This window comes from Coenobita brevimanus, chromosome 54 (genome assembly GCF_032717465.1).
Source record: "Coenobita brevimanus isolate Jiangsu-jjx chromosome 54, ASM3271746v2, whole genome shotgun sequence".
NCBI lineage: Eukaryota > Metazoa > Arthropoda > Malacostraca > Decapoda > Coenobitidae > Coenobita > Coenobita brevimanus.
In genome coordinates, this window is record NC_137007.1 from 2,229,724 (window position 1) to 2,353,435 (window position 123,712).

General features: G+C 40.4%; 1 protein-coding gene across 6 annotated transcripts; it reads right to left on the bottom strand.

The window, feature by feature from the left end:
* Positions 1-2,729: 2,729 nt before the first annotated feature.
* Positions 2,730-80,382, bottom strand: LOC145401006 (glutamate dehydrogenase, mitochondrial-like). 6 transcript variants are annotated; one of them, XM_080273370.1, is made up of 12 exons: positions 69,751-69,796; positions 54,196-54,412; positions 52,212-52,419; positions 35,713-35,913; positions 32,352-32,438; positions 25,760-25,947; positions 24,715-24,831; positions 20,140-20,301; positions 15,557-15,761; positions 13,259-13,341; positions 6,166-6,228; positions 2,730-3,817 (listed from the first exon to the last, which is right to left on the bottom strand). In XM_080273370.1, exons 2-12 carry the CDS (start codon positions 54,409-54,411, stop codon positions 3,698-3,700), a joined length of 1,650 nt encoding a protein of 549 aa, XP_080129496.1. In that variant the 5' UTR covers position 54,412; positions 69,751-69,796; the 3' UTR covers positions 2,730-3,697. The 6 variants fall into 6 exon arrangements, with proteins under 6 accessions (XP_080129496.1, XP_080129495.1, XP_080129494.1 ...); XM_080273369.1 differs by lacking the exon at positions 32,352-32,438 and adding an exon at positions 33,033-33,119 and having other exon boundaries at positions 2,731-3,817; XM_080273368.1 differs by lacking the exon at positions 13,259-13,341 and adding an exon at positions 12,651-12,742 and having other exon boundaries at positions 2,732-3,817.
* Between the last annotated feature and the right edge of the window lie 43,330 nt (positions 80,383-123,712).

Below are 123,712 nucleotides of genomic sequence, written 5' to 3' on the forward strand. Positions count from 1 at the left end.
CTCTTGTTGTGTCTTATTGACTTTTTGTGGAATATACACTAGCTCCAAAAAATATCAATGTACAACAAGTGTTAAATACTTTGACACAAGGACTGAAGAAAACTGGAAAATGCCCTGGCATACATTAGCAGTCCTGATGGTAGATAACTGCCATAAAGCTATTAGCTGAAGTTTGTCTTTTAATTTATATACGTATTAAAGGCTGTTAACTCCCGGAGTTGAAAATTCTGGATGACACTGGTCCCACAGTGCATTAGCACTTCTTTGAGCTCGTATGTATAAAGCATTAACAACAGCTGGGAAAGCACGGCTAGCTCTTCATACCTAAACCTTGTGAATTCCTCCTCTCTCCTGCCAACCCAATGTCTCCTGACCACGTCAACCTTTCTCAATCCTGCTGCCTCTCACCTACTCCTAGCAGCAGTACGTCATGTCAGACTAGCTGCTACAGCTTCTCTATCTAACATGCATCCCTCATCTTGCTCCCAGTGTCCTCTTAGACTCTTCAACAATAAACAATTCAATTACCCAGGAGTGAGGTCTGAGGCCCTGTTTGGTAAGATGGTCTGACAGCTGATGAGACATTCAGAGATCCCAGTCCCCTATCAGATCCCAGACACTCAGTCGCAGTCAATAACATTCACCTGTTCAGCTTGGGGATGTCTTTTTTCTTTTTATTCCATTCTTGCAATCTCCTCTATGGTATGTGGGAGCACTCACCATCCACTCACTCAATGTAGTGCTGCCCTTGGGTGACTGTCCTTTCCTCTCTTCCTTCCTTCCTCCTCTGTCTTTCTTTCCTTCATTTTTTACTCTTCCTTCTGTCTATGGGTGACTCTACACTGACTAACAAGCCCAATGGTTTCCTGTACACCAGGAAACCATTTACAATGATGTGTGGTAACTATATAACCAAACTATGGCTCCTGGTGGTTTAGTGGGTAATTAAGGTGCTCCAGCTGGATTGAGCCTGTGTAGGTTTATATCCAAGGGGTGGTTGGGGTTTATTGCTCCCATGATGCCACTCAAGGATAAGTGAGGCTGGTCACTCTCTTCTTAAATGTCAGGACCACCTTGCCTAGCCCCGGGCTCCTACGCTCCCCATGAGGCAACACTGGATTGGATGATAAAGATGATACAATCTCCTGACGATTTTAGTCAGCTAAGGATAGACTTCATGAACTGGAGAGATAAGACATGACACTGCTAAATTTCATTAATACCAGAAGCCTTTCCTAAGTTGAATAAATTTAACTGGTAGCAGTAAGAATAATGTAAACATGACATCACCTGGAGTCACATGGTTAAAATGCATCTCAAAACTTCCCTGAGTCAAAAGTGTTGCTTTCCAGCACTAAACTTGGGCCCCCAAATGCAGCATTGGCCTACCTCAGGCTGACAACAAGGAGGATGCCTGGGGTATTGTACTGTCCTTGGGTGGGTAAAGTGGGCAAGGAGGATGGCAAAGGCATCTGTAATGATATGACTGCCACCAAACCCTTGGACAGACAGAGAATGCTGAGAGGCTCAAAGACTAAAAAGCAGCTAAGGCCTAATAAAGTACAGAACTGAAGATGACTTAGCCTTTCTGCACCTGCCTACCATACCAAGGTAGTAGCAGTAAGTATGATTTATCAGCTTTTTCAGTGGTAGTGTACTCTTCTACATCTCTCTTCTCTTCTGTCTCCCTCTTCTCTTTGTTTCCAATTTCTCTTCTTTGTACAGAACTGCTAAAACATCCAGGTTACCAAGTTACCTCCTCGGTGTTACCATAGGTACTGTACTCATTTTACCTACCAACCCACAATAGATGGGTGGTCACCTGAGTTGCATGGCTCCAACTGCCTGTACCAGAATTCACACCCTGGTGTTATTGGACTAAGAACTTGATGGCAAGCAACACGAACCATTTCACTAAGACTACCACTCTTTAACCCGTTCAGTGCTGGAGCCTCTGTCGACTTTTGTCCCTAGACTGCCAACGGTCTGGCTGGCAAAGTTACCTACAATGCCGGACATTACTGACTTCTTTTTCCCAGGAATTGGTACTGATGGCCCAGGGAAGAAGGCCTCTATTCCCTCTCACCCATGGGAGCAAAGGAAGGGTGTCTGTCTTCTCATTTTCTCTCAAGCAACTTGGGCTGACTCAAATAAATATGCACAAATGTATGGAAAACTGTGTCCGTATATATATGGACTCGGCAATTAAGCATCCTATACATTCGTACATGTACTGTATATATAGACTCGGCAATTTTGACACATTTGGTTTGTTCGTATATATACAGATATGGTACAGAACGGTTAAAAGCAACTCTGTTCATCACTAACCAGACATTCTGATTATACTCCCTACCTTCTCTAGTTTATTCTTCCATAGACAGTACCTTTACTGCAATACTCTGCAAACATGTACTGTATATAGATAATTTTTGCACTCCAGTTGCCTTCACTTTTATACAAGCACAACCTTTCACTCCACAGGCACAATTCTGCTCTTCCGAGCTTCATCATCTAATCCTATGTTGCCCCATGAGGAAAGTAGAAACCCGGGGCTTGGCAAGTTGGTCCTGACATTTACGACGACAGTGACCAGCCTCACTCACTCCTGAGTGGCATTACATGAGCAATAAACCCCAACCACCCCTTGGATAGAAACCTGCACAGGCTCAATCCAACTGGAACGCCTTAATTGCCCAAGCTTTCTGTCAAAAATCCCCAAAACATTTCATTCACTTTCTCTACCACATTTATTCATCTCTGCATATAGAGGACCTAACACCTGATGTCTTTCCATTTTTCAGCTTCTTTATTCACTCCTGCCAATGTCAAACTCTCATGCATGACATCACAACCCTACCCAAGCAAACCAATCATGCTTACCACTGCTCCGCTCTCATCATTCTCATTCACTACCCTTTAAAATGCCCTTTCCATCTGGTATACAAATACTTATCAATGGGAAGTTTCATTTTGATAAAGAAGTAGTTGAATGGATTGTGATGACTCCTCTATTGTTAATTTAACGAACTACGGTACTGCACCTAAATTACATCTTATGCACCTCAGAAGGATAAGCAATTTCTTGCCTTACCTCATGCTATTCAAACTATGCATCATTCACTCAGTGAGTTTTTAATAATAAAATAAACCATTGCAAGGTCTCCTGCCTTGCACAACATGAGGAATTACGTTATTAACATTACAAGTAACTATACATACTAACGTTTCTCTAATCGGTATCAACATTTTCTCTACTAAGTACTGATATGAAAATTTATGTTGTCACTTTGTGAAAACTGTTCTGCCACTGTCAACATGCTGAAAAAAATTTGAAACATTTATGAAATAAATATGACTGGTCACTAAAAACACAATGAACACAAAATAATTATGATGTTGTATGGTACTCACAGTGGTCACTTCAATTTTCACAAATACAGTATGCTTCGATCACCTTGCCAAAATCTTTCACCAAGTCAGAAGATATCTGTCCTTAGTAACCATCGTACAAACAAGTGAGATGCACAGTGAAGGAACAACGAATGCTCACATACAGTAATGCAGAAAAATCTCATCCACAGTGGCTTTGGCATATGTACAAAAGTGTCATTACAGCTCACTAGTATCCACAGAGAGTTCTCACTGGTTCTCACTCAATTTTCAAGTAATGCCTGCAATGTGGTGGCAAGCATATTTAAGCAAAGGTGAGTCCAGCACCCTTGTAAGTGTTGAAGATCTTTTCAATGGCGTTGACATACGCAGCTGTACGCAGATCAATGCCAAGATTGTACTTGATGGCTGTCCTCATGATGGCCTGAAATAATCGATGCAATGTTAAGTTATCCACACTTTGCAGATATATAAAATCATGTAAGCTTGAAGCATATACAACACCAATTTAAGCCTCAAGAAAAAGGTTAACTTACCATGCCAGTCAACATCACTTCTACATAATCTGATATAACGGAATGCAACACATATACCGCTAAGCTGTTGGTACTGTTTAGGTATGTATGTGTAGAGTATTTGTATTGCATCGTTTTGTTTATTAAAGGCTCCAACGTGCTTGCATGCATCGACCTTAGTCACCTAATGGTGGCTCTCCACATTGCTTGATCTCTGGCAGCCTCCCTGTTCAGTCCCTAATCCCTGAGGTCACATTCTATGACCTCATCCCAGGTCTATTTCAGTCTGCCTCTTGCAACCAAACCCCTAATGATCACACTTCTCATCCTCTGCACCCAACTGTCATCCTCCATCCTCTCCACATGCCCAAACCATCTCAATCTACCCCTCCTCATCACAACAACAATACACTCCAGTTCCATCCTCCCTTTCAATTCTTCAGTCGTAAACCTAGCCATTCCTAGGCCTCTCATTCAAGGACGTACAACCCACCTAATCAATATCATTTCTGTATGTCTAAGCCCACGAATATCCTCTTTCTTTACTCTCCAGGTCTCACTACCATACAGGATTACACCCCTAACACATGTTGCATACAAGGATTCCTTAGCATAGTGGGAGACCCCTCTCAATGTCAGGAGAGGCAACAGCTCCCTGAACTTTTTCCAACCACTCCTTACTCTAGCCACGGAGCTAGCTCTAGCCCCACCTCCACCATATAGCATGTCTTACACGTAACAAAGCTCCTCCACACATTCAGGAGACTCACCAACAAGTTCAGTCCTTTCACGCCTGACAATCTCTATATGCTCTCCCCAATGGTACACATGAAATCAGCATTATCTTGCTGCCTTCCTTTAACAGAACTACATCTCTTACGCACCCACCTATTACAAATACAGTATTGCACAAGATGGAATTACTTCCCACACCCTTGTGGCAAACTGCACATGGCCACTCTTCTTTGATAGTACTGTCACCAGTTCAAGATATCACCACTTTTGTTTTTTCTGCATTTACTCTCAAGTTCTTGTGCCCTATACCATCTCTCCACTTCCAATTCTTTCCTCCGCCTCCCTTTCATTCTTTGCAATCAACACTAAGACATCAGCATACATCTCCCATGGGAGTCCATTTCTGAAGTCACATAAGAAGAGCTTCAAGCATCTATGTAAGCAATAAGGGGCTCAATATCAACCCCTGATGCACTCCTAAATTCACAGAAAACTCATCACACAAATCTCCATTCACTCTCACCTGGGCACACACACACACACACACACACACACACAAAATCCCTTTTCTTTCCCTGTATTTCCTGGAGTACATATTACACTGCATACAGTAAATGAAACATGAGGAGTGATTTCTGGAGCGATATGAAATGTATAAATCAATTATCGGTACAGAAAATGCAGTAAAACATATACTGGAGATTGCATCTGTAAAAAAAAAAAAAAAAAAGTGACAATCTGCGAGGTGTAAGCTTGTATGGTGAGGAAGCAAAATGATGAGTAAAGTCTTATGATGTTAGTGAATTATGTAGAAGGAAGGTTTACAATAAGTGTTGTAATGAGAAAAAGTCTTCAGTATATTTGAATGGGGTTTTGACTGAGGTCAAACCACGAGTTGTGAAAATGTATGTGAAGTTTGTGAGGGATGGAATCATTTAAATTTGATGCGCAGTCTCCTCCAAGAGTAACTTTTACAAAGTATGATGATGATGATATGTTTAAAACTATCAACTTAACAATTTCACCTTAAGTAATTTCCTTGGCTACAAGAAATCATTTGGCTTCTCATGCAATGATAAGTCACCTGCAGGTTTCATTAGCATCAAGTGAGTGGATGGTGGATGCTCTCACTAACCACAATAATCAGACTGTTTAATCCCAATAAACCCACATCCTTAAGTAATTGCATCTGATGTAAACAGCACTGAGATAACAAAACAGCACTGTCATTCCATGGCTGCACATGACCTCATATAATTATGCTATGCAAGGAAGCACAAGGCTTAATCCACCTGGCAATTTTGGAGCAATGGTACACATGACTTAAGGTATACTGCTGAATGCAGAATGGATACTACTGTACTATTTTTTTTTTTTTTAAATTTCATAGTACACTACAGTATACCTGAGCCTTATATCAATCTACCAGTCATGATGCCGCAGAGCCTTGACATAAACATTTGTAATCATTGCATTAACCAAATTCATTTGAGAATACAAAGTATAGTGCACTCATACTTACCCTGGCAGAGCGCTCCATAGTGTAATCCAGACCAGAGTGAACAATATCCTTCTCAGATGCTCCCTGTGTAAAGATGGAAAGTGTATCAGGTCTCAAGATGTGTAGGAAACATCAATGCAATACTCAAGTAAATGCTGTCTAGTGCAGTACTTTATTTTACTTTAACCAATTACTATACTGGGATTTTTTTTTGTTGCCTACATAATATAATCAACAGACTTTGTAACAAAATCTGAGAAATTTCCCTCAATATCATTAATACTGCATTAGCTGTACTGTTTTTAATGATATCAAATCCAAAGCACTTACAGCAGATACCCATTACTGTACTTATTTTCATATTATATGGCTATGTTATTAGGCTACACAAGAAATCCTGCAGCCATACTGTTTAACAAATACAAACCAAATCTGTACAGTATTGGTGTCCACTTGAAAAAAGTTATCTCAGGGTACTGTGTGTGACCAAGCACTCACTATCACTACTATAAATTTTATAGCATATACACTTCTAAACACACAACTGAGGCAGTGTGAAGGAGGTTTCATGCAAAGCCAATTTTTTTCGATAAACAAACTAAAAATCAGTGTCTCAGAGGCTCTACATTAGGAATTGAGACATATACTACAGGACAGGGTGGTAAAAATTGATATATTTTTGAAAGGGTTGATAAAATAGTAAGATATAGGTAGGAAGTTCAGTATGCAGTAATACAAAACACCATAGCAAATATCAAACAATATGCACTGATTATCCCAAGATTTTTCTGATTCAAGAAAGTGAAACAAACAACTGAAATCCCAAGAACACTTTTTCCACACAGCAAAATTAGAATACTGAAGTTCTGTACTTCTTTCACCATCCAAACTACAAAATCCATCCATCCATCATCCAATCCTACATTGCCCCATGAGGAGTATAGGAGCCCGGGGCTAGGCAGTTGGTCCCGACATTTAAGATGAGAGTGACCAGCCTCACTCATCCCTGAGTGGTATTACATGAGCAATCAACCCCAACCAACCCTTGGATATAAACCTTCACCGGCTCAATCCGACTGGAGTGCAATAATTACCCACTAAAACCATCAGGCACCAAAATCTGGTTATATGGTTACCTCCCAGTGCAGTAAATGCTTTCCTGGTGTACAGGAAACCATTTGGCTTGTCACTCAGTGTAGTCACCCACAGGCTGAAGGAAGAGGAAAGAATGAAGGAAAGAAAGAGAGAAGAGGGAGTGTAAAGTCACCCGTAGGCAGAAGGACAAGGAAAGAATGAAGGAAAGACAGAAGAGAATGGAACGAAAGAAGGATGGAGAGGAAAGGGCTGACACCCGAGAGCGCACTACATTGAGTGAGTGGATGGTGAGTGCCCCCACCTACCACATTCACTTATTAAATAAAAAAATACCAAACACACAAGACAGACTATACAGTAAACTCTAAATTATCTGGCATAATTCAGCCAGGCACTATGTTGGTTAAAGCAAAATGCTGGATCTTGCACAGTATCCCCCACCAACTCAACATTCGGCGTTGAGCTGGATATTGCATTACTATCCGTCTCGAACGTCTATCCTATAAGCTTTCCCATGAGTAAATGATGAAAATTTAGCATAAAATAAAGAAATGATACAATACAGTAATACAGCAGTGGTTGGCTACCGTTTATGAGCTAGCTGATACACCTTAATGCAAGATATTGCATAAAACTGCCTGTTAAATATTGCTTTAATAGAGCTAAGCCGGCAGCGCCGGATATTGCACTGGGCCAGATATTGTGATGACGGATAATTGAGAGTTTACTGTACAGCATCAGGACCACAGAAACAACGATCCAACAAAGACTCCTTTAAAGCTTACAAACAACCACAAAACCTGAAACTACTTGAAATACTGCAAGTTCTTCAATCAACATTTCGACCCAATTCAAATTCCAATGTTCAGATATAATGTGAGATCTAGAGCAAAGCCCATAATTTTCCTTGGGAACGACTGCCTTTCTAATCATAAACACAAGAGCTACTAGAGGCAGCATATATGATCTTATTCATGTAAGATGCTGGATTCAGTTTTCAACTATATACTGCTTGTGACGGTATTGGACAATACTGCTGAGTGACTATTTGAACAAGCAGAAAATATTACAAACACAAATGATTGTCATAAATTATCCATGTAATGGGCACCACTAGCCCTTTCTGTGCAAAATAGATACAGCTTATTCCAAAAAGCTAGTTGTTCATTTAAACTTAGAATTACCACACGGTACAACACTGCAAGTACTAGAGCTCATATCTGTTGATGATTTAGAAATCTTAATACTCTTTAGCACAAACCTGTGCTTACCACTTAGAACTGTCAATAGCTAATATCATACTACAATTCCATATTGTATTTAAGCTCTGGATGCAGTACCATACCGCAAGTACAGAGATCAATAAACTATGTAGCTGTGCTGTGGCATTAAATAGGTCATGTTTTGGGATTAATTTTTTACACAACTGCACTATGGAGCTTTGTTAAATATTTCTTTAACTGCCTTCTATCCAGCTACTGTACCTACAAAAGTCACATAAGTCTTGGAACTGTATCTCCTGCCCAGGCCCAGGAAGGCTTGGCATGCTCTTGTGGCTGTGTCATGTTACAGATGTGAATGAAGACTAAACTAGGAAAGAGGTCATGAGAGTGATCACAAAAAAGCTATGATGTGATGCCAATGTACAAGCTGGTGAGAAGGAGTATAGCAGATATAAAAGAAGATGAACATTTTTGCTCTACATGGTCAAGTATGAGAACTCACTGACAGGTTTCAGAAGTTGGTTGGTTGATGACTGACAAATGGCAGGAAGGAATTAGTGATGATGAAGATATCAGTTTAAGATGAATGTACTGTAGGGAAACTTAAATTTGACTCACTGAAAGTGCCTGATTATTCCTATGAGCCTTGTGATGACTGATCAAGCCATGGTGTTGTAGTTTCTATGGGGATAATTAATGAACAAGCTAGTACAGACCTTATTATGTGATGATTTAATGTAGAGTCCCAAGTGAAAAAATAATGGACAATGACCTGATGGATCAAAGTAAAGAGTGTTGTGCAGAAGTAATTCATGTTCTAAGTATATAGTACTGACAGACTGGAGTGTACAGAGGAAAGAAACCTGAGTGACTAAGTACTTGTAGAACAATGAATGTAATAATGACAAACAAGAGGACAGTGCAGAAAACTGCAGTGTTCAAGGCAAAAATAGTATATATAAGTGAGTCTGAGAGGGTGGGAGGTGTGGAGGGTCAAGATGGGTGGACAGTGAGGGAATGCATGGGAAAACGAGGTATGGCTGCTGATGAAGGATAACAGCGACAATCAATGGATGAGTTATGTATGGTAATAGCCAAGAAATGGGTTGCATCCTATTTTTTACTAAGCAGGTGACTGAATTGTGTCAGTATCAAAAGCTATATAAAGTACCGTGCATGGTTGTGAGATTGTTCATTTCCTGGAATTCTATAATTTTGTCAATGTTTCTGTGCATTTACCATTAAAATATGAACTCACTAGGCTAGGCTGCACATTACCACTTATGGACAAAATGACTGGTCTGATAAGGTTTTTAAGTTACCCAGAAAGTGCAGTTATTTTGACTTATATCTACTTCCTCCTTGCCATCATGTGCATTACTGCAACAAATGACGGTTGATGGTTTCTTCGTACAATGCATAAACTCTTTGAGATTCCAATGACACATCTGTGTGTCATATGAAATCCAACCCCAGAGATTCCAATGATGTCTCCACGCGTCATGCGTTATCACTAGAAAGGCAATTTATCGTAGTCTTGTATGGTGTTAAAAAAATTTATATATCTCTGTTACTTTACTTTTGGTGAGCATTATTCCGATGATGTGTCCATGTGTCATGTGTAATCACTAGAAACATGTGTATGTTTTTTCTGGCACTTTATTGAGAAATAGCTGGCATAAATAGCGATAAGCTATATCTCAATCGAAAGTCAATTTATCAGTTTTTCACGGTGAAAAAAAATATATACTGTATCCCTACGTGTCAAGTGGGGTTGGTGGAGGATTAGTGCCCCTCCCTGTAAAACAATTAACTCTGAGCCCTTGACCACCCCGTTTGGGATACATGGCGTCTGGCAATGAATGAATGAATGAAAATATATATATGCATATATATATATATATATATATATATATATATATATATACCTCCATCACTTTATTTTTTGTCAAGTATTTTTCTACAGCAAAGTACAGATTTTTTTTTTTGGTTAACTTCATCTCATTTTGACTTTTTATTATTATTTTTTCCCTTTTTTCAACATTCTACGATAAAGTACAACTATTCACCTTCCACATAACACAAAAATCAGCATCCTATCATGGAAAGTAAATTTACACAGACCCATCAAAGAAAAATACTGCTAAACGAAAATGTGGTCAGCATGAAAGCGGGTAAATCTGAGACAGACATAATTTGACCAGAGCTGAAAGCTCATAGAGTTCATTATTTCTCTAAAGATGTATGTAATACAATAACAAACATTCATATGTAAGGCTAGAGACTATGTAACATGAAATGTTTGTGTGTATGTGCGTGTCTATCATCTATACATACCAGTACACTCTAAGAATAATGTGAGCATGATGCAGTTGGGGGTTGTTAAACAGCTACACTGTTACTGTAATAAAATACAAAAGCCATTTGCGGGGCAATCTTTTTGGGGTTTACTTCTAGTTAACTCCCTCATCCCAAGGAAAGTTTAATTCATTCTGGCTAATGCCAGACAACTTCATTCACCTTACTAAAGATATCCACAAACTGAAAAGGTCTGAAAACCTCAAGTAACTCATTCAACCTACGGGTATTTTTATATTTTATTCTGACTAATATAAGACAACATTAATTAGGTTCTGAATGATGTCCTTGGACTTAAGGGGTTAAGCAATAATGATCATTACTATTCAACATGCCACACCAAGCCACAACATGCAGCAATCACCACGAGCTGCACTATTATTATATTGGAGTATATTAACTCCTGTACATATTTTGCAAAACTTGACGTATAAGTGAGAAACAAGTACAATAAATCATGTACAGTATAAACTTCTAATATACATTACATGCAGTGCTAACTAAAGAATGAGTCTGAAAGGCAATTTTTCTTAAGACTACCTGGAGTAGCACTATTATTATTTTGATACTACAGTGAGGAAGCCTACTGCATTACAGAGGAGTAAAACACTATAAGTAGGGCTGTCTGTTGGAACATGCTCATAAAGGGGGGCAGGAGTTATGCTTTTATGTATAGCATCCACCAAAGCGACACAGGGGTAGTACAAACACTTGCGCCGTACACTTGCCCTCATCACTTAGCTTCACACTACACTTTTGGCACAATTCTTACAAAATTACTTGAACCAATAAAATCATACATACAGACAGACTATTACATCAGTTATACAGTATATACACGAAGAAGTTATACTGGATATGAGCGAATACACGGCTTTACTGAATAACTACAACTATACTCAGAGTAAGCTATAATTGCCATAGAGAATTACAGGAGTCCAATGCGTTACCACTCTTCCTATACTGTCATACACCATCACGCGTTCTATTATATGGTAATTAGGAACTCCCGACTACTGCGCAACCCCATGATCGAACTTTTATATCTTTAAGTTTGCAGACTATAACACACTGACTTTACAGTACAAGCTTCCCTCCCAACATTTGCAGTTTATTTTATGACCTATTTAAACAATTATGAAACACACACAGACACACTGCAACAGAAAACAGAAAAAAATGAAGATACTTCTCATGTGCACCAATAATAAAATTCAAGCACTGACAAAGAGCATTTTTCTTTTTACAAAAGCATTCACTCCTTATTTGGATATATATGTACTGCAAAAAAGCATATGTAGGCTTCAGAATCATAAGTGGAATTAAGAATTTGATAAACTTGAATATTTTTCAATCATATAACAGTTTTTTGAGAATGATAAGCCTCTCACTTCACTAATGTTATTTTGCAAAAGAATAACTCACTTGTGTTATGCCAAGGTATTAATGTACACTGTCATGAGGCAAAACATGCTCAATCCAAATAATTTCAGTCAAGTGAGTGAAGATCGAAGATCCTCCACACAAAGCCTTTTGCGTCTTTAGTGATTTACAGATTTGGTACATATTGGCTGACTCACACTTGCCTCAGTTTAAAGAATGAGAAGTGTAAGTAAACTAAATCTAATATTAATGGACATAGCTAGTTAATCCTGCCATATTTCTACTTGTAAGGAGACAGGTCTGCTTGATTCATCTTCAAACTGGTACTCTCCTGTTCCAAAGCAGTTACAGAATTAGTCTGGTATACAGGCTGAGCTTTGTGTTATTAATTTAGTATAATTAATGTCTTTCTCTTTTTTTCTTTGTGTTACTGCTGAGGCTACGTACAGAAATGCGATCCTGGAAAGACTCGGATGGTGTGATGGGAATCTTGCCGCCAACACGACCAAACCGCCGCTCAAGAGACTCCTGAACAGATTCTGTAGAAGGGATATTCCAGCTCGTAATTTGGGGCTGACTTGCAAGGGGGTTGGCAAGTGAAGGGGAGGAGGGCAGGGGGAGAGACTGGAGGGAGGAATGGTATGGGGAACAAAGACTGGGCAATTCTGTTTGTGCTGCAGATAGGAAGAGAGGCTAACAATTCTGCTGCAGCAACATGTTCAGTAATGCTTTTATTTCTGCTGCATTTGAGGATTCTTATGTATTTCTCGTGTCATGGTTCTGGCAACTGGTCTTCTCTTTGCCTCCATGGCTGTGAGAGGTAGGAGACAGACAGTCAAGCATCGGATTGGTTCAAACCAGAGAGTGTATTGCATGTACAGACAGCCCTCTTTTCAGGCCTGTGGTTGCAGGATATAGCTGAAACAAAAAGCATTTTGTGGATAATGTAGGACTAGCAATATCAAGATACAGTACATAAAAATATAGGAAAAAATAAAGGAAGGAGAATGGGGATAATCATAGCAGAGATGGTGGCATGGCAAGGAGTGACTCACAGCAATGCGCTGGGCAAATTTTTCACTAGGAGTCACAGTAAGTTCTTGCTGAAAGTGTTTGGACAGGGAATGAGACACAGAGTCTGCAAAAGAAGCATTTCAGTTTATAAGTTATCCCATGAGTATCCTTCAATACACTATACCGTATTAATAATATCTATGGTGGAAAAGAAATCTATCTATCTATTGCCAGACGCCTCAATCCCGTTTGGGGTGGCCACAAACAAATCGCCTCCAAGTCGCCCTGTCCCCCGCCATTTCACTACCCTGCTCCCAACTCACACACCCCTCTCTCATATACCTCTCCACCCCATCCCTCCATCTCATCCTCGGTCTCCCCCTCCCTCTTCCACCCTCCACCTCACTCACATACACTCTCTTCGTCAGTCTTTCACCCTCCATCCTCTCCACATGGCCAAACCACCTCAGTGTGTTCCTCACAACGCTTCCTATCACATCCACATCAACACCACAACGCTCCTTTATATCCTCATTCGTCAGCATTTCAGTTTATAAGTTATCCCATGAGTATCCTTCAATACAATATACCGTATTAATAATATGTATGGTGGAAAAGAAATCTATCTATCTATTGCCAGACGCCTCAATCCCGTCTGGGGTGGCCACAAACAAATCGCCTCCAAGTCGCCCTGTCCCCCGCCATTTCACTACCCTGCTCCCAACTCACACCCCCCTCTCTCATATACCTCTCCACCCCATCCCTCCAAATCACATTTGGAAAAATAAATTAGTGATCATGTAAATTAACAAACATCCCAAACTATAACTAATGTTTTTATGGTTCATCTAATGACTAATATCCTAGTTTATATTTAAAAAAAAAAAAAAAAAAAAAAAAAAAAAAAAAAAAAAATCAAGACCTTTTTTATTACCTAAAGATGGGGTGAGGCAGGACCAAGAAATAAGGGATAAGATAATAATGTGAGAAAACCTATCAACACCATGACCAGAGAATTGGGACACAATCATTTGCACTTCATTCAAGCTGTCAGAATCCTGGCTCCATCTCACAAGCCTAACTACAGTATGTGTGGGTATAAATATATATACCCCTCTCTTCAACTCATACCTCCTTCATATACTGTACCTTTCCACCCCATCCCATCTCATCCCTGGTCTACCCCTCCTCCTTCCCCCCTTAACCTATCCCACAAACACTCTTCTCATCAGCCTCTCATTCTCTATCCTCTCAACATAGACAAACCATTTCTGAGTATTTCTTCTAATGTTTTCTAGCACATTCACATCAACACCACTGTGCTCATTCATTTCCTCATTTGTCTGTCTGTATCTCCATGTAACTCCACAAGATTCTCTCAAGTAATTTATTTCCACTGTTGTTACTCTTGCTTCGTGTCCCTCCAACAAGGTCCAAGCTTCATTTCCCTGTGTTAAAAGTGGAAAATTACAATACTGTCATGCAGCTATTTCCTCTCACTGCTCTCAGTAAACCAGTGACCCTTCTCTCCTATTGTTCCCTTTCAAGAGCTTTATCCTCCAGACTTCCATCCTTACTCTTCACACTACCTACACATTTGAAACCACGACAGCCTAACAGTGCATATCACTTCACTAATACTTAATAGGCATCAGTGTCATCTTAAATCCGCACATATTGTTCTGTTCCTCAGCGCGACACTACACATCCACCTCACCTTTTTCATTTCATTTTACTCACTCCTCAAAACACCTTCCCCTCTTATTACCTATATCTGACTGCCACACAGACTCACACTGTGCATATAAGGACGTAGCACTGGTAAAGAAGTAAACTGCACTCTGCTTCTTTCATATTTACAAACCTACGATAACCAAACATAATAGATGTGCTACATGAAACAACAAAAATTAGTATGGTGTCCAAGGTATAATTAAGGCACGATTAAGGGATGTTCTAGTGAGGAAGGTGGTCTATCCAAATAAAGTAGTACACTGAAACTTACATTACTTCAACCAATGTTTACAACAAAAATTTCAAATAGCCCACTGTAACAAGAAGTAACCAAAGCCTTCAATTATAATAAGAAAATACAGCAAAAACTAAACCATTTATGCCATACCTGTGTTCTTTCTTGATAACCCTTGTGGAACTACAATGTCTTATTTTAGCTTCAAAGCAGTTTTAAATACCTATACTTTCAGTCAGTCTGGATGGGATGATTTTCCCATACAAGAAATAAAGTATAAAAATTTTAGGCTGCACAATATATAAACTTGAACAACTCACTGTTAAAACTCATATATAACCCCAAATAAATCTCATTCACCCAAACTCACCCAGCAAGTGGTAGTTAGACTCGCGCTCATACTTGAAGGTCAGTCTACCATAGGAAACATGGTTGAGGTTCTTTAGCCACTCAAAGTAGGATACAGTGACACCACCAGCATTGATGTACAGGTCTGGGATTACAAGCACATTCATGTCCTGTAGGATCTTGTCAGCTGCAGGGGTTGTTGGTCCATTGGCTGCTTCGGCAATGATCTGCAGTGTTGTGATATTGCATTATTACATATATAATTTTTCATACTCTGTTAACATTAACCCAACTTTAAGTGCCATCTCTCCATCTTCAGTGCTGAGCTATAACAAGAGATTGTCACTGAAATATAATGCTACTCACAAAAAAGTGCTATAGGGAGGATGTAGAGCCACCATATTGTGTCATTCTGTCACTGATCTAAAGAAATAGCTCACAGGACAAAAATTTCTGCCAAGTTAAGGTGAATGAACTGCAGTCCACCTCAAAACTACATACTCACCCTTTGATGTCCCAAATGTGGAGCTGAATCACATCTTCACCACACACAGGCCACACAACTGAACACTTCAACCCCCAGTTCTCGTAAGGCTTGCAAAACAGTTGTGGTACGGACTCAGTATTCACCATATTAATGGCATCAAAGTTAACTTTCTCCACCCATTATTTTTTACAGGTTCATTGATGTGCAGAGTCCCAGAACACTTATTCATCATCATCATCATCTCTATTCCCCACCTAAGACATGGGGTGAGGCAGGATCCATGAACAGAGAAAGAGAAAGCATAAAAGCAAGAGAACTATCAAACAGCAGCAATGGAATAGGCCACAAAATCATTCACACATATCCACACCTCTCAAATCCACACTATACTTCACTTGCAAAACCATCTGTAAATCCATTTTTTTTTTTTTTTTTTTTCCTTTTCAGGAAGTGTCACACATACACCAGCAGGATGGCCATTCTTTCATTATTTAAAATGTAAACGTTGTCATGTGCAGCTTCTTACCTTCCTCAAACTTCATGCATGTACATTACTTTCTTACCCACACTATTAAACAGTATCTATCAACCATGGTGTGCCAAGCCCTTTCATACTTGCAACCTTACAACAAATACCAGTTTCAATATCCTTTCTAAATCCAATCTCTATATGACCACACCAGCTCAGCACACATTCTTCAACCACTTTATCAACACACTCAACATGCCTAAGAGAAGATAACTGCAGTGATGATGAGTTAGAAGCAAAAGTTACCTATGACCAACATTTCAATTTCTTAATCAATCAACTTCCCCACCAAAGGACAGACAGACAGGAGGGAGGGAGGGAGAGAGAGAGAGAGAGAATAAATAAATTCAGTAATTCATTAACATGTGTAATGTAAAACTGAACACCTGTACAGTGCTCGTCAGAAGTATTCAGCGTTGTCCGCCGGGCGCGCAATACTTATGGCCCAAAAAGAATCACCCATTTTTAGGGGTAAGAATTGAGCCACAAGTTTGAGCTCCGAGCATGACGTCACGGTAGCCTGGGGCCTTCTGACGCGCTGGTTGGTTCCCGCCTCAGTCGCCCACGGGCTGCCTGAGAGAGAGGAACTCCGCCGAGTGTCCCTCTCAAATTGCGCCATTTTTTACCGAGTGTTCCGCAGTTTTTTGGCCTTCAAAACTTTGTTATGGCACCTACCCGTGAACTATCGAGTGAAATCATATCCCAGATCATTGCTCTAAAGGAGGCAGGCCACCAGACAAAGGAAATTAGTGAATTGGTTGGTGTGGCACGATCGACAGTGCGTCGTTGGTGTGCGCGGTTTCGGGAGGAAAACAGTGGTGAAGTTCCCACAAAGAAACCGAGGTCTGGTAGGCCTAGGAAAACTTCCCCAAGGTCTGTTAATGTTTTAAAACGTGCAGTGGAGTTTAATCCTCGTGTGAGTGCAAGGAAAATTAAGGAGAGCAACCCAGAAGTGTTTGGTGAGGTGTCAGTGAGAACAGTGTCTCGTAGGGTGCATGAGCTTGGTTACACAAGTCACAGGCCTGTGAAAAAGCCTCTTCTCTCTAGCAGCCAGAGAATTCGTAGGCTTGCCTTTGCTAATAAATATCTAAATTGGGGTGAGAAGCAATGGTTGTCAGTGTTGTGGTCTGATGAGGCAACGTTTAGTGTTACCTGTAACAGAGGAGCATGCAAAGGTAGTGACCCACTTGACCCACGGTATGTAGAAAGCACAGTTAAACATCCTGATTCACTCACAGTATGGGGTTGTTTTTCAGGGAAGGGTTTGGGGAAGCTTGTTGTACTTCCCAAGAACCTCAGAGTGAATCAGGATGTTTACCTGGAGCTTCTGTGTGATCATTTACCAGACTCCTTCGAGCTAACAGGTGCACGAGTGTTTCAGCAGGACGGTGCACCTGCTCACAAGGCCAAATCGGTCACCAATTGGCTTCGTGACTGCGAGGTATCATTCATGACAGACTGGCCAGGAAATAGCCCAGACCTCAACCCGATTGAAAACCTCTGGTACCTCGTAAAGAAGAGTCTCCAAGGGAAGGACGTGAGCTCTCTACCTAAGCTGGAAGCCGCCATTCGTGACTCCTGGGACAAAATACCGCTCCAGCACCTCAGGAGCCTCGCCCTTTCACTTCCAAGACGTCTCAGGTCCGTGAAGAAATGTAAAGGCTACCCTACGAAGCACTAAAGGTAAATAAAATGCATTATTTATATGTTTTTTCAATGTTGAAAGATTTGTTTCTCAGGAGGGACGCAGGGCGCTCCATACTTCTGACGAGCACTGTATACCACTACAACAACAACCATGGATATATCTTTGGAAAAAAAAAATCAACAAGAAAAAAAAAAGTGAAAAAAGTGGATGCAGGCAACTAGCTGGGATGTCAGTGATGTCCTGATATTGCAGCTCCTAACCCAACTGCTTCACATGGTCTAAACAACTTAGGGTGGACAGTATTCTACTAAGTAGCCTATGTGTTGTAAGCTTGTCTCACTCCCTGGTCAGAGACTGTAGTGGGAGAGAGCCTGCAGTGCTATAGTTGTAATGCATTAACATGGTATCTCTAATTGACAGAGAATTCATGATTTGGTAAAAATTTAATAAACCAGTATCACAAACACCAAAGCATAAGTAATAGTAATTTCCAACTACTGTAACACAAATTTGAAAACACTGTACAAATATGGTACATTCCATCAAAAACATCTCAGTTGACCTATATATCAAGGATCACATAAAGCAAATGGGACAACAATGTCCACTTGTTTTGTTTTGTTCTGAAAGATTTTATTTCAACCTGTCTGTCTTGTTCATCCGATGGTGGCTTTCTATGTTGTATGACCTTTGGCAGCATCTCTGTTCAACCTCTTAACCAAGAAGTCATTTTGTAGAACCTCATTCCAGTTCTTCTTAGGTCTTCTACCTCTTCGTGTTCTATCTATCTCTATCTATCTATAGCCCGACGCCCTAATCCCGCAAAGGGTGGCCGCAGACAAAACGCCTCCAAGTCACTCTGTCACCCACCATTTGACTCCCCTCCCCTCAACTCACCCCCCCCTCCCTCATATACCTCTCAACTCCATCCCTCCACCTCATCCTCGGTCTACCCCTCCCTCTCCCTCCCTCCACCTCACCTACATACACCCTCTTAGTCAGTCTTTCATTCTCCATTCTCTAAACTTAATATTTCTACTCAAAGATATTTTCATTCAATATTCATTTTCTATTCCCTCCACATGTTAAAAATAATGTCTGTTTACAAGGCTGCTCAAACTTAAACTACAACATTCTGAAAGGTACTGCTGATAATACACACAATACTATCCATCATCCAATCCTACATTGCCCCATGAGGAGCGTAGCAGCCCGGGGCTAGGCAAGTTGGTCCTGACGTTTAAGATGAGAGTGACCAGCCTCACTCATCCCTGACTGGCATTACATGAGCAATAAACCCCAACCACCCCTTGGATGTAAACCTTCATCGGCTCAATCTGATTGGAGTGCCGTAATTACCCTCTAAACCACCAGGCACCATAATCTGGCTATATGGTTACCACCCAGCATAGTAAATGGTTTCCTGGTGTACAGGAAACCATTTGGCTTGTCACTCAGTGTAGAGGCACATTATACCATCTAAGAAAATATGGTACAGGAAATAGTTAAACTACAACATCCTAAAAGGTACTGAGGTTCACTGGAGATAACACACACTATAATATCTATGAAAATATGGTATGGCAAATAAACTCAGTCCTGTCATGCACGACCAGGCCTCTCCTACAATTCCAATGCAGTTATCCAGACCTGCCAGTGCCAGTATACAGACAATTACCACTGAATCCTTTACCACTAGTCAGAGAAGAACTTAATCATCATCCCCATTACAGGCTGCGTAACAAACATGCTTGTGTATGTAGAAGCAATGGCCTGGTCTGTCAAATGAAAGACTAGCCTATATCATGACAATATAGTATATATTTTGCTTGTACTGGTAGGATCAACTCTACTATATAACTAGTGTGATAACAGTGAAAGCTGTACAAGAGTGTACTGGTTTCTCCATTTTAAGAATGTTGCTATGTCAATGAGACTGACCTTGGCCTGGATCTTGTGAGCATTGCCCTTGTGGATGACCTTTTCAATGGCAGCTGGGATGAGGATGTCACACTTCTCATACAGCAGGTTCTCACCCTGATACGTCTGTGCACCGGGGAATCCCATCACGGTTCCATTCTCAAGTTTCCAATTCTCAAGTTCCTATTGAAAATTGGGGGTCTCATGTCACAAACAACTTACTCATTATTACAGTGTAATGACTTTTTTAATATCATGGTTATATACAGCAGTTTAAATTTTTTGGTGGATTTTTATTGTTCATCAATATGTGTTCCTTATAGAGCCTTCAGGTGAGCTTCAGGAACCATGACAATCAGTCAACCCAAGTTTTCTTTAAAAATTTAAGCACTGACATATTACAGGCCAATAAGTGGACCGACAAAACAACAAACAAATACAAACTTCTTATTAAGCACAATCAATAGTCTATCCATTCATCATCCAATCCATTACTGCCCCAACAACAATATAGGGGTCTAGGTCTAGACTAAGTAGTCCAGATAAATGATGGTGACAGCGACTAAGAGATAACTGTAGATGCAAAAATCAGTCAGAAAAACTTCAGTAATAACAGAACATTCACATCAGATACAAAAAGAAAAATTTTATCAGACTGATATTCTTTCTTTAATAAATGACTGACTAATCACAGAAAATTAATTCATCAGTTGCTGACATATTTTCTTATCAAAGTTTTCACAATGCAACTTTCAAACACTGTGAAACCAAAGCAAACAAAAAATAATAATAACTACTGGTGGTATTCTCATAAAGCAAGAACTGATCAGAAGCAACATGGAAATGGCAGAGCATGCAAGGTCTGTACCTAACACTGCTTTAATACTTACATAAATCATACTCTTTTATGATTAAGCTGTGTGTTTTTCTAAATACAAATTTTGGCCAAGAAATGCTTATTTATTTTATATGCTGAGATACATAGTAAGACACAAACTTGTAGTATAGGTAAGTTGCACAGCAGAGACAAAATGCAGCTTTGGCCTGAACATGGAGAAATCCTTCAAAATAAAAGCCATGAAATTTGACAAATGCTTTCTTCTTTTTTTTTCTCTCTTTTCTTTTCTTTCTTTCTTCTTCTTTTCCCATAAACATTAATACACAGTGCCCTCGCACAGTGAACGTATTCAGAGTGAACGATTTGCTTAGTGAATGAGCAGGGGGTAATCAGGTCCACAAAACCATATTGAATGAGTTGAACCCCAAGTGAATGAAATTGGGGAAAAGAGTAGGCCATAACTACCGTTTCCCATATTGAACGACCCCCCCCCCCTCCTCTAGTAGACGCTGCACAAGAGGCCAGGTCTGAGCAACCTGTTGGACAGAATCCAATGAAGGACGAAGATTTGCCTATGACAAGGATCAGTAAAATTCTTGCGGAAGTGGATGTTCTGAGAGAAGAGGTCAAGACAAATGAAACCAGCTACCTTAGGACATAGGAAGTGCCCAGTGGAGTAGAAACCACTTTCTGTTATTACACTGAAAGGTACAATACGGGAGTCAACATAAGAAAAACATCACACGCTACTATAGAACTCAAGAACAACAGAAGCCAGTTGCCTCCACATCATTTGCTACACTTCCTGGTGAAGACAATGATGTGATGTCAGTGGTGTCATCTTTGGACTTTGAAGGTTTTATGGGAAAGGTGAATGAGGTAGAGGCATGTGGGGAAGTGGTATAGTCAAGTGATCAGGGCGGAACTGGTGACTGGAACGAGGGACTGGAAGGTGATGTGGTGGGGTCACCCTAAGTGTGGGGTCACCCTAAGTGTATCTCCCTGCCTCAGAACCACCTGTATGCAAGCCAATCAGGACTGCCATCTGCTCCACTTAAGGTAAATAACCATGTGTTTTATATTTTACAATCTGTACTGTATGTGTCTGAAATGTGCCCTTTAGTACATCTCTATGGCTGAAAAAGTGGACTTTGAGGAAGTGGTGCCGCCCATACGCTATTTTTCCCATAAAATACGTTGTTCACAGTGAATGAATTCGCAGAGAACGAGCTCATCTGCCACCCATAAACTCGTTCACCGTGTGAGGGCACTGTATTGTTACAGACAGTGTGATGTTACAGATGGTGCTTGCTATGTTACTAGGGATCACTGATATCTATCTATCTATCTATTGCCAGACGCCTCAATCCCGTTTGGGGTGGCCACAAACAAATCACCTCCAAGTCGCCCTGTCCCCCGCCATTTCACTCCCCTGCTCCCAACTCACACCCCCCTCTCTCATATACCTCTCCACCCCATCTCTCCATCTCATCCTCGGCCTCCCCCTCCCTCTTTCCCCCTCCACCTGACTCACATACACTCTCTTCGTCAGTCTTTCACCCTCCATCCTCTCCACATGGCCAAACCACCTCAGTGTGTTCCTCATAACGCTTCCTATCACATCCACATCAACACCACAACGCTCCTTTATATCCTCATTCGTCAGCCTGTCTCTCCATGTGACTCCACAGGCTCCTCTTAAATAACTCATTTCCACGGCTCTCACTCTTGACTTGTGTCCTTCCAACAACGTCCAAGCTTCACTTCCGTACGTTAGAGTTGGTATCACAATACTGTCATGTATTAACTTTTTCACTTCCATGCTCACTTCCCTGTTTCTTATCACTGCTTTCAAAGAACCAGCAACCTTTCTTCCCTGCTGTACCCTTTCAAGCACTTCACCCTCCAAACCTCCATCCTTACTCATCACACTACCCAAGTACTTAAACGTACTCACATTTTCCAATTCCTCACCATCCAACCTCGCTGTACATTCACTGACTTCACATCTCTCAAAGATATGCTTTTGAAAATTCATGGATTTCTTATTCTCACAGGATGTCTTCAATGTATCCCCTCAAATTTTAGGTTATAAGTGAAGGGATAAAACAGTCCTATATATGAATATACTACTTTAAAAATCTTTACATGGTATTAGAAAGACAAGGCATAAAACTATGAGAATTATCAAGCAATGTCAATAAAAATGGGCCACTCATTTGTTCACATACAAAAACCTTTGTTACCCCCGGCTCCACCTAACCAGCAAAAGCTAACTGTATGTATCCCTTTTCTGTATTTTTTTTTTCTCCTTTTCATATGCTCTTCACATACACCTGTGGGAGAGACTAAATGCAAAAACTAGCAAGTTAAGAAAGGGATCCAACTTTTTCCATGTGAATATTCATGTCATTCACCCATCCATTTCCAAACCTTGTCAATTTCACTGTTTGCCTAGCTTTCCTAACTCACTTTCTCACACACTCTTTTACCATATTCATCCACTTCCTTGCTCTACCATGCCTCCTCCCACTGTCAATCTCTTTTATATATACCACTTTCAACATCTTATTTAAATTACTGGTAATATGTTCCATGTCACCCTACCATCTATGCACATTCTTTCCCACCATTTTACCAATGGACTAATAATCTCTGTTTCTCAATTTGTCTAATATACTACACCCATACACTCCACAACAGTTTCATTTCAACTGCTCTCTCTCTCTCTCTCTAGCGTGGCATTTCAGACTAATTTTATACCAAAGTTTGGCACACATATAAATTAACATGGTAATTTTTATGCTATTCTCACACAATCTCCAATCTGAGTTCTCTGTTTCACAGACTGTAAAGCTATGCACAAGATTACCTTCCCCCCCTCCTTTCCAAGTCACTCTCATTCTACATTTCCTATGCAAAGTCTCTCTCTTCTTTTATTATTGCACCTTAAGGTATCGTACTTAAATTCTTCCACTAATTAATTTTTCTCTCCAATTACCAGCACATCACACTGGGAGAAACTTTCCTCTCATCAACCATCGCTTTACTCTTATCTGCATGTACTTCCAAATTATGAAGGCCACTGTCATGAAACTGAACCAGATTGCAAAGATCATCTGCTCACTATTACCATGCACTATTGTATTATCTCCATTCATCAGTTTTGAAGTACTGATGAGTCAAACTATACGAGGTTCTAGGGTAGTTCGACTTACCGAATTTCCCAACTAACCACAAATAATTGCAAAAAAAAACTACCCCCAAACAGTCGCAACTACATGTGCTTATTTGTTTAACACTAAACTAAAGAGGCATTAATAAAGCAATAAAAATAAATAATAAAAACAATTCAGTGCATGTCACAGGCTAGGCTAGGCTAGGAGGTTGCAGAGGTATGGGGTGCAACAGTCACTTAATTCTGTAAAGCTCTGCACTTATTTATTTCACTTTACAATCAAACTAAAATGTAGCACTTGGAATATAGTAAACTAAAATGTAGCACTTGGAATACAATAAACTAAAATGTAACCCTCTGAATAAACACTAAGTCACACCTCGGACAGAGTTCAACTTACCGGAAATTCCACCTTCTGCAGGGTTGACTTATCAAGGTTTTACTGTATCCCACCTTCCACTACTTATCACTGGCTTTATTTCACATTCCATACCTAATTTGATATCTCTCATACTCCCACCCTTCTTTTAATACCTGAACAGTTATAAAACATTAACAAACAACAGGGCTAATGTATTACCTTGGGGTCCATGCCATCAGGGTTGTAAATCTCTCCATCCACTTCCTTGATACCAATGCAGGTGGCACCAGCACGGTGAAGATATCTCATGGAGTGCAGACCCACATTACCAAAGCCCTGTCAATTATATTCTTTTTTTAATCAAGAGATTACTTACATACTTTCAAGTGCACTGCTTAACAGTTACTTAACAGATCCTCTTCAACAATATCCCATCTCCAGATATTCCTACACGAGCAATGAAGAAACACCTAAATCCTCATTTCAAGAATAGGGCAATACAACACCTTGATCAGAACATTATACTACAAGCCACCATTTCTGACATCCAGCCATATGCAGTACCCTTAAATAGAGTTGACTGAATTCACTAGGTAGACTTACAGTAGATCAGGACATCACCCAGCTCCCCCATTACCAGCTCTGAGTTGGTTGGAAGCACAGATGACATGACCTGCTTGATGAGGAGGTCCACACAACATAACACACATAATGGAACACTGTGCAACACATGCCTCACTAAGACATACAGCATCAATACTGTAAGAAACCTATGGGGAAAACTCCAGAGGCAGCTGCTTACCAGCAGTCGATGGGTTTGCTCAGTCAGACCCACTGGGGTTGAGCAATGAATACAGAAACTACACTGCCTCAAGTTTCCCCTCATGGGATTCCTGCAACTTCAAGAAACTGGTCATGGTCTGGAGATACTTTAAGATATTCCTCAGTGGGGCTATGTTATTAATGTGCCTTTGCTAAGTGAAGTTTAGGTACTGAACCCAACAGCTTCCCTATTATATAACAGGTTTGGAAATTTACTAAGAGAACAGTTACTGTTTAAAATATAACAAGTAACCATCTCCTGGTCTTTGGCAACAGTTTCATTGCACATATTGGATATGTACTGTACAATGAAAAAATGTCAACACATTCACAGCAATGTTGTGTCACTAAAACTTCTAAATGAAATGCAACCTACAAAACTTATATTCTGTAGTAATTTCCAGTCTAAAAACTATTAAATAAGGCACAACATGGTACCCACCTGAACAATAAACGTTTTGCCACCCCAGCCAGGTGTCATGCCAATCATGGACATATATGAGGCTTCATTGATAAAGTTTTCAAGACCGTGGAAGACACCACGGCCAGTGGCTGAGGTACGGCCATGGATGCCACCCTGGTTGATTGGCTTCCCCGTAACACAGGCATGGGCATTGATGTCATTGTGACCTACAATTGACACAATACTGGGTTATCAGTTGCTAAAGTAACAATATCCTACACAATACAGAACCACACATTTATACCACTATCTTGCTGAACTTATTTCCAATGGAAGATAACAACTATGGAATAATTCAGTCTTATCCTATGTTTTGGATTTTCAAAAAGCAGATCATAACTAAGTGAACTTTAACATAAACTTCAACATTAACTCTGTAAAAGGCACCACAATACATTTGTGATCTCAACTCTATTGAGTACACAAGTACTGTACTATACAGTACATGAATAATTCAACTACAGAAGAGTGAATAACGAATTCCATGTTATACCAGAAACATAAATTATTGCATCCTCATAGTGAGGTAAGCACTGCTATGTTACTGATGTACAAGTATTATAATGCTGAAGCAGGGGTTATTCATTAAGCCACACGGACAAAGACGCTTTATTCAATTCCACCCCATGATCACATACAGCTTAGGACTGACTCCTCAATGTCAACGCATTAGATCGTTTCCATTAACCCTTGCATGACAATGATTCCTTTCATATTTCTTTTCTATTACCATAAGATGATTGTAGTCACCATGTTAGGATACTGCTTAAAGAATTAGGGGTACTGATTACATGAGTAATCAAAGCTTTACTATCATGAGGCAGTATAAATGTGGTAAAATCTTTCTAGTGTCTGCATTATATTATCATCAATGATGTATTCTGTAACTTCTTTCATAAAACATCTAAAAAATAACTTGGAATGGCTGAAATGTCCTGTGAAGCCACTTCTTTTGCTAAAGGAGTATTCAATGGAGAATCTTTGATAAAACTAAAGAAAGTAACAGAAAACATAAGAAATTATCAAACTTTAAAACTTTACTATAACATGTAAAAACTTGAAGCAAAGTGATCCTCCAGGATCCCAAAATGGGAAAATGCACCTAGTGGTCTTGGAAAAATAGTTTTTTAACAAACTTCTGATGATACCTCCAACTTGAGAACAAATAGGTCAGCAATAAGAATGTTACAGACCTACTGTCGAAAAATTGCTTTTGTATAAGCACTGTGAATAATCTATGATAATACAATTCACAGATGTAATTATACAACAAATACTGTACTACATTTCTATCTGACAAGGAATGTCATGTTTTCACCTCTGTTTGTTTGTTTGTCTGTCACCAAGATTACTAAAAAACTAAAGAGATTTGTACCAAATCTGGTGGGTACAAAGCCCATGTCCCAGGGTACAATTGATTAACTTTTGGGACCAATCCAGATCGTATTACAGATTCTGGATCCAAAAAACATTCTTTGTGAAGCCCAAATCAATGATAAGAAAACCTAACTCATTATGAAGAGTGGTTTGGAAATTATGTTGCCCTTGTCGGAGAGATGTGCTCCACTGAATGCCCCTCTAGTTTACATATTGCAAACACAATTAAGAATTATTTGGCACCATTATGGGACGATTAACACACTGACCAAGCATTCCGAATTACCAACACTACCAGGTGAACATGGTTTCCCTTCTAAGTTTCACTTCAAAACTCACTGCACTTGGGTGCTGCATAATTTTTAGAGGGTGTACAAAAAAATAAAAAAGGGATGCACTTAATGGTTGGTTTCTACTAAGTAGTCAGTCAACATAATTTCAGTTGTTCACATGAAGTAGGTATAACAAAATCAAAGCTTTTTTATTACTTCTGGGTACTGAAGATGAGGAGAATGGATGACCAAAGTAAAATCTCCCCAATCCTGTGCCTTAGGAGTTATGAGGCTCCTTACAACTCAGGTTCTGTAAAGTGGGGGGGGGGAGGGGGACCACGTCCATATGCTAGTACAAAGAGGGCAAATTAGTAGCAAACTCCCACCCCTTCCAGTAACCAACACAACATCCCCAGAATGCATGGGTATTTTTCCTTTAATTCCAAGGGATTTCTACATCTACACTTTAAGACACTAATCTACAGCACTACAAGGAACTAAAAACATTAACTTACCAAATCACTTTCAGTTCAGAAAAAACACTGAAACTTTTTGAAGAACTGAGAATCTTCAAGGTTTGTTTTTGTTTTGACAATGATTTTAGTAATTTCTGCCATTAACCCCTACATGCCGGGGTTTTTCCAATGTTGCACGCTCCTCCCTACAGGGGACATCCGTGATGGAAAAAAAAATACCCTTCCTTCAAACCCTAATATCTGCTAAACTATAACAGCTAGAGAAAAAATTAAAGATACAAAAGAATCATCAACTCTTCCTCTTTCAAATGAGAGTATTCCCACATCTCTAGGTGGTCCCCTCAATGAGTAAGGATAAGTTAAAGTTCCATGGGTAGTGGGAAGATGTCTGCGGCTATACACGTCAACCGGGGTTGCTCCGCACCCAAAATTGTGACTGCTATACACGTGAGCCGGCGGTTAGGGGTTAATCCAGATGGAAAAGTAGGAATATATTTTTTGCTGTAAGGTAATGGACCTTACGACTAAGATACAAAACAATAATAATATATCTTCCTAAATACAAATCACACTGATATGAACTGAAAGTCACTGGATTAAAACATAATAATAAAGTGATTAATATAAACCCCTGCTTCAAGTGTAATTCCAAATTATGTAAGTTAAGCTTTATTTTCTACATAACACCATACTGTACCAGACCAAATACAAATGATGTAAAAGGAAATCTCTTCCTGGGACAGGCCATGGCACAGGTTGGACTTGAACTCTGTTTACGTGTGATTTATTTTCTTGGCCACTACAGTCGTGGCGCACGACTCCGAGGTTATCATTATCATACCCTGGCAACCAACCTGTCAACAGTGCGTCAGATTTCGTATCATATACATGAATCATATTATGTACATATACACGAATATATTACACGAACATACTAAAAGCGAATCACAGGCGTATCATATTACTGTATACACGAAATCAGAAGTACTGTTGATCGGTAGTTTGCAAGGGCATGATAATGACAACTTCAGAGTCATGTGCAGTGGCTATAGTGACATTTGTGTGGCTAGTAATAGCTTGTAGCCACATTTCGGTCTCATGGTAATACCACCCATGATCACCGGTACAAAATGATCCATAGGTATATGTGGCGTGTGATGAGATGGGCAGGTGGTGAACTAAATGAACACAAGGCAATGACTGATCAGATGTGTGGAGATGATAGAATACGAAGGTATGTAATGGATGCAAGTGCATACAGAGGTTGGGGAAGTGAACTTTTTGACCACCAATTGGTGGTGGTGAAAGTCAAGGTCCAAGTGCAATGGAGAAAACAGGAAGAGGGAAGGACAGGAGGAAGTAGTTCATACCAGGAGGATAGAAAGGTTGTAAAAGAATGGAAAAAAGGCAGAATATATGAGAGAAGTGGAGGAGACTGGGTAAATATGACTTGGAGCAGATGGGGGAGGTGGATGGTGTGTGCATGATGTTCACAGAAATCTGTGCAGCATGTGAGGTGGTGTGTGGTGTGAAGAGAAGTCAAAACGGGGTGCATGGAACAACATGGTGGAATGAAGAGGTGAGGCAAGCTGTGGTGCAAAAGAGGAAAGCATATACAGTAGTGTGTGGATGGGAAGCAGAGACATGAATGAGGCTGAGAGATGGAAGAGAGAGGTGAAAATACTAGTTAAAGTGAGTAAGAAAAGAGTGGAAGAGGAATTTGAAAGGAATTTGAGAGTAAACTGGAGGAAATGTAAGAAAATGTTCTGGAAGGAGGTAAAGAGAGTTAGGCAGGGTGATAAGGAAGTTAGTAAGGGGGTGAAAGATAAATAGGGTAGATTAATAGTGGAGACGGGAGAAAAAGTGAGCAGATGGGGAGAACACTTCAAGGAACTGTTAAACATACAAAATGAAAGTAATGCAAGTGTGAGTGGCTGGGGAATGGTTGGGAGAAGGGTGGTGAAAAGAGAGAAAAAGGATGGTGAGAAGAGAGGAAGAGATAAACAGGATGGAAGTAGTGGAAGCAATGAAGAAAGTCAACATGAGGAAAGCCCCAAGAATTGATGAAGTGTGTGGTGAAATGCAGAAGCATGGGGGAGAGAGAGCAGTAGAATGGATATGGAAGATGTGCAAATTGGCCTAGCAGGAAAGTAAAGTCCTGAAGAATTGGATGTCAGATATAATTATTCCCCTGTACAAAGGAAAATGAGAAAAAGAATGTGGTATTCAAAGGGGCATTTGTCTTCTCAGTGTTATAAGCAAAGTATATGGTGGGATACTTACTGACAAAGAGGGAAATAACAGAGCAATTAGTTGGAGGAGAAGAGGGAGGTTTTAGGAAGGGAAGATGTTGTGCAGATAATATATTCATCTTTAGATCTTTGGTGGAAAAGTTTCTACAGACGGGAATGAAGTTGTATGCGGCCTTCATGGATTTGTTGAAAGCATATGACAGAGTGGATTGACAAGGAATGTGGAAAATATTAAGTACATGTGGAGTAAATGGGTCATTGTTGGATGCTGTGAAGAGTAAGTATGAGGAAGCTATGGCTGCAGTGCGTGTGGATAGTGAACTGAGTGAATTTTTCTACCTGAATGTTGAACTGAAACAGGAATGTGTCATGTCTCCATGGTTGTTCAATCAGTATATGGATGGGGTTATAAAAGAGGTACAAGGTAGAGCAGTGCTTGCTGGAGGGGCCCTAATGAGAGAGGGCAAAATTTGGAAACCTTCAGTATCGCTGTTTGCAGATGATACTGTATTAAGTGAAGATGAAGGGGAACTGCAAGGCTTTGTGAATATGTCAGAGAGTGTGTAAGAAATGGAATCTAAAGGTAAATGTAGGGATGAGTAAAGTTATGGTCTTCGAGAAAATCAAGTGCTATACCACTGAGCCACCCTGCCTCCATCCCTTTCGAGATTTAGGCATCTGGCAATTGACAGAAGGATAAATCACTGGTCGCCATCCATCTAATACTTGTGTATAATCACGTTATACTGTATTCTTTGCTCATCTGATTATACAGTACATTATACATACCCAGTATACAATAATGAAAAACAACCATGTATCATACATCTACTAAAATAATATCTCTCCACCATCTCCACACCAGTTTGTTTGCCTGAACTTATTTAAAGTAATTCCAGTACTTACATCAAGCTGCAGTCCTACCCACTTATCCACAACGGAGGCACTGCCTGACATTGATGGAATATGTCCTTACAGTAACCTGAGTGTCTACTGTCTCACTAAAAGATTTACATGTTTGATATGAAAAAAAACTCACAGCAATTTCAAACAAATCCACATTTCCTCACATGCAGGAAAAACAAGCACTGTGCTATACAGAAGCTACTATACTACACTGAATACAAAATACAATTAACATATAGCACAGATATCAAGCATTACAAGCAATCTATCCATCCACTACCATGTTCTTAACCTGTGACCCAAGCAAGAAGCTAACATACAGGCTAGGGGAAGTGAGTGCCCAGTGGAGACCAACGTAACACGAATATCAAGAATGCACTTTTAAATCTACATTTGGCTGAAGCTGAAATAATTTAGAAATTTGCCTACCACAGTTATAATCACTTCTTAAATATATTCAGACAATGACGTAACCACTCTAATAGCCAGCAAGTAAAACCAAAATATCCATGGAAAATTATAATCCCACACAATATTCAGTAACTTCTGCATGGCATGCACAACTGCACACTCTGTAGCTATGTGATAGAGCTCAATTTTGTTTTTTCTTATTAATGTACTGTTAAAACATTGAGCACATTCTCAAGTACAGATACACATGATACCACAGTTTCCATGGAAAATTATAATCCCACACAATATTCAGTAACTTCTGCATGGCATGCACAACTGCACACTCTGTAGCTATATGATAGAGCTCAATTTTGTTTTTTCTTATTAATGTACTGTTAAAACATTGAGCACATTCTCAAGTACAGATACACATGATACCACAGTTAAGTGGTAATTGTCTTTACTGGTTCTTTTACTTGAGTATGTATGTACAGTAGTGCCCAGTTTGCACATGCCTGAAATGGGTAGGTAGTTCTACTATAAGCACTGAAGCTATGCTTAACAGGTCCCTAAGGCCAACTGTTCCTTTGCTGACTAAACACAGACATCCAAAGCACTACAGTTTCAGAAAAGGCATTTGTTCATGTATTTAGTCCAATGATATTTGTGTAATAATTCTTGCTGAGGCATATGAATAATCAAACCTTGCCACAGCACACTGACATTGCAGTAGTGTCAGACCCACAACCTTGTGCGTATATAAATAATATTTCATTTTACTGTAGTACGGTATATGAATCTTACGATGACAACAAACCATTACAGCCAATGTCATTTTCGAAAAAAGGAATTTCTGATCTTAATGAAATGATCATAGCACAGAGTGCAAACATACCAATGGTGTGGGCAAAGGTGTCAGCGATCCATGACATCTCCCTCTCGCCAGTGCCCATATCAGGTGCAGGAACATCAACGCCCGGTCCTGAGTATAAATAATAAGGGACAGGTCGGGGACGTGCTAATATGGTGCATGCCTTTGGAGTACAGCTAACATCACTTCTGAGGTGGAGCCAGGTTGGGCTGCCACGTTGTGTTTGGTTCAGGGGTGAAGGGAGGGAACAAGGTGATGAAATGGGAATGCAGAAGTTGACAAGCATATACAGTATACCATAAATAACAAAACTGTTAACAGGAGAAAGGAGTAGGACAGAGATCAGTAAGGTTTTCTACTCTAAAGACTAAGAGTAATGCATGAAAAAAGAAGTTATTAAACTAACAAAATAGAGGAACACTATTAAAGAGAATAATGTAAGGATTTAAAACATCTAAGAGAGTAGAAAAAATAAAAACTACAAACCACCCCTGAACAAACATCAACTGTGGACTTTCATTATTAGTTTCCATGGACAACTCACAACTTGTTGCTGGTTTAATTGGGGCCCAGGCATTCCAGAGGACTCCACTCTATTCTACACTGCAGATCCTTCCCCTATCCTCAATATAGCCGGAGTTACAAGCAAAAATGTGCAGCACGCAGAAGACTGGCTGGAGCAAGGCAGATGAGAAAACACCTTACCAATCGTTTTGTCGTACGTGTCAGCAATCCATGACATCTCCCTCTCCCCAGTGCCCATGTCAGGTGCAGGAACATCAACACCCGGCCCTATGCAGCAGCATGTTTGGTTCATTCTCTAACTCACATTGTATAATGGGAGTCAAGAATGCTTGGAAACTCAAAAGCAATGTAACTTTTACATTATAGAATGGGAGGAGCAGTATAGTACAGTACTCTCACTTAACATGATTTTCTCAATGTAACTGTGAACCACCTTATATACAACTTTTATTGGGATATGTACATGCTGTAACAAAAGTTGCTCTTACAGCTTTAAACTGAACATAAAATTCAACAGAAAAATATCACAACATTAAATACATGTTGATATTCTTTTCTCCAGCCTTTAAAATAATAATGCACTTTAGCATATGAGAATATATCCAATCTTGCTCTAATACAACCTCCTAAAGTGTTTTATGTATATCATGATAAAATCTAGGAAACCCCTATGGCACATGTTAAGTGAGGAACTATATCACTCATTGATTTCTTGTTCACATACAAAAAGCCCTTACACCCTGAAGGGGGTAAAATGAATATGGTCAATACCATTCCTTTCACAAACAAAGAATGTTACTGCTCTGTGAAAACATGCCAATCTGTAAAAGTATGCAATGAATCTTGATTACCTGGAAAAAATAACATAATAACTGTCTATGCTGAAAAAAAATTAGCTGAACTTTCAATCACCCTATCTTAATAAATAGTACTCTTCATACTTAAGCAACATTCTAATATTCTTACATAAGCTTTTACATCTTGCTTTCAAACTGCTCTACCACTGCTGTAGTCCCTGAATCAAATGCTTTTTCATTATCAGTGTCTGTCAGTAAAGATTTCATGAATTTGGTAATTTCTCAATTAGAATGCCACTCCATTATCTTGGCTTAATTTATGTCAGACCGTGTAACCCAGACCCAGATTAGATGATCCAAGATAAACTTCTTTTGACATAAATTTACCAGGTCATGCTCCCTCTCCCTTCCTGCTGTCAATAAATGAAGTTTTTCCCTTTATTTTTCCTTTAGATTCCTTTTTATCCTCTTACTTGATACTACTGGCATGAAAGTATTCAATCTAATCAGGAAACACATAACAACTGCTGCTGGCAAGAACATCATACAAACCAGCTCCCTGCAATAACAAAACTAAGACTGACATGTGGTACTACCTCACAATAATTACACTGCCTACATCAACCCTGGGACACCTTTTAGTTTCATTTTTTACAGTGTAGTATTTCTGTTTCATTACTTCCCACTAGCATCCCAGCTTTATTTTCTATCGACTTTCCACCATTATCCCAACCCTATTCCCTCAAAACTTTCACTGCATCATAATTATGAAACATATTTCCAGTCAATGAGTTGTGGTTAAGTAGTATTACGAAACAAAGAGGACTGGAAAACACCACACTCATCCTAACCTTATGAAAAATATCCCACCATTAGCAGAATTCCTAAGTAGGCCTAGCCAACATTACCACACCTAAGGGGGAGATTTCTTGCAAGTGATCAGTTTACTAGTCAAAATTTAGTATAAAAGCAGTGTCACCCAGACTCTTCTAATACAGTATGTCCAAATAGAATAAAATCCCTGTTCTGCACTGGTAACTTACGTCTGGGGACTTCCTGAGGCCTGCCAGCAGACAGATCAATGGGAATGCAAACTCTTGGAAACATACTCTAACCCCTGCGACTCAGGGACATACTTTTAATAACTTATTCTTGTTTTTTTCTCATGACTGGACACAATTTTGAGAGGATCTGCAGTTTATTAACGCTATAAACCTCCCCTTCAGGAAGAAAAGAAGTCTCCCCTAACTGGAATACACTCACTTGAGACAGAAAGAATATATTAAAAATACACCATCAACATTGGGTTAAAGAGGATTTTCTCTCCCTAAGTGTTATATTTTTGAGGCTAATTTGGATGCTGTCCTTCATATACAATTACTGAAAATTCTATGTTGGCACTGGCAATAAAAATAATAATAACTTATGTATTCAGAAACAATATGATGTAATTCAACAAAGAGAGCTCTGATCAATAAATGTATGGAGGCAAACAACATCCCTCCTCACTTAACCTGGACTGTATTGGAGACAAGTCAGAAAAATTATTGTCAGACGTGGTGACTAGAAAATAAAGTACGTTAGACATGGTGTGTAAAATTACTCCAAGTTAACGTAGTGGCACTTCACAAAGCTATTATCCTAAATATGATATGTTTTTAATTAACCAATGCAAAATTTGGCATCCTGTTTTCTCTTGGATGGTTTTAATTTTGAGTAAGATTAAATGATTCTATGGATTTCTCAAAAATGATATTCAACAACAGAAAGTAGACTCTCTGGTTTGTAAGACTGAAGTCTTAATGATGACTTTTTAATTAAAAAGTATGGTACTGCATAAAGGATACAATTCCAACTATCTGAGTACCAATCTGGCCTGTGAAATGGGTCTGTCGATTTATCTTTACCTCTTTTCTTGTATGATTAGTACTACAATTTCCTTAACCTTAAAATCATACCAAAATCATCTTTTAATCTCTGAACTAAAGTACTCTAGCAGTTCCCAAACCATTTCACAATGTCAAACTATCCCTAAATCTAAGGAACCCTTTACCAACACTGACCAATGAAGCCCTTCTTAGCAAGCTCCAGTGTGAAGCGACGGGTGATTTTTTCCAGCTCACTGATGGAGTAACTGCGTGGGTCGATCTTAAGACCAGCCTTGGCTCCACCAAAGGGCACATCCACACAGGAACACTTGAAGGTCATTAGAGCGGAGAGAGCCTTCACCTCATCTGCGCACACATCCATCGAGTACCGGATACCTACAGGGTAACAATACAACGCAATTAGTGATGCTATACTTAGTCCACTTTGCTGTAACCTAAAACTGTCATTCCTTCTTCTTGAACAGTGAGTTGTAACAAAACATAAACACTAGACTTTCAAGCTAGTAATGGAGTGGTGTTATGGAAAGGATGTTGGGCCATATTTTGTTGCTGCATTACACGGCACTTTCACAAACACCTGTTTCTTATACCACTATGTACTACTACTAATTATACATCGTCATCATCATCTCACCCTGCTCCCACCTGGGAAGCCCCTGAGAAGGGATGGCCATGATTAAATTGCCTCTAAGTTCCCTTCTCTTCACATAACTCTCTCACACTTTCAGACAATATGACTGTACAATATAACTGTATTAAAGTAAGTGTTCAAAGGTGCATGAAATTATCTCTGAAAGTGAAACTACAGTAAAACTGACAATATCCTCAACTAAAATAATAGCACATTCTAGTGGCGATAAGGATCAGTGAGTGAGCAATGTAATACTACTCAAACCCCTGATCCACTGCCAAAGACCTCCACAAACTCTGTACTGGACACAACACCTACTTCTACAGTGAGATGCTAATCTTTACTCCTGAACACTGCAGCATCTATGGTTCTCACTCATCACAGTATTGAGGCTTCCCACAAAATCCTAGAGGTTCAATAGTCATGAAGTTTACAAAAGCATACATCTCTGTGTTATCTGGACTAAATGACAGAAAGTGGATTGCTATACATTATCAGAGAACTACCTGTAAAATCAATGCCTCATGGAGCCCACCATCCCCACTCCTATCCTCCATCAGTGTCAACCACGCTCAACATTCTGAAGGACAGCCATATTCAAAGCTTGTAGTGTTTCTGCAACACACTTGTCCAGTTTGCACATGAACCTGACGCTGACACTTTGTTCAAACTGGGACCGAGACACACAGCTTAAACACACCTTCACTTCAGCACAATTAGCAAGTGAATAATACGGTTCGGTCTGCTAAAAGTTCAGGCACAGGCACAGGAAGGCTGTATCGAACACAAACAGGGGCACCAAATTATAGTCCACATCACCCTGTAATCAGGTTATATGGTTATCACCCAGCATTGTAAATGGTGTCCTGACTTATAGGAAACCATTCAACTTGTAACTCAGTGTAAAACCAACCGCAGTGGAAAGCAGTGATAAAAAGTGATGGGAAAAAAAGGGAGAAGTTGGATGAAAGAAGACACAGAAATGGAATGATAAAGGTGTAAGAAGTATGCAGCACCACATCATGTGAGTGGATGATGATTGTGATCTCCTACCATCTGAAGCATTGGTGATAATGTGTAAAGGTTTCAGTGAGAGGAAGAAGAAAGTGGCTGGGAAAGAAGCGGTGGTGAGAGTCAATATTTACAAGAAATAAGCATGGTGAAATATCGAGAAAGAATGAAAAAGGAATGGCTAAGAGCGAGAGATGCTGCATTAAGAAAGTTCAGGGAGGCTCTGCTTACAAGTGCTTATGGGAATGAATGGTATGAGGTGGGGGGGGGGGGGAAAGTGATTGTACAAGGAAGCCAAAGACCTAGCTAAAGAGTTCAGAAATGTTGAGATGTGGAGGTGACACAGCAGTTGACATAATGTACAATGCATACAGACTGGTAAGTAATACAGTACTGGGAAAGAAACAGAAGAAAGAAGAATACAGGTGACTATATTTCCTCCTTATAAAGGGGAAAGCAGTAAGGAAGAGTGTTAGATTAATAAAGAGTTCAGTTTATTAATTACAGGAAAGGTGTATGATGGTTTAGCCTATTTATAGAATGACTGTGTGGCAATATGAAAAATAATATAATTGAGGAACAGGGTGGGTCCAGAAAGGTTAGGGATGTAGGGAGGTTAGGGGTGTACAGATCAAATACCTGCAGTGTCCATAGTTACATTAGCAGAGAAACATACTGCAAAGAACAGAGTGTATGTTGTAATTATGGACCTGAAGAATGTTTATGACAGCTTAGATTAGGATGGTTATGAAGTGAACTTAACATTTTTGGTGTAGGAGAGAGCTTTTTGAGGGCAATAAAATCCTTTTGTAGGGGGTAGCAGTGCATGAGTGAAAGTCATGAAGCTAAGTGACCTCTTTAGCTTTAATGTAGGTGTATGACATGCCTTAAACCACCCTGACTGTTCTCTCTCTCTCTTTCACTCACACACACAATTTTATATCCAACACTAAAGGTTTTAAAAAACCTAAAGTCTCCCCTAATCCTTTCAGTACCATGATGTCACCATATCTTTTAATCTTGTCCCCACCAAAATATCGTGCTTCACTAACCAAAAGCGAGCCACCTATGGCTGAAGAAGTTAATGAAGGGTATAATAAACAGTTTTTAAGTCTAACCTCAGCTGAGTAAAATAATATGGAAGTAGCAAGAATAAACAAGAAAGATGTCATTGTACTGACAGTTACAGTGTATCACAGAATACCACATGCATGTAATTCTTTTGTACTGCAGGAAGTCTCTTCACATTATTAAAAAATCAGTCACAACCACTAATAATGATAATGATGCTGTGACCCTGGGCTCATGTGAACATGAACCTGGTGGACTGCAGACTGAAGCTGCCCTTCATCTGCAGTCCACCATTCTTCTTTTTAGGGGATAGGGAGGAGGTTGCAGGATGTCCCAATAATGCAGCAGTAGAGCCACCAGGTTGTCAGTGCCACCATGTGAAGGCCCCCCTCTCTAGCATCACAACCACTGATAAACATTCCATTCGCACTCATAAATCTCTCACTACTTTCCTCCCTTATCATTATCTTTAAAAAAGGCTACAGCACTTTTCATTTATGTCTAGACTTCTCACAATGGCACCTCTATACATTATCTGTGAAAAAGGGCTTATCTGCAATATCTGATCATCAGAAAGGCTGTCATTCTTATCTGATACAACTGTCAAATTACTTTTTCCCTTAAAGATTATCTCATAATTTTTAAGGTATGCAGTGTGTGTGTGTGTGTGTGTGTGTGTGTGTGTGTGTGTGTGTGTGTGTGTGTGTGTGTGTGTGTGTGTGTGTGTGTGTGTGTGTGTGTGTGTGTGTGGGCAACACCATACATCAGCAGCCATTATAAAATCTTAATGTATCCAGCACTTCTTAACCCTGCAACACGATGTCCCATTCTATTTCACCGTTTCTTCCACACAAAGATTTTATTCAACTTGGGACAAACCTTTCGGGAAAAAAAAAAGCTATATCTAACACCATCGAGTCTAACCTATATCAAACTTGAGAGAGAGAGAGAGAGTCTAAACTGTGTGTGTGTGTGTGTGTGTGTGTGTGTGTGTGTGTGTGTGTGTGTGTGTGTGTGTGTGGAGGGAAATAGGACACTCCTCAATGTGCACTGCCATCATAACGATTTTCCTTGTATCATTACCGCAATATCGTCATTACCATAACACAAAATTATTTAACTTTTAAGGTAACATGTTCAGTAAAATTTATAATTTGCTGATGTGACTGGAATGCACAGTACAGCAGTTTGACTGAAGCAAGTGTTTTTACCAAAAAGTGACATACTTATGTTACACCAGTAAACAGTATATACTGTACTGTATGCAAGTGGTACCAGGCACAACAAACCTCGTCTGACAGCCAGGGATGGATCCAGGGGGGGGGGGATGGGGGGATGCATCCCCCCCACCGGCCATGCATCACTGAATAAAGAGGCAATTTCAACATTGGAATATCAGTATGTCACGTTAAGTCTTTGGTTGAATCAGCGAATAAGACCCCCCCACCAAAAATTCCTGGATCCACCCCTGCTGACAGCAGTTGTTTTACTGCTGTTGAATATTGAAAAGGGTCTGCTATTAAGTGTTGGTACGGTACACAATATTATTAAAGTCTAAGTTTTCAAGTTACGCCATCTGAAAATCCGGGATCTTGCGTTTGACCTTTCAAGGTCGCTCAAGGTCAAAGGTCATGCTGCCCCAAAAAAGCCCATATGAAACTTTCTGTATCTTGATAATATCAAATATCGATCTCAACGAGTTTCGAGTTATAGCCCCTTGAATATCCGTGCCCATGAGTTTGATCTTTCATGGTAACTTACGGTCAAAGGTCATGGCACGAATTAATAACCTATATGAGGCTTCCTATATGCTGATAACAGTGAAAATCTATCTTCAACCGGTTTCGAATTATGGCCCACTGAATATCCGTGACCTTATATTTGACTTTTCAAGATCACTCAGGGTCATAAGTCTTGGTGCCAAGTGAAAGTCCATATTACGAGTTCCTATGTGTGAACAATGGTAAATGTTTCCTATCTTCAACCGGATTCAAGTTACAGCCGTCTGAAATTCCGTGACCTTGATTTTGACCTTTCACGGTAACTTGATTCCCTCCAAAATGTTATTACTTTCTTTTGGGACCAGTGCCCACATATCCTGAAAGTTTCATGTAATTTCATTCAGCCGTTTTTCCGTAACGCTGCTTACAGACAAGCTAACAAACAAACTCGACCAAAAACAATACCGGTACCTCACCGGACTCCGTCCAGGCGAGGCAATAAAATATTATTTTTCATAGTATGAGTAAGTGTCCTACTGAAATGATAGGCTATGCAGCATCAGCCGTGTCGGGTGGTCTGTCAGCCGGGTACAGATAAGGTTTCACCTTGTCATTTCACTACTCGTGTACGTCAGAACTTCCAACATATCTGCATATTTACCAGCCACAATAGTGAAGCTGGTATTGCTTTCAATTTGTGTGTGTGTGTGTGTGTGTGTGTGTGTGTGTGTGTGTGTGTGTGTGTGTGTGTGTGTGTGTGTGTGTGTGTGTGTGTGTGTGTGTGTGTGTGTGTGTTAGCACGATAACTTCGCAACCACTCAAGAAATCATCACAAAATTTTACAGGTGTGTAGTAGGGAAAAAATCGATCACGAGTTCGAAATTGGTGAAAGTAGGTCAAGGTCTGTGTGTCTGTTACCACGATAACTTTGCAACCGTTCAAGATATCACAAAATTTTACAGGTGTGTAGTAGGGATGAAAACCTAGAAGTACTGTTTTCAGTTTGTCTGTCTGCGTGTCTGTTAGCACGATAACTTCCCAACCGCTCAAGATATTATCGCAAAATTTTACAGGTGTGTAGTAGGGATGAAAATCTCCTACGAGTTCGAAACTGGTGAGAGTAGGTCAAGATCGAGGTCATATTCCAAGCCGCGCTATATAAGTATCGGATCGCGGCTGGTGTGATTCCTCCCTTTGGGAAGCGGGGGGCTCTAGTTGATTTTAATTTTCACGATTACTTACCGATAAAGCCTGCTTTACTAGGCATAAAATTAAACAAAGACCATAGTACTGATATCCATTACAGTAACACATTATTATGTCATACAGCAAAAACACGGTTAGGTAATGAGTCACCTGTACCACATTTTTCGTTTAGGTAATGCTTTGTCTCAAACACACTGTTCTAAAGTACTGTGCAATGGATTGTTGGCTCAGCGCCCTTCCTCATCATGGCTGTATATATATTTATGGAAGCCAAATGTTGAGTCTGCCAGCTTGGGTAGCCAACTGGGGTGTGCACTACTGAGTATTCACACCTTTTCTCTCATAGCTGCATCAATTATGTAATGGCATAAAGGAGTATCAGATCACCTTCCAGTACACGACTATTATGCAAGCAAGCAGTAACCTTGAACATATATCAGTTGAGTAAGGGGTTTATCAAGGCAAACGAGTGGTATTATCCTATCACCGGTGTGACGACAAACGCTGCGCTTAAAAAAAAAAATCTTGACAAAGACGACCAGTGTCGCATTAACGGATTTTAGTTCTTATTGTGTGTGTGTGTGTGTGTGTGTGTGTGTGTGTGTGTGTGTGTGTGTGTGTGTGTGAGAGAGAGAGAGAGAGAGAGAGAGAGAGAGAGAGAGAGAGAGAGAGAGAGAGAGAGAGAGAGAATGTGAAATATGAGCTCGACCCAAGCCTCACGACCAATAAGACAACTCTAACTTTTTCCATTACAATCTGTACCGTTTACTAGGACCTCTAACTGCGCATAATAATAATAATAATAATAAAATTCCCTCGTACTGGAAAAAGGCTGGCACTATACAAACAAGTACAACAGGAGTCCGTACACTGATGCTAAGCTGAAAGAGTCGGCAGTTTGAATTCACCCGCTGATCAGGTAGCCTACGTCTGAGGTAGGAAAGTTATTTTAAAAAGTACACACGTTACATTAACTTAAAAATTCAAACAATATCACATTGGAAAAAAAAAGTCCCGGTGCTACTACATCTCCAAGTAAAAATACAAATAAATGTCTACCAAGGTTACCGAGGACATGGGACACTACGCCTTGCCAAGAGCCACCATATTTTACACAGCTTGCCCTGGGTATCTCTGTACTCTATTAAAACATTTATTAGTTTTTATAATCTTCTTCCACACCTCAGAGATCTATTCTAAATGGTTCTGAAAGTTTCGTCACACCTTGGCATCAGCGATTTATTTTGCTTCTTACACCTTTTTAATCCTTTTGTACGACAGGCTACTCAGAGAAGCTACACAGACACTAAAAATACACAGTAAAAACACGGAAAGACAAACAATAGACACTAGAAATATACAGAAAAAACATAATACAGAATACCAAGATACAATTTATAAAAACAAATCACTGGGGAAGAGGCGCTACGGCATCTCCCAAGCCTAGAATAACCCTCAAAGTCCCGTCCCATACACCAAACCTTCGAGCTACTCCCTGCCCCTCCCGCCCACTTTTTCTCTCCTGCTCCCCCTCACCTCTCCATCCCCAGCCTCTGAGAGCAGACGGTGGCAACACAGACGCCTAAACTCCTTCCCACCTACACCCAGCCGATCGATCACTCAAGCAGACCAAACCTAACTGCTCACCCTACAGTACACTTATAAACCTACATCTCCGCCTCAGACATGCACCCTAGATTACAGTACTCTCTCTCTCTGGATAAAGCTGGGACAAAGGCATTTATGGAACTGCTCTGTTTTCACTACATTAAATATTTGCGAGTTACTAAAACAACAGAACAGTATTTCTTCACTCAAATTTCGTCTGCCCTGTCATCCCCCCCCCCTCCAGTATAATAATAATTTAAGAGTAGTGAAGTAGTAAAATAAATAAATAAATAAGAATATGGAAAAACAAATTATATAAATAACTGTGACGCGAGAGGTGGAATGCACGAGACAAGCGGAATGCAAGAGACTGAGGTGGGATGCACGAGACTGAGGTTGAATGCACGAGAATGAGGTGGAATGCATGAGACAGGCTGAATGCACGAGACAGGTGGAATGCACGAGACTGGGGTGGAATGCACGAGACTGAGGTGGAATGCACAAGACTGGGGTGGAATGCACGAGACTGAGGTGGAATGCACAAGACTGGGGTGGAATGCACGAGACTGAGGTGGAATGCACAAGACGGGTGGAATGCACGAGACTGAGGTGGAATGCACGAGGCTGAGGTGGAATGCACGAGGCTGAGGTGGAATGCACGAGACTGAGGTGGAATGCACAAGACGGGTGGAATGCACGAGACTGAGGTGGAATGCACAAGACGGGTGGAATGCACAAGACGGGTGGAATGCACGAGACTGAGGTGGAATGCACAAGACGGGTGGAATGCACGAGACTGAGGTGGAATGCACGAGGCTGAGGTGGAATGCACAAGACGGGTGGAATGCACGAGACTGAGGTGGAATGCACAAGACGGGTGGAATGCACGAGACTGAGGTGGAATGCACAAGACGGGTGGAATGCACGAGACTGAGGTGGAATGCACAAGACGGGTGGAATGCACGAGACGGGTGGAATGCACAAGACGGGTGGAATGCACGAGACTGAGGTGGAATTCAGGTTAACGATAACATGATGCAGTGAGCAGATGGTAATTTGGCAAGGCGGTGATACTACTTTACAAAGGGTCTGAATAATTCTCATCGGTAAAGAAGGCTCCCCAACATATCTCCCTTACCTCTTTATTTTTGTGTATGGCAGGTTAATATTCTGCTCTCTCTCTCTCTCTCTCTCTCTACCCCTTCGTATGTTATTTATAAACTCATGCAAACTATGCTTCTTTGCTCTCCTTATCTCATTCTTGTAGCCTCGATCCTCTTTTAGGTGTAGCATACAAGTGTGTGTGTGTGTGTGTGTGTGTGTGTGTGTGTGTGTGTGTGAGAGAGAGAGAGAGAGAGAGAGAGAGAGAGAGAGAGAGAGAGAGAGAGGATGCGGTGTCGGTTGGGTCGGTCCGGCGTCCCAAGAGAGAGTAGGCTGCCGCAGTACCCCAATACAGCCCCTTCAGTCTGATGAACTATTTTATTTTTACCACTTCAAACCAACTTTCACCTTAGTAAATGACGAGATTATGAGAGCGAGGGAAATGCGAGTTGGAGGAAGGGCAGGCAAATGGTAGAGGACGAGACGACGTGAAGGCGATTTGTTTGTGGGATTAAAGTGTCTGGCAATATACAGTAGATAAGAAGGTAGGTCGGTAGATAAATAGACTGGTAGAGAGATACAGGTAGACAGAAATGACTCTCGTACTGAAAGGGTTAACGAAGGCCACATTTAACACCTCCTGCTGGAAATGTCTGCTTGTTTAATCGCGTGATGGCAGCACGAACAAATTCAAACAGAGGTCCACGGATTTAGAAGATTATCCCTAAATTATCGTGGCTTAAGTGGAGTGGGACTTAAAACTCTTTCAATCCGATCAGGTAGTTTTTTCCAGTTTATTCTTGTTACTGCCAGATTATCATTATTATTATTGTATTATTATTACTGTTATTATTACTATTAATATTATTACTGTATAATTATTATTATTTACCTCAGGATAGAGTTTTCGATTTGGATCTGCCTTGTCGGGTTAGATACAGCCTCCAGTAATACCTTCACTGCAAGTAATTCTTTCCTAATCTACATAAAATTATTTTGTGCTAGAAAAAAAAAGTAAGTCACCGGATGAAAGGGGTTAAGGTCAGTCCAGGACCATTTAGATCTACTCAGACCCTTCCCACCCAGTCCGGTCCAAACAGGTCAAATTTGGTCCACCTGGGTCTATTAAAAAAACATTAAAGCTGTTTTCCAGGTCTATCTCATCCTCCATAGGCCAGTTTAATGTGTGTGTGTGTGTGTGTGTGTGTGTGTGTGTGTGTGTGTGTGTGTGTGTGTGTGTGTGTGTGTGAGAGAGAGAGAGAGAGAGAGAGAGAGAGAGAGAGAGAGAGAGAGAACCTGATACAGGGTATGATACGATATAAAGCACACCCCTCCCAGCAACAGAATACAAGGTCACAACAACATAGGTAGCCCATTGTACCGTCCAGCAAGAGACAAGTGATAGCCACGTGTACAGTACCACATCATAAGCGACTCTTTATCACTCCAAACCCTTGTAAACACCTGGGGAGTCTACTGCAATACACCTTTATTAATAACAAGAAAATTGGAAGTACACACACACACACACACACACACACACACAGCCAATATTTCTTGACAACATTATCTTGTCAATATTATACTTATAGTCAACCGCAAGCACAGTCTCAATATTCTGGACAAACTTGTCAGGCAGAGCTACCATATGACGTGTCTTATACTTCTGCCTCGATTTCAAGCTTGTTTTATCAGGCAGTCCTGCAGTCTTATTTCTTTTACATATTTTTGCCCGGGTTTCAAGCTTGTTTTATCAGGAGGTCCTGTAATAATTATTTTAAGTGTCTTTTTACTTATTTAAGTCTCTGATTCAGGCTGATTTCATCGGGCAATCCTGCCATTGCATTGTTGCGGATAATTCTACTGGTTCTACCAGTACATCTGTTTCTGTATTAATTATAAGTTGCAACAAGCAGCATGGTACAAAGGTGTGCAATGCTGTGGCTGTGAGGGATGAGCACCAGTGTCCGTGTGTAACTGGCTGTGAGGGTGAGTGAGTACAGAGTACCAGTGTGCCTGTGTGTGACTGGCTGCCAATATGCTGACATGGTGTAGGCTTCAGTACCTGGTGTAGGCTCTGTGCATACACTGAGTTGTATTACCCAGAGGTATGCCCGGCCACCAAAATTAGCCGGCTAATTTTAATCCGGCTTAACCCTTATCTTCATTATGAATCTAACGAACTGCTAACGCTGCCTGCGTCTAGGGGGGAAATCCCAGGAGCAAAGATGGATATGGCGAGGCCGCCGGTGAAGAGATGAATAAAGGATAGAGTGAATAGAGGAACAGGTAAGGACAGTGAATGGAGGAATACATAAGGAAAGAGTAAATAGATGATTAGGTAAAGATAGAGTGAACAGAGAACTAGGTATGGATAGAGTGAATAAAGGACAAGGTAAGGATAAGAACAGGTAAGGACAGAGTGAATAGATGACTAGGTACGGTAAGGATAGGAAAAGGTAAGGACAGAGTGAATAGATGACTAGGTACGGTAAGGATAGGAAAAGGTAAGGACAGAGTGAACAGATGACTAGGTATGGATAGAGTGAACATGGGACAAGGAAAAGACAGAGTGAATAAAGGACATGGTAAGGATAGAGTGAATATGGGACAAGGAAAAGACAGAGTGAATAGAGGACTAGGTAAGGATAGTGTGAGCATGGGACTACGAAAGGACAAAGTGAATAGAGGACTTTGTAAAGACAGAGTGACCAGAGTACTAGGTAAGGATAGAGTGAATGCATGCAGTGGTACGCTAAAATATCAACGCGCTATCGCCAGAAATCTTAGCTGGTCTAGTCAAGCTGACACCAAACGATTTCTTCAGCTTAGGACTGGCCACTCGTCATCTAAGAATTAAACTTTATGGAGCTGTTATTTCGGAAGGCTTGAGTGATGTGTGAATGGACGTACTAAACATTTACACTTAGCACTAATGTCGCAGTTCTTTTATTTTCCTGGTTTACCAATTTCCTGTCTGAGGATCGTACCCTCTCTATTCATGACAGTGACAGTAGGGCTCATTATATTCGTGATGATGATGATGATGATGATGATGATGAAGATAGGGCTAAAATGTTCTATGATAATGAAGGTTGTCGTGGTGATAATGATGGGGCAATATCAACTTGTGCTTATGTAATTACATAATTTAGTCGTCTTTTGGCAAATTTAGCTTTACAATGCGCCTCAGTTAACATTCAGACTCTTATGACTAACTCTCAGCTGACGTAAACTGTCAGGTGTTGGCCTGAATGAAATATCTGAGTTGTCTGGCATAGGAAAGTGCTATTGGAAAGTATTACTGGCGAGTCATACCATCCCAAACGTCAATTTGTGTTTATGTAAATGCATATCCACAATAAATTTATTATGACGCCAGCGAAGGTATTCGACTGAGTTGTCACACTGCTTATGACTGAATACTGAAACAGGCTCACACACACACACACACACACACACGAAAACAGCAACCCTTCCTGGCGGTGGCAATGAACCCTCAACAAGTAGGATCACATTCCAGTGCTAAATTACTGCCTCACAATTCCCTAAATGTTTTATTTTTCCCCCAGCCAGAGAGTCATGAAACTAACGCAACAATTGCTTCACCTGGATGACATCAGTGCCGGATTAGCAGTTATGGGGACCTGTGACACGGCATATTGTGGTGGCCCCCTAAGAATAATATTGGCAGAGCTCAGTAAGTCACCCACTGCATTGTTCAGTTATAATTAGTCTACACAGTACACATTGCAGCGTTTGATGGTCTTTCTATTTTAGAGGCATGAAATTTCTACGGTTAGTATTCATTCTACTGTATCTTGCGGGAGTTGCTTTTGTGCGAGGTCCAGTGCTACAGTCTCAGTAGCTTCCCCTTTAATCCGGCCCTGGATGTTTGAGTAAGATTTTCTACAGAACACTTAACATTACAAAATACACTCTAGAGTATACAAAAAAGTCCTTTGATAGAATACATCACCTGAGAAGCTTTTTATTTTTATGTATACCTTGACTAACGCCACAATTATGTCCATAATTAGCCGGGGAAACTTTGTGCAGCATAAATATTGCAAATAACGGCCAATACCACCATTATACACGTGTAATGGAGGATGCGAGCACGCGTGTGTGTAAACATGAATGGTTTTGATAGTTTTCTTTACTACTACTACTACTACTAGTAATATTACTACTACTACTACTACTACTACTATTATAAAACTACACAAGCATTTTCACAACTGTATTTAAAGCAGCATAATGAGAATAATGAGTAAGGCAAAAGCACCACAAGACAAGGGTACAGAGGACGATGTGGGTGGGTGGGTGGGGGAGAGGGGGGGCACATTCACGCAGCCACTTTCTCCAAGAGGGTGTGTGGGGCGAGGCTGGCGTTCATTGGCGGTGCGATGGGGTGTGTGACGGTACCAGCCAATCCCCAGCAAGGCTACACCTCTTGCCGGCGTGAGGTGATGCGGGGACCACAAATAGATACCGTACGGTCGTGCCCTGTACTCCTCTGTCACTTCCCGCTTTGTGGATATGTGTTGGGCTGGCTACTTAACTATTTATTTCATCAGGGATATTAAAGAGAAATACATCCAGTACAATAATACGGTAAAAATGTTAATTTATTACAGGTGAGAATGCTGGGTGGGAAAGACACAGGTTAGAGATTGAATGCTTTACGTTCTCTATGTTTCTGGTTCTGTGTAGAGCAAATACAGAATTCAACCTCTGTGCCTCTCTCACCCAACATTTCCATATGCTAATTCGCATTTCCTACATACTACAACAGAGAGAAATACACGCAACAGTTAAAAAATGCAATACTGTAATGTTGTTAAAACGTGGAACTCAGGGTGTGTACAAGTGTCTTATTTAGATGAGTGAGCGTGGCATCTGGCCATAGTTTAGTAACACCTGTGCTGAAGCCTCACACACACACACACACACACACACACACACACACACACACACACACCTGCCGTACGTCCTCCCTCACACCACTCGCACCCTCATCTTCACATGGTCACTCTCTCTCTCTCTCTCTCTCTCTCTCTCCCCATTAATACTTTGAAATTAAGCATCACATAAGTTTGAGAAAGAGGAGTATAATAATTTGTTGATGCAGACTATACAGACACAGAAACGAGTAAAATAACTCATGAGAATGTAAAGGTGTAGCATCCGAAGGCTAGTATTCCTAACACCTCTTCCTTAGCGATTTGTTTTTTTTGGATATGGCTGGTTAATATCCTTTTGTATGCTACTTCTACAGATTATGGGTATATTGATTTATGTAACAAGAGGCCAGTAACTGTAATATTTTGTACGCCTACAGATAATCGGTATATCTATTTATGTAACAAGAGTCCAACACCTATAATAAACAAAATAAATCGCTCAAGGAAAGGTGTTAGGGAGCTGTCTTAAGCAACGAGAATATAAACCGAAATCTATGGCTTAGCTAAGGACCTATAAAGCCTCCTACCTCACTTACGCCCACTTTCTCGTACTAAGACCTCTTCCTTAGTTATTCATTTTTTTACATGGTTAGTAAATGTAAACTTGTATGTTATTTATGCTGACTATGATGATATCTGAAACATCTGAATGACACACAAAAGGACAGAGGGAGTAATAAACAAAACAAATCGCTTAGGGAGAGAAGTTGGGGAGCTTGCTTCAGAGAATACGGCCTTTAGAACACTACACCACCATATAAAGCATCACTGCCACTGGACACACACACACACACACACACACACACACACACACACACACACACAGACAGACAGACACACACACACACACACACACACACACACACACACACACACAAATACACCTCGTAATTTAGTGAAAGCAAATTCCTGAACAGTGACTGCATCTCATGAATCACCGAAATAATTGCTGTTCACCCAAGGAAGTTATCTTTATAAAACCACGACGAACGGCAAATTCCTTCAGTATGATAGTCTGTTGTGCTTTATACTGATTGTCTATTTTATTCTGCCTGTGAGAAAATCGTCAGTTTATTTTCTTGTCTGCCTATGAGTGACCAATACGAATTTCTTTTTCTTTTTTAACAGCCAAACCATCTCATTTTAATAACTTTTAAACCCCTCTCCAAAAACACTATGAAACTTCAATATTATCTCGAGTACGGAGTGTCTGGAGAGAAAGGGTGAAACTCAGACTACTTGATATTACATAAGGACCACCACCGATAAGGGCCATGGATACAATGAATTTACACTCAGGCTGACTCACTATCAGCCCCCACAAAATAGCTCCAACATTTGATAGCACAGATTAACACAAAATCGAATGGTATTAGACACAGATAGATATACAGATAGACAGAAGGGCCATGGATACAATGAATGAACACTCTCAGGCTCCTGTTGGCTGAATTTCACCCAATATCACCGGCATTTGCTAGCACAGAATGTCATAAGATTGAGTGGTGATACATACATACATACATACAGAGAGAGAGAGAGAGAGAGAGAGAGAGGCACATGAGGGGATGTTTTAACCCCTTCATTCTGGTGACGCATTTTTATATTAATCTTGCTAATAACCAGATAATTAGACGAAAATTATGACAAACTTGTTATTAATGAAGGATATGTTAATAAAGAATATTTATTTTTATATCTATCTTGCTAATAACCAAATAATTATACTCAAATTATGACACGTATACCAGATATTGTAATAAAGGTTGCATCTATTTTCATATCTATCACGCTAGTACATGGATGTGGGAAGTAAACTATGAATCAGCCCTCAATAGACAGTTGCAGCTTACAACTTTTACTTATTGCTTTATTATCCCTAATCTTTGCCATTAACACCTGCATTTGCGGTAGTCACAAAATCTGATATACTTAAATCTCGTGTGTCTGTACACCATCTCTCTACTGTTATTACATAAAGTGAAAACACAAGCAACTGAGACTACACTGTTACTCAGGATCGCAAATGTAACTAACTAATATCGTAACAACGGCAACCTGACATTATACATAGTTCTCGTGTGGCTTTACATCATCTCTACTACAATTAGGTGATGCAGTCTTCATCTGTAAACTAGAAACACAAGGAATAAAGACTACATCGTAGCCGCAGGACTTGTAAATGCTCTCGTAACATGAGTAATTATAAAACAATCTTACATCATATATAGTTCTCGCGAGACTTTACATCATCTATACTGTCATTCCGTGAAGCATTCTTTATCTATACACCTAAAGCACATGCAACAGATAATACATCGTAACCGGGGGTCGTATCGTAAGTGAATGATCTCCTAACACCTCTTCTTTAGCGATTTATTTTGCATGTTGCACCTTTAGTTCTCGGCATTCTCTTGTATGTAATTTATAACGTTTTAATACTGACAGTCTGCATCAAAAACACATACAAGATTACAGAGGTGTGACGTGTGGAATAAGTTCCTATGGAGGAGACGTTACGAAATCACAAGTTATTTCTCGGTGGTAATGTCTGTGTGGCTTCTAGTTTCCGGCTCTTTTTTCTTTGTACAAAAAAAATAAATAAATAAATATATAAAAAATAAAAATAAAAAGATAAGTATGGCACTGAGCTAAGCCTGACTCACTGGGATACACACACATGGCTGTTTCGAGAAAGTTTTAATTACGATAAGTTTTAGAGAATGTGTTATCTGAAAAAGTTTTATTTATGAGAGCTTCATCTAACAAAGTTTCATATGAAAGTTTTATCCGAGAAAGTTTTTATTTATAAAAAAAAAATAAGAAAGTTTTATTGAAGAAAAAGTTTTAAGTCTCAATTGAGAAACCTTTATTTACGAGAATGTTTCATTTACGTTTCATTTGAGAAAGTTTTATTTAAGAGAAAGTTTTATGTAAGAGTTTGAGGAAGTTTTATTTGAGCTTTATTTAAGATAAAGATTTATTTAAGAAAGTTTAATTGAAGAGAAAGTTTAAAGTTTTATTCAAGTTTCATATGAGACAGTTTTATTTAAGAGAACGTTTCATTTCAATGTGTCGATGTCACAGTAGCCTGAAGTGTTCAAATGGAAGAATCACATCCACATATGGATACTGGGCTTACCGAGAAGAAAATATGTGTACTGCAAAATTATGTTTACTATGAAATTATGTTTACTGAGATGAAATTACGTTTACTGAGAAGAAATTATTTTTACTGTGAAGAAATTATGTTAGGTGAGAATATGTTTACTGAGACGAAAATATGTGCAGTGTGGTGTGGTGTGGTATAGGTTACCATAAGTATTAAAAGAGCTATTGAACTGGTAGCCTACTCACCGCCTTTCGTGGGAGTGCGATGCAGTGAGTGCTGGGCCCGATAACCGCGAATCATCTCGTACGTGCCGTCGTCCCGCTTCACAGGGAACGCCACCTCCAGCACGTGATGGCATGGCTCCATTATCTTCAGGATGCCCTTAGTCCGATTGCGCTTCTCCTCAAGGGTGATCCGCTCCTTCATCTCCTCCACCAGCTGGTCCTCAACAACCTACTCACACAGGGAGATACGAGGAGGAGGTTATGTTAGGCTAAGGTCAAGTACTAGGTTGTTTGGTGAGGCGAGGAGAGGTTTGGTTTGGTGTGGTCTGGTGAGGAGAGGAGAGGAGAGTAGTTTGGTTTGGTAAGGTGTGGTGAGATGACGTTAAATTAAGCTTTGTCTGGTTAGGTTACATTATATGAGGTCAGGGTATGGTAGGCTGCGTTACGTTAAATAAGGGTAGGTTTGTCTAAGTTACATGAGGTTATATAGGTAGGGTAAAGTCTGGTGAGGCTTGCGAGATAAGGTAAGGTAAGGTAAAGGTTAAGATTTTAGGTTAGGTCCGTAGTTTAGTTAGGGAGGGGGAAACACTGTAACACGTCTTTAATTGCGAGATATTTTGCCTATTAAACCTTAACATCACCATATGTTACTTATACCGTTATGATATCGACAACTTTGCATTTATAATAAAAACGAGAATATTGAGATGTAAAGTGCTGCATAAATTGGCAAGGAAGAGGTGTTGGGTAATCTCCAAAGCTATACACGCTGTCTTTGGATTAATTTGGGTCATATTTTAATTGGATTTGGTCATTTCTTAAAAGCTCTTCCTTAGCGACTAACTCTACACAGTACACATTAATATCTTTTAATTATTGATGAAACCTATGTCGATATTAAAACGATATACACAATACAAAGAGAATTATGGTTTAATATGTAAAATAAGTCGCTCAGGAAAAGATGCTACGAGGCTTCACCTGCCACCTTGAACTCTGACTTGTATTTTCGTTTGCATACACTACCTGCTTTCGTAACACCCCTTCGTAAGCAACTTGTTTCACCTATTATAACTTGATATTTTGAACTTATTTTATCTACAACACCGTGACACTAAGTACCTATCTACCTATTACACCTTGAAAATCTATACCAATTTTACCTATTACACTTGATATTTTGAACTAATTTTACCTATTACTCCTTGATATTTTGAACCAATTTTACCTATTACACTTCATATTTTGTACCAATTTTACCTATTACACCTTGATATTTTGTACCAATGTTACCTATCACTCCTTGATATTTTGTACCAATGTTACCTATCACTCCTTGATATTTTGAAGTCTGGGGACGTCGCAACACCTTTTTCCTAGCGATTTACTCTGCACATCGCCTCAGTATCCTCTTGCATGGTATTAATGTAACTTATATCGACATTACAGATATAAAAAACATACAAGAGAGTGCTACCGTATTATCGTCGGTTAAGGAAGCTCCCTAACACGTCTTCCTAAGCGATTTGTTTTGCTGATTACTCCTGTGTCACTTAAACCTTTCAAATGCCACAACACACGGCATAAATAACATAGAAACTGATATAAACTAGCACTATCCAAAAACAAATCGCTAAGGAAGATGGATTAGGGAGCTTCCTCAACGGACAAGAATACGGACCATGGTGTAATATGCAAAATAAATCGCTAAGGAAAGGGTGATACAAGGCCTTTTAGATCACCTAGACTACAGTAAATATCTGGCAGCCGCGGTGGAAGAAGCACATACAAGAGACAGCTACGAGATAATACGCAAAACAAATCGCAAAGGAAGAGGTGTTACGAGCTTTTTATATTACACAGAATAAAGTGTTAAATCTCACCTGGCAGTCGCGGTGGAAGAAGCACAGACAAGAGAGGGCTACGGGATAATAAGCAAAATAAATCGCTAAGGAAGAGGTGATGCGAACCTTTTTAAATCATAGAATAAAGTGTTAAATCTCACCTGGCAGCCTCGGTGGAAGAAGTACTCGACCATCTCAAAGAACGACGGGTCCTCTGCGTCGGGGATGTACTGCAGCCGTTCTGGGATCTGGTGCCTCTCGTAGTCGCCCTGCCATCTCCGGGCGGGCAGGGAGGCAGGCACCACGGCCGCCCTCAGCAGCCCGCCCTCGCCACCCTGCACCACCGCACGCAACACGGAACACCCCACTCGCAACATTCTGAGGAACGACAATGAGAAAGCACATTACAGCATTATACACTGGACGCAACACAGCATACTACACTCGCAACATTCTGGGGAACAATAAGACTGCCCGTTATTGCATTATACACTGAACGCAACAGGGTACATTACACTCTAAATATTCTGATGAACAACTATAAGACTGCACAATACACCATACGCAACACGGAATATTACAGAAGCAACATTTTAATAACGGGTAATAATGCACGGTACATCATAACACCCTTCTCGCAATATTCTGAGCAACAACAGCAGAAGGAACACGAACAAAAGCAACAACAACACAGCACAGACTACTATGCCACACGCTCTCCTATTCCGACTGTGACCCATTTCGTCCAATATAATCCTTTATTCCTCTGACGGTTCTCAATTATAATTTCAAATCTGGTGCAATGACATCAGTACTTTTTTCCCACAACGCTGCTAATACATACGAACAGAGCCAGAAATATACCTTCCTTGGCTGAGGTAACATTTCAAACTATTTATAAAACGAGTTCTGTACAGTCCAAAATGTCTGAGAAACTGAACTCCTACGTTTTCCTGGTCCATATTCTCGTCTCCTTAACACCTTGGCCTGCGCAATTTATGTTCCTTACTACTCTTACTGTCCTATTCTGTTACATAACTCATTCTAACATCGCCACACTCTGCATAAACAACATATAAAAGGACACTGACCAGCCATATCTAAAAATAAACCGCACAGGAAAAGGTGTTAGGGAGCTTACCAGTCAACAACAATACTTGTCCCCGTCTCACTCAATTTTTACCCACTCTGAACAATACCATTGCACGTTACAACAATACACTATCAGCAACACGGAACACCCCGAAGGAACACCAGACAATACAGCACACGCAACGTATTGTTTATAATGGCTCCAACAAGCATGCGTCGGCCTTTGTTACCTAATGGCCGCTCTCCAAGCTGCTTGATCTCTGACAGCCTCTCTATTCAGTCCCTTTGTCCGTGAGGTCACACTCTATGGCCTCGTCTCAGGTACCGGTATTTTTTTTCTGCCTCTCGCGACCCTACCCCCGACGTTCACATTTCTCACCTTCGCACCCAACTGTCATCCTTCCCCCACTGAATATACCCAAACCATCTCACTCTACCCTTTTTCATCACAACACCTATACATTCAATGCATGTCACAAATCGCTCAGCATCTGAAAATTTTAATCAGTTCTTGCTCCGATTCTCACCCATTAACCCAAACTACAGTGCACTTCATCCAACAGCAATTCCATAACACTAATAAGAGACTGACAGACGAACACACATAGCAAGGGCCAAGCAACTTGTGAAGATAGGACTATCATCCCTTATGCACCTCACATCCCACTCACACCGTACTGAATAAAGATACGCGCTACAGAAACAGCCTACGAAGCATGCAAGAACATCCCAATGGCACTACTATTACTACAACTACTATTACCGTTATTATTATTACTACTACTACTACTCTACTATTACAACTAAACTACTACTACTACTACTACTAATAATAATAATAATAATACACTTAACAAACCACACACATCATTCTTATTAAAAAAAAAGACCACGTCACAACCTACTATATACCCCCTTTACTCTTAACCTGGCCTAAAATTGCTGTCTCTTCACCTTAAATACTTAGCTGGAACAAGAGATCAACACGAATATTATGCAGAGCCACAATACTGTCTTATTCATCGACAAAGCCTCGTGAAAACTCCACGAGCAAAAATAATCTGGGCCAAGTTAAGAGAAAGGGAAAATAGCAACACAGAACAATACACAACACTACATTATCATCAACACCCCACAGGCTACCGGTACACAGATACACACCTGTAAGCCCCACTTCCCCCCCCAAAAAAAAAAAAAAAAAAAAAACCGCCCTGAGGTTTAATGTACAGTTACGGTCAGAAATATCGTCCAACTTTACAGACGAACAACTATGAAACTCTAACACGTCATCCTGAAAAGTTTCCCAGTTCCGAAGAAACCGCATCACTAAGTTTCAAAAATTAATGTTCACACTTTTATTTATCGATATTATAAGTCCGCAATAGTACATGCAAATTATGACAAATATTTATCAACAGATGAACCTATTAAACTGTCACCTGAGAATGTAACTTTGTATATTTGCAGTTTTAAATAATAAATAATAATGAACAACAACAACAATAATAATAATAATAATAATAATAATAATATCTACAGTCATCACAGGGTGGCTGATAGATCAAAATACTTGTACTTCGTCCCCGTTTCTGAATGCCAAGCGTAGAAAGTGTCGCCAAACCGAACGGCTGGGGACAAGAACTTTGTTCCACTTTTTTGCTCGAACAGTTACGCAAGCCTTAAGTAACATTCTGTAAAGTGAGTTTGGTTTCCTAGATCGCATCACTGGGTTTCAAAATTCATCGCTCACTGTCTTGTTCTTTATCGCAGGGAAGTGTAATGATATTTATGTCCGCATCTGAAAATACTGAATTATGCAACATGGAAGGTTCATCAGATATACTCTAAGGCATTAATTACTGTCGTGTGTGTGTGTGTGTGTGTGTGTGTGTGTGTGTGTGTGTGTGTGTGTGTGTGTGTGTGTTATACCTGAGGACTTATGGGATTTAATGTTAGGCCTTAATATGAAACTGACTTGGGCATAACCAAGGCCTAAATATGAAATAACTTAAGCATAACCAAGGCCTAAATATGAAATAAGCATAACCAAGGCCTAAATATGAACTATGCATAACCAAGGCCTAAATATGAAACTAACTTAAGCATACCAAAGGCCTAAATGGAACTAAATTGAGCCTGAAAAGGACTAAAAACGGAACTTAAGTAAAGACCTACATGGAACTAACTTAAGCACTGAAAAAGACTAAAATGAAACTAATTTAAGTATAACAAAGACCTAAATATGAAACCAACTTAGGCATAAAAAGGTCTAAATATGAAACTAACTTAAGCATAACAAAGGCCTAAAAATGAAACTAATTCAAGCATAACCAAATTCACATTAAACATCATCCTTCCCTCCTCTTTTCTACTCTGATGGTTCTGTAGCTATTTCTTCTACTGATAAAGCAGATCTCTTCGCACAGACTTTCTCCTCCAATTCCACCTTAGACGATTCCGGTGCTGTTCCTCCATCACTTCTCCCCTCTGACTTCCTCATGGCTGACATTAAAATTTCTTCAGTTGATGTATTTTCTGCCATCACTGGCCTCAGTACTAACAAGGCATATGGGCCTGATGGGGTCCCTCCTGTTGTTCTCAAGAACTGTGCTTCTGTGCTTACACCCTGCCTAGGCAAACTCTTTCGCCTTTGTCTGTCAACTTGTACCTTTCCTTCTTGCTGGAAGTTTGCTCTCATTCAGCCAGTCCCAAAGAAGGGTGACCACTCCCAACCCTCCAACTATCGTCCAATTGCTTTAACGTCCTGTATTCACTTAAAGTAGTAGTAGTAGTAGTAATAATTTTAAGGCATCTTTCCTATCACAACCTTCTTTCCGATCGTCAGTATGGGTTCCGTCAGGGACGCTCCACAGTGATCTTCTCACCTACCTTTCAGACTCCTGGTCATCCTCCTTTCAAACTTTGGCGAAAGCTTTGCCATTGCACTTGACATCTCAAAGGCTTTCGATCGAGTCTGGCATAAATCTTTAATTTCCAAACTGCCCTCCTACGGTTTCTATCCTTCTATCTGTGCCTTCATCGCTAGCTTCCTTTCTGGTCGTTCTATAGCCGCTGTTGTTGACGGCCATCTGTTCTTCTCTAGATCTATCAACAGTGGTGTTCCTCGGAGGCTCTGTCCTATCACCAACTCTCTTCCTTTTATTCATCAATGATCTTCTAAGCTGTACATCTAATCCTATCCACTCATACGCTGATGACTCCACCCTTCACCTTTCCATTCGGTTCCCGCAACGCCCATCTCAACAGTTGCTTCAAGAAACAAGGGATGAGGCTATGGCACACCTAATGTCTGACTTGGCTCGTATCGCTGACTGGGGTAAAATAATATGGTTGTCTTTAATGCATCTAAGACTCAGTTCTTACACCTATCAACCCGACAAAATCTTCCACAGGTATACCCATTAATGTTTAATAATATTCAGCTTAATCCTGCATCAATAATCCTTGAACATGCTTGGGGTTTCATTTACTCAGGACTTATCTTGGAAAGATCATATTACATCTCTTGTAAAATCTGCTTCTAAGAGATTGGGTGTGCTAAACCGACTCCGCTCTTTCTTTACCCCTGCACAATTGTTGACTCTATACAGGGGTTTTATCCGCCCCTGTGTGGAGTACAACTCTCATGTGTGGGGAGGCTCCCCACATACAGCTCTTTTCTCAATAGGATGGAGTCAAAGGCTTTTCGTCTCATTAACTCTCCTCCTCTTACTGACTCCCTTCAACCTCTGTCTCTTCGCCGCACTGTTGCATCTTTATCTCTTTTCTATCGCTACTTTAATGGTCACTGCTCCTCTGAACTGTCTGCTTGCATTCCTTCACCTCTACGACGGGCGCGTAGCACCCGACTGGCAGCAAACTCTCATCCCTTTTCTGTCCAACTCTCTAATGCAAGAGTTAACCGTTACTCCCAGTCTTTCATTTATGCAACAGGTCAACTCTGGAACTGTCTCCCTCTGTCTGTATTTCCTGCTGCCTATGATCTCCAGTCTTTCAAACGCAGTGTGTCCAGGCATCTCAAAATGATCGGATCTTGAATTTGGCTCTCTATTGTATTTTGTTTTTCTCTTGGAGGGAACTGTTACTGCGGGCCATGGCCTTTGGTTCCTTCTTCCTCGCATTAAAAAAAAAAAAAAAAAAAAAAAAAAAAAAAAAAAAAAAAAAAAAAAAAAAAAACTGGGGATATGGCAGACTGATATAACTAATCTCTTTTATATATACTTTAAGTGCGTCAGTCAAAAAATTAATCTTTGTTTCGTCAACTAATACTGTTAGTTAACACACACACACACACACACACACACACACACACACACACACACACACACACACACACACGTCAAGAACCTCTGATTTATGGTACCGGTACTCATTAAATTATCAGCGTCCGGATTTAGAGGCTTCATTTCTTTAACCTCGCATTTTTGACGTTTCTGACAGACAACCCCAGACGAATTAACACCGTCATAAACTCTGCGCTACCATCAGGCATTTTTTTTTCCCCCTCATTCTCTTCACCTCCTCCTCCTCCTCCTCGTCATCAGCCTTCCTCTCATCCCCCCCCCCCCCTCTCTCTCTCTCTCTCTCTCTCTCTCTCCAAAAGCTCCAATTCAACTTTAAGAGAGACTTTTCGAACTTGAGGAGCGGAATAAAGCCACCATTAATCTCTTCACAACTAGAGATCTTAAAATCTCCTGATATACTCATTTTACTTGAACCTGGCTTAAAACTGCTCTCGACATCTTCACTGCTGAAATGTAGCGATAGATTAGCACAAGAATACGATGCTATTATAGTCACAAAGAAGCGCTATACCAAGGATATAGAGCCATATCACTGTCTTTCTGCCACCGAGCTATGTGCAATATAATGCAAAAGGACGATATTCTAGACCCAGATAATGCAAAAGAACTATAGTGTCTTGACAAAGAGAGAGAGAGAGAGAGAGAGAGAGAGAAACATGGTACAGTATTACAAAAATCCCTAACGTACGTAAATTCACACTTTGTACAGAGATTATACACCACTTTTGTCAGTCCATCCTTGGGTACGACCTTGGCAGTTTTATCACAACCCTTTCTCGGTAGCGTACACGTGGCACGTACTGAGGAAAACATGCCACACATACTGGATCAGGGGTGTTCCACGTCTAGCCTGCCTCTCATTCTCTGGGGCCTGGGCTTCCTTTCACTGTTCTCTCTCTCTCTCTCTCTCTCTCTCTCTCTCTCTCTCTCGGTGGGTGGAGGGGGGGGGGGCTCGTGAATGAACTTGTACCCAGGACCGTACGACCTTTTCTCTCTCTCTCTCTCTCTCTCTCTCACACACACACACACACACATTCCCACTCAAGCCTGGGCCAAACATACCATTTGCGATATAAGGCGACATTGTAGGTGGAAGTGAAGGCTTCCTAAGACTTCTTCCTTAGCTATTTATTTCCATCTAAACACAACTTTGTCTTGTAAGTAATGTATAAATGCTTAATACAGTAATCTGCATCTGTCACGTACCCGAGGATACTAAGGTGTATTATGCAGAATAATTTGCTAAAGCACACGAGTTACGAAATCACCAAAGCCAAATAAAGTACGACCCACATTGCTAATTGCCTTTAAGAATAATAATAATAATTTTCTTTTCTGGTGAAACGCTTAAAGAGCTCTATCTGTGGACGACCCTGTTGTATGTCAATATTACATCGATTCGAAATCCCATTCAAGAACCAACACTGCACGCAAGTCCTTAATAGCGAGAACAAAAAGGATTAAAACACGTAATTACCAGTGACTAAATTCTTCATACAGCAAACCTGAACTAAAGCAACACGTATTTTCTCAAGTAACCATACCCATGTTCTCGCAAAAGTGAAAGAAGTGTCAGATGAAAAGGGGGTTGGGTGAGATGAGTGGAACGAAGTATGAAAGGCAGGAATAGAAAACTGGGATGTCAAAGGAAAGAATGTGAGAAAAGTGTGAAGGGAGGTGAGAGAAGAAAGATGGAAGGTGAGGCAATAAGAAGAGGGGTTAAGGAAAGAATCCAAGAGGAAGGAGAGAGCAAGGGTAAACCAGGAAGTGGTGAAAAACTTGACAGTGTTTTATGTCACGGGGTCCATTAGGCTGAACGGCTGAGGGGAAATCGAAGGTTAGGTTCAACATCTTCGATCGGTGTTGTCTTCAGTGGCAATAATGTGGAGAAACAAACTCTCATAGGCCTGTTGAGGAATATGGTAATTCAAAGCAAGACGACAAACTGCAATAAAGCCCAAAAGTTCAATAATTCTTTGAAAATTATAACTTTCCATTCTTCTGTGGACTACTAGAAAACTACTCAAGGATTACTACCGGTATAGTTTTTACTTTAACTAGGACCTGATTTTCGTCCTTCTGCTGCTTATTTCATGTAACCCTGGGGCAGAAAAAGACAATACTACCGCTCTACATATTAATCATAGCAATTCTCTGTGATTAACATAATCTTGTCAATATATTCTTACAATTCAGCATTCAAATCTTACAACTCAGCATTCAAGATGAGACAAGAATTTTAAGTTGAGACAGCAAAAAGAGAATACTGTATCGCGGCTCGTGGACTACAGGTTAAGAGCCCTTGATTCATAAAGGCAAAACTTACACGTTCGCTGAGGGTAAGGGACACGACTGGTTCAGGATCTCAAGTCTTTTGATCTTGCGACTGGTTCATTCCGGTAACTCCAGCCACTGTGCGCTCCGACCTCGACGCCCACCTGCAGTCTCTCTCCCTCTCCCCCTCCCTCCCGCTCCCCACTTGGTGGTAGATGCTTGTGTTTTAAGTGACTCTGGACACTTCGCTATTCCTTTATTTATTTTTCACATTCCATCTCAGTATCCTCTTCTCTAACATCCCTTCCTTAACGACTTTTTCTGCACACTGCACCTCACACTATCGTATCTCCCTTAGCGATTATGTTCCACACTGCACTTTAGTACACTCTTTTATGTTACTGCTTCAAACATGTCGATACCGGTAACGTAAAAGAAAATGTTCAGGTATATGTCGACAAGGTAAGAAAATGTTAAGATGGACTAAGCATAATAAACCACTGAGAAAGAGGCGTTGCGAAACCTCTTATGCCATGTAAGACTGAGTGCAAGACTATGCTCTGTTCACCCTAACTGGGCGTAAAATTGCCATCTCTCAATCTCCAATGCTGAAATACAAGTGATCAGAACTAGAATAAAAATTGCTGGTATACGTGTTTTACTCTACCTTGACCTAAAGTTACCATCTCACCATCTTCAGTGCTTAGTAGTAATAACAGATTAACCTTGGAATATGATGCCTGTCACTATGAGGTGGTTTGGAAAGGACAGAGCCATTATATTGTCTTTTCTGCCACCAAGCTACATGAAATTTGGTGCAAAAGAACGCAAATCTAGGCAATGTTAAGGTAAAAGAACTATAGAAGATGGCACCAGTCACGATGAAATGCTATGAAAAGGATTCAGGGCCGTCCTACTGTCTTCTTCTAGCATTAAGCAACGGGAAGGATACTGCAAAATTCTCCAAGTAAAAGTCAATGATCTAGAGAAATGGTGAACGGTTGAAAATGCGTCAATGATATGGTGAATGTAAAGACGTGAAGTGAATTGGAAGATTTATGAGGGATGTGAAATACTAGCCACAGGTGTGTGTGTGTGTGTGTGTGTGTGTGTGTGTGTGTGTGTGTGTGTGTGTGTGTGTGTGTGTGTGTGTGTGTGTGTTTACGTAGTTCACTGTCAGAAAAAAATACCATGGCTCTACATCCTTTCCACAGCACTAGCTCGTGACCAGCATCTTATCTTACTGTTAATCTATTGCTACAACTCGGCATTCAAGATGGGAGGGTGTCAATTTTAGATGAAGTTTAAGTGAAGTATGGTTTAAATATGGACAAAAATGAACAAATAAAACAGCCAAATTAAGAAAAGGTAAATGAATAAAGGTAAATAAAGAGAAATGAATAAAGCCAAATTAAGAACAGTGAATAAAGCCAACTATATATTATTTTCTGACGCGATTTTTGTCTTTTTGTAACTTAGTGACAGAATAACACAAAACTACGGCTGAACATCCTCTCCATGGTACTTCTTCGTGATTAGCACCATGTTCTGTTAATCTCCTGCTAAATCTCGGCATTCAAGACAGAGATAAGGCAATTTCACGCCTATAGTTTATTCTTCTTAATTAGATTTTCGTCAACTTGTAGGTATAACCCCTAGCTCAGTGACAGAGGCTATGGGTGCACATCCTTTCCACAGCACTTCTTCGTGACTAGCACCATATTCTAGTGTTAATCTCTTGCTATAACCTCAGTATTCAAGATGGAGAAAAGGCAATTTTTACTGCTGGTTAAAGAGAACAGAGTATAGATTCATGAGCAATTACGTACCTAATAATCATAACACCATATTATATTCATTCCACAGCACTTCTTCGTGACTAGCACCATATTCTAGAGTTAATTTCTTGTTATAATCTCAGCATTCAAGACGGATACAGCAATTTTACGCTTAATTAAAGTGAACAAGGTACAGCTCCATCAGAGTAATTAAGTACGGTAATAATGATAACACCGTACGGTACCAAATTACACCTTTAACATTCTCTATCATTTCTATCAGTTTAATATCGACATAGTCTATATCAATAACATACAAAAGGGTCCTGAGGTTTAAAGAGTAGAATACATCGCTAAGAAAGAGGTGTCACGAAATATTCAGTCATTTAGATTAGAGGCAAAGATAAGCTTGAGGTAACTGCCACATGGATGATTTATCCCGTCCTTATTATTATTATTATTATTATTATTTATTTACTACTACAGTACTACTACTACTACTACTATATTTACTATGGTGAAGAGGTTAACTAGGTCGTGCTCACACCAACTGCTTGTTGGCGCGGGCGGAAAAACTGTCACTAATGTCATGGAAGTTCTAGTCCAGACCTATCCACGTCCACTGGGGCCACTTGTATAGGTGACGGTAATGCACAACTCCCGACCACATACACCCGCCCACTACGCATTTGATGAGGACGCAACCTAAGGCTACACATATCCCTTCTATACAAAAAAATTATAAAGAACGTAATAAAATCCACTGAAAATGGAGGGAATATGAAAATACGTCATTGGTTTGAAGGGGTTAGCTTTCTCATGGCCGGCATAACTCTAGTACCGTATTGTAACTCGTACGGTACTGTATTCTAACCCGCTAACGCCAGACCACTTCATTCAGCTGTCATAAGAGCCTTAGTGTTGGGCAAGAGATACGGTAATGATGGAGCGGAGAGATAAGGAGAGGTGATACAAGATAACAATAAGTAAGGGAGAAAAGATGGTGATAACGGATAATGAGTTAAGGAGATAAGTAGAGGTTAAATAATAAAAAAAATAACAGAAGTATGGACGAAAGTTAAGCAAGAAATAATGAAACGAGAGGTTGTTAAAAAAAAAAAAAAAAAAAAAAAACGAATACTGAGTGCGAGAGATGAGGGAGCAAGAGAGATAAGGTGATACAGGCGTGTGGACGAATGCTGAACAAAAATTAATGAGGTAGGAAGAGGGGGACAAGATGATAAAAATAACAGCTACTCGTGGATGAAGCAAGTTGACGAGAGAGGGAAGCAAAAGGCATGGAGGTAAAAACAAGCGTGTGGACGAATGCTGAGCAAGAGTTGATAAAACACACGGACGAATACTGAGCTAGACTGATGAAGGCGCTAATCAGATATGGTGATAAAAATAAAATACACATGTACGAATACGAGAGGAAAATAACCACGACGAAGAAGACTAACGGTAAGACTGAGCAAGAAGTCACCGTATATTAGCCGCTTCTATACTATTACTTATTATTACATTCATTTTTCATTATATTCAAGCTATCTCCCGGCGATTTAACTCAGCTTAGGGCAGACTTCGAAGAGGGGCTGGGTATAGTCTTCATTGCTATACTCTTTTCACTTCTACCTACACACATTTTACTCTAACCTGGCCTAATACTCCCCTCCATCCATCTTGAATGCTGAACTGTAACAACTTATGAACACTGGAATATAATGCTAGTCACGACGAAATGTTACGGAAGGAAGGTAGAGCCGCTGTATTATCTTTTCTGCCAATGAGCTAGGCAAAATAAGCAGCAAAAGGACGAAAATCAGGGTCGTTAGGAGGGAAAAAACGCAGGGGAAAAATTGCCATCTTTCCATCTTGAAAACTGGGCCATAACAAGGGATTAACACTAGACTATGGTGCTTGTCACGAAGAAGCGCAATGGAAAAGATGAAGAGCCGTCCTCTTCTTTTATTCTGCCAGTGAACAAAGGGAAACTGGCTGCATCAAGACGAAAACCTGCGCCAAGTTAAGGTGAATGAACCCTAGATTGCTCTCCCAGGCTAAATAAAGTTACCTGGCAATAGCAAGGATAAAATATACATGACGTCCGAAGGTTGAAGGTGTTAATGAACGGTGACAGAAAAAGGCTGGATGGTGATAATGAGATGATGAAAGACGACAATAATAAAGGGACTAAGACTGCAATGAATGAAAGATAATTGTGAATGAAGATTTTAAATGAAGACAATGCTAACAAGGAAATAAAGAATGAAGACAATGATGAATGAAAGATGATGATAAATGAAGGAAATAATGAATGAAGATATTAGAAAAAGAAGACAATAACGAATGAATATAAAAGAATTATCACAAAAAAAACGAAGATAAAAATGAACGCAAGATAATGAATGAAAAATGAGAACAAGGAAAAGCGGGGAAGATGAAGGAAGAAATGGGGAAGGGGGGAGGGAATGGATAAAGAAGCCTGGCAGACCATGGACAGAGAGAGAGAGAGAGAGAGAGAGAGAGAGAGAGAGAAACTATGAATGTAATGTGAGGGGCGGTTTATGTGTGTGTGTGTGTGATAGAGGCGGGACTGTGGCACACCGAGCTGTTTTTTTTTTTTTTTTTTTTTTTTTTTACGATGCGTTTTATTCTAAGCCAATTCCAATAGTCGCACAATTTCTCGCGGTCTAAGTTATACCAGTGTGGAGGGGCCACGAACTGTGTCCATTAACTCCTTGGCACTGATAACTTTCCCTACATACTGTATTGCAGAAGGTGCCTGATAGCGTGCATCTCTGGCAGTGAATGGTCTCCTGTTGCTCACTCCTTCACTCTGCTGCTGTTCCAGAGTTTTGTTTCACCTGACGGTTTTGTTCACAAGAGAAAGCAACTATAGTGGCAGGGTTAAAGTCTCCGTCAACCTTTTCACAACCTGATTCTTCTCCTTACACTAAATATAAATCATCTGAAGTTATCCAGAATACAATGAAAAAAAAAGTCAACGGAATGAAAAGGTTAATCTATTTGAAGAAACGCATTACAGTTCATATTAAGCCACGCTCTAATGTGGATTTTTTTTTTTTTTTTTTTTTTTTTGTCTACATCGGCCTCAGCTTCCAAGTACTGAACAACCTAATGCAGGCGATAATGTATTATAGAAAGGTACCATCCTGAACACTACCTTTACTGGCTGAAGGATGCGGTGGAGCCAAGACGGAAATCACCCGACTTACCGACACAGAAATGATAGAATGACAATATACCATTTTAACAATAAACATCGTCATTAGCGTATACTGTACAGTAGATGCTATTGGCACAGAGAACGTGACGCGTCGGGAGGCTGTTCACCATTAGAATCACATTGATGTAGTTTTCATTACGCCATGAAGTTAAATTAAACGTGCAGCTTACCCTGTTGGTGAAAACATATGTAAATGCCATAAGAAAAGGTCACAGAACTCGTCCTTAAGGAATTATTAGACATCTTTGCAGGTGTCGTCTTCGCCTTATAATTATCCAGAGTCGCAACTTTGCATTTATGTTCAGACAACTTTTTTTTTTTTTAATTTAGGTCTAAATAAGTATTACTATAAATTAACATCTACATTATAGCACCTTCCCATATCAGTGCTGTCATACGAAATTCAGTTATCTAACATGGTGTATCTTCAAATTTCGCCCACAGCGGTCTTGTCTGAGACAGGACTGCTTTAGGTAGTCTTGACCGATCTAATTCTCAACAATCATGGGGTCAAACTAAACTCTAAACCGATACAGACTGCTCTTAAAGCCTTAGAAAACGCAGTTCCGGTATACTGATAAAATGCCATTGCAAAACGTCATTGTAAATTATGCCACTAATAATTTTTTGCAGACTTGAAAACGACCCTTTAAGCTATGCCTGTAGCTTCAGCACTGTCACCAGCAGCGCAAATTCCTATCAGCTGCCTTGTGCGAAGTAACAATAATACCTGCGTCGTTTTGCCCACGAGCAGTGCTTGAGTCCTGGGCGATTGATAACTGATTTTCATATTAAACATTCACTGGTGCAATCTTCCTGCCACTTGTATACCGATGGAGTTTGTATCATTAACATGGAAGAGGATATTCATGTGCTGAGTAAATCGCTATGGAAAAGGCATTACGAAATTCCCATAAAGACTCATACAATACGACCTATTACGTATCAATAACATGGGAAAGGATATTCAAGGGCGATAAGCAGAATAAATCGTTTCGTAAAAGGTGCATGAAAAGCTCTTAACAGGCACATAAAATAAGACCCGCGAAGTCATGACTAGTTTCCCGTTTACAAACAGGATATCAACTCTGACCTCTCCAACTGTTTACCTGTAATAGCTCTCATCCTAGGGAAAAAAAAAAAAAAAACTACAGAATGGGGAACAAAAAATTAAGGATTATGAAAGGCAAGGAGTAAGTTCCCGGTAGAGGTTGTGTGTGTGTGTGTGTGTGTGTGTGAGGGTAAAACATCACTGTGGAAGAATGGCCAAACAGTAAGCTAAGTACAAATAATGGAAAAACAACTGTGTAGAAGAATGGACAAAAGAAAGATAAGCAAATAGTTATATTGTATGTCGAAATGGAAAGACAAGCACGAGAAGCAAGAGTACTGTGTGGAAGAATGGGCAAGTGGAATGATAAGATTAATAAAACGGTGTGGATGAATGGACACGTACAAAGATGAGTAAAAGTAAAGATTTAATAGAACTATGTGGAAGAATGGGCAAGTGGAATGATAAGTACAAGTAAAGATACCAACAGAATTGTGTGGAAGAATGGGCATGTGAAAAGATAGGTAAAGATTTCACAGAACTGGGTGAAAATTAGCAAGTAGGAAACTATGTGCAAGTAAAAAAATTAATCGAACTGTGGAAAAATAAAAGTAAAAAGAACTGTGTGGATGAATGGGCAAGTGAAAAACAGATAACCACAAGACTAAGTAAAATGTGCTGTGACGTGGGCAAGAATAATGTGAGAGGACAGAACATGCCAGACGTGCCAATCCCCTTCAAAAAAGCTGGCCACGTGAACCACCCGGCTCAGCTGATGCCAAACAACACGGCCTCATCCGCAGTTTTTTTACGTCGCTCGCGTTTAAATACCACGATGTCCTTTTCAGTTGTTTCTTGCTCGTTCCACGCCCTTTAATTTAATGTAATCCCTTCATTCACATAAAACAAAAGGTTGAAAATCTGGTCACATCGAATCACATAATAGGTTAAGTCTTTTAGTTGCAGTACTACAATTCCACTGTCTTCACACTCGGAGCAGGTCCATCACTTTTCTCACTGACGCACCTCAAAAAGAATCATCCATGGGCACACTTACCAAGCTTCCCTCTTGGGAATATTACGTCAGCAGAGGAAAGTGTGTAAAGGTGAAATAACAGGCTAACTTCTGTCCTCAATTGTACCAAGCAATCCAGTGGTGATAATTTACTGCTACAATAGCCTATGTGCTTTCCAAAAATTTCTGTTACAGCTCATCGACTATGACAACAAAATTCATTCCCTTTAAATAGCCTGAAGAGAGAGAACGAATGCTTGTTGCGTAATATGCTCCCCCCTCCCAACTTTTTTTAGTGCTTAACGCTGACGTGATGCGGAGAAGCTTAAGTTTGAAGTGGTGGTCCTAAACTACTGAACTGTTTCCAAATGTAATATACTCGACATAATGAGGAAAAGTATCAGAAACTCATCGACATCCAAGTCGGCAGAGTCCTCGTATATGTTACAGTCACCTTGATACTCATCTTCGATAATGATAACGAATTAAAGGTAAAGCTGTCGCGGAAGTTTTGTTGGAGGGAACACAACATCTATTTTTTTTCTTTTTGGAGGGCCACTCCTTGACAGTCCCTCGTCACCGAACATCTGAAAGTGCTGGGTAAACCTATTAGTCTAAGTCATAAAATACGATGCCAACCTTACCACATGATTCGATGATGTACCGTAATTTACAGTTAGCAGTCAGTAATGTCTGCGAGGGGTAAATGTATACATACATACCCTAGGTCAAGAGAATTCTCTTGACCCAGTACATACCCACACCCTATATATGACCGGCAGTCCTCCACTACTTAATCGCAGCGAACTCGTACCAGCAAGGTAAACATCATCGGACATTATAAATTACCTTTCTAGGTTACCCTAATTCTTACAATGCCTAAAATTTTCCTCATGTAGTAGTTCATAAAGAAAGTCCGGGCCAGACTCACGTCAATCAGTGAAGTGGAATTCTACCCCTACTCCCTCACGTCCACAGCGACACTGGTGAGCTGACTGCTAGCCACCTCCCCTTCCCAGCTGCCGTCAGTGATGCCAACCCAACAGCATTTTCTGCTACTCTACAAGGCTTACCAACGAAATATACCCTATATATAAATATATGTATACACACCTAGGTACGTGGTCATGTCCTTAGGCAGTTAATACCAGTGCAATTACCGTGTTAACTAGTTATCTGCATCTAGGGAATTACAAGGTATAAGGGGAACTTATCTATAGTCCATCATTATGAAGTAAAAACTACCTAGAGTTCTCTCTTACCCCCGATAATGAATTTAATTAACGATCCTTATTATTTTGTGAACCCTCCCTCTCTCTTTCTCTCTGTATGAACCACATCCATCTATGTCATTCTGTACCTAATAACAAGTAGATAAGGGCAATCTGAATTTCGAAAAACATTCTCTGACATCATAAATCATGAAAACAGTATCTGTACTGTACAGTACATTACTGCCCCTACCCCTTACCCTGCTCTGAGCACTTTTTACCTTAATTTACCACCTTACTACATTCACCTTTACAGAGTGACAACACAGGTTGACATCAAATAAAGACTGTATATACAGTAGTTGGTTTGTTTTCACCCAACGGAAATTGGCCACTCCCACAACCTGAGTGCTTGAAATTCGATGCCTTAGTTATGAGGCAGGAATAAGTCTCCTTGGTAACCTGTCAAATCAGTTTTCCAATCTGACTAAGCTTTGTCAATAACTGAACTGAAAGGAGATGGTAATCTTTCTCAGGTAAACCTTGCTAGTCCTATCAGTATAATCCTTGCATTATTACTCCACTGCATATCATTCCCACTAGGCTACACCTGAATTACTTCTACAATTACCACATTCATCTACCCCTTCCATTCTTGTGAAATTATACTCTATCTTATACTGCTCACAGTATAACAATACACTGATAAAGTGCTGTACTCACTACATAACCGAACGTATTATAATTTAACAAACTTCAAGTTCATATCCATAATACTGTACTCCTATATCCATCACATCATTCCTCATTCTAGTATCCACACATAAAAACTAGTAATATCCTTGCAAGCACCATATTGATACAGTATTAATATTCTTGTATAACTTTGTAATCTCACTCATTCATTTCAATGAGTATGCAGCCACAACTCCATCTACCCACACATTTTTCATTTCTGAACTTGTTACTGTACCTCCCTGAAAATCATGCAAACAATTCAAAATTAATATATATATATATTTTGACTTGTCTATCTATAGCCAGACAATTTAATCCTGGAAGAGGTGGCCACAAACAAATCACCTCCATGCCATCAGACTGTCCTTCCTACAACTCATAATCCCCTCACTCATATACCACTCCACCCCATCCATCCATCTGTTTCATTGTTTCTTTCTTTACATCTCCTTCTCCCCCTCCACCTCAGTCACATACACTCTCTTCCTTAACTTCTCACGCTCCAATTTCTCCACATGGCCAAACCATCTCAAAGTAAATTTCCTAACACTTTCCAGCACATTCCCATCAACACCATAATCCACATAAACTTCCTAATTCGTCTGTCTGTTTCTCCATTTAGGCTAACTCCACATGTTCCCCTCAAACAATTCAGTTCCACCCCTCTAACTCACTGAGTTGTGTCCTTCCAATTAAGCACAAATATCACTTTCAATTGTTAGCGTGGGGTTCACAATAATTACTTTACAAAGCGTTCTTTACTTCCATGCTCACATCTTTAACTACCCTCAGTATGCACTCTTCCCTCCTTGTTATAGCCATTCTTTATAGCATTTAATTCTCCAAACTTCCATTCTTGCTCCTCACACACCTAAATATTTGCAGACAATCATGATCTCCATTTCCTTCCCATTTAGCCTCATGCTGCACTCTGTGAATTCACTCCTCTCAGCAACTATAAATGGACAAACAGCTGCAAAAGTTTTATTTCTTCACTAACACTGCTTATAAAAAGAAGACACTGACATCTTTTCCCCCCTCCCCTGTTTACACAATCATTTGTTAACTTTGGGGTACCAAACATGCAGATTCTAGGTCCTGTACAAAGGGATACGGTTTTCTATTATAAAGCTGATCCATTAACCAGCCCCCAGTTCTGACCCCCCAATTTTGTACCTACTAAAGACCCCTCTACGACCCTAATAAGAGTACAAATACAATTCCTAAGGGCACAGACAAATGCTTTAGAGGTAAAAGCAGAGAAGAGTGTCCTTTTAAATCTAATCACATTCCTTTCCTCAGTGTGACACTTTACCTCTGTCATTTCATTTCACTGCACACTTCCCCCCAAATATAAACCTTTCACCCTCCTTAGCAAGCCTTCCTTCTCTTTTCTCTCAACATGACCCCCTGTGGCGGGGGGGACACAACCTGGCCGCACTATGGGGTGGTACTACTACTCTGCGGCCAGGTTGTGTTAGGAAGAATACTGCCACCGTATTCCCTGCGTGTCGTAAAAGGCGACTAAAAGGGGCGGGGTGAGGGGACTAGGGACCCCCTCCTCTGTTTTGTAGTTCCTAAAAAGAGACAGGCCAGAGAAAGGGATGGGGGATGGAGTTATCCCCGTACCCTGAAGATTGGGTCTATGAATGTGCGTGGATGTAGTACGATTGAGGCTAAAAGGGAGGAGATTGGGAGAATGTTTGTGAGAAGAAAGTTGGATGTGTTAGCTTTGAGTGAAACGAAGATGAAAGGGAAGGGGGAATCTATGTTTGGAAGTGTGAATGGAAGATTGTCAGGTGTTGATAGAGGAAGGGCAAGAGAAGGTGTGGCCTTGTTAGTGAGTCCGGAAGTTCAGCAATGTGTGATTGAATGGAAGGAGGTGTCATCGAGACTGATGTGGGTGAAAGCGAAATTTGAACGTGAGTTGTGGGTGTTTGTGAGTGCATATGGGCCTGGTAGTGAAAGGGATGAACAAGAGAGGGAGTCTTTCTGGAATGATGTTGATGAGTGTCTGCAGAGTTTTGAAGCGAATGTGAATGTGGTAATGATGGGAGATCTGAATGCTAGAGTGGGAAATGTAGCAGTTGAAGGCGTAGTTGGTATGCATGGTGTGCCTGGAAGAAATGAAAATGGGGAACGAATGATAGCGATGTGTGTTGAGCGAGAGATGGTGATTGGGAATACGCTGTTTGAGAAGAAAGATATTTATAAGTATACATGGGTGAGACAGGAGGGTGGAAGGGTTGTTGATAGAGCCTTGATGGACTATGTGGTTGTGTCTAGGAATGTAATAGGAAGATTGTTGGATGTGAGAGTTCTGAGAGGGGAGGGTGGAGGTATGTCTGACCACTACCTGGTGGAGGGAAAGTTAAGAGTAGGTAAGAGATGGATGAGAGCTAGGAGGGTTAGGTGTGGCAGGGAGGTTTTGAAAGTGAGTGAGTTCGATAAAAGAGAGAAAAGATAGAGTATCAGGAGAAATTGAAAGATGAGTGGAACGCAGTGAAAGATCGGGAAAATGGCAGCGTGGAGGAGGAATGGCAGTTGTTTAAGAGTGCTGTGGTGGGGCATGCAGAAGAGGTGTGTGGTGTGAGACGTGTGGGTGGTGGTGTAAGAAAAGGAAGTGAATGGTGGTGCGAGGAAGTAAGTATGGCTGTCGCTGAGAAGAGACGTGCATATGAAGTGTGGCTGCAGAGGAAGGATGAGATGTCATATGAAAGGTATAAGGAGAAGAGGAATAGAGCGAGAAGGGCTGTGCGTGATGCTAAAGTGGCAGCAGATGAGAGGTGGGGTAGGCGGCTGACAGAGAATTTTCAGCAGAATAAGAAAATGTTTTGGAAGGAGGTGAAAAGGGTGCGAAAGGGAGAGTCTGGGAAGGAAGAACGAGTAAAAGCAGAGGATGGAAGGATGTTAATTGAGATGGATGCAGTAAGGAAGAGATGGGCAGAGTATTTTGAAAGATTGTTAAATGTAGAGGAGGAAAGGGTGGCTGAGATTGTGGCGGATGGAAGGGTGCAAGGAATAAATGTGTTGGGAGAGTTGAATGATTCTTTGATCACGAAGGAGGAAGTGGAGAAGGCAGTAAAGGAGATGAAAGCAGGGAAAGCTGCAGGTATGGATGGGTGTGCTGTGGAATGCCTGAAGGGTGGTGGAGTGACTATTGTTGACTGGTTAGTAAGATTGTTGAATGTGTGCTTTGAGAAAGGTATGGTGCCAATTGACTGGGCAAGTGCTTGTGTGGTCCCGTTGTATAAAGGCAAGGGTGATAAGTATGAATGTACTAGCTTTAGGGGTATAAGTCTGTTGAGTGTTGTAGGTAAGGTGTATGGTAGAGTGTTAATTATGAGAGTTAGAGAGGGTACAGAGGGAGTAATTAGTGATGAGCAGTGTGGCTTTAGGAGAGGGAGGGGATGCGTTGATCAGGTGTTTGCTGTGAGACAAGTGTGTGAAAAGTATTTAGCGAAAGGCAAGGATGTGTTTTGGGCATTTATGGATTTAGAGAAAGCGTATGATAGAATTGATAGGGAGGCTTTGTGGACTGTTTTAAGATTGTATGGACTTGATGGTAGGTTACTAAAAGGGGTGAAAAGTTTTTATGTAAATAGTAGAGCGTGTGTAAGAGTGGGAAATGCTGTGAGTGATTGGTTTCCCGTGAGAGTGGGGCTGCGACAGGGATGTGTGATGTCGCCTTGGTTGTTTAATATTTACATGGATGGTGTTGTAAGGGGAGGTGAATGCAAGAGTTTTAGGTGGTCTGAGTCTGGTAAATGTTGATGGAGGAGAGTGGAATCTGAAGCAGCTGCTGTTTGCAGATGATACTGCACTGGTGACTGATTCAGAGGAGAGATTGAGAGAGTTGGTAGAGGAGTTTGGAAGGGTGTGTGGAGAGGAGGAAATTGAAAGTAAATGAGAATAAGAGTAAAGTGATGAAGTGTACGAGGTTGATAGATGGTAGGGGGATGAATATAGTTTTGAATGGTGAGTTGCTTGAGGAGGTAGATTGTTTTAAATATCTAGGGTCACATGTTGCTGTGGATGGAAGAATAGATGCAGAAGTGAAGTTTAGAATAAATGAAGTAGGAAAGGTGCGGGGAGGAATGAAAAAGTGTTTAAATGTCGTTCGCTTAGAATGGATGTAAAGAGAAGGCTGTATGAGGGTGTTGTGGTACCGACTGCATTATATGGGTCTGAAACATGGAATATGGGTGTAGCAGAGAGGAAAAGTTTGAATGTAATGGAGATGAGATGTCTGAGGAGTATGTGTGGAGTGACGCGTATGGATCGGGTGCGAAATGATGAAGTGCGAAGGAGAACTGGAGTTGTTCGGGAGATGGCTGGTAGAGTTGAGCAGAGGGTGTTGCAATGGTTTGGGCATATGGAGAGAATGGATAATGAGCGATTGGTGAAAAAGATAACTAGATCTGATGTGAGAGGTGTAAGGCTGAGAGGAAGACCACGAATAGGATGGATGGACAGTGTGAAGAGAGCGCTGGATGCGAGAGGGATGTCTGTTGAGCAAGGAAGAGTGGCTGTGCGTGACAGAAATAAATGGAGAGAAATTGTGAATGAATAAGTGATGACGCAGCCCTGAGGGGATATTCTCCCGCATTTGGTCTGATCAGCTAGTCAGGTCAGGTGCGGGTAAGGGAATGGGTCTGTTATGATGTGGCAGAGGTAAACCAGTTCTGCTGTCGGGCCCTGCTGCGGATGTCACTGAGTGCTTTGCGCAGTTGACCCTTGTGCGGTGTGGTGCGGTGAGGATCTGTCCGTTCTCCCCTTTGGGGCTAAGATGCGAATGAATGTGTTTGAATGGATGAGTAAATGGAGAGTGAGTCGTCCTGTCTCGGCTACCTCCCTTTCCTTGGGGGAAGCAGCCTAGGTATATAGATAGATAGATAGATGACCAAACCACCTTAACCTCCCAAACTGCATCACCTCTCTGATATTTCTGCTGTCAATACTCTTTTGCAGCAAACTATGTACTGTTCTGTCACTCACCAAGCCCCTACTCAACTATCTCAATACTCTCTCTTCTGTGTTCCAATCTCTATGTAGATTATCCTCTTCTCTTCCAGGCCACATCTCACCACTAATCAAAATAACACTAAAAAAAAAATAGCCCTTACATAACTGGGCAAAGGAACAGTTCCATAAACTTTTACCATCCACTTTTCAATCCAAGTTATCAAAAAGATCATGCCCCTACTCCTCCCACAGTCAGCATGTCTCCCTGGTAACAAAACCTTCCATACACTTTATATGACTGTCTCTGCAACCAAAGTTTTCTAGTCTATCTTTCACAGTTCAATACAGTACTCCTACATACAGTATGACACAAGAAAAATTTCTCACATCTTGCAATCTACCTCTAACACTGCTGCATCTTTTGTGAACCCATCTATTACAAGCTCCGAACAGGATGAAATTCACAGTCTCCCATTTTACACACAGCATATAGCCATAGAGCATACAGTACTTCCATGACATACGGTAACCTTTATATCTACCAATAATGACTTTTGTTTTACTGATTCATTTCCTCTGCTTCCAATTTGCTCCTCCACTTTCCAAATATCTCTCACCTCCTCCATGCACTTAACACAGTTGAAAAGCCCATGGTGATGACTCTAAAGTAAAATTGTACCAAATATGTTTCTCAAGAACAGAATATAGTACTGTACCGGTACCAGTATTATTACTAAAGAGAATGAAAAACAAGTTTTGTTACTTCCTTTTCTCCATGGAGGTTCAACCTAAACTGATTGAAATCATATGGTGGCAACATGTTACAACAGTGAAATAAGACACTGTTAGACTGGAGAAGCTAGTTGCCATTGCTTGCAGCCCCTAAAACACAAGGCCTATAATAACCCTCGACTTTGGGTGGTTAATATTGGTGAGCAACAATGTCTGACAATGGCCTAATACAACAGATATACAGTAATAAGTCTTCCCTTGTCATTTAAAGGGGAGATTTAGATAGTTTCTTATTCCTCAGACTTGTTTCCTAGTGATAAAACTGCAAGGCATCAGACAGAGGAAAACAGATATAGTGTCCTGTGGTTTATGTGTTTAGTCAGAACTGCCGGAAGAATGAAAATCTATATATCTATCTATAGCCGGACACCACAATCCCACAAGGGGTGGCCATTTGCCTTCCAGTTAGTTGTTTTATGGTGAGGGGCACTACCCCTCTGCTACCTGTTAACACGTAAGGAACAAATATGGGTTGGTTATACGGTTACCACAAATGTTGTAAATGAATTCCTGGTTAACAGGAAACCATTAACCCTGTCACTCAATGTAAAGCCAGCTGAAAAGGAAAGAAATGCAATGAAAAGTGACAGGAAAATTTGGGAGAAATAGGAAGAGAGGACGGCAGACACAGAAAAGGAATGATAAAGGAGATGGAAGAAGTAAGCAGCACTACATCAAGTGGATGATGGTTGCCACCATGTACCACATATCGTAATATAATAATGATGATAATAAAAATAATAATAATAATAATAATAATAATAATAATAATAATACAGAAATAATAATAATAATAATAACAGGAATTACAGTAAACTTTCAATAGTGGTCCAAAAAAGGCTCTCTTAAAAGTCATTCAAAATAGTGCTATGTTTGGCCTACCTGGTACAGTACTGTAGCTACGATATTTAACATTTAACTGAAGTACTGCATACAGTGCATTAGGCTACGTTAGATTAGATTAACTACAACTCTACGTTTCACAGCTCACTGACATTCGTTTTAACAACCTTTCATTTCCAACTAAGAACAATTTTTCTGTTGTTTTCACTGTCAATACAAAAATGCCCACAAACTGAGTAAATTTTTGGAATGACATCAAACAAATGGCAACTGAGTTTATGCACTAATTTAAAGCAATTTCTCTCTTATGTAAATCATCAAAAATTATTCTTTTAGCACCTGTAACATGGGGTGGGGAGGAATGGTTCAGCTATTAGCTCCAACAATTATTATATCTATGTTAAAATGAACTAACCTAAACTAGTCTGACACAAATTAATCAAATCAAACTTAATTTAATGCACACGCAAAACTGAAGGAGCTAGGAAATGACCACTTGTGAGTTTTGAACTAAAGGAAGATCAAAATATTGATACTGATAATTTCCATAGTATTAGCAAAAACTGTCCATTAACAGCTCTGATATAACATTATGTACTTGATAAGCAATGCTAAGCTTAGATTTAGATGTAAATAAGGAAAATAATAAGCAATTTTTCAAAAACTGGAAAGATGGAATGACTTAATTATTGTACTTTCCTAAATTACATCAAAACTGATGCATACTATTGTTCAGCAAGCATTTGATATTATGCTGAAATGATTTTCACATGGTATTTTTCTATTTTAAATGCAATCTGTGCCACTGCTGTGAAGATTATCATTGCCAATACTTTGAACTTCCTTCTAACCCAAAACTTGCAAATGGTCAACTGAACACTCCTCCCTCCCACTCCTTTTTTACAGAGTATTAAAGAATTTCTGTCAAATGTTTATCGAAGGGAAACTTTTTAGAACTGCACAGAATATGTGGGGGACATATTCTATGCAGAGTGTGACCTCAGGGGTTAGGGACTGAACAGGAAGGCTGCCAGAGATCAAGCAGCATGGAGAGCTGCCATTAGGTGACCAAGGCTGACACATGCAAGCATGTCTGATCCTCTACAAACAATACAATATGATCCATTAGTAGGGTGTAATTCTGAAATACCAAACAGTGACCAGGAAAAATGTGGACTGAAACTAAAATAATAAAGCCCAAACAACCAACCAGTGCTAAGAGGGGGACCAGGTATTCAAGCTCTCACTGCATGTTGCACAGGGGTCGGTGAACATGGGTAAATTACCCCAAATGGGGTAAATCTAAAAATCTGGGAGGTAATGCATGTGGCATGAGAGGTAATGCATGCAGTATGTTACTGATTTTTCACATGAATGATGTAAGTTTTAGTGAACAAGATGTAAAATCATGTATAATGTATTATGATATTTGTTGCTTAGTTCCCATACTATTGACGTGTGTACAGACTTTTCTTGTTGTTGTTGTTCTCCGTAATTTTTTGTCGGGGGGGTAATTTCATTGTACTCAAATAAATCTGGGGGCAATACCCTACAAAATTCCCAAACCTTGGTAAGGCACATATGTTATATCCTGACAAAAGTTCCCTGAGATTCTGCAGAATGTCTAGGGAAATATTAAGTAGAAGCCACAACTGAAATTCCAGCAGACTGAGGTGTTTTCTGTTTATATCTCATTATTTGCTGACACTTCTCATTTATGACACTTCTGCCATGGATTAACTCCTTCCCCCCTTGAGGTCATCAAGCCCCCCTGGAGGTTCATTAATAATCCCAAGGGCCATTTGTGATGGAAATGTCACAGAAGTGTTAGAAAATATTAAGATATAAATAGAAAACATCTCAACTGAATTCCAGTCGTGGCTTCTGCCATACTTATATTATCCCATATTTGTTCGGTTAAATTTTCCTTCACTGCACCCATGACTGTTGGTGCCACCTTCACCCTGCGATAGTTCTCATCCCCAGCGGTGCCAAGGCAGCTGAAGAGGCCTAAATAGCGCTTTCTCCCTAGTGTAAGCTGCTTTCCAAGGTCTGAGCAGCTTTCAAGGTAGCTAAGGGTAAGTTTGGAGAAGCTAATAACACAGGGGGGTCAGTCCCCCTCCCCCAGTAACGACAAGGTTAGGTTAAGTCTGGTTAAAGACAGGTTGGTGAGGGCAGGTTAGGTTTAAATTGGCTAGGTTTTTAATGTATTTTGATTTACTTAGATTTCATTCAGTGTCTAACCAGGCAATGTATTTCAAGTGAATCTGATTTTTTTTTTTTTTTTTCACACTCCTGTGGGGTTAGGAGTCATTGCAACAAAACTAAGTCTCCAAATCAATAATGTTAAAAATCGTTAGTTAAAAAAGGGTAAAATACAAGGTTGCAACAAAGTAGAAAATTTCGTTTGTTCCAAGACCCCTAATCCCACTGGTTCCTTTCCATTCTGATAGGGTGAAGGTTAAGTAAAGTAGGATTAGAGGGTCGATTTGACATAATCTGGGAGACTCATTCCTATCTCATGACATGGGATTATCGATAAAAAAATGCTGTCAAAATTTCTTAAACTGGCTATAGATGTGGCCGAGTTCATCAAATGAAAGCAAAATTACTAGTCTAGCTGCGGTGGATAACCACAGAAATAACGAAAACACTAAGTTACCATCAATACAATACTGTGTGGAGAGAATGGCAGTTCATTCTACTTATCCCAGGACTCGAGAACAATACACAAATTTACCTATTTAATGCCTGCTAGTGTTCTAGCTGGGCGTTCCAGCGTAAAATGGGGGTCAGCAAGGTCGTCCTCCGATGCGCCGTCGATTAAATTGACAGTTCAACCTCTCTCTCTTTGTTTACACTTGGCTGCACTACACAATCCTTCTCCCTATTGTATTACCAACCATGCAGCCAGTGCCGCAGCTATGTGTTCATTAAAAATGCCGATTTATACTTACATAAATAAAGCACAGACGGCGCAAGTTCACACCAATCAAAATTTGTCGAGCCGCACCACTAGCCAGCATCTACCAATATTAACTCGCAAGTGATCAAAGAAAAAAACGCGAAACTTATAGGTTGTTGGCTTGCTCTATAATTTAATCATATTTATCCAAGTTGTATATATTTATTACATTTAATTAAACTTGCAACAGTACGGGTACCATATATCTACTAACTTGCCAAGAAAGATCAGGACACTGGGTGAGCTATATGTGTATCTCACTATCTAGACTATTTCATCACAGATCAGTGCAGCCTATTTGCATTAAAGACTTATAATGTGCCATTTATCTTCCTCTACACGCGCACACACTGCGTTGCCCATCGTCGCTCGCCGCGCTCGCGAGGATTGCTCTTCTTGAAAATTCGTTAGTCTTTTTACAATAAATTTTTGCTAACTGCACACGATTTCATACTACTTACGACTATCTTTCGGATTAATAAATGCGTATCTGTACCTCCTCCAGTAGGAAACTTCTTAAATAAAAGTTGAATAATTGTTTGAAAGTAGCAAGAATAAAATGGACAAGCGCATTCATCGACCGCGCGACCTGCGTCGGACCACGAACGGCAAAAGAAGTTAAAGAAATGGGAGCGGTGAGTGTCATGCTGGCGTAAAATTGGTTTCTTTGTGTTCTAAACAGGAAGGAACTCACAAAATACACCTATGCAACGCTCTAATTGTACAAGGTGAGTACACAAACTCAAAGTAGCAATACTAATAGCTTTGTTGTTGTCCTTATATTCTAGTTACAACTTTGGCATGTTCAGGCTGAGATACATAGACAGCATGAGGAAAAGGGTCAGTCTGGGAAATAGGGCCATAATCTGAGGGTCTGAAGGGACCTTTACTCCAAGTGTATTGGGGAGTCCGCTGCACAGTCTACAGTATACACCAACGAAGGAGGGGGGGGGGAGCTGGGAGGTGAGTGTCTGTACTGCAGGATGTTGTTACAGTGTATGTGGCAAGTAGGAGGCCAAAAGGGAGAGATTTCGATCCTGTGGTTCCGAAAGAGGGGAACCAGATATCTAATTCTTCCTAAAGGCATGGGGGACAGACGTTAATGTACAGTATATTGTTCCCAAAGTGGGTATGCAGGGAGGTTAGAAGGGACCTGGGAAAGTCAGGACAGCAAGGTTACACAGTTGTGCCTCCAGGATCTCTTTTCCTGTTGTAGAAGGGAGAGGACTGAGGGAGTGTCGGGGGGGAACCACAGGGAGGGTGGTCACTCCGGGGATTGTAGTGTCTCGCAGTTGTCGATCCAGGCTAGGGGGACGTCATGGCTTCTCCAGAGCTGAACTGCGTCAAGTCGGTCAGTTTCAAGGCAGGATGTCAGAGCTTCTCCAGCACTGAGCAGCGGCAAGCCAGTCAATTATCAAGGTTTCTCTGGCACTGAACCGTGTCGAGCCAGTTCAGTAGGGGTATCACGTTGAGCCAATACTATCAGTTTGCGTCAAGCCAAATCAGAGTCAGAGGAGCATCAAGCCTTCTCTTCCCTACTGCATCGAGCCAGTACTAGACTGGAGAGCTCTGGCTGTTTGCAGTACCTTACTTGGGGCTCGGGCTGCAAAGGCGGGTGGGCTGTGGCTTCAAGCAAGAAGGGCAGCTAGGGGTGACATTGGCATGCTTTCTGTGCCCCTCTTGCTTGGGAGCTCATATGGTCGCTATCCTAGCAGTGGGGCGGGGCTGCCTCTCATTTGCCTGGCAAGGGTTTTCTTTGGCAGTAGCTGGGATGGGGACTACGGTAGGTGGCCTTTCCCGGGCATTTCAGTGAGCAAAGGATTGGGCAGGATGGGCTAAATTTGGTGGGTGGTGGAGCAAGGCTTGGAAAGTATATCCCGTGAAATCAGTCACTGTAGGATCAGTAATTTAAGTGCAGTGAAGATTTATTTCTTAATGTCCCCCAATGATGGAAATTTCAGGGGTAAATAAATGGATGTTGGAGACAAAGAAATGAGGGTTGAGCTGGAACTCTGGGGACAGGGTAGGGTAAGGTACATTGAAAAATGGGCATTGTAGGATTAATGGTTCGAGTACAGTGAAGGTTTATTTTAAAGTTTTCTCCAGTAAGATCAACAATCCCAAGATGCTTTTTATCTTTCTATCTATACTCAGATGCCATAATCCCGTAAGGGGTGGCTGTTTGTCTTTGAGTTAGTTGTTTTATGGAAAGCGACACTAACCCACCACAAACCCTCTTGCTGAGACAGGGAACACATATGAGTTGGTTTATGTGCATACCACTTGGTATTGTAAATGGTTTCCTGGCTTACAGGAAACCATTAGGCTTGTCGCTTAATGTAAAGCCACGCGAAAAGGAAAGAAGAGTAATCAAGAGTAACAGGAAAGATGGGAGAAATAGGAAGGGAGGAGGGCAGACACAGAAAAAGAACGATAAAGGTGAAGGAAAAAGTACGCAGCACTACATCAAGTGAGTGGATGATGGTCACCAATATAGCCTACTGTATAGGAAAGAAAAGGGGACTGTCCTTTGTTTTTGTGACAGTCCCTAGGGAGATGGTGAAGTGGGCAGTGAAAGAGCTTGGGATGAAGGAGTGACTGGTGAGAGTGGTTATGGTTATGTACTGTATATGGGTGCCTGCTCTTAGGTGAGAGTCAACGGATATTTCAATGATGAGTTTTCCGTGAATGTTGGCATGCATCATGGGTTAGTCTTGAGCCCCTTATTGCTTGTCATGGTGCTTGAAGCTCTCTCATGTGGCTTTAGAAATGGACTGCCACGTGAGATGTTGTATGCTGATGACTTGGTGTTGATTGCAGAGAATGAAAAGGAGGCAGAGGAAAGATCTGGGAAGTAGAGAGACGGAATGGGGAACAAAGGCCTGAGTGTAAACGCAGATAAGACAAAAGTAATGGTATCTAGGGTTGGTGGTGGTACTGTCAGAGCAGATGGAAAGTGGCCATGTGCAATTTGCTACAAGGGTATGGGTAGTAACTCCATCTAGTCTAGTGTTTGTGATAAGTGGGTGCATAAGAGATGCGGTGGTATTAGAGGCAGACTGCAAAGTAGTGCTGATTTCAGGTGTGCTGTGTCTGGGAGAGCATGTGGAGAGTGTCAAGCATAAAGGGATTGATCTTACTGGGGAGTCTCTCAAGTGTGAGGAGGAGTATAGTTATTTGGGGGACATGCTGTGTGCTGGAGATGGGACTGGAGCTAGCTGTGTGGCTAGGGTAGGGAATGACTGGAAGAAGTAAAGGGAGCTGTTGCCTCTCCTGACATTGAGAGGGCTCACGCTCCATGCTAAGGGATCTTTGTGTGTGGCATGTGTTAGGAATGTAATGCTGTATGGTAGTGAGACCTGGGAAGTCATCTATCTATCAATCTAAATACCTAGACTGCTTCCCCCAAGGAAAGGGAGGTAGCCGAGACAGGACGACTCACTCTCCATTTACTCATCCATTCAAACACATTCATTCGCATCTTAGCCCCAAAGGGGAGAACGGACAGATCCTCACCGCACCACACCGCACAAGGGTTAACTGCGCAATGCAATCAGTGACATCCGCAGCAGGGCCCGACAGCAGAACTGGTTTACCCCTGCCACATCATAACAGACCCATCCCCTTACCCACACCTGACCTGACTAGCTGATCAGACCAAATGCGGGAGAATATCCCCTCAGGGCTGCGTCATCATTTGTTCATTCACAATTTCTCTCCATTTATTTCTGTCACGCACAGCCACTCTTCCTTGCTCAACAGACATCCCTCTCGCATCCAGCGCTCTCTTCACACTGTCCATCCATCCTATTCGTGGTCTTCCTCTCAGCCTTACACCTCTCACATCAGATCTAGTTATCTTTTTCACCAATCGCTCATTATGGAAGAGGATATTCATGGGCTCAGACATACAGAAATGACAATGATTAGATGGATGTGTGGTGCATTCTTGAAAGCAAGGCTTGGGGGCTGAGATTATGAATGAAGAGTTGAGAGGAAGGATGGGACTGGAATGTATTGGTGTTGTGGTAAGGAGGGGTAGATTGAGATGGTTTGGGCATGTTGAGAGAACAGAGAATGAGAGTTGGGTGCAGAGGGTGGGAAGTGTAAACGTCAGGGGCAGGATCGCAAGAGGCAAACTGATGAACTGGGATGAAGTCACTGAGTGTGACCTCAGGGATAAGGGACTCAATAGAGCAGCTACCAGAGACTGAGCAGAGTGGAGAGCCGCCATTAAGTGACCAAGGCTGATACATGCAAGCATGTTGGAGCCTTTATAAATGATACGAGATAACTTCTGACAGACTCTTCTCTAGTCCGAAGTCTGTCGGAAAAACCTGATGGCATCAAACACAGATAAAACTATCTCATCTAGTTTTCTTTTTTTTAATATAAAAGATTTTCCCCCTTTTGCATGGTATCATAGCTGATGAGAGGCACCACTGGAACCATTGGAATCCCACTGGGTAACTTCTATCTTGAATCCAATTCCTCACAGGAAAGATGGAACCACTCACTGCAGTAGGCAAATTCAGTGCTTGCACTGCCATGCCCCAAAGATTTTATAGAGGGTACTGGGGGCCCTTAGTTAGTGCTGATTAGTCAACAAAATGGTGCACAATAAAAAAGAGGAAAATCGAAATGTTCCCCCGAGCTAGACCTTTTTAGATCATATAGCCCTGCTAGGTGACAGGAGGGCACTATCCCTCCTGGCATGGCAGCTACCAGGCATGGCTCAAACTCATGACCCCCCGGTCCTGAGTCCGACGCTCTACCATTGAGCTATCCTGCCCCCCCCAAAAAAACAGAGGAAACACTAAGTAAACATACATACATTCATACATCATCTAATCCTGTTTTGCCCCATGAGGAGTGTAGGAGCCTGGGGCTAGGCAAGTTGGTCCTGACATTTAAAATGAGAGTGACCAGCTTCACTCATCCTTGAGTGGCATTACATGAGCAATAAACTCCAAGCACTCCTTGGACATAAAGCTACACAGGCCTAACCCAGCTGGAGTGCCTTGATAATGATTAATTTTTTATTCATTTGTTTTTCTTTCCTCTGTTATTAAAAAAAAAAAAAAAAAAAAAAAAAAAAAAAAAAAATCACCAACCCACCAGGCACCATAGTCTGGTTATATGATCACCACCCAGCATAGTAAATGGTTTCCTGGTGTATAGGAAACCATTTGGCTTTTCACTCATTGTACAGTGAATGAAGAGGAAAGAAAGACAGAAGAGGAAGGAAGGAAAGAAGGAAGAGAGGAAAGGACAGTCACCTGAGAACAGCACTACATAGAGTGAGTGGATGGTGAGCATCCCCACCTACCACAAAGCGCTATGTAAAACAGGATGGTAATTAACCAATGCTACCTGGGATGGATCCAGGTAGTGCTGCCCCAAACAGGAAAAATAATACCTGGAAAAAAAAAAAAGGGGGGGGGGGGGAATGTGTGGGAGGCCATCATAAGCAGATGGGGTGCAACCTGAATACCTTCCTTGGATGGTAGCCTAACCAAGGTGTTGCAGTATGGTAAACAAATGGCGTGAAAAATTTTGCCTCTTTTGAATTGTCAAAGGCAGCAGCAATTGTGCCACTCAAGAATAGCTCCCACTGCTTACAATACTGCCACTGTGTTTTGCAAAGTGGCAGCATAACAGCTGTGATGTAAAGGAATATTCAGTATTCATCATTTACGTCACTAAGAATCCTTAATATCAGTGGTCTGTTCTAGAGATACTGAACCTCAAAATATAGGAAATTAACATAAAAACAAACAAACAAATCTTATTTGACAGTTGTTTTAATTTACATCAATTAATTAGGCGATTTGTTTGTGGCCACCCCAAACGGGATTGAGGCGTCTGGCAATAGATAGAAAAAGAATTAGTTAGTCATGTGATACTATTTAAAAGTATCCTTGTACTGGAGGCTGGCCATGGTAGAACTATTTTCTATGGAATGGAAGCCAAACCAAGTGCCAAAACTAGCTAATTACGGTACTTCCCACCAGTTATTAGAAAATGTTGGGAGAAAAGAAATCTGAGGTGTAATTTTGTAACAATGTAACAGTCTCAACTTGGACTCTGTTTGCTTGTGGCTGAATGTTTCCTGCCCTGAAGTGAAGATTGTATGGCTAGTTAACTAGCTGGTAGTTACACTACACTCCCAGGGTAGTAACTCCCATGGTTGATGGTGGCCACCCATTTACTACCTATATATTTTGTATCTACAGTATCCATCAGCCAATCCTGTGTTGCCCCAGGAGAAGCGCAGAAGCCTAGGGCTAGGCAAGTTGGTCCTGACATTTAAAATGAGAGTGACCAGCCTCATTCCTGAGTGGCATTATGTGAGCAATAAACCCCAACAACCCCCTGGATATAAACCTGCCCAACCTGTTTTACAATAAAGTACAATGTTATAGGTACATTAGTAGTTACAAATATCTCCAAATATAGTGGAAACCACCACTGCACCCGACATAAGTATACTGTATGCCTTACTGTCTAAAAACTACCTCCAATATCTTCAATAAAACCAAGAGTGAAACTAAGAGCTAAATTTAACAAAAATGAACTTAAAAGCTAAATCTTCATAATCTACTAAAAGGCTTAGATCAAATCTAGAGCACTTGTCCATCCAAGGCATACATTTTTGCTGAATACACAAAACTGATAAAGCTGTAACGGTTGATTCCTTAACTTTAATCTTGGATCCTCATGTCAGTCAAACAGTTTAATGATGTACCACCTTATCAATTCAAATCAACAAAATAAACTTAACCTGATACGGTAGGTTCAAAAGAAAATGGCATGGTCAAACATAATCTATAGACTTTTTTTTTTTTCTTTTATTCCTGCCACCTCCAGAAGATTTTATACAGTTTACGATACACCTTTCAAACCAGAATGGTTAGATAAAACAATTATAAACCTTTCAATGCAAGAGGCCATATCTAAGTTGAGTAGAATCATCTGGTAGCAGCAAGAATAAAAAAAGGACATCAACCAGTTTCAAAGGGTTAGATTTCCATGACAAAAGAACAAAAGGAATAAGCAGATCAGTTGGCACAGTTCCACCACCCTTAAGCAATGAGTTACCTCCATCATCGTAAGTCATGTCATCTTCCGTCCTTCCTTCTTCATTTTTTCAAATCAGTACAGCATCTCATCACCACCACTCATATCTCAACTGCTTTGGAGGCTTTTGCCTCTCGCAAGGCACTCAATTCCTTCTTCAAGCAAGCTTCCTTAACTGCCAGTTCTTGATTAAGTGTACGTTGGGCATCTAGACACGTACGTATTTCTTCACTGGAAAGATAAAACAAAAGATTCAACAGCATCTATATTCATGAACATTTTCCCACCCAATGATGTAGTTAAATTACAGAATCACTCTTATGGGAACTTTTGCTGGCAAAAAGGAAGACTTTTCGTGATAATTACTAAGACTAAGGATGAGATGGAAAGATGGGGCTGAATGGAATATGGGGGGGGGGGGGGCAAACAAATGGCAAAGGACACCCACTCACACACACACAGAAAGAACTAATAATAATAATAAAAATAAAAATAATAATAGTAATAATAATTCATCCAATCCAATCCTACGGTGCCCCATGAAGAGCGTACGAGCCAGGGGCTAGGCAGTTGGTCCTGACATTTAAGATGAGAGTGATCAACCTCACTCATCCCTGAGTGGCATTACGTGAGCAATAAACCCCAACCATCCCTTGGATATAAACCTTCACCAGCTCAATCCGATTGGAGCACAATAATTAACCCACTAAACCACAAGGCGCCAAAATTTGGTTATATGGTTACCACCCAGTGTAGTAAATGGTTTCCTGGTGTACAAGAAACCCATTTGGCTTGTCACTCAGTGTAGAGTCACCCATAGGCAGAAGGAAGAGGTAAGAATGAAGAAATGAAAGACAGAAGAGGGAGTGTAGAGTCACCCGTAGGCAGAAGGACGAGGAAAGAATGAAGGAAAGAAAGAAAGAAGAAGATGGAAGGAAAGAAGGATGGAGGAGAGGACAGGGCAGACACCTGAGAGCAGCACTACATTGAGTGGGTGGATGGTGAGTGCCCCCACCTACCACAAGTAATAATAATAATAATAATAATAATAATAATAATAATAGTGATAATAATAATAATAATAATAATGATAATAATAATAATAATAATAATATCTTAAAAGACACCAAAAGCCACTCTCATATCCTGCCTGCACCTGGTGTCACACTACAGTATACACACATAATAAGCAACACAAAAAACACTATTGTGTTTCTACATTATGTACTGTGCTCTGACACAGGACAAATTGGGGTGTGTTTATCATCCTGGCTTAACCAACAAACAAAAGAAATTTATACATAAGCCTTATAAACCTATAATGTTTGTTATAGTTGATTTGTTTTCACCTGGAGGAATTGGGCTACCTCCACAAGTTATTAATTTGTGTCAATGATTTTTAATAAGTCATAGTTATGAGGGAGGAAGGCCTCTCCTATGTTACTATTGCAGTCATACTGACCAAACATTGACTACCTTGGCCATCAACTGAACTAAAAAATGCTAGGGATCTTCCACAGGTTAGAGCAAATGCATTATAGTAGAGGACTGCCTGTAATCCAGAAATATAAGCTACTGAACTTTCACTGCTAGACTGCAACACAACCTGCAATGGCACTGTACCAAGTACCCATACTAAACTTTACTGTTTTTTACTTTAGCTTGGTCTAAAACTGTCATCTCTCCATCCTGAAAGGTCAGTTGTAACAAGAGAATAACATCACATCTTTATTAAATGAGTCATAACAATAGATTAACAACAAAATATGATTCTGGTGACAAAGAAATGCTACAGAAAGGCAGCAGAGACACAATACAGTACTATCTTTGTCAGTCACTGAGCCAAGTGAAATAAGCAGCAAAATAAATAACCTGGGTCAAGTTAGGCAAAAGAACTCTAGTATACTGTATGTACTTACATGAGGTTCTTGATGGGTGTGAGAGGTAGAGGCTCACTTTTCGGGTTTGTCAGGGATTCAATCTCAGCTTTCAGTACATCCACCTCCTCCTGGGCCACTGCCACCTCCTCACTTGTCACCTCATTGCCATCCCCCTAGTTAGGTTAGGTTAGGTTTTTCAGGTCAGGTCAGGTTAGTTCTGGTATGTAAGTAATAAATGCTACAGTGTTCTCGAGTAGTTTAGATATCTGCACCCCCTGACTCAGTGTACACATTTCATGTACCATTTATAAATATATTTTTTTTGTGCAACACCACTGATTCATCTGGATATGCTGTTCACAAATGTACCTCCATGAAATGAAATTCTGATAGGTTATCTTCCTGAACATCTAGATGTATTATTGTATAACATTTACCTCCACCAGGGAGGTTACCTATGTTTTTGCCGGCATTGGTTTGTTTGTCCACTTGTATGTTAGTAGGATCAGGGTACTCAAAAAGTTAGGAATGGATTTTGCTGAAATTTTTTGGAGAGGTACGGTATATGGCTCAAGGAACGTATCCATTAGATTTTGGAGGTGATCCTCTTCATCATCCGGATCCAGGAATTTTTTGTGTGTTTGTCCACAAGATATCTCCAAAAGTCCTCAATGAATTTCAACTAATTTTTTGGAAGGGAGGGCCACGGGCCAAGAAAGAAATGAATGATTAAATTTTGGGGTGGATCTGGATCCTGCAATGGCATTGGCAAAAGTAGCTATGTGCTCTCTGACTGCTTTCTAGTTTATTCTGGCAAACTACCAGTACGCATTTTTTAAAACACCTTCAGGATTCAAGAACTGCAATGTACACTGACCTCTTCACCCACAGATGCCTTTACAATATTTCATTTCATTCAAATTAACATCATACAATTTCAGTCCCTTGAATCAAGCAACAATCTTTTTTTCTAGCTACCTTCAGATATTTTAATCATCATCATCATCATCTGGATCTCAAGATGACAATTAATAGCAATATAAAACTGGCCACTGACCTCTCTGTTAAGCTGGAGACTTTGGAACTTCATTGCCATATCGTGGGAGCTGGATTCAAAGACATTCCTGAAGAGAGAGAGAGAAAAAAAAAAACACCATACAAGAGAGTGATACATCTACTATCAAGCGCTGTGCTAAAACTTTGTCTACCTATTGCCACAGTATGCAAAATTTGCTGACAATTGTTTGAGATGCTTGACAAAATCCTGTTTTTGATGGGGAACACACTGTCTAGCAGAATAGGCTGGGTGGGTTGTCCTAAAGAATTACTGGCTGAAATCATCCAGCAGGAGCCAGGCAGGCTCCAAGGGAGATGTTGACTACAAACATGATCATTTGGTCACAACACAGGATTTCTGGAGTTGTCTTAATGTACTGCATACCCCTAGGTAATGTGAGGGTGAAAAGAGGGTTTGCTTGCTAACACTACTAGGTGGGAGCAACATTTCCTTTGGTAGGTTGTCTGGGATTACAGATGTGTCACTGATGTATGAGTGACAGGTAATGCAGTCTATTTTGGATGGTGACTGTTTGATGCATGGCTGGTGAGTCAAAGAAGACCAACAAATATCAGCAGAAAACATTATATTTTGATGGTCAGGGGATCATAGTACAATTTCATGTTAATCAGTTACTGCCCCTTTCACTGTTCTCAAAAACCTGCCAACAGTTATAAAGACCTGATTTAGGGCTGCTAATGAGTCAAGGGTGCAGGCATTCCATCGGTAAAATGAAGTATAGAGGAAAGATCTGGGAGACCCCGTGAAAGATGGCAGGCAGGTCAGCTCATACAGTACTTCCACAATCAAGTAAGGGAGTGAAACCTGGGTACTGAGTTGTAGAACTTACCAGCTTACTTGATACAGAAATTACGTTTTTTCAGAACAGCATCAGGAATAAGCAGGATAAGTAGTATACATAAAAGGGAAATTTGGGGGCATTCTGAATGCAAGAATGCACTAGAGAAATATTCAATGAATGATGTCCTCAAGAGAGACTAAAAACGAGGCTAAGGGTAATAATCAAGGAAGAAAACCACATGTAACATGGATGTGGAACAGTAACCTGATGAGACAGGCATGAGAAAGAGAAGTAAGTGAGAATGATGGAGGTGCGCAAGGGCAAAGCAGCCTAGGTGCAGTACTGTCACAGCTATTTCTTGACGGACAGTTCCCAGGTGAGAGCAAAACAATGCCATCATGTCATTTATTAATCTCTGAATTTTAGTGGGTGTATGACCACGTTCATGCATGGCTCCTATTTTAGCCCGTGGATTGCGCACTTACCTTTTTTTATCCCACCCAGTGGTGTGCATTTTTTTTTTTTTTTTTTTTTTTAATTATAAACTTGAAGATAAACATCCAGGGCATCATCTGGTGAAAAGAAAATAATCTCTCTATCTCTGTCTTTGCATAGGTCCATGTGTAAGTTTATGTAGAGGAGTAGTGAAAAAAGAAAAAAAAAAAAAATTTTGTGCTTATTACAAACTTGAAGATAAACAACCTGGGCACCATCTGGTGAAAAGAAAAAAATCTTTCTCTCTCTCCGTATTTGCGTAGCGCCATGAGTAAGTTTGCATAGGGGTGGAGCAGTTAACGGTGATGCACGGCCAGCACAGACTGATCTGTGGCTCGCAACGCGACGATACCCAGCCTGAGCTGTGGCTCGCAATCCACGGGTTAAAGGGTCCTCAGAGGAAGACAGGGCATATGCCTACATCAGCACATGCAAAGGTCATTTTGACCACCATCAGGCTACAAGGTGGGCTGGTGAACCTCAATAATCACCCTCCTGCATCCGAGGCACAGAGTGATATATCTTATCCTCAAAATGGTTTAAAGACACCAATGGAGAATTCTCCAAGATCAAGAGACACACAGTGACTGGCTCATGATCACAAGGCTAGAGAGGCCCTACAACCACTCTCATGTGTCAGCAGATACAATGGCAGTCTTGTAAACCTGAACAGAGGGGCGGAACAACTCGGCAACCCCAATGAGCGCAACAGCAGAGTAAAACATCCTGACACCGTTCCACTGTGATGGGAAGTAACCAGTGTTTAGTTATAAAGATTAGTTTGGTAATTCTTTGCACAGAGACCCACCATCTGATTTATTTTTATTCAGGGACAATTTGAACTCTTCTCAGGAACATTCCTCATTATATAGGCAGTTCTCATTACAATGATGAGATGCGTTTGGGAAAACCCATCAATGAGCCAGGGTATCGTTAAAAGGGGACGTTATAACAGAAAGTATAGGGATGCATTTGAGAGCCTTGTGATCTCCCCCCACTCAAGTTCAAAACCTACCCAAATAAGTCCAAAAACAAGTTTCTAGCTCATCTAAACCCCCAAACAGCTTTAAAACACTCTAAACTAAAAGCAGTTTATAACTCACCTAAGCCCAAAAATAAAATTTGAAAATCATCAAAAAGTCTGGAAAAAATCAAACTTAGTAAACTATACCTAAAAATGACGGTGTTCACCCCACCCATGACTAAAACGCATTAATCTAAGTTTAAAAACTGTTTATATGCCAACCTAAACACAAAATTTAAGTCTAAACTATCATCAAAATCATGTAATATAAATCTATCTATCTATCTATTGCCAGACGCCTCAATCCCGTTTGGGGTGGCCACAAACAAATCGCCTCCAAGTCGTCCTGTCCCCCGCCATTTCACCACCCTGCTCCCAACTCACACCCCCCTCTCTCATATACCTCTCCACCCCATCCCTCCATCTCATCCTCGGTCTCCCCCTCCCTCTTCCACCCTCCACCTCACTCACATACACTCTCTTCGTCAGTCTTTCACCCTCCATCCTCTCCACATGGCCAAACCACCTCAGTGTGTTCCTCACAACGCTCCCTATCACATCCACATCAACACCACAACGCTCCTTTATATCCTCATTCGTCAGCCTGTCTCTCCACGTGACTCCACAAGCTCCTCTTAAATAACTCATTTCCACTGCTCTCACTCTTGACTTGTGTCCTTCCAACAACGTCCAAGCTTCACTTCCGTACGTTAGAGTTGGTATCACAATACTGTCATGTAGTAACTTTTACTTCCATGCTCACTTCCCTGTTTCTTATCACTGCTTTCAAGGAACCAGCAACCTTTCTTCCCTGCTGTACCCTTTCAAGCACTTCACCCTCCAAACCTCCATCCTTACTCATCACACTACCCAAATACTTAAACGTACTCACATTTTCCAATTCCTCACCATCCAACCTCGCTATACATTCACTGACTTCACCTCTCTCAAAGACCATCACTTTACTCTTCCCTACATTCACCTTTAGGTTCCGTTTCTTACACACTCTCTCAAACTCATCCACCAAGCCTTGCAGCTCCCCTTCATCTTCACTCAACAACACAGTATCATCTGCAAACAACAGTACAGGGAGTTTCCAAACACTATCCTCTCTCACCAGGGCCACTCCAACATCCACTACCCTACCTTGTACCTCTTTTATTACCCCATCCATGTACAGATTGAACAACCATGGAGACATGACACATCCCTGTTTCAAACCAACTTTCAAAGAGAAAAATTCACTTAGTTCACCATCCACACGCACTGCAGCCTTAGCACCATCATACATACTCTTCACAGCATTCAACAACTTCCCATCTACTCCATATATTCTTAACACTTTCCACAATCCTTGTCTATCCACCCTGTCATATGCTTTCTCCAAATCCATGAAAGCCGCATACAACTTCTTTCCCTTCTCTAGAAACTTTTCCACTAAAGATCTAAGAATGAATATCTGATCTACACAACCTCTTCCCTTCCTAAAGCCTCCCTGTTCTTCTCCAACTAATTTCTCTGTTCTTTCTCTAACTCTGTCTATAAGTATCCTACCATACACTTTTCCTATTATACTAAGAAGACAAATGCCCCTATGATTACCACACACTTCTTTTTCCCCTTTTCCTTTGTACAAGGGAATAATTATACCTGACTTCCAATCCTCCGGGACTCTACCTTCCTCCCAGGCCAATCTGCACATCTTCCACATCCATTCTACTACTATCTCTCCCCCATGCTTCAGCATCTCACCACACACTCCATCAATTCCTGGGGCTTTCCCCGATTTAACTTTCTTCATTGCTTCCACAACCTCTATCCTACTGATTTCTACCTGTCTTCTCACCTCCCTCCTTCTCCCAGCCATTCCCCAGCCACTTATACTCGCATTACTTCCATCCTCTACGTTCAACAATTCCTTAAAGTGTTCTCTCCATCTGCTCACTTTTTCTCCCTTCTCCACTAGTAATCTACCATGTTTATCTTTCACTCCCCTGCTAACTTCACTTCCACCCTGTCTTACTCTTTTCACTTCTCTCCAGAACATTTTCTTACAGTCCCTCCACTTTACACTCAAATTCCTTCCAAATTCCTGATCCACTCTCTTCTTACTCTCTCTTACTAATCTTTTCACCTCTCTCTTCCTTTCCACATATAACTCTCTCTTCTGCCTCTCAACTTCTTCCACGCCCCTATTTCTCATCCATTCATTGTATGCTTTCTTCTTTTGTGCCACAGCCTGTTTCACCTCTTCAGTCCACCACGCTGTTCCTTGCACCCCCCTCCGTCTTCTCTTCCTTCCACACACCACATCACATGCTGCACATATTTCTTCTGTAAATATCTTACACACACCTTCCACGTCTCCCATCTGCTCCAATTCATATTTGCCCAATCGTTCCTCCACTTCTCTCTTATACTCTGCCTTTTTCTCATCCTCTTGTAACCTTTCCACTCTCCTTGCAACTACTCCTTCCTCTCGTCTTTCCCTTCTTCTATTCCTCCATCTTACTTGCATCCTAATTCTGGCCACCACCAGTATTGTATTGAAAACAAGCCTTTATTAAGTTGACAATACAGTGTCTTCAATACAGTGTTTATATTAAATTCTGTCAGTGTGTTGCCCTCTCACATCATCAAAATTGGTTCAAGAAAGCCCATCGGATAACCGGAGACTGGCCATCGATAGGCGGGGAAGGGAGTTAATTTTTTTTACATCGTTAAGGAGGGTATCGTATAGCGGAGGATCGCACAGCAGGGTATGACTGTATTTACTCAGTAACATTTTACTGATACCTTTCTTATGTACCATTATGTATAAATTTCTCCAGCAATGCACAAAGTGTTACCTTGTTCTTACAGTAAACCCTGTTACATGATCTATTACTTAAGAAAATACCCAAACATCCATTTTTCCTTTATTTGGAGACTGGAATAACCTTCCACAGGCATTCCACTTGAGTCATCATGGTCATTCCTCCTCGTCACAGCTCACCCTGCATGAATAAGTGATCAAGCATAATGCATAAAGAATACAGTACCAGCATTTATTTGTAGTGAGAACATGAGATCCTAGATGAATGTTGTGGGATGCTAGTAATTCTGGACCATACCACTAGAAAGGGAGTTTTGAAGCCCTGGGGAAGGTTTCACTTGTTTTACAAGCACTATAAAGTCATAGCACCTTTGTCCTCTACCTAGGTAGCACTTAGATGGAATCTCTTGCCACCTTGCACCCGAATGAAACAGGTGGTCAAAGACTTATACCATCCATCATTTAATCCTATGTTGCCCCATGGGAAGTGTAGGAGCACAGGGCTAGGAAAGTTGGTCCTGATATTTAAGATGAAAGTGACCAACCTCACTCATCCCTGAGTGGCATTAAGTGAGCAATAAACCCCAACCACCCATTGGATATAAACCTCCACCAGCTCAATTCAACTGGAGTGCCTTGATTACCAACTAAACCACCAGATGCCAAAATTTGGTTACTGTATATGGTTACCACCCAGAGTAGTAAATGGTTTCCTGGTGTGCAGGAAACCATTTGGCTTGTCACTCAGTGCGGAGTCACCCACAGGCAGAAGGTAGGGGAAAGAATGAAGGAAAGACAGACAGAAGAGGGAGTATAAAGTCACCTGCAGGCAGAAGGTAGAGGAAAGAATGAAGGAAAGAAAGACAGAAGAGGAAGAAAGAAAGAGAGGAAAGGGCAGACATACAAAGCAGCACTACACTGAGTGAGTCGATGGTGAGTGCCCCCTCCAACCACAAAAAGACATACTTTCTTCCTAAAAGATGTTTCTAATCACCTAAAAATGGTAATATGGGTTTTTGGCAGTGCATAGATGTGCAATGGGGAAAAAAAATTAATATATAACTTTCAAGAAAAAAATAAGTCAAGCTACTGTATGAAGAGTGGTTGTTCCGACTTACACTTTTTCCACTATCTGCCTACGTAGGTCCTCGCCCTCTGCTCGCACAGCTGCCAGCCTTGCCTCAGCATCCCTCAGCCTGGCATTCAGTTCATCAATCCTCTCAACACCGAGTTTATCCTGATTCTTTAGCTCCTGATCCTTTACTGGGGAAGCAATGGTATACAATATTTTAAAATAATAATATTATCCAGGCATATGGTGAATGGTTGGCGAGCAGAGGTAGGGGAGAAGATGAGAGAGAGAAGAGAGAGGTATATGTGAGCAGGAGAAGGGAGGTTAAGAGACTGGTGAAGGAGAGTAAGAAGAAAGTGGATGAAGAGTTTGGGAGGAATCTGAGTGTGAAATGGAGGGAGAGTAAGAAATTGTTTTGGAAGGAGGTAAAGAAAGTAAGGCAGTGTGAAAGGGGAAATAGTAGGGGAGTGAAAGATAGGAATAATAGATTGTTGGTGGAGAAGAGAGAGAAATTGAGGAGATGGAAGGAGCACTTTGAGGATTTGTTGAATGTAGAGAGTGAGAGCAGTGTGAGTATAAGTGGTTGGGGAATGGCTGGGAGAAGAAGAGATGACAGGAGGGAGGAAGAGATCAGTAGGTCGGAAGTAGAGGAAGCGATGAAGAAGATTAAGCTGGGAAAGGCCCCAGGAATTGATGGAGTGTGTGGTGAAATGCTTAGGTATGGGGGTGAGATTGTTGTGGAGTGGATATGGAAGTTGTGTAGATTGGCTTGGGAAGAGGGAAGGGTTCCAGAGGACTGGAAATCAGGTATAATTGTTCCTCTGTACAAAGGAAAAGGGGAGAGAGAAGTATGTGGTAACCATAGGGGTATTTGCCTTCTTAGTGTGACTGGTAAAATATATGGTAGAATAGTCATTGATAGGGTTAGGCATATGACAGAGGAGCTAGTTGGAGAAGAACAAGGGGGATTTAGGAAGGGAAAAGGGTGTGTAGATCAGATATTTGTTCTAAGATGTTTAGTGGAGAAGTATCTAGAGAAGGGAAGGAAAGTGTATGCTGCCTTCATGGACTTGGAGAAAGCTTATGACAGAATAGATAGGCAAGGTATGTGGAAGGTATTAAGAATATATGGAGTGGAGGGGAAATTGTTGAGTGCTGGGAAGAGTATGTACGAAGGAGCTAGGGTTACGGTGCGAGTGGACGGTAAGCTGAGTGAGTTCTTTGATCTCAATGTGGGACTGAAACAGGGGTGTGTGATGTCTCCATGGCTGTTTAATATATATACGGATGGGGTTGTAAAGGAGATGCAAGGTAGGGCAGTGGATGTGGGAGTGGCCCTAATGAATGAGGGTGAGATTTGGAAGCTTCCGGTGTTGCTGTTTGCTGATGATACAGTATTGTTGAGTGAAGATGAATGGGAGTTGCAAGGTTTGGTGAATGAATTTGGGACAGTGTGTAGGAGGAGGAAGCTGAAAGTTAATGTAAACAAAAGTAAAGTTATGGTGTTTGAGAGGAATGAAGTCACAGAGTGTGCAGTGAGGTTGGATGGTGAGGATATGGAGAATGTGAGTGCATTCAAGTACTTGGGTAGTGTGATGAGTAAGGATGGAACTTTGGGGGATGAAGTATGTGAAAGGGTACAGCAGGGAAGAAAGGTTGTTGGTACACTGAAAGCCGAGATGAGAAATAGGGAGGTGAGTATGGAAGTTAAAAAGTCACTGCATGATGGTATTGTGACCCCTACCCTGACGTATGGAATCGAGGCGTGGACCTTGCAAGAGGGGAACAAGTCAAGAGTGAGAGCAGTGGAAATGAGTTACTTGAGAGGAGCATGTGGAGTGACGTGGAGGGACAGGTTGACGAATGAAGAAGTGAAGAAACGTTGTGGGGTAGATGTGGATGTGGTTGAAAAGATTAGGAGAAATACACTGAGGTGGTTTGGACATGTGGAGAGAATGGAGAATGAAAGACTGACTAAGAGGGTGTATGTAAGTGAGGTGGAGGGAGGGAGAGGGAGGGGTAGACCGAGGATGAGATGGAGGGATGGAGTTGAGAGGTATATGAGGGAGGGGGGAGTGAGCTGAGGGGAGGGTAGTCAATTGGTGGGTGACAGAGTGACTTGGAGGCGTTTTGTCTGCGGCCACCCTTTGCAGGATTAGGGCGTCGGGCTATAGATAGATAGATAGAGAGACAATACTCTTAAGTTGTTAATCAACCCCAGTCTGTCTGACCAGGCAAACTCATCAATCGCAGGCAAGCAACTGCTCCTTCTGGGCCATCTCACTCACTGAACCGATGCTTCCCAGTAGTCGACAGCACTCGTGACACTGAGGCGCAACGAAGCATGGAGAAGAATGTGGTGGTCTGGTCCATGGATAGTCACTGCATTTGTGCCTCTCCACCCACTTAACAGGAGCACCATAGCAGCTCCCATTACTGTAACTGGTTATATGGTTACCTCTCAGCAATGTACACTACAGTAATTGGTTTCCTGGGTTACAGGAAACCATTAAGCTTTGTCACGAAGTGTAAGGCCACCTGAAGTGGAAAGAAAAATAATAAAATGGCAAGCGAAAGTAATGGGAAATGCTGAAAAAAAGAAGGGCAAACAAAGAAACAGAATGATAAAGGTGAAAAAAGAAGTAGGAAGCACTACAACAAGTGAGTGGATGATGGTCACCAACACCTACTACCACTGCACAATAAACTCATTACGCTGTAACTCCATGGACTGGGAGGTACAGTAGGATAAAAAGTGTAAGTGAAACAATAAGTGACCATTGACAACAAGTACTAGGTCCAGGACATGGTGTACTTTTGCTAGCTAGAAGGTACCATTTGCTATTTGTACTGGAGGGACATTATCTAAACTAGGTTATTCACAGAAATATATACCATTAGTCTAACTGACAAATTTTTACAAGGATTAAGATCTATCTGCACACATGTGCATGCATGCGTGTGTGGGTACTGGTACTACACCATGTCCCGCAAACTATGATGTGCACCTTAACCCCTCTTTTTCTCGAATATGATATGAGATGGTCTACTTACCTCTGAGAGCCTCCACCTGGGCCCTGAGTGATTTATTTCTCTCTTTCTTCACCTCCAAATTCTTCTGCAGCTTGACCAGACGCCTCTCCATCTCCTCAATGCCTTGAGTCTGAACAATGAAGAAATAATTATAATGCAATAATAAAATAACAATAATAAAATAATAATAATAATAATGTTTATTCCAGACACAGTACATACACTGATATATACAGGGGTCCATTTTCAAGAGTTAGTATTAATAATAATAGGTAACCTTCTTCTGTGCCAAGAAAAAGTGCACCAAAAAAGCATCAAGAATGCACCAAACATTATAAGCATAGTAACAATGTACTGCTGCACATACCACAAAGCATTATCATATCACAGCCATCATTATCCCAGTGACTAATTGATCTTTGCATTGTTTAAAGGCAGGTCACAAACTCAATAGCCTTCTCCAGTGTGCCTGTTGGCTATGCTTGTTCCTAAGAGAGAATTTATTATTTTTTCTATCAAAGGATTGTATTCGTTTTGTAAATTTATACACAAGTTTCCTAATGAGAGACTGACAGCAATGTACAGTGCTCGACAAAAGTATTGAGCGCCCTGTGTCCCTCCTACGAAACAAACCTTTCAACTATGGAAAAACATGTAAATAATGCATTATATTTACCTTTAATGCTTCGTAGGGTTTTCTTTGCTCTTCTTCACAGACCTGAGACGTCATGGAAGTGAAAGGGTGAGGTTCCTCAGGTGCTGGGGTGATATACTTGCCCAGGACTCACGAATGGCTGCTTCCACCTTAGGCAGAGGGCTCACATCCTTCCCTTGGAGATTCTTCTTTACAAGGTACCAGAGGTTTTCTGTCGGGTTGAGGTCTGGGCTATTGCCTGTCCAGTCTTTCATGAAGGAGACCTCGCAGTCACGAAGCCAGTTGGTGACAGATTTTGCTTTATGAGCAGGTGCACCATCCTGCTGAAACACTCGTGCACCTGTGAGCTCGAAGGACTCAGGTAAATGATCACAAAGAAGCTCCAGGTAAATGTACTGATTCACTCTGCAGTTCTTGGGAATCACAACATGCTTCCCCAAACCCTTCCCAGAGAAACAACCCCATACCATTAGTGAATCAGGGTGTTTAACTGTGCTCTCCACGTAATGGAGGTCAAGCGGGTCACTACCTCTGTGCCGGTACACGCATGCTCCTCGATTACAGGTAACAGTAAACGTTGCCTCATCAGACCACAACACTGACAACCATTGGTCCTCACCCCAGTTAAGGTACTTGTTAGCAAAGGCAAGCCTATGAAGTTGCTGGTTACGTGTAAGAAGAGGCTTTCTCACAGGACTGTGGCTTGTGTAACCAAGTTCATAGACTCTTCGAGAAACCGTGCTTACTGAAACTTCGCCAAACACTTCCGGGTTGCTCTCCTTAATTTTCCTTGCACTCACACAAGGATTAGACTCCACTGCACGTTTTAACACATTACCAGACCTCAGGGAAGTTTTCCTGGGCCTACCAGATCACGGTTTCTTTGTAGGAACGTCATCACTATTTTCCACTCGGTAACAGGCACACCACCTCTGCACTGTCGACTGAGCCACACCAACCAAATCACTAATTTCCTTCGTGGGGTGGCCTGCCTCCTTTAGAGCAATGATCTGTGATATGATTTCACTCGACAATTCACGGGTAGGGGCCATAAGAAAGTAGTGAAGGCCAAAACACAGCCGGACACTAGGTAAAAAATGGCGCAAGAAGAGAGGGAGGAGCAGCCGGGTTCCTCTCTCACGCAGCCCGTAGGCAACTGAGGCGCCAGCCAACCAGCGCGCAGTAAGGCCTCAGGCTGCCCTGACGTCACGTTAGCGGCCCAAACTTCTGGCTCAATTTTTAGTCCAAAAAAGGGTGATTCTTTTTTCGCCAAAAGTATTGTGCGCCCTGACATAAGCACTCAATACTTTTGTCGAGCACTGTACATTAAGGAAGAAGCATAACATACTTGTACTCTCATATTCCGAGAGTCCAAGGAACATTTTTAATATATTATGGTGTGATGATGTATTCATTCCATCTATGGTGGATTTCTTGTATTTCCAAAATTTTGAATTACCTTGCACATAAAGATGCCTTTGCTGTCATCCTGTGTCTGCATCATCTGAGCGGTCACTCGAGATATAGTGACCTAAATACTTTATATATACGTCTCTTCTAGTATCTGTTGGTTTATGGAATATTTTGGCAATTCTGAATTTATTACTAAACCAGATTTGAAGATCATTACAGAACTTTTCAGAGGATTAAATCTGACTGAGTGTTTACTACCAAAGTTTTCACATATATTTAATAATTTGGTGAGCCCTGCTGCAGTGGGTGCAATTAAAACTCGGTCGTCAGCATACATGAGATGATATATCACAGATTCACCGTAGCAACAACCAATATGACTCTTGTTCAGTTCCATGTTAAGGTCATCCATGTGCAATTGCATTCATGAGTCCCGATACACATGTAGTCATGTTGTCTACTGTTGTGTTCAACGCTGGTAGGATGTTGAACTTTTTCACTTGCTACCTGGTCAAATTATGTTCAGCGTACCAGGCAGTAAGAGCAGAAGTTCCATATTCTAAAAGCAGTGAGCACTACAATAAACACACTCACATGTATTTACCTATTTGTATTTACCTAATTGTAATATACAGGAATTGAGCAAAGCTCGTGTTGTCCTGTCTCCATATCCACATTTATCAAGTCTACCTTTACACACATGAATGTTTTTCTCATGCACCACCTCTTTGTCTAAGTCGTTCCAAATATTTAAGTATTTACCTAATATAAACAATTGTGATATACATGGAATGTACTATGCTCGTGGATTTCCGTCGCTGTTTCTCAATAAGTCGAATTTAGCTTTAAACTCGTTTAAGTTTTTAGACTGGACGATCTCTTTGTCCAGGCTATTCCATAAGTCTATACTTCTGTAAGGAAAGCTATATTTCTTGATATCCTTCAAGCTGCTTGACTTTTTCAATTTCATTCCATGTCCTCTTGTTGCTCTCTTATCCCATACAAACAGGTCCTCTTTGTCAATTTTATCTACTCCCACCATGGTCCTGAACACCGCAATCATGTCTCCCCGCTTTCTCCTTTCCTCTAACGAAGGCAAATCCAGTTTTTCCAGCCTCTCTCTGTATGACAGGTCCGTCAGACTGGGGACCATCTTGGTTGCTGTTCTTTGTATTCTCTCAATCTTGTTTATATCTTTCTTTTTGTGTGGGGACCACACTACCGCTGCATATTCTAACTTGGGGCGGATCATCGCCACTATCAATTTTTTCATCATTTCCTCATCCATATAATGAAATGTTACTCTTATGTTAGCCAAGAGCTTATAAGTCTCTCCAACTATCTTGTTAATGTGCTTTTCTGGTGACAAACTATCTTGGACCAGCACTCCCAAATCATTCTCTTCTCTCCTTTTTGTGATTAATTCATTACCCAAAAAATATTCAGTGATGGTCTCCTGGTACTTTTACCCATTTCCAATATTTTACATTTCTTTACATTAAATTTCATTTCCCATGTCCGGCTCCAATTGTATATCCTATCCAAATCCTCCTGCAGTATTTTACAATCCTCCTCAGCCTCTATCTTCCTCAAGATCTTTACATCATCAGCAAACAGACTTGCATAACTGTTCACTCCATCTACCATATCATTTACGTAAATCAGGAACATTACTGGCGCCAACACTGAGCCTTGAGGGACTCCACTTGTTACTTCCCTCCATCCAGACATCTTTTCCTTTATTACTGTCCTCATTTGTCTGTCTCTCAAAAAGTCTCTCATCCATTCCAGAAGTTTCCCCTTTAGTCCTCCAATATATTCTAGTTTCCACATTAGTCTCTTATGAGGTACCTTGTCAAAGGCCTTCTCTAAGTACACACAATCCACCCAACCATCTCTCTCCTGTACCACATCAATCGCTCTTGAGTAAAAGCTCAACAAGTTTGAAACACATGACCTTCCACTTCTGAATCCAAACTGACATTCAGCCAAAATATTCATCTCTTCCAGATATCTTATCCATCTGTCTTTCAGGATTCTCTCACACAATTTTGTGACCATGCTGGTTAGAGACACTGGTCTATAATTCAGGGGTTCTTCCCTGTTTCCTCCCTTGTAAATTGGTACCACATTTGCCCTCTTCCATTCTTTTGGCACTTTCCCCTCTTCCAGTGAGCATACAATTAAGCTGTGAATTTTATCCGCCAGTTGTTCTCTGCATTCCTTCAGTACCCAATTAGAAATTCCATCAGGTCCTGGGGCTTTCCTTACATCTTGAGTTTCCAGTAATTTATACACTTCCTGTACCTCCACTTTTATATCTTTCATCACCGGAACATTTCTAATCACTCCCTCCCCTTCCAAAAGCTCCTTTTCTTTAGTGAAAACTGACTGGAAACATTTGTTCATTATTTCTGCTTGCATTGCCGCATCCTTAAAGACCTCTCCTTCTACTTTCAGCTTGGTCATTCCTTCCTTTTGTTTCAGTTTGCCATTAACAAATCTATAAAACAGTTTGGGTTCATCCTTGCATTTGTCAATTATACCTTTTTCAAAGTTCCTTTCTTCTTCTCTACGTATTCTTGTGTATTCATTTCTTGTTCTTTTATATTCTTCCTTTGTTCTGTCATTACCTCTCTTTCTCCAATTGTTCCACGCCTTATCTCTCTCTTTTTTTGCTATCATACACCTTCTATTAAACCACTCCTTTTTCCTGTTTTCTTTCCCTCTTACTCTTGGTACAAATTTTTCCACTCCCAAATTATAGAGGTCTAGAAAGATATCCCACTTCCTCTGTATCTCTCTTGTTTCTCTGAATTTTCTCCAATCCGCATTTTCAAAAAAGTTTCTCAATCCTGTAAAATTTGCTTTGCCAAAGTTGTATCTTCCCTGTCTATGAAGCTCGTCTCTTGGCTCGACATTTCCTATTAACATCTGGAACTCAGTGACCACGTGATCACTTTTTCCCAAAGGACAGAGATATTCTAATGATTCTATTACATCGGGTTCTTTGGTGAACAGTAAATCCAACCTTGCTGGTGTGTCCTCACCTCGAAACCGTGTCTCTTCTTTGACCCATTGCGTCATCACATTATTCACTATTATATTTAATAACATAGTGCCCCACGAATCCTCGCCGCTTCCCGAGTACCATTCCTCCCAGTTCACCTCTTTACAATTAAAGTCACCCACCAAAATTATATTATTGCTTTTCTCAATTATTTTTTGCAAGTAGCTAGCCATATCTGACAACATCTCATGGTATTCATCATCCTTCCATGCTCTCGTCTTTGGGGGAACATACACTACCGCCATATCTCTCTTAACATTCTCTCCAGTTTCTAATTTCATATATATCACTTCAGCTCTGCCTTCTCCCATTTCCACAGTACAGTATCTACATTTATGTTATTCTTCACAGCTATCATCACTCCTCCTCCCTTTTTTTCTTTTCTGTCTTTTCTCCATAGTTGTATTTACCATCTCCCAAATGAACATCAATATCTTCTCTTAATTTGGTCTCTACAAAGCACATGACATCAGGTTCATGTTCTCTCAAGAAATCATTAATTTCGATCCTTGTTGATATGAAACCATCAACATTAGTATATATCACCTTCAAATTATTTTTGACGTTTTTAATACCCTCTTCTCTCCTACTCTCTGTCTGTACCACTTCCTCAACTTCTGATCTTTCACAACCATCCCCCCTAGTTTCCTTCACTTCTATTTCCTTAAATACCATTTCCTTACTTTCATATCCAATACTCTCCAAAAAAAAGTATTACGTTCTTCCTCTGTCCTCTTATCATTTTTTTCCTTTACTTCTTCCTTTAATGATTTTAAAACTTCTTTTTCTTCTTCATTCAGATCTTTTCTTATTATAATATTTTCCATCCCTGCCTCATTGCTTAATTTCCAGGTCACTTTAAGTATCTCATTTATTACACTTTCTGATGTAAACTTGACTCTCATTGGTCTTGTTTCCCCTTTCTTATAAGGCCCTATCCTCCTTACTTCCTCAATTTCTTTTACCCACTTGTCTCCTTCGGGGTCAATCTTGCCTAATATTCCTCTCACCATGTTCGTGTCTCTCTCGAGTCTTACGAACCTAACCTTTTCTTCCTCTTCCCTGTTTCCAAATACTACCACACATCTGTTCCTTTCTACAGTTTCTCTCACTATTTTCTCTTTTTTCTTCAGTATTTTCACTACATTTTCTTCCATTTCTTTCTTGTTCATTTCCCTTTCTTCCTGGATGATCTCTCTTAAGCTGACCACTTCTTTCTGTTCTTCTTCTATGTGTGCCCACTTTGCCTTATGTTCTTCTAATACATTACTCACCTTCTCCGTTTTATTAGTACTCTCTTCTAGTTTCCTCCTCAGTTCAACATTTTCCCGCTTCAAATTCCTAATCTCTTCATTGGCTGTTTCATTGGACTGGATCAGACTCTGTATGGTGGTTTCCGTATTTACTGACACATCCTTTATCACTAGATTCTCTACTTTCTTTTCGAGTTCACTAATCCTCATAATTAATGTTTTCACCAGGTCCATGACATTGGTATTAGCATCAAATCCTTGAAATTCCATTCCCTCAATGTTTACATTTTCGGCCATGTTTAATGTAACGGTAAAGTACCAAAACAGCTGTTACCGAATAAACCACAAACATTCATGTATACTATAGCCAACAAATCTTTACATTTTTGGTAGTCTACTAACTTTCATTATTTTAAATTTAAAGAAAGACCCTAGGAGACAGGACAGACAAAATTCCTGAAACTACTTAAGGTTAGGAGCGATGGCTAGGACATCTGCTCTCTCCGGCTGCTCGTTCGTGTGTATCGGTACACATGAATGCGACTGTACATATCAACTAGATATGGAGACAGCATCCCCCTTTGCCTTACACCTTTTGGAGACAGCATCCCCCCTTGCCTTACACCTGTAACAGTGAAGGAACTGGAGAGGACACTGCACATTGTTTGGTGTATAAGCAGTCTGATAATGTAGTTTGGTATTCCCCTGCTCAACAATTTCTTAAATAAAATCTTCTGACAGATTCTGTCAAAGGCCTTACTTGCATCCAGAAAGCAGGAGAATACAGAGCTGTTCATACTGTTATAAGAATCAATTACTTCTTTTAATACACAATGCACTGGTCAGTACTATGGTTTTTCTGGAACTCAAACAGGCTGCTGTTGGTGGTAATATATGCTGACATTTTATCAAGAAATACTTGTACTATTTCCACAACTTTTCTGGCAATGCTGACAAGTGCTATTGGTCTGTGGTTATCTTTAGATGTTATTCTGCCTGTCTTATCATTTATTACTGGCACCAATTATAAAAGATATCACTGAAACAGGTAATATTCCATGTATAAACTTGTGAAACAAGTACTGATCGAGTTTGTGTAACAAGCGTTTAGATACAAATCTGAGATGTTCAGCATATATGCCATCAAGCCCACAGTTATTTGCCTGACAAAATACTGTAATCAAACAACCATCGAGACATCATTGCTTGAGTCAAGGGAAAGTTAAACATAGAATATACCGACAATGTACCGCACAAAAAAATAACTGAATTTAGCTTATTCTGAATGGATGGTACTCATTTCACTTCTAAAATGTGATATACAGTAGTTGACTTTTGGCATACAATTCTCCAGTGGCCTGTAACAGATACTGAATTCCACATAATAAGGGATTGTAGCCCGGAAAGATGTTTTACCATTTCTTGAAGTTCGCTGGTGTAACTCTCAATGGTGTCTTTTAACTGGTCCATCCTCAGTATCGGCACAGTATTCTTTCCTTGTTGTGTCTTGTTTGTTGCCATCTTACTAAACTCAATCTTGCCCGTTCTGTAAGACAGTAAGAATGACCGTGCCAACTTGAAAATGCGTAAGCACACACACGTCAGTCGTCACCCTCGCCAAGCGTCTTCAGCATTCGAAAAAGACGTGTGAGTGTGACTGTGTGTGTGTGTCTGTGTGTGACAGAGAATTGCTTCACTTTTTAAAATTAGTACAGGTATTAGGAATATCAGATTATTTTAATGGAACATGTGCAAATCGTCAGATGTCACATCATCTGATTATTTTTTTTTTATTTTGCCACGTAAAGATGAAGTGAGATTAAAGAGAGAGAGAGAGAGAGAGAGAGAAAGAGAGAGAATCATCTGTATGCTCAGTGAAAAGGGCCAAACAAATTTTCTACACCAACCATACCTCAGACCTAACCATTGACGTTTATATATATATTTATATATATATATATATATATATATATATATATATATATATATATATATATATATATTATTATTATTATTATTTTTATTGATGCATTTTCACATAGAAGGGTCAACCCGGTGACTGTGAAGCTATCAAACCCTTGTCACGTGCTTCTCTGTAAAGAATTCATTTAACCAATGCCAAAGTTTCATCAACTTTCATAGAGCTACTTGTTCCTTCCTCATTCACACCATCCACCTTCAGACTCTCATATATACCCTTTTCGCCATTATATCTATATCCATTCATTTCCAATGACCATACATCTTGCATTTCAGGCTAATTTCAGGTCAACTGACTTCGCCGTCTTTGATAAATTTAACTTCTTACCCTGTACACCTCATTGTTCCACTAACATTTCTTAATAATCCCATTTTCACTGCTTTTACTTTTCACTTCTTGCTCTCACGCCATACGAGCCAGACACCTTTATCACGGAAGGAGTGGTCACAAATGAGCGCCTTCCTTGTCTCCCTGTTGGCCTTTAGGCTGTCCTCTTGACTCCAGCCCACACCATCCTCAGTATTCCTCACTCATACAGTCACACTGTTTACCTCTCTACCTCATCCTCGTTCTTCCCCTTCTCCCTATCCTACTCGTATATACCCTCATAGCCTTTTGTTATTTGTACAACAGTGTCTATCTGGAAAATATGCTGACATAAATAATCTTGTGCAAAGTAACTATTCATAGTTAGGCAATAAAAGCTAGTCTTGGTTTTAGTCCCCAGCATGCACAAAGTGCTCTTTAGCCGCTTCAAAATATGCCCCTCCTGAAAGTCTGTGCACGTCACTGCCAACCCATCACCCACCATCCCATTATTTCACACTTTCAACACATTCATAGTCTTTCTACATCCATAATACAGTATCCATATTTAGCTATCCCATCATGTGACCAAGTACCTTCCCATCTCCTGGTATCCACATTGCACCCACTTCTACTTCTGCATGGACTGTCTGCCTTAGCTGTTGCAAATTATATAATTCACTTACTCTACTACCCACCCAAAGGGCTTACATTTTGCCCTGTAAGAGGCAACACTCTGTCAACTTACTCTTACCTCCAACCATATCCAATTCAGAGTTTCATGAACCCTGTTCCTTATTAAGCAGTGTGAACTCTTGGTCATCCTTTAAGAGTTCACAGATTTGTTCTCACAAAGCAACAAAGATTAAGGTTTAATGGCCCTCATGCACCACACACACGTGTGGTTGGCTGCCTCTCTGCCAACCGCCATATGAAAAACCCACCTATGCAAAGAGGAGGCTCACAAGGTGGACGAGATGCTTTCCTTGAGTGGATGAAGCATAACAGAGCTCTTGGTCTTCAACTGGAGTACTGACACCATGACATTCTGTAAGAATTACCAGTATCTTAACAATGCCACTATCAAGGGAACCCAAAAGCACTCATGAATAGATGATTCCCTTGAGTTGTTGTTGGATCAATAAATACATTAGATTTTTAATCTGACTTGCAGGCTGATGCCACTTCACCCTCAAGATGAACAGAAGACAGCTTCACCACTGGAGGAGGACTGCTAGTTTAAGGTGTTGCTCATTAGCATCTGCAATAGGCCTGCCACTTCTGCCAGACTGGTGGACACTGCCTAGAAAGAATTACTATGTTAGGCATACCTCACGTACCTGGATTATATAAAACTTTTGCAGCCACATGGAAATAGCCTCTGCAATGGCTCAGGGATGTTTTTGGCAGAACCTACAGCACTTTCCTCCTCAAGCCCAGCAAATACCTTCCTGGGATACACTTGTATCACCTTCGAGTACTAGCTCATATATCTCCTACATCTGCTGTTAAAATATTCTTTTTTTCTTTCCATTATTACGGTAACTTTTGGTACATGTCCACTGATGCCCTCTTTGTAATAAACTATTTGAATCTGGTTGTCCTTTCCAGTATTACAGCAAATTTTGGGACATGTCTAATGATGTCCTCTTTGTATTCTTTCATCAAAATGTCATATTCTCTTGGATATTGACTTTTTTTTTTTTTTCTCTCCCACTCCTGTCCATGTTTCCAAAATAATATCTGAGGCAGCCAGAATATGCCCTTCCATAATTAAATCTATCCTGCTCATTAATGTCTACTCTCACTCCCACATCTCCCACCAACACCTCCATCTCAGTTCCCAAGTCATCGCTCTTCTCAGCAGGGACTAGTACTTTTTGTTGTGCACATCACAGGGTCACAGAGATCTTATATGAATATCAAGTCTAACTGAGGGTTTGTCATCTCATCTAGTACAGTACTTGTATTTTCTATTTTCCATAACATGTTGACATATTTTCTCCCACTAAATTCATTAACCTGTTTCCCCAAGGTTCTTTATTGCTTTCTGCATCCATTCCTTCCCAGTGAAGGCACTGAAGTATTTTATCTTTACAATCTGTGAATGATTTCATATAATTTTTGAGAAGCCTTGTGTAATGAAAGTGCTACATATGGTATTGTTTAAAAAGAGACTCCTCCAGTATGAAAGGTGCACTCAATGCAAAATACAATCATAAGAAAGAAGCAAAAGTAAAACATATCATCAGAAGAAGGATTATAACAGTGTCTTTACAACATCCCAGTGAAGGAAAATTGTGTTTTTGGTTAATCTAAAACCTTTATCTGGTATATTTCATGCCACTACCTATAACATAACACACGGTATGGTTAAAGCATGATGGTAATGAGGCAACTCTGAACTCTCTAAAATAAAATTTATTTTGAGCATAGTTACCCAATACAAAATTCTTTTGCATATTCAGCTATGTATTGCAAAAATTATATTTACTGTTTTTTAAAAATCAGATACTATTATATACAATTAAATGCATTTTACAAAAAATGAGAGCTAAAGTAGCTGCAGCTTGTCATTGTTGTTTGGAAGCTCCTCCATATCCAACACTTGGACTTCATTTGCATCCACAACTTTTACACATAAATCTGTCAATGTCCTTTCACATAATAATGTCTCTTTTCCTTTATGGACATGATGCTTATTTATGACAATAATGAAATACAATATTCATCTTTGTCATGGAACAAAGATAATCACAAGGACAGTACAGTATAATGAACTACCTATATGACTTACTTACATGAAAACTGATTGTGTTGTTTTAGAGTACAATTTTAATTTTCTTTTTAGTGGTTAGCCAGAGTAAATTTAGTAAGTACTCTTCAACTACTGAAACTGCATATCAAAAAAGGCTTTATTTAGCCTTTCTATTGACAGGGGCTTCTCTTAGTGAATTTAAGTCTGACATTTCACAGAATAAAATTCCTCAAGTCCCTAAACCACTGAAATAGTTGTAATGAGAAAACAGTATTACCCTACTAACAATCCCCCTTTAAGTGATACCCCGCCTTTGTGATACAAAAAAAATAACATCTTTCCCTGCCTATCAATGGCCGGTCCCCGGTTATCCGATTTTTTTTTTTTTTTTTTTTTTTTTTTTAAACCAAGTGCTGGGCAGGCACCGGTGCCCAGCAGGATGGCTGACATTGTTTACATGCATAGAACCGATTGTGCATCGCTGCCTTATGGTGCGGGCTCCCATGCTTCAGAGCTCCCTTCTTCCAGCGTCAGTGGCTGAATGAAGACCTCCCTTACACTTGCCTATGCTACATCATGTTACATCACTATCTTGCATTGCAACAAATCATTGTTGATCATAACTGTGTTCTTGCAATGCTAGTAATCAGTGATGTGTGATTTACTGTAATTTTGAGTGATTTATTATTGTTTTGGAAAATAAGGTGATGATGACTGGTAAGGGTGATGCACATGGTGGTGCTACTGGTGCTTAGCGTAGTTCAAAGCGTGCCTCTGAAGGTGGTGGTGATGATGATGAGAAGGCTAAGTGGCAACATAAATGCGTACTGTATCCATGGAAGTGAATCTGGATCTTCCGAGGAGTCATGATCAAGGCCAGGGCGCATGTGTTGTTGCCTCAACTCTCCCCTTGCCTCAGTTGACGGTGTCCACCATCCTGAAGAAGGGTGATGCCATCATGGCTGCTACAGGTGAAGTGGTCACCCAGAGTCTTGTCTCACCAGGACATGGGAATCAGTGATGGAAGAGATGAAGAGGATGCTGAAGACCCGGATAGAGGACCAGAACCAAAGGAAGGCACCCCTTGGCGTGTCTATTAACTGCACCAAGGCGCTCTCTCTGTGGGAAGAGGTGAAGGCGAAACGCGGCTTGAAAGAAAAGGGAACATTCAAAGCCAGCCATGGCTGGTTTAACCACTTTAAGAAGTGTGCTGGCCTGCATCACGTGAGTTTGTCTGGGGAGGTGGCTAGTGCTGACCAGGAAGCAGCAGCAGCGTTCCCTGCCACGCTGAAGGCACTAAGTGAGGAGGGAGGCTACGGTGCGAAGCAGGTGTTGAACTTTGACGAGACGGGCCTTTTTGGAAAAGGATGTCTTCCAAGACATTCCTTGCAATAGAGGAAAAGTCTGCATTGGGGTTCAAGGCTACCAGGGACTGATTCACACTTGTCCTGAGGGACAACGCAGAGGGCATCTTGAAGCTAAAGCCGCTCCATGTCTACCACTCTGAGAATTCGAGGGAGTTGGCTGTCTATGTCAAGGAGGACTTTGGAGTGATCTGGAAGTCAAACAAGAAGGCCTGGCTCACCTCTGCCATCTGATCGTCTTACTTTCACTCCTAACTCTCGCCTGCCCTGCGGAAGTCTGCCTCCAAGAATGACCTGGCCAATCGGTTTCTCCTGGTGGTAGACAGCACTCCGAGCCATCCACCTGCAATGATTTGGCCAGCAACACTGAGGTGGTGTTCCTGTCCCCAAACACCTCAGTGCTTCTGCAACTGATGGACCAGGGCATCATCACTACTTTTAAGGCATACTGCCTTCACTGTACAATGCAACAACTGATCTGGGCGTGCAAAGCAGATGACAGGGCATCTGTGAAGACGTTCTGGTGAGGCTACAACATCAGGAACACCAAAGACAACATCACAGCTGCCTGGAAGGAGACTAAGCAGCCAACAATGAACAGTGTGTGGTGCAAGCTCTCGCCCTAGCGTATGCACTCGTTCACTGGTTTTACCAAGGAAGTGCAAGTCCGATCTGTGAAGTGGGTGTGGCAGGACATCGTCGAGCTATCCCATGAGGCTGGCTTCTGTGACACTGATGTAGAAGACATGGAAGTAGTGATGGAATGCCACAGAGAGGAGCTGTGTAATGTGGAACTCATGAATATGGAGATGCATCATGCCCACCAGGAGTCAGAGAATGATGCTGTGCAAGAGTTGCCAGTGCTGGACCTGAAAATGCAGGAGGATATAGTCTCCCATATTGACTATGCAATCATCATCATGCAGGATAAGGATCCTTTCCTAGGGAGGAGAAGAGATGCCATGTAACACATTGAGGAGGACATGCGGATATACAGGGCGCTGTTGGATGAGAAGGCAGCCAGGTAGACTGCCACCACCACCTTCTTCAAGTATGTCCCTTCTTCCATGTCCATCCTGTCAGATGAGCTCAGGCCATCCACTAGCCAAGCATCTCCACAGCCCTCCATCAGCTGAGGAAGATGTGCTGCACCAATGGTGACAGACATCCCATCAAGCAGATCCATGTCTCCATCCTCCTTGCCTCCTCCCTCTCCACTCTCCTGCTACCTCCACACCCTATCAGCCATCACATCAGTCTCTTGCTACCTACACAACACGTCAGCCATTGCGTCAGCTTCCCGCTACCTCCACACCACTTCAGCCATTGCGTCAGTCTCCCACTACCTCCACACCGCCTTGCCAGCCTTCCCCCTCCCCCATGCTCTCCCTTGCTCAGTGCAAATGGGTTTGGAGGTTTGAGGGGGATGAGTGAGTGCCAAGGGGCACCAGATGTTGCCTAGCCTCTGGGGGGATATTGTGCCCAGGATGACGACCAGGACCGGAAAAGGAACTGAGGAAATGATGAGAGTTGTTTGTTGATTTTAACTAAATTTAATTTTTTTCAGATTCTGATGATAGTTTAGACTTAATTTTTGTGTTTAGGTTGATTTATAAACTGTTTTTAGACTCAGAAGATGTGTTTTAGTCACAGCTAGGGTGAACACTGTCATTTTTGGGTACAGTTTACTAAGTTTGATTTTTCCCAAACTTATTTTTTTATTATTTTCAGATTTTATTTTTGGGTTTAGATGAGTTACAACTGCTTTTATGCTTAGTTTAGTTTGTTTTAAAGCTATCTGGGGGTTTAGGTGAGCTAGAAACTTATTTTTGGACTCATTTGGGTGGGTTTTGGACTTGGCTGGGGGGGGGGGGAATCCCAAAAGCATCCCTATACTTTCTATGCCTTAACGTCCCCATCAAACGATACCACGGTTCAGCGATGGGTTTTCCCCAAACACATCTCATCATTACATTGGGGACTGACTGCATCTACTCTTTCAAGTGGTTCATATACACATGCCTGGTAATTTTGCATATAGCTTGGGATATCCCATAAAGCCGACCTAAAGCCTTTCCGGGGTTGCGGTACAGTTTGGAATTTTATTCTGGTTAATATCAGACACCTTTATTCAGATACCAGACTCTCCTACCAGTAAAATGGTTAGCTTTTCCAATGTTAAGGGTGTCCCTCACCTGAATAATATCATTTGGTAATAACCACTTTTGCTGATAGAATTAAACTACATAACTGTATCTCAAACAGTATTGTCATAATGAAGCACCATTACCATTCATCACTCTGCTATCAACCAGTCACCATTTGTAATAATGCATTTCAGTTTCCAGATTTACTGGCAACTGTAATAATTACTATATCTTGAGCTGTATAGGTATCCCTTACCAAACACTTTGCCAACTAAAGGAGTAGCCAAACTATGTGATGGTTAGCTTGCAAAGTCCATAATTTTTATAACGCGTACTGATAAGTGAAGAAATGGAGGAAAACAAATTTACCACTTTTATCTAATTTTGACAATCTTCATACTTATTTCATTGACTTCATTTTGCATCCAATCTTAAGTGGCATTTGACCTTGAATAAAATTTCAAAGACAGATATAAGATTCAACAGCTATAGTTTTAGACTGCTGTATTTGAAAGTTTTCTGGCTAGTCACACAGCAACAACTATTAGTGTACACAATGCAGAATAGCAGAAGCCACATTCTCCAAATTTCAAGCTATTTCACACATTTGCAGGTATTTATTTGAATGGATGCTATTTAGTGAAGGAAAATCAGTACTAGGAGTTTGCAAATGATACTGTACACTGCCTGATGACTGGAATGATATTAGTGATTGGGATATATTGAAAAAAAAAAAAATAATAATAATAATGTAAAAATAATTAAACTAACACATCATAACATGGGTTTCATGTACATTTATGACTGGAAAAAAATCACTGTTAATTTCCCCCTTCCTCTACCCAGTAACAATTTCAGGTGAAAATGAAGCAACACTTTTGACCTGTAAATGCATTTCTTACCTAGATATATAGGAACTGTTGATGGTATGAGATCCTGTTCTCCAATTTTTTCCTGCCTGTCATTTCAGTGTGAAAATTATGAATCACTGTTTGACTGAACCAATAGCATTTCCATCAGTGGTCAGGTGTGGGTTACCTCTATGGGCCACAGAGGTGTGGCTCCAGCTCATATAGACTGCTATTCCCTTGGAAGTCTTTTCATACATGCTTATAATTTGAAGCAATGGTTTTTTTTGGTTGCACTAACTGATGTGAATATATTAATAAAATAAAAACTGTGTGTTTTATAATGTTTTCAGCAAAAAATGTCAGTTGCGTGTGTATGAAACACTAAAGCTACGCAACTAAATGTCTTGTTAATGCTCTGCTCTTACTCCATTCTACCTAAGGTTTAGACTTGCTGGCAGTCCAGTATACCTGAACAGTTACTGTTGAAAAAATTAATTAAAGATAATATACCCTTTTAAAAATCTTGATAAAAAACAACTGACTTGTTTTCTTTTACTCTAGTAAGTGTTTCATAATATTAATATCTTATGCAGGCATACAAAAGCTTATCATTTTGGTTGTCGTATTTCATATTTAACCATTAATCTACGCTAGTTATACCAAGTTTTAAAGTATTGTTAATGCTTGGTACAGAATCAGGTATAGTCATAGCTACTGTACAAGTTCATCCAGTAGATAAAGAGTTACATTAAGAATTTCTTAAGAAAGTTATATAAATGATTATATTGAGCTCATTCCTCAAAGACCATTATTGTGATAAAAACAATGACAAGATGTTCCAAGACAAATGTGCACAACACAAATTCCACATTTACTAAGGCTTCTCTCTTCTGTCACTTTTCTCGCAACACTAAGTGAATTACACACAGCTTCATGACTTTATGATAAATTTCCATACAACTGACAACATTTAACAAGATATCTATCTAATTTAAAAATAAAAGAATTTATAAATTTCAATTAAACATTTTCAAGTGCAGGAAGTCCTTTCTTTATGACAGGGATGGAATCCACAAATTATATGAATCAACATAACAGTACAGTATGAAAAAAAAAAAAAAAAAAAAAAAAAAAAAAAAAAAAAAACTAATTCCACAAGATCAGTCCTACTCCAAGTTACTATAAATGCTGCAACTAGCCTAGACTACTGTTCACTGATTTCATGCAGTACAGTACTGTACATAAAAATGTATCTTATGTATTGTGGGAAATAGCACGTAGGGAGTCATACAACACTGTAATCTAATACAGAGTACTGTACCAAAACTAAGTCAGGTGGTGCACAAACTGAGTTTGCACACAACAAACTAAAGACTACATCATTTTTTCACAAATACCAGTAATGTGTTATAGGTAGGGAACAGATCATAAAACAGTGAGATCACATAATGTTATCTCCCATAAAGAAAGGACTTCTGTACTGAAAAGTACAAACCTATATAAATACAGTTTGGTAACAATATCTGCAGTTCTCTACAATTCTATTTAAATTTCTCTTCATATACAGTAATAACCTTTCAACATCATATCTTCCACCTCACATGACCTTAACATCTACAAGTAACACTTTGGTTTGTCTCAGGCAAAGTTTCATTGTGGTACGAACTTACATGTCAAAAAATTTTGTATTTTAATATAAAATGTTCACATTTACACAGAAGACACAAAATTAGTTCCACATATACAACCAAACTCATTCCATGTTCATGACTGTGTAAACTCATTCTTTTCTGTACAGGTACTGGCTTTCTGTCAATCATGGATCACTGATATATTCTGAAAACATTAAAATAAAGGAGTTTCTCAACACCAGCCGTCTTGACACCCATCTGTCACAATGTCCGACAATCTTATCAACAAACCTCTGACATATCCAGCACAGTTGGACTACCATTTACAAATACTTAGTGCCTAAAGTTTTCCAGTCTTATGACTGGCTAACTCAGATTCACTTTTGTTGTGCTCCCTGCCTTACATGATCATAACCCTGATAGCCTGCAATATTCAGGCCATTTCATCAAACTTGCTGAGATCTTTTGTTGAGGTTATGTTGAAGGATTGCATGCAAGTGTAATGAGGAGCATCAAGTAAGTGTGGTGTGACATAAAGCACTGCATTACAGTATGGGTAAACTGATTTGTGTGCATGTTGTATTTGTGCTGGTACTGAAACTGAGATGGGTGATGGCTATTTTGTTATTTGGCAAGGTGAACTCAAGTCTCTCTGGCAAGGGCTGGCTCTGTAGGATAAATATCTGGAAGAGGGTCATAAACAATACTGTTATGCTGAAGATTCTGGTTAACTGTGGTAGCCATTTGTTGGTGAAATGCAGAACTATCTGAATGGGAGCCAAAGCGGGTCATTGTTAGCATGTTCATCTCATAATCTGTAGGGCTCAAAACCCAAACAGTGGCAAACATTTTAAGTGGGTGCTAAATACTGGAAGCATACACACTACTCTCGCATAAACAGAAAATCTTAGGTCTACCTCTATGCATTATGGAATTTTCCACAAGTAGGTCATGAAGTGGTGACCAGCATCCACTAAAATGAATAAAAAATAAAATGTACTCCACTCCTAGAATCCACATACACTACACACCAATCCAATTGGAAAGTATGTCTGAGGTTGTAACATTACGCTAGAAAACTGGATGTGGATGATGACTCACTCAGACCTACAAGCCATACTGCCTGTGAGCAATTTCTTCTGGGAAATTGCTACTGGTTTTTCGATCTCCATCATCATCATCCTCCTGCCTTTTTTTTTTCGCACCTGCAGATGGGGTGAGGTAGGTTACAGAAAACCAGGAAAAGGAACGAACATGACAGTGGGAGAAAAAAATCAACTTCATATCCAATGAAATGGGCCAAACATGCATTCATTCACCATTCAAGCTCTCAGAATCCTGGCTTCACCTGACAGTCACACCTGTTCAAATGTAGCCTCATATTTACCAGAATCAATTTTATGACTGTCAAGCTAAAAATGGGGAGCTCCTTGCCATACACTCTGTACAAAATTCATCCAGTCAGCTCAATTCCTTATCAGTTCCCTAGCCTTGTCAGTTTCTATAACTCTCTTTCTCACACTGTTATTTACCATATCTATTCACTTTCTTGCCTTACCATGCCTCTTCCCATCTTCAAACTCACTCAGATACACCCTTTTCATCACTCTATTCAAACCCTTCTCCCTACATGATCCTAACACCTATACACTCTCTCTCTTTGACTTTCATGTCCACAGACTTGATTGTTCTGCATCTTCCACAAACCACATTATTTCATAAGCTAACCACTCTCTGCAGTCCACACAAATTCCACAACAGCCCCACTTCCACTGCTCGTATTCTCAATTTTTCATTTTTAAGCCACAACAGTCACACCTGTACATTAGAGTGGACAGTAAAACTCCTTCATGCAAGCCTCTTGCAGCCACCAGACTCAAATCTCTGTTTCTTATCAAGGTCTTCATAACGTCAGCAACTTTCCTTCACTGTGCCACTCTTACTTTTTTTTTTTTTTTTTTTTTTTTACCCTTCTTTTGTATCACTGCACCCAGGTACATAAGCTCTCTCACCAATTCAATTCCTTCCCCATTCACTTCAATATCACACTGGAAGACACTTTCTCTCTCAACAACCATCACTTTACATTTATCTACATTTGCTTTCAAGGACGACGCTTTCAAATACCTACAAAATTCTGTGCCAGTCTAACAAGTTTTGTCTGCTATTTGCAAGCAGCACTGCATCACATTCATACACCAGATGTAAGATACTCCACTCTTCATCATTCCCTACCAGTGCCATCCATGATTCATGTTTTCACCTCTCTCATAATCACATCCATATACAGTATACCTGTATACTATATACTGAGTAGCCATGGGGATATGACACAACCTTGTCTCACTCCAACACTGATCTTACACAATTCACTTAGATGTTCACCTACCCTTAAGCATGTTTCACTACCATTATAGACACTATTAATATTCAGCAGCTTACCATTTACACTATACATATGCAGATCCTTCCATAAACCATCTCTGTTTACCTTGTTGTAAGCCCTTTCCAGATTCATAAATGCCATAAATACGTTATAGTCCTTACAGGCCTTCTCCACTATCTGTCTCGTTACTAACATCTGATCCACACATCCTCTACCACTCCTAAAGCCACTTTGGTCAACACTTAAAAGGCCTTCTGATATATTCCTTACTTTCTCTGCAATAATTCTTCCAAATGCCTTTCCTACATCACTCAAGAGATTTCGACCACAATAGTTTCTGCACTTACTTTGTTCTTTATTCTTGTATAAGTGTACAATCACAGCCCTTTTTTTCACTCTGCTGACACAGTTTCACATATCCAAGTTATCTTACACATTTCTAACAAACACTTCATTCCACTCTCTCTACAATGAATCATCTAGTATACACCTCACCAACACCTGCTGCTTTCTCATTGTTCATTTGCATCACAACGTTCATCATTTCTGCCAATGTCATGTTTTCTGGCACTGTTCCTTCTCTCTACACCACTAAAACCAATCAAGTGTATTCTTCTGCTTCCATCTCTCAAGATTCTTTTTACTTTCACTTCTACATTTGTGCAACTCTTTCCAGAACAATTTCTTATTTTCAGAGTAATCTGCATTCATTTTTCTTTCAAGGTAATCATTTACTTCCTTCTTTTTCTTCTCAACTACAGTAATATCTTTGCATGCTTCTCTTCTCAATGCATTCTCTTCTTTCATTTGAACCCCTTTCTGCAATCACACTAGCCACTTTTTGCTCTTTCCCTCCGCTACTTTCAATCAGGCTGTACCTTTCTTCTTAGTAGCTAGCCTTGCAACACCATACACCACTTTGGCATTCACAACTAAACATTCTCCATATGGATTCTACAGGTTGTCCAGTACTAAATATCCTCTATATGAATTTTACAAGTTGTCCACTTCAATTTGCAACCATTTCATTGCTACAACTCTTCCACTACTTTGACCAGATATTCATTTGCCATATCTTTGTTTCTCAGCTTCACTTTCAGTTTTCATTCTGATGGCTTCTCTCAGCTTAAGCTTATGTACCACAATTGTATGATCAGATAGACATTCACATCATCATATCACTGCCCTCAAATCAACAACACTCCTCTGCATTATTTTCTCTCCAGGCATGTAATCACTAATCAACCACACACCTTTCAGCACTGTCCCCATTCCCTCTGTGCCACATATATTTGTGTGCACCCTTGTCTTTAAAATACAAGTTACAAATGAATAAACTCATTTCCTGACATGTTTTTCAGTTGCCTTCTGCATTTTCCACTAGTACTCCACAACGACCCATTACATCATTCACAGGACCACCGTTAACTCTCCCATTCATGTCACCCATCACAAACACTTAACTCCTGGGCATCTGTCCTCCATGCAGCTGATCCCAGAACCTATCTTTTTCTGCCTAACCCCTATTGTTGCTGCCACTCATTGCTCACCAGCAACATAATTCCTCCATGCAGCTTCTACATGCATTCACATCCAACCTTACACATCTTAATACAAAGACTATATGAATCTTAGACTTTGGCATACTAAGGCATGTAAGCATTAGTTTGGCCTCAGGAAAATTAACTGTAGTTTACAAAAAATATAAGGCTATTTCTTTACATCATCAGATCTTTGCATAATGTCAATTTTACGAATGTGTATGTGAATAATTATTTATATATATATATATAGTACACCATCAATATAATGAACTAACTGGTACCAGACCCTTGACATTAAAGCTGCTAGTTTTATAAGCCCAACACCTTGCTGTTTGGTAATTTCCCAGGCATTGTGACTTTTACCAAACCAAGATTGTTAACTACAGCTCAATTGGCTGCACATTTCAAACAATAACATATAGCTATGTCTAAATGGCTCTTTTTCTCAATAAATGCTCTATTCAAGGCTCCTCTCACAATAATGGGCACCCAGAGACTGATGCGGAATTCTGCAGTATGTGTGTGTGTGGAGGGGGGGGAATGCCATGAGGGTCACAGGTTCCTACGCATCCATTCTTTTACCGAAAGAAAATTAGTTAAATAAATATAACCTTTGGCCAGCTCAAGGTAGTTGTTAAAACCGAAATTCTTTAAAAGAGGATTCTGCATATTGAGGGTTTGCTGTATATATATATATATATATATATATATATATATATATATATATATATATATATATCTACATATCTATCTATCTATCTATCTATATATATACAGTGTATATATATATAATGTACATACACATTTACACAATTTTACTATCTCTACAGATACCAGTACAGTAGTTAATCAATATGCAGAGCAATTATCATAAAAACAGTACCGTATTATACAGTATCATAAAAAAAAAAAAAAAAAAATAGGGGGGAATAGGTATGAGGTCAGGAAGGAAGCCTCAAACCATCACATTATTCTTCCATGACCTCCTTAAATGGTTTGTGCGAGGAGGAGCATACAGTACTTAGTATAATAAAGTATCATGCTAGAACTAATCTGTAATGAGTGTTGTAAACAGCTACATAGTTTAATGAATGAAAATGAGTACTCTACAACATACAGAGATTATTAAAACCAGTGAGGTTATAGTCAAGGTACAGTATGTGATACAAACAAAACTGTGATGAGTCAAGACAAGTCTTGTATCAGATGTTGAACAAAAGGACTGGCTTAAATTTTTAAAAAGTTGCATTTAGTCATGCATTACTGTATAAACAATACTTGACACATTAAATAGCAGATTTCTCTTCACCTATCGGGAACTTTTGTTCAATCTTGCTCTCATGAAGAACAGTTACATTAACATGCCATAGTAGTTTTGTGTGTGTGTGCCTGTCTGTGTACAACTTCTCCCTGCAAACTACATATTCACAGCTCATAATATACTTCATTCACTTAAGTTCAGTTGCAGAAAATGTCCAAATAAATGTTGTGTTTAGCTTGTATGATGGAGCAATAAATATTTAGATGATGGATAGAAGAAAAACCTCTGGCATCTGTTAGACTAATGGCAGAAGACATGTACTCAAATCAGTGTGATGGCCATGTCTTTCATGCAATGGTTAGAATCCTCTTGAGGTGATTGGAAGCTCTTCTAATATGCAAAATGCTGGCAGGGAAACAGGTTATTCTCCTATTCTTACATGTTCTGAACTGTGGTACCCGAGTCTCAGGCCCATATGCCATGTAGTGAGAAATAAGGATTGGCTGTTACTGTTAATGAGGGTAAAATTCAAAACTACAGTTTACTTCTACAACACATTTTGCTATGAATGTAAAGAGTAAAGTAACATTAACTACCAGTATGAAGAAGGCCATGTTTGCTAGTTGTTTTCATATATTAATTTGGTGTTCATCACAAATTCAGCTGTAAAACTATGGAGACCAAATCTCGTCACAAGCTATAAGAAATTAAATTGTGCAACCACTGACAGAAGAATTAAATTTTTAAAGAAGTAAGATTTTTTTCCCTTGTCAGTTACCTGCTACAATATACTGTATCCAGAATTCTTGCCAAGTTGTGGAAGTTATTGCCTGTGCTGCAGTAGCTACAGATACACAAGCTGGTAAGGTCCAACAGTATCACAGGCCACCACTGCCCTATGATGTGTTGTAAGATACATGATGTACTATATATCACCTTGATGCTGAAAAACATTAGCCCCTCACAAGTCACTGCAACACAGTACTGTACATGGACAGTACTACCAAGTGGAGATTTTCATCATCAGCACCTGGCATCAGTCTTCTATAATCATTAGAAGCTGTATAATATATTTAAATTAAATGAGCTGTGATAAGTGAGTACAGAGTTACAAGGTCACTTTACTCATGCCTTCTTGGATATATATATAAAATATAATTACCATACTGAGATAAACAATGCTCTGATCATTCATATACAGTACAGTGCTTAGAAGCACACTCTCAAAACAACCTAAAATAGACTTAACAACATTCATATATTCAGACTTCAAGCCATTCAACTCTGTCAATGAACAGTTAAAAATATATAAGCGATCTTTGCTGTTTATGAGGGTAACAGAGTAGTTTAGGATAACCTAATTCATCATAATCATCATCCTCATCATAACCCCATTTTCCCATGTAAGGATGAGGTGAAGTAATTTCCAAAAAGCAAGGAAAGATAAAGCATAATATATGGAGAACTGACAACAGCATGCCTAGAAAAATGAGAATGACAT

Coding starts and splice junctions, on each gene's coding strand:
- LOC145401006 (XM_080273368.1), bottom strand. CDS start 54,411: ATGTTGCGAGTGGGGTGTTCCGTGTTGCGTGCGGTGGTGCAGGGTGGC. Junction 24,832..25,759: donor GCAAAACGTTTATTGTTCAG/GTGGGTACCATG, acceptor TATAATTGACAG/GGCTTTGGTAATGTGGGTCT. Junction 6,229..12,650: donor CTTTCCAGGATCGCATTTCT/GTACGTAGCCTC, acceptor ATCTTTACACAG/GGAGCATCTGAGAAGGATAT.